Raw genomic sequence first — 144,179 nt, 5'->3', positions numbered from 1 at the left:
TCACTTGTTGTTTCTGTGCTTGTTGTGTTTTCCCCTTCATCTATCAGTCAACGTCACCGGTAGCTCTTTCTAACTGATGGTAATCTGGTAATCTGTTCAAATCACTGGTAGCTCTTTCTAACTGATGGTAATCTGGTAATCTGTTCAAATCACTGGTAGCTCTTTGTAATTGATGGTAATCTGGTAATCTGTTCAAATCACTGGTAGCTCTTTCTAACTGATGGTAATCTGGTAATCTGTTCAAATCACTGGTAGCTCTTTGTAATTGATGGTAATCTGGTAATCTGTTCAAATCACTGGTAGCTCTTTGTAATTGATGGTAATCTGGTAATCTGTTCAAATCACTGGTAGCTCTTTCTAACTGATGGTAATCTGGTAATCTGTTCAAATCACTGGTAGCTCTTTCTAACTGATGGTAATCTGGTAATCTGTTCAAATCACACACAGACCCCAGTCCACTGACCTCTTCCATTTACAACGGTTGGATTTTAAAAATTCAAACAATGAGAGGTCTCAACCCTCAAAGGAATTGTTTGTTTGATTGTTGATGGTTGAGAAGAACCAATCAAATCCGTCGCACAATTTCTGAGCGATTATATTACGTTAACAAACGGCCTCCTTTCCAGACTCTTGTTGGCACAGCTCTCCCTGCGCTGCGAATCACTTGGGTTGCGTCAGACAAGCTACAGATCAACACGGCAGTGTTGCCATTGTTTATGAATTTGTTTATTTATAATGTCACAATAAACACGTCTCCAACCCCCATATCACACCCTCGCAGACAGAAATCATATGTGTTTTACATTGTTCAATCACTTAGTGAGAGAGAGCCTAAACATTACATACATTTAGTATATATCTGATTCACTGTAGACATGAATCACCGCAAAATTGGTCCCTGTTTCAGTCATGTCTTTGGTCAGGTTCGCGTGGGTCAAAAATAAAACAGCCTAATGATTGGTTGAGTAAACCCTCTCGCTTCACCTCTTCCTCTCTAACTGCAAACACTCAACTTTCTAGAGTTTTCTCCCTTTAGTTAACACTATCAACATGTCCCTTTACTGTGGGAATTGTGATCGAATCAAGGCAATGTTAGACACTTTCAATGCAACATACCTGAAACGAAACTAAACTAGTTTTAAGGCTATACTGTGTTTGTTAACATTTACAGTGCATTCAAAAGTATTCAGACAAGTTGACTTTTTCCACATTTTGTTAAAGTTACAGCCTTCTTCTAAAATTGATTAAATAAAAAAAAATTCTCATCAACATACACACAATAGCCCATCATGACATCACAATACCCCATAATGACATCACAATACCCCATAATTGCATCACAATACGCCATAATGACAAAGCGAAAAAATAGTCTTTTTAGACATTTCTGCACTTTTATTACAAATAAAGAAAGGAAATACATTATTTACAGTATTCAGACCCTTTGCTATGAGACTCGATATTGAGCTCAGGTGCATAACTGTTTCATTGATCATCCATAAGATGTTTCAACAACTTGATTGGAGTCCACCTGCGGTAAATTAAATTGATTGGACATTATTTGGAAAGGAACACACCTGTCTATATAAGGTCCCACAGTTGACAGTGCATGTCAGAACAAAAACCAAGCCATGAGGTCGAAGGAATTGTCTGTAGAGCTCCGAGACAGGATTGTGTCGAGCCACAGAACTGGGGAAGGGTACCAAAACATTTCTGCAGCATTGAGGTCCCCAAGAACACAGTGGCCTCCATCAATCTTAAATGGAAGAAGTTTGGAACCACCAAGACTCTTCCTGGAGCTGGCCGCCCGGCCAAAGTGAGCAATCGGGGGAGAAGCTCCTTGGTCAGGGAGGTGACCAAGAACCTGATGGTCACTCTGACAGAGCTCTAGAGTTAGTCTCTGGAGCTCAGTTACATAGACACATTTACATAGATACAGTTACATAGATACAGTTACATAGATATAGTTACATAGATATAGTTACATAGTTACAGTTACATAGATAGAGTTACAGTTACATAGATACAGTTACATAGTTACAGTTACATAGATACAGTTACATAGTTAGTTACATAGTTAAATTTACAAAGATATAGTTACATAGATACAGTTACATAGATACAGTACCATATACAGTTACATAGTTACAGTTACATAGATACAGTTATAGTTACAGTTACATAGTTACAGTTACATAGTTACAGTTACATAGTTAGTTACATAGTTACAGTTACATAGTTATAGACACAGTTACAGTTACATAGTTACAGTTACATAGATACAGTTACAAATATAGTTACATAGTTATAGTTACAGTTACATAGATAGTTACATAGTTACAGTTACATAGATACAGTTACAGTTATATAGTTACAGTTACATTGATACAGTTACATATATAGTTACATGGTTACAGTTACATAGTTCCAGTTACATAGATATAGATACCGTTACATAGATACAGTTACATAGTTACAGTTACATAGATACAGTTACATAGATACAGTTAGTTACATAGACATAGTTACAGTTACATAGACACAGTTACATAGATAGAGTTACAGTTACATAGATACAGTTACATAGTTACAGTTACATAGATACAGTTACATAGTTAGTTACATAGTTAAATTTACAAAGATATAGTTACATAGATACAGTTACATAGATACAGTACCATATACAGTTACATAGTTACAGTTACATAGATACAGTTATAGTTACAGTTACATAGTTACAGTTACATAGTTACAGTTACATAGTTAGTTACATAGTTACAGTTACATAGTTATAGACACAGTTACAGTTACATAGTTACAGTTACATAGATACAGTTACAAATATAGTTACATAGTTATAGTTACAGTTACATAGATAGTTACATAGTTACAGTTACATAGATACAGTTACAGTTATATAGTTACAGTTACATTGATACAGTTACATATATAGTTACATGGTTACAGTTACATAGTTCCAGTTACATAGATATAGATACCGTTACATAGATACAGTTACATAGTTACAGTTACATAGATACAGTTACATAGATACAGTTAGTTACATAGACATAGTTACAGTTACATAGACACAGTTACATAGATACAGTTACATTGATGCAGTTACGTAGATACAGTTTCAGTTACATAGATACAGATACAGTTACATTTACATAGATACAGATACAGTTATGGTTACATAGATACAGTTACATTGATACAGTTACATAGTTACATAGTTACAGTTACATAGTTACAGTTACATGGATACAGTTACGGTTACATAGATACAGTTACATTGATACAGTTACACAGTTACAGTTACATAGTTACAGTTACATAGATACAGTTACATGGATACAGTTACGGTTACATAGATACAGTTACATTGATACAGTTACACAGTTACAGTTACATAGATACAGTTACATTGATATAGTTACTTTGTTACAGATACAGTTACAGTTACATAGATACAGTTACATAGATACAGTTACATAGATACAGATACAGCTACAGTTACATAGATACAGTTACATAGATACAGTTACAGTTACATAGTTACAGATACAGTTACAGTTACATAGATACAGATACAGTTACGGTTACATAGATACAGTTACATAGATACAGTTACATAGATACAGTTACATAGTTACAGTTACATAGTTACAGTTACATAGTTACAGATACATGGATAAAGTTACGGTTACATAGATACAGATACAGTTACAGTTAAATAGATACAGTTACATAGATACAGTTACAGTTACATAGTTACAGATACAGTTACGGTTACATAGATACAGTTACATTGATACAGTTACATAGTTACAGTTACGTTACATAGATACAGTTACATAGATACAGTTACATAGATACAGTTACATATACAGTTACATAGATACAGTTACATATACAGTTACATAGATACAGTTACATATATAGTTACATAGTTACAGTTACATAGTTACAGTTACATAGATACAGTTACATAGCTAGATCTACTGTCGCTATTATATTATGAGAGACCAGCTAGATCTACCGTCTCTATTATTTTATGACAAACCAGCTAGATCTACTGTCTCTATTATTTTATGACAGACCAGCTAGATCTACTGTCTCTATGTCTCTATTATATCATGACTGACCAGCTAGATCTACTGTCTCTATGTCTCTATTATATTATGACAGACCAGCTTGATCTACCGTCTTTATTATATTATGACAAACCAGCTAGATCTACTGTCTCTATTATTTTATGACAGACCAGCTAGATCTACTGTCTCTATTATATTATGACAGACCAGCTAGATCTACTGTCTCTATTATATTATGACAGACCAGATAGATCTACTGTCTCTATTATAACATGACAGACCAGCTTGATCTACTGTCTCTTTTATATTATGACAGACCAGCTAGATCTACTGTCTCTATTATATTATGACAGAACAGCTAGATCTACTGTCTCGATTATATTATGATAGACCAGCTAGATCTACTGTCTGTATTATATTATGACAGACCAGCTAGATCTACTGTCGCTATTATATTATGAGAGACCAGCTAGATCTACCATCTCTATTCTATTATGACAAACCAGCTAGATCTACTCTCACTATTATTTTATGACAGACCATCTAGATCTACTGTCTCTATTATATTATAACAGAACAGCTAGATCTACTGTCTCTATTATATTATGACAGACCAGCTAGATCTACCGTCTCTATTATATTATGACAAACCAGTTAGATCTACTGTCTCTACTATTTTATGACAGACCAGCTAGATCTACTGTCTCTATTATATTATGACAGACCAGCTAGATCTACTGTCTCTATTATATTATGACAGACCAGCTAGATCTACTGTCTGTATTATATTATGACAGACCAGCTAGATCTACTGGCTCTATTATATTATGACAGACCAGCTAGATCTACTGTCTCTACTATATTGACTGACCAGCTAGATCTACTGTCTCTATTATATTATGACAGACCAGCTAGATCTACTGTCTCTACTATATTGACTGACCAGCTAGATCTACTGTCTCTATTATATTATGACAGACCAGCTAGATCGGCTGTCTCTATTATATTATGACAGACCAGCGAAATTTACTTTCTCTATGTCTCTATTATATTATGACAGACCAGCTAGATCTACTGTCTGTATTATAGTATGACAGACCAGCTAGGTCTAATGTCTCTATTGTATTATGACAGACCAGCTAGATCTACTGTCTCTATTATATTATTACAGACCAGCTAGATCTACTGTCTCTATTATATTATGACAGACCAGCTAGATCTACTGTCTCTACTATATTGACTGACCAGCTAGATCTACTGTCTCTATTATATTATGACAGACCAGCTAAATCTACTGTCCCTATGTCTATATTATTTTATGACAGACCAACTAGATCTACTGTTTCTATTATATTATGACAGACCGGCTAGATCTACTGTCTCTATTGTACTATGACAGACCAGCTACATCTAATGTCTCTATTATTTTATGACAGACCAGCTAGATCTACTGTTTCTATTATATTATGACAGACCAGCTAGATCTACTGTCTCTAGTATATTTTGACAGACCAGCTAGATCTACTGTCTCTATTATTTTATGACCGACCAGCTAGATCTACTGTCTCTATTATATTATGACAGACCAGATAGATCTACTGTCTCTATTATATTATGACAGACCAGCTAGATCGACTGTCTCTATTGTATTATGACATACCAGCTAGATCTACTGTCTCTATTATATTATGACAGACCAGCTAGATCTACTATCTCTATTATATTATGACGGACCAGCTATATCTACTGTCGCTATTATAATTTGACAGACCAGCTAGATCTACTGTCTCTATTGTATTATGACAGACCAGCTAGATCTACTGTCTCTATGTCTCTATTACATTATGACAGACCAGCTAGATCTACTGTCTCTATTGTATTATGACAGACCAGCTAGATCTACTGTCTCTATTGTATTATGACAGACCAGCTAGATCTACTGTCTCTATTATATTATGAGAGACCAGCTAGATCTACCGTCTCTGTTACATAATGACAGACCAGCTAGATCTACTGTCTCTATTATATTATGACAGATCAGCTAGATCTACTGTCTCTATGTCTCTTTTATATTATGACTGACCAGCTAGATCTACAGTCTCTATTATATTATGACAGACCAGATAGATCTACTGTCTCTATTATATTATGACAGACAAGCTAGATCTACTGTCTCTATTATATTATGACAGACCAGCTAGATCTACTGTCTCTCTTATATTATGACGGGCCAGCTATATCTACTGTCTCTATTATATTATGACAGACCAGATAGATCTACTGTCTCTATTATATTATGACAGACCAGCTAGATCTATCGCCTCTTTTATATTATGACAGACCAGCTAGATCTACTGTCTCTATTGTATTATGACAGACCAGCTAGATCTACTGTCTCTATTATATTATGAGAGACCAGCTAGATCTACCATCTCTGTTACATAATGACAGACCAGCTAGATCTACTGTCTCTATTATATTATGACAGATCAGCTAGATCTACTGTCTCTATGTCTCTTTTATATTATGACTGACCAGCTAGATCTACAGTCTCTATTATATTATGACAGACCAGATAGATCTACTGTCTCTATTATATTATGACAGACAAGCTAGATCTACTGTCTCTATTATATTATGACAGACCAGCTAGATCTACTGTCTCTCTTATATTATGACGGGCCAGCTATATCTACTGTCTCTATTATATTATGACAGACCAGATAGATCTACTGTCTCTATTATATTATGACAGACCAGCTAGATCTATCGCCTCTTTTATATTATGACAGACCAGCTAGATCTACTGTCTCTATTATTTTATGACAGACCAGCTAGATCTACTGTGTCTGTTATATTATAGAGACAGTAGATCTAGCTGGTCTCTCATAATACAATAGAGACAGTAGATCTAGCTGGTCTGTCATAATGACAGACCAGCTAGATCTACTGTCTATATTGTACTATGACAGACAAGCTAGATCTACTGTCTCTATTATATTATGACAAACCAGCTAGATCGACTGTCTCTTTTGTACTATGACAGACCAGGTAGATCTACTGTGTCTATTATATTATGACAGACCAGATAGATCTACTGTCTCTATTATATTATGACAGACCAGCTAGATCTACTGTCTCTATTATATTATGACAGACCAGCTAGATCTACTGTCTCTTTTATATTATGACAGACCAGGTAGATCTACTGTCTCTGTCTCCATTATACTATGACAGACCAGCTAGATCTACTGTCTCTATTGTATTATGACAGACCAGCTAGATATACTGTCTCTACTATATTATGACAGACCAGCTAGATCTACCGTCTCTATTGTACTATGACAGACCAACTAGATCTACTGTCTCTATTATATTATGACAGACCAGGTAGATATACCTTCTCTATTATATTATGACAGACCAACTAGATCTACTGTCTCTATTATATTATGACAGACCAGCTAGATCTAGTGTCTCTATTATATTTTGACAGACCAGCTAGATCTACTGTCTCTATTATATTATGACAGACCAGGTAGATCTACTGTCTCTTTTGTACTATGACAGACCAGCTAGATCTACTGTCTCTAGTATATTTTGACAGACCAGCTAGATCTACTGTCTCTATTATTTTATGACCGACCAGCTAGATCTACTGTCTCTATTATATTAAGACGGACCAGCTAGATCTAATGTCTCTATTATATTATGACAGACCAGATAGATCGACTGTCTCTATTGTATTATGACATACCAGCTAGATCTACTGTCTCTATTATATTATGACAGACCAGCTAGATCTACTATCTCTATTATATTATGACGGACCAGCTATATCTACTGTCGCTATTATAATTTGACAGACCAGCTAGATCTACTGTCTCTATTGTATTATGACAGACCAGCTAGATCTACTGTCTCTATGTCTCTATTACATTATGACAGACCAGCTAGATCTACTGTCTCTATTGTATTATGACAGACCAGCTAGATCTACTGTCTCTATTGTATTATGAGAGACCAGCTAGATCTACCGTCTCTGTTACATAATGACAGACCAGCTAGATCTACTGTCTCTATTATATTATGACAGATCAGCTAGATCTACTGTCTCTATGTCTCTTTTATATTATGACTGACCAGCTAGATCTACAGTCTATATTATATTATGACAGACCAGATAGATCTACTGTCTCTATTATATTATGACAGACAAGCTAGATCTACTGTCTCTATTATATTATGACAGACCGGCTAGATCTACTGTCTCTATTATATTATGACGGGCCAGCTATATCTACTGTCTCTATTATATTATGACAGACCAGATAGATCTACTGTCTCTATTATATTATGACAGACCAGCTAGATCTATCGCCTCTTTTATATTATGACAGACCAGCTAGATCTACTGTCTCTATTATATTATGACAGACCAGCTAGATCTACTGTCTCTATTATTTTATGACAGACCAGCTAGATCTACTGTGTCTGTTATATTATGACAGACCAGCTAGATCTACTATCTCTATTATATTATGACAGACCAGCTAGATCTAGTGTCTCTATTATATTATGACAGACCAGCTAGATCTACTGTCTCTATTATATTTTGACAGACCAGCTAGATCTACTGTCTCTATTATATTTTGACAGACCAGGTAGATCTACTGTCTCTATTATATTATGACAGACCAGTTAGATCTACTGTCTCTATTGTATTATGACAGACCAGCTAGATCTACTATCTCTATTATATTATGACAGACCAGCTAGATCTAGTGTCTCTATTATATTATGACAGACCAGCTAGATCTACTGTCTCTATTAAAAAAAAAGACAGACCAGCTAGATCTACTGTCTCTATTATATTATGACAGACCCGCTAGCTCTACTGTCTCTATTATATTATGACAGACCAGGTAGATACACTGTTTCTATTATATTATGAGAGACCAGCTAGATCTACTGTCTCTATTATATTATGACAGACCAGCTAGATCTACTGTCTCTATTATAAAATGAAAGACCAGCTAGATCTACTGTCTGTATTATATTTTGACAGACCAGGTAGATCTACTGTCTCTATTAAATTATGACAGACCAGCTAGATCTACTGTCTCTATTATATTATGACAGACCAGCTAGATCTACTGTCTCTTTTATACTATGACAGACCAGCCAGATCTACTGTCTCTATTATATTATTACAGACCAGCTAGATCTACTGTCTCTATTATATTATGACAGACCAGCTAGATCTACTGTCTCTACTATATTGACTGACCAGCTAGATCTACTGTCTCTATTATATTATGACAGACCAGCTAAATCTACTGTCTCTATGTCTATATTATTTTATGACAGACCAACTAGATCTACTGTTTCTATTATATTATGACAGACCGGCTAGGTCTACTGTCTCTATTGTACTATGACAGACCAGCTACATCTAATGTCTCTATTATTTTATGACAGACCAGCTAGATCTACTGTTTCTATTATATTATGACAGACCAGCTAGATCTACTGTCTATATTATATTTTGATAGACCAGCTAGATCTACTGTCTCTATTATATTATGACAGACCAGGTAGATCTACTGTCTCTTTTGTACTATGACAGACCAGCTAGATCTACTGTCTCTAGTATATTTTGACAGACCAGCTAGATCTACTGTCTCTATTATTTTATGACCGACCAGCTAGATCTACTGTCTCTATTATATTAAGACGACCAGCTAGATCTAATGTCTCTATTATATTATGACAGACCAGATAGATCTACTGTCTCTATTATATTATGACAGACCAGCTAGATCGACTGTCTCTATTGTATTATGACATACCAGCTAGATCTACTGTCTCTATTATATTATGACAGACCAGCTAGATCTACTATCTCTATTATATTATGACGGACCAGCTATATCTACTGTCGCTATTATAATTTGACAGACCAGCTAGATCTACTGTCTCTATTGTATTATGACAGACCAGCTAGATCTACTGTCTCTATTGTATTATGACAGACCAGCTAGATCTACTGTCTCTATTATATTATGAGAGACCAGCTAGATCTACCGTCTCTGTTACATAATGACAGACCAGCTAGATCTACTGTCTCTATTATATTATGACAGATCAGCTAGATCTACTGTCTCTATGTCTCTTTTATATTATGACTGACCAGCTAGATCTACAGTCTCTATTATATTATGACAGACCAGATAGATCTACTGTCTCTATTATATTATGACAGACAAGCTAGATCTACTGTCTCTATTATATTATGACGGACCAGCTAGATCTACTGTCTCTCTTATATTATGACGGGCCAGCTATATCTACTGTCTCTATTATATTATGACAGACCAGATAGATCTACTGTCTCTATTATATTATGACAGACCAGCTAGATCTATCGTCTCTTTTATATTATGACAGACCAGCTAGATCTACTGTCTCTATTATTTTATGACAGACCAGCTAGATCTACTGTGTCTGTTATATTATAGAGACAGTAGATCTAGCTGGTCTCTCATAATACAATAGAGACAGTAGATCTAGCTGGTCTGTCATAATGACAGACCAGCTATATCTACTGTCTATATTGTACTATGACAGACAAGCTAGATCTACTGTCTCTATTATATTATGACAAACCAGCTAGATCGACTGTCTCTATTATACTTTGACAGACCAGGTAGATCTACTGTCTCTTTTGTACTATGACAGACCAGGTAGATCTACTGTGTCTATTATATTATGACAGACCAGATAGATCTACTGTCTCTATTATATTATGACAGACCAGCTAGATCTACTGTCTCTATTATATTATGACAGACCAGCTAGATCTACTGTCTCTTTTATATTATGACAGACCAGGTAGATCTACTGTCTCTGTCTCCATTATACTATGACAGACCAGCTAGATCTACTGTCTCTATTGTATTATGACAGACCAGCTAGATATACTGTCTCTACTATATTATGACAGACCAGCTAGATCTACCGTCTCTATTGTACTATGACAGACCAGCTAGATCTACTGTCTCTATTATTTTATGACCGACCAGCTAGATCTACTGTCTCTATTATATTAAGACGACCAGCTAGATCTAATGTCTCTATTATATGACAGACCAGATAGATCTACTGTCTCTATTATATTATGACAGACCAGCTAGATCTACTGTCTCTATTATATTATGACAGACCAGCTAGATCTATCGTCTCTTTTATATTATGACAGACCAGCTAGATCTACTGTCTCTGTTATATTATGACAGACCAGCTAGATCTACTGTCTCTGTTATATTATGACAGACCAGCTAGATCTATCGTCTCTTTTATATTATGACAGACCAGCTAGATCTACTGTCTATATTGTACTCTGACAGACAAGCTAGATCTACTGTCTCTATTATATTATGACAAACCAGCTAGATCGACTGTCTCTATTATATTATGACAGACCAGCTAGATCTACTGCGTCTATTAAAAAAATGACAGACCAGCTAGATCTACTGTCTCTATTATATTATGACAGACCAGCTAGATCTACTGTCTCTATTATATTATGACAGACCAGGTAGATACACTGTTTCTATTATATTATGAGAGACCAGCTGGATCTACTGTCTCTATTATATTATGACAGACCAGCTAGATCTACTGTCTCTATTATAAAATGAAAGACCAGCTAGATCTACTGTCTGTATTATATTATGACAGACCAGGTAGATCTACTGTCTCTATGTCTCTATTATTTTATGACAGACCAGCTAGATCTATTGTCTCTATTGTATTATAACAGACCAGCTAGATCTACTGTCTGCATTATATTATGACAGACCAGCTAGATCTACTGTCTCTTTTATACTATGACAGACCAGGTAGATCTGCTGTCTCTATTATATTATAACAGAGCAGCCAGATCTACTGTCTCTATTATATTATGACAGACCAGTTAGATCTACTGTCTCTGTCTCCATTATATTATGACAGACCAGCTAGATCTACTGTCTCTATTGTATTATGACAGACCAGCTAGATATACTGTCTCTACTATATTATGACAGACCAGCTAGATCTACCGTCTCTATTGTACTATGACAGACCAACTAGATCTACTGTCTCTATTATATTATGACAGACCAGGTAGATATACCTTCTCTATTATATTATGACAGACCAGCTAAATCTACTGTCTCTATGTCATATTATATTATGACAGACCAACTAGATCTACTGTCTCTATTATATTATGACAGACCAGCTAGATCTAGTGTCTCTATTATATTTTGACAGACCAGCTAGATCTACTGTCTCTATTATATTATGACAGACCAGGTAGATCTACTGTCTCTTTTGTACTATGACAGACCAGCTAGATCTACTGTCTCTAGTATATTTTGACAGACCAGCTAGATCTACTGTCTCTATTATTTTATGACCGACCAGCTAGATCTACTGTCTCTATTATATTAAGACGGACCAGCTAGATCTAATGTCTCTATTATATTATGACAGACCAGCTAAATCTACTGTCTCTTTTATACTATGACAGACCAGGTAGATCTGCTGTCTCTATTATATTATAACAGAGCAGCCAGATCTACTGTCTCTATTATATTATGACAGACCAGTTAGATCTACTGTCTCTATTGTATTATGACAGACCAGCTAGATCTACTGTCTCTATTATATTTTGACAGACCAGCTAGATCTACTGTCTCTATTATATTTTGACAGACCAGGTAGATCTACTGTCTCTATTATATTATGACAGACCAGTTAGATCTACTGTCTCTATTGTATTATGACAGACCAGCTAGATCTACTATCTCTATTATATTATGACAGACCAGCTAGATCTAGTGTCTCTATTATATTATGACAGACCAGCTAGATCTACTGTCTCTATTAAAAAAAATGACAGACCAGCTAGATATACTGTCTCTATTATATTATGACAGACCCGCTAGCTCTACTGTCTCTATTATATTATGACAGACCAGGTAGATACACTGTTTCTATTATATTATGAGAGACCAGCTAGATCTACTGTCTCTATTATATTATGACAGACCAGCTAGATCTACTGTCTCTATTATAAAATGAAAGACCAGCTAGATCTACTGTCTGTATTATATTTTGACAGACCAGGTAGATCTACTGTCTCTATTAAATTATGACAGACCAGCTAGATCTACTGTCTCTATTATATTATGACAGACCAGCTAGATCTACTGTCTCTTTTATACTATGACAGACCAGCTAGATCTACTGTCTCTATTATATTAAGACGGACCAGCTAGATCTAATGTCTCTATTATATTATGACAGACCAGATAGATCTACTGTCTCTATTATATTATGACAGACCAGCTAGATCGACTGTCTCTATTGTATTATGACAGACCAGCTAGATCTACTGTCTCTATTGTATTATGACAGACCAGCTAGATCTACTGTCTCTATTGTATTATGACAGACCAGCTAGATCTACTGTCTCTATTGTATTATGACAGACCAGCTAGATCTACTATCTCTATTATATTTTCACAGACCAGCTAGATCTACTGTCTCTATTATATTATGAGAGACCAGCTAGATCTACCGTCTCTGTTACATAATGACAGACCAGCTAGATCTACTGTCTCTATTGTATTATGACAGACCAGCTAGATCTACTGTCTCTATGTCTCTATTATATTATGACAGACCAGCTAGATCTACTGTCTGTTATATTATGACAGACCAGCTAGATCTACTGTCTCTATTGTACTATGACAGACCAGCTAGATCTACTGTCTCTACTGTACTATGACAGATGAGCTAGATCTACTGTCTCTTTTGTACTATGACAGACCAGCTAGATCTACTGTCTCTGTTATATTATGACAGACCAGCTAGATCTACTGTCTATATTGTACTATGACAGACCAGCTAGATCTACCGTCTCTATTATATTATAACAGACCAGCTAGATCTACTGTCTCTGTTATATTATGACAGACCAGCTAGATCTACTGTCTCTATTATATTATGACAGACCAGCTAGATCTACTGTCTCTATTATATTATGACGGACCAGCTAGATCTACTGTCTCTATTATATTATGACAGACCAGATAGATCTACTGTCTCTATTGTATTCTGACAGTCCAGCTAGATCTACTGTCCCTATTATATTATGACAGACCAGCTAGATCTACTGTCTCTATTGTATTATGACAGACCAGCTAGATCCTACTGTCTCTATTATTTTATGACCGACCAGCTAGATCTACTGTCTCTATTATATTAAGACGGACCAGCTAGATCTAATGTCTCTATTATATTATGACAGACCAGATAGATCTACTGTCTCTATTATATTATGACAGACCAGCTAGATCTACTGTCTCTATTGCATTATGACAGACCAGCTAGATCTACTGTCTCTATTATATTTTGACATACCAGCTAGATCTACTGTCTCTATTATATTATGTCGGACCAGCTAGATCTACTGTCTATATTTTACTATGACAGACCAGCTAGATCTACTGTCTCTATTATATTATGACAAAACAGCTAGATCGACTGTCTCTATTATACTTTGACAGACCAGGTAGATCTACTGTGTCTATTATATTATGACAGACCAGCTAGATCTACTGTCTCTTTTGTACTATGACAGACCAGCTAGATCTATGTCTCTATTATATTATGACAGACCAGCTAGATCTACTGTCTCTATTATATTATGACAGACCAGCTAAATCTACTGTCTCTTTTGTACTATGACAGACCAGCTAGATCTACTGTCTCTATTATATTTTGACAGACCAGCTAGATCTACTGTCTCTATTATATTATGACAGACCAGCTAGATCTACCGTCTCCGTTAAATAATGACAGACCAGCTAGATCTACTGTCTCTATTATATTATGACAGACCAGCTAGATCTACTGTCTCTATTGTACTATGACAGACCAGCTAGATCTACTGTTTCTATTGTACTATGACAGACCAGCTAGATCTACTGTCTCTATTGTATTATGACAGACCAGCTAGATCTACTGTGTCTATTATATTATGACAGACCAGCTAGATCTACTGTATCGTTTGTACTATGACAGACCAGCTAGATCTACTGTCTCGAAGTCTTGATTATATTATGACAGACCAGCTAGATCTACTGTCTCGATTATATTATGACAGACCAGCTAGATCTACCGTCTCTATTATATTATGACAGACCAGCTAGATCTACTGTCTCTATTGTATTATGACAGACCAGCTAGATCTACTGTCTCTATTGTATTATGACAGACCAGCTAGATCTACCGTCTCTGTTATATTATGAGAGACCAGCTAGATCTACCGTCTCTGTTACATAATGACATACCAGCTAGATCTACTGTCTCTATTATATTATGACAGACCAGCTAGATCTACTGTCTCTATTGTATTATGACAGACCAGCTAGATCTACTATCTCTATTATATTTTCACAGACCAGCTAGATCTACTGTCTCTATTATATTATGAGAGACCAGCTAGATCTACCGTCTCTGTTACATAATGACAGACCAGCTAGATCTACCTTCTCTATTATATTATGGCAGACCAGCTAAATCTACTGTCTATATTATATTATGACAGACCAGCTAGATCTACTGTCTCTGTTATATTATGACAGACCAGCTAGATCTACTGTCTCTTTTGTACTATGACAGACCAGCTAGATCTACCGTCTCTATTATATTATGACAGACCAGCTAGATCTACAGTCTCTATTATATTATAACAGACCAGCTAGATCTACTGTCTCTGTTATATTATGACAGACCAGCTAGATCTACTGTCTCTATTGTACTATGACAGACCAGCTAGATCTACTGTCTCTATTATTTTATGACAGACCAGCTAGATCTACTGTCTCTGTTATATTATGACAGACCAGCTAGATCTACTGTCTATATTGTACTATGACAGACCAGCTAGATCTACTGTCTCTATTATATTTTGACAAAACAGCTAGATCGACTGTCTCTATTATACTTTGACAGACCAGCTAGATCTACTGTCTCTATTGTATTATGACAGACCAGCTAGATCTACTGTGTCTATTATATTATGACAGACCAGCTAGATCTACTGTATCGTTTGTACTATGACAGACCAGCTAGATCTACTGTCTCGAAGTCTCGATTATATTATGACAGACCAGCTAGATCTACTGTCTCGATTATATTATGACAGACCAGCTAGATCTACCGTCTCTATTATATTATGACAGACCAGCTAGATCTACTGTCTCTATTGTATTATGACAGACCAGCTAGATCTACTGTCTCTATTGTATTATGACAGACCAGCTAGATCTACTATCTCTATTATATTTTCACAGACCAGCTAGATCTACCGTCTCTGTTATATTATGAGAGACCAGCTAGATCTACCGTCTCTGTTACATAATGACATACCAGCTAGATCTACTGTCTCTATTATATTATGACAGACCAGCTAGATCTACTGTCTCTATTGTATTATGACAGACCAGCTAGATCTACTATCTCTATTATATTTTCACAGACCAGCTAGATCTACTGTCTCTATTATATTATGAGAGACCAGCTAGATCTACCGTCTCTGTTACATAATGACAGACCAGCTAGATCTACCTTCTCTATTATATTATGGCAGACCAGCTAAATCTACTGTCTATATTATATTATGACAGACCAGCTAGATCTACTGTCTCTGTTATATTATGACAGACCAGCTAGATCTACTGTCTCTTTTGTACTATGACAGACCAGCTAGATCTACCGTCTCTATTATATTATGACAGACCAGCTAGATCTACAGTCTCTATTATATTATAACAGACCAGCTAGATCTACTGTCTCTGTTATATTATGACAGACCAGCTAGATCTACTGTCTCTATTGTACTATGACAGACCAGCTAGATCTACTGTCTCTATTATTTTATGACAGACCAGCTAGATCTACTGTCTCTGTTATATTATGACAGACCAGCTAGATCTACTGTCTATATTGTACTATGACAGACCAGCTAGATCTACTGTCTCTATTATATTTTGACAAAACAGCTAGATCGACTGTCTCTATTATACTTTGATAGACCAGGTAGATCTACTGTCTCTTTTGTACTATGACAGACCAGCTAGATCTACTGTCTCTAGTATATTATGACAGACCAGCTAGATCTACTGTCTCTATTGTACTATGACAGACCAGCTAGATCCTACTGTCTCTATTATTTTATGACCGACCAGCTAGATCTACTGTCTCTATTATATTAAGACGGACCAGCTAGATCTAATGTCTCTATTATATTATGACAGACCAGATAGATCTACTGTCTCTATTATATTATGACAGACCAGCTAGATCTACTGTATCTATTGCATTATGACAGACCAGCTAGATCTACTGTCTCTATTATATTTTGACATACCAGCTAGATCTACTGTCTCTATTATATTATGACGGACCAGCTAGATCTACTGTCTATATTTTACTATGACAGACCAGCTAGATCTACTGTCTCTATTATATTATGACAAAACAGCTAGATCGACTGTCTCTATTATACTTTGACAGACCAGGTAGATCTACTGTGTCTATTATATTATGACAGACCAGCTAGATCTACTGTCTCTTTTGTACTATGACAGACCAGCTAGATCTATGTCTCTATTATATTATGACAGACCAGCTAGATCTACTGTCTCTATTATATTATGACAGACCAGCTAAATCTACTGTCTCTTTTGTACTATGACAGACCAGCTAGATCTACTGTCTCTATTATATTTTGACAGACCAGCTAGATCTACTGGCTCTATTATATTATGAGAGACCAGCTAGATCTACCGTCTCCGTTAAATAATGACAGACCAGCTAGATCTACTGTCTCTATTATATTATGACAGACCAGCTAGATCTACTGTCTCTATTGTACTATGACAGACCAGCTAGATCTACTGTTTCTATTGTACTATGACAGACCAGCTAGATCTACTGTCTCTATTGTATTATGACAGACCAGCTAGATCTACTGTGTCTATTATATTATGACAGACCAGCTAGATCTACTGTATCGTTTGTACTATGACAGACCAGCTAGATCTACTGTCTCGAAGTCTCGATTATATTATGACAGACCAGCTAGATCTACTGTCTCGATTATATTATGACAGACCAGCTAGATCTACCGTCTCTATTATATTATGACAGACCAGCTAGATATACTGTCTCTATTGTATTATGACAGACCAGCTAGATCTACTGTCTCTATTGTATTATGACAGACCAGCTAGATCTACTATCTCTATTATATTTTCACAGACCAGCTAGATCTACCGTCTCTGTTATATTATGAGAGATCAGCTAGATCTACCGTCTCTGTTACATAATGACATACCAGCTAGATCTACTGTCTCTATTATATTATGACAGACCAGCTAGATCTACTGTCTCTATTGTATTATGACAGACCAGCTAGATCTACTATCTCTATTATATTTTCACAGACCAGCTAGATCTACTGTCTCTATTATATTATGAGAGACCAGCTAGATCTACCGTCTCTGTTACATAATGACAGACCAGCTAGATCTACCTTCTCTATTATATTATGACAGACCAGCTAAATCTACTGTCTATATTATATTATGACAGACCAGCTAGATCTACTGTCTCTATTATATTATGACAGACCAGCTAGATCTACTGTCTCTATTGTACTATGACAGACCAGCTAGATCTACTGTCTCTATTATATTATGAGAGACCAGCTAGATCTACCGTTTCTGTTACATAATGACAGACCAGCTAGATCTACTTTCTCTATTGTACTATGACAGACCAGCTAGATCTACTGTCTCTATTATATTATGACAGACCAGCTAGATCTACTGTCTCTATCATATTATGACAGACCAGCTAGATCTACTGTCTCTATTATATTATGACAAACCAGCTAGATCGACTGTCTCTATTATTCTTTGACAGACCAGCTAGATCTACTGTGTCTATTATATTATGACAGACCAGCTAGATCTACTGTCTCTATTATATTATGACAGACCAGCTAGATCTACTGTCTCTTTTGTACTATGACAGACCAGCTAGATCTACTGTCTCTATTATATTATGACAGACCAGCTAGATCTACTGTCTCTATTATATTATGACAGACCAGCTAGATCTACTGTCTCTATTATTTTATGACCGACCAGCTAGATCTACTGTGTCTATTATTCTTTGACAGACCAGCTAGATCTACTGTATCTATTATATTATGACAGACCAGCTAGATCTTCTGTCTCTATTATTTTATGACAGACCAGGTAGATCTACTGTCTCTATTATATTATGACAGACCAGCTAGATCTACAGTCTCTATTATATTATGACAGACCAGCTAGATCTTCTGTCTCTATTATATTATGACACACCAGGTAGATATACTGTCTCTATTATAATATGACAGACCAGCTAGATCTACTGTCTCTATTACATTATGACAGTCCAGCTTGATCTACTGTCTCTATTATATTATGTCTCTGGCATCATGCTGGTGGAAATCTCCAACAAAAGAAAAAATTATTGACAGATGGCAACGCACGCACACACGCACACACACACACACAATTATCTTTGACCAGAGGACCAGAGCTCAAAAGGAATAGGGTCCTATTTGACCTTCTAGATGACCTTTTATAAAAACAGTTAGACTGGAAGAAACATAGACTGGAGGGTAAACCGTGCAGACAAAGCACCATCTGTTAATGTGATTGATACCTCAAAAAAGAAAATGTATACATAGATACAAAATCTTACACTTAATAGTGTGAGGTATTACTAAGCATTATGGGATTTTGGACAAGTGTAATGTCAAGTGTTATGAGAACGCCTCCTACGTCACTCAGTCAAGGACTTGGAGTTGTCAACTGTGTTGGCCAGGTCGCAGTTGTAAATGAGAACTTGTCAATTGGCCTACCTAGTTAAACAAAGGTGAAATAAAAAATTAAAAAATTAAAAAGGAGCTTATGTTAGCTCCCTCTTGTGGAGATGACTAGGTATCAGTGGTGAAAAATGGATGGCAAAATGGAATCAAACCTAGGAAATAACACATATGGAATCATGTAGTAGCCAAAAAAAGTGTTAAACAAATCAAAATACATATTCAATGTTTGAGATTCTTCAAAGTAGCCACCCTTTGCCTTGATGACTGCTTTGCACACTCTTGGCATTATCTCAACCAGCTTCATGAGGTAGTCACCTGGAATGCATTTCAATTAACAGGTGTGCCTTGTTAGAAGTTCATTTGTGGAATTTCTTCCCTTCTTAATGTGTTTGAGCCAATCAGTTGTGTTGTGACAAGGTAGGGGTGGTATACAGAAGATTGGGTGAAAGACCTAGTCCATATTATGGCAAGAACAGCTCACATAAGCAAAGACAAACAACAGCCCATCATTACTTATAGACATGAAGGTCAGTCAACCTGGAAAAATTCAAGAGCTTTTAACATTTCTTCAAGTGCAGTCGCAAAAACCATCAAACGCTATGACTAAACTGGCTCTCTCTCACTGCCACAGGAAAGGAAGACCCAGAGTTACCTCTGCTGCAGAGGATAAGTTCATTAGAGTTAACTGCACCTCACATTGCAGCCCAAATAAATGCTTCACAGAGTTCAAGTAACAGACACATCTCAACATCAACTGTTCAGAGAAGACTGCATGAATCGGGCCATCATGGCCTAATTGCTGCAAAGAAACCACTACTAAAGGACCCCAATAAGAAGAAGAGACTTGCTTGGGCCAAGAAACATGAGCAATGGACATTAGCCCGGTGGAAATCTGTCCTTTGGTCTGGAGTCCAAATTTTAGATTTTTGGTTCTAACCGCCATGTTATTTTGAGATGCAGAGTAGGTGAAAGGATGATCTCTGCATGTGTGGTCCCCACCGTGAAACATGGAGGAGGAGGTGTGATGGTGTGGGGCTGCTTTTCTGGTGACACTGTCTGTGATTTATTTAGAATTCAAGGCACACTTAACCAGCATGGCTACCACAGCATTCTGCAGCAATACACTATCCCATCTGGTTTGCATTTAGTGGGACTATCATTTGTTATTCAACAGGACAATGACCCAACACACCTTCAGACTGTGTAAGGGCTATTTGATCAAGAAGGAGGGTGATGTAGTGCTGCATCAGAGTACCTGGCCTCCACAATCACCAAACTCAACCCAATTGAGATGGTTTGGGATGAGTTGGACCTCAACAAGTGCTCAGCATATGTGGGAACTCCTACAAGACTGTTGGAAAAGCATTCCAGGTGAAGCTGGTTGAGAGAATGCCAAGAGTGTGCAAAGCTGTCATCAAGGCAAAGGATGGCTACCTTGAAGAATCTTGCTTACCACTTTTTTTGGTTAATACATGACTCCATGTGTTATTTCATAGTTTTGATGTCTTCACTATTATTCTACGATGTAGAAACTAGTAAAAATAAAGAAAAACCCTTGAATGAGTAGGTGTATCCAAACTTTTGACTGGTACTGTACATGTCAGTAGATACATACAAAAAGTAAGTCACATGGGATAGATGCATTGTTCCGTGAGGTGTTGCTTTATCTGTTTTGTTGAAGCTAGATTTGCTCTTCATTTGCACTATATTAGATGGAAGGGAGTTCCATGCAGTCATGGCTCTGTATAATACTGTAACTTTCCTTGAATTTGTTCTGGACCTGGGGGCTGTGAAAAGACCCCTGGAGCATGTCTGGTGGGGTAAGTGTGTGTGTCAGTGCTGTATATAAGCTGACTATTATACCCATTTCAGACAGAAGATGTGGTATGTTACCTGTAAAAAAATATATAAGGCAATGTTTATATGGCCCCCTTTCAAACAGCCCCTTATTTATCCCTTTCTTGCAGGTATTTCCCTTTTATACATATCAGTGTGTAACTGGACAATTGTGGAGGGGTAGGGAGTTGGGGGTGTTGTGAAACCATGGATGCTGTTTGCAGTTCAAATTGGCGAGGTGTTAATGAATTTACCTGCAGAGAAGCACAGAACCAATCACACAGATCTGATACCTGTATTCTGGTTACGGAGTCTGTGAAAGTGCAGGTCTTTGTGTTTTTTTGTTTTTCCATGTTTGTTTTACCCCTACCCCTTTCAGATATATGAAAAGGCTGGTATACAAATGTAGGGATGGTAAATTAGTGGGATTTTTTTTTCTGTGTATGAAAAGGATATTACTGGCCACAAATTCTAAAACGGACTGCAACTCTTTGGTTAGGGTTGCAGCAATTTCACTAGATTTGGTTACTGACGATTATAGAAGCTTCCATTAAAGAAAAACCTATGTGTTCTATTAGATAGATAGCTCTGAATCCAGGATGTGGCTGACGTTGAAAAGCAGGTCATGGTCAATAATATCAATGGCTGCACTGAAATCTAAAAGTACAGTTCTTACAATCTTCTTATTATCAATTTCTTTCAACCAATCATCAGTCGTTAAGCTGGCCCATCTAGCGCAAATCACTCAGTTCTGCCTCCAGGGCAAGATTCATCCCAATACATATCAACCTGTTTATAAATACACAAGTCCAGGCCCTAGTTTCTATAGGCTGATCTGGTGGCAAACTGCTCTGTATACTGTGTCTGTACTTCACTACTTCACTAAAAAGAGACTAGTGCAGATCAAAACATCAATGCTAAGGTCACAATTGGTCCAAAAATATAATAGCCAATATTAGAGCGTTAACACACTTTCACTTCTACTGAAGGACGTCACCTGGCATTGGCGCCAAGATGGAAAATCCTTTTCTAAAGCTGATGGAGAATAAAGTCAGCCTTGTCCTTAGATAAGCCCGTTCATCTCTCCCAATCTGTTCATTCATCCCATTGTACCATTTAAAGCATTTGGGCTCCCAAGTGGCGCAGCGGTCTAAGGCACTCCATCACAGTGCTAGAGGCAGCACTATAGACCCTGGTTCAATCCCGGGCTGTATTACAACAAGCTGTGGTCGGGAGTCCCATAGGGCGGTGCACAATTGGCCCAGTGTCATCCTGGTTAGAGTTTGGCCGGGGTAGGCCGTCATTGTAAGAATAGGTTCTTAACTGACTTGCCTAGTTAAATAAAGGTAAACCAACAACAAAAAATGGCAGGAGAGACTGTGGTACTATACAGTAGATATTACATGGCCCTGTCAAAGTGTGGTAAACTATTTGTATCACTTACCTTTCCACCATTTCCTGGAGCTACATTTTGTATACGGTTCAATTACAATGTATCCATAAAGTGGTGTTGATGGCAGCCAAGATTGGGGTCAATTCTATTATAATTCTATTATATTTAAATTCAATTCTATTTTAATTCTATTATATTTAAATTCAATTCTATTTTAATTATATTATATTTAAATTCTATTCTATTTTAATTATATTATATTTAAATTCTATTCTATTTTAATTATATTATATTTAAATTCTATTCTATTTTAATTCTATTATATTTAAATTCAATTCTATTTTAATTCTATTATATTTAAATTCTATTCTATTTTAATTCTATTATATTTAAATTCAATTCTATTTTAATTCCAAACAACAACACTGAAATTGGTTCTGAATATTATGTAAATAGTGTAATCCCATTTTTGTTTTAAGTTTTTTTTTTTAAATCTACTTTTTAAACACTGTATCAACAGTTGTGTCAAATCACTATGGTGATTGGATAGTTTTTAATGTGCGTTATTCAAGGAACATTTCATATGAATTTGATTTCCATGTATCCAGTCCTCAAATGAACGCGTCTCTAAGACTGTCTTCCGGTTGTCTTCAAAAGTAGAATTTGTCACTGTCCGCTTCTTAAAACCAACCCAAGAGGAAGTACAAACTTAACGATAAGTATGGTATTCAAAATCATTTGTTGTTAGGTTGCGTGCGTAGTTGCTTTAGTATTTTAGGGATTACTGTGAGTAGTGGCTTATTCTACGTCATCACTGTGAGTATCCCTATATACGCTCTCTTACAGGATAAACCACTTATATATGGCATAGCTATATTGGCTAGGGCCTGGAGTAAACCATCTAACTGGCCCTACATGCTAGCAGGCTAATTAATACCATAGAGGGACTAGATAAACCCTGTAACTGGCCCTACATGCTAGCAGGCTGATTAATACCATAGAGAGACTAGATAAACCCTGTAACTGGGCCTACATGCTAGCAGGCTAATACCATAGAGACAGACTATATAAACTCTGTAACTGGCCCTACATGCTAACAGGCTAATACCATAGAGACAAACTAGATAAACCCTGTATCTGGCCCTACATGCCATTGAGGGATTCCACCATTTTAATATAAGGAAACATTTCAGTACATCCGCAATAACATCTGCTAAACATGTATGCGACCAATAAAATTTGATTTGGCTATAGCAGGCTAATACCAAAAGAGACAGACTGGGGTTTGGCAAGTCAATGGGAGAAGGGAACAATTCTTCCTAAATTGTTAATTTTCTCGATTTCTAAATGTGCTCCCTCTATCCAACTCTATGGCTAAGCTCATTGACTACAGGTATAAATAAAGGATAATACTTATCTACAGAAGCCTCCTCTGGTTACTAAATACCATCTGTTGAATCTCAAACTGCCATACTATTACTCACCACAGTTTCATCGTGTCAATTCAAAGTGAATGAAGGTAATGTATCCCTGATCCCTTTGAATTAACACTATGGCCCTATATGGATTGGTAGGTATAGAGGCATGGAGAGAGAAGAGAGAGACGAGAGACAGAAAAAGAGACAGACAGCTCTACCAGGGAGGGACTGAGACCAGAAATGGGCCCGGGAATTTCTAATACACTGGGACATTTCTTTTCCTAGAGAAATTATTAGCCCAATTTGTTTTAATCATGCGTATTTGCCCGAGCTGGTCTATGGCCTACCTCAAAAGCCCTATTCTTCAAGTATAGGCAATAAACCCGACATACACGTGTCTTACAACAATAACCTATAATTAGTTAACAAATTAACAAATTGGTTTGAGGTAGCAGCCAGTGCTAAGTAGACGAGGTTGGGTTCAAATACCAGTCAGTCACACATGGTACTGGCTCTGCAAATAGTTGCGTGAACTAACGGGACCCCAAAAAAAACGTGCAGGAGACAATAGGATTGGCCCTGCTGGGAATCTATTTACATGTATTTGGGTGAATGAAAGCCTGTGGCACAGCAATATTCCGTGTGAGGGACTCGCATTCCTTTATCTCAGTCTGAGACAAAGCTACATGCTTGTTATTAAAGTTAAACTGGTTGACATGCAAAGCTTTTGGGCAGTTGGCAGGTTTTTTCCCTGTTACCCATGCAGGCTTCAGGTAGAGCCAGTAGAATACAGTGGGATAGGTATAGAAAACCGTCTTATATCTATGGTATAGGAATTCTGTTAGTGTTCAAGTTCCATGGCTAATCAATGAACACAAACACGACATGATCTAAGAATGGAGATTTTTGCTGCGAAGAGACAATCATTAGATCATTTGTTTTGGTACTGTCCATATGTAGCTTGTTTTTGGTTGCAAGTTCAGGAATGGCTAAAAAATTAACTCTGCAAATAGCACTGCTGGCTGAAAATTCATAGTTAAATCGATCAATAATATAATAATACTCTTAGCAAAAAAAAACATGTATCTTTAATTTACAATCTGTAGAAACTATGAGAATAGAAATGTTCAGAACTTTGGTGAAACATCACAGCACAGTGGAATGGCAAATAGAAATCTAATATGGATGGTGTTCAGAGATAGATGGGAGGGGTTGAGGATGGGACTGGAGGATGGGACAGGATGGTGTTCAGAGATAGATGGGAGGGGTTGAGGGGAGCTGAAGGATGTGACTGGATGGTGTTCAGAGATAGATGGGAGGGGTTGAGGGGAGCTGAAGGATGGGACTGGATGGTGTTCAGAGATAGATGGGAGGGGTTGATGGTGGGAGCTGAAGGATGGGACTGGATGGTGTTCAGAGATAGATGGGAGGGGTTGAGGGAGCTGAAGGATGGGACTGGATGGTGTTCAGAGATAGATGGGAGGGGTTGAGGGAGCTGGGACTGGACTGGATGATGTTCAGAGATAGATGGGAGGGGTTGAGGGGAGCTGAAGGATGGGACAGGATGGTGTTCAGAGATAGATGGGAGGGGTTGAGGGGAGCTGAAGGATGGGACTGGATGGTGTTCAGAGATAGATGGGAGGGGTTGAGGGGAGCTGAAGGATGGGACTGGATGGTGTTCAGAGATAGATGGGAGGGGTTGAGGGGAGCTGAAGGATGGGACAGGATGGTGTTCAGAGATAGATGGGAGGGGTTGAGGATGGGACTGGAGGATGGGACAGGATGGTGTTCAGAGATAGATGGGAGGGGTTGAGGGGAGCTGAAGGATGTGACTGGATGGTGTTCAGAGATAGATGGGAGGGGTTGAGGGGAGCTGAAGGATGTGACTGGATGGTGTTCAGAGATAGATGGGAGGGGTTGATGGGGGAGCTGAAGGATGGGACTGGATGGTGTTCAGAGATAGATGGGAGGGGTTGAGGGGAGCTGAAGGATGGGACTGGATGGTGTTCAGAGATAGATGGGAGGGGTTGAGGGGAGCTGAAGGATGGGACTGGATGGTGTTCAGAGATAGATGGGAGGGGTTGAGGGGAGCTGAAGGATGTGACTGGATGGTGTTCAGAGATAGATGGGAGGGGTTGAGGGGAGCTGAAGGATGTGACTGGATGGTGTTCAGAGATAGATGGGAGGGGTTGAGGGGAGCTGAAGGATGTGACTGGATGGTGTTCAGAGATAGATGGGAGGGGTTGAGGGGAGCTGAAGGATGTGACTGGATGGTGTTCAGAGATAGATGGGAGGGGTTGAGGGAGCTGAAGGATGGGACTGGATGGTGTTCAGAGATAGATGGGAGGGGTTGAGGGGAGCTGAAGGATGTGACTGGATGGTGTTCAGAGATAGATGGGAGGGGTTGAGGGGAGCTGAAGGATGTGACTGGATGGTGTTCAGAGATAGATGGGAGGGGTTGAGGGGAGCTGAAGGATGTGACTGGATGGTGTTCAGAGATAGATGGGAGGGGTTGAGGGGAGCTGAGGGGTTGAGGGGAGCTGAAGGATGGGACTGGATGGTGTTCAGAGATAGATGGGAGGGGTTGAGGGGAGCTGAAGGATGGGACTGGATGGTGTTAAGAGATAGATGGGAGGGGTTGAGGATGGGACTGGAGGATGTTCAGAGATAGATGGGATTGGTTGAGGGAGCTGAAGGATGGGACTGGATGGTGTTCAGAGATAGATGGGAGGGGTTGAGGGGAGCTGAAGGATGGGACTGGATGGTGTTCAGAGATAGATGGGAGGGGTTGGGGGAGCTGAAGGATGGGACTGGATGGTGTTCAGAGATAGATGGGAGGGTTGAGGGGAGCTGAAGGATGGGACTGGATGGTCTTCAGAGATAGATGGGAGGGGTTGAGGGGAGCTGAAGGATGGGACTGGATGGTCTTCAGAGATAGATGGGAGGGGTTGAGGGGAGCTGAAGGATGGGACTGGAGGGGGTCTTCAGGAGATAGATGGGAGGGGTTGATGGGACTGGAGCTGAAGGATGATGGGACTGGATGGTGTTCAGAGATAGATGGGAGGGGTTGAGGGGAGCTGAAGGATGTGACTGGATGGTGTTCAGAGATAGATGGGAGGGGTTGAGGGGAGCTGAAGGATGGGACTAATAACAAACAAAAGATAACAATGTATAATATACTGTCTGTGAAATGTATGTAGTATGTATTAAGCTGGAAGTGGGAGCCCAAGTGTTGTTGTCCATTAGTTTACCCCAATCAGGGGAAGGGTGGTAGGGTTAGGGGAAAATAATAAAATAAGTTAAATACAGTTAGCATGAAAAAGTATTTTAACCCTTTAGAAATACCTGGATTTCTGCATCAATTGGTCATAAAATTTGATCCGATCTTCATCTAAGTCACAACAACAGACAAACACAGTCTGCTTAAACTAATAACACAAACAATTATACGTTATCGTGTCTTTATTGAACACACCGTGTAAACATTCACAGTGCAGGGTGGGAAAAGTATGTGAACCCTTGGATTTAATAACTGGTTGACCCTCCTTCGGCAGCAATAACCTCAGCCAAACATTTTCTATTGTTGCGGATCAGACCTGCACAACGGTCAGGAGGAATTTAGGACCATTCCTCATTACAAATCTGTTTCAGTTCAGCAATGTTCTTGGGATGTCTGGTGTGAACTGCTCTCTTGAGGTCATGCCACAGCATCTCAATCGGGTTGAGGTTAGGACTCTGGCGGGGGAAATGCAGAAGGCGTATTTTCTTTGTGTGAAACCATTTTGTTGTCGATTTACGTCTGTGTTTTGAGTCGTTGTCCTGTTGCATCACCCAACTTCTGTTGAGCTTCAATTGGCAGACAGATAGCCTAACATTCTCCCGCAAAATGTCTTGATTAACTTGGGAATGAATTTTTCTGTCGATAATAGCAAGCTGTCCAGACCCTGAGGTAGCCCCAAACCATGATGCTCCCTCCACCATACTTTACAGTTGGGATGAGGTTTTGATGTTGGTGTGCTGTGCCTTTTTTTTCTCTGCACATACTGTTGCTGTTGTGGGTTCCTTCCAAACAATTTAACAGTAGTTTCATCTGTCCACAGAATATTTTGTCAGTAGCACTGTGAAACATCCAGGTGCACCTTTGCAAACTTCAGACGTGCCGCAGTGGCTTCTTCCGTGGTGTCCTCACATGACACCATTCTTGGTTAGTGTTTTACGTATCGTAGACTCGTGAACAGAGATGTTAGCATGTTCCAGAGATGTCTCAAAGTATTTAGCTGACACTCACTGATCTCATTGAGCATTCTGCGCTGTGCTCTTGCAGTCATCTTTGCAGGACGGCCACTCCTAGGGAGAGTAGCAACAGTGCTGAACCTTCTCCATTTCTAGACAATTTGTCTTACCTTGGACTGATGAACATCAAGGCTTTTAGAGATACTTTTGTAACCCTCTCCAGCTTTATGCAAGTCAACAATTCTTATTCTTATGTCTTCTGAGATCTCTTTTGTTCGAGGCATGGTTCACATCAGGCAATGCTTCTTGTGAATAGCAAACTCAAATTTTGTGAGTGTTTTTTATAGGGCAAGGCAGCTCTAACCAACATCTCCAATCTCGTCTCATTGATTGGAATCCAGGTTAGCTGACTCCTGACTCCAATTAGCTTTTGGAGAAGTCATTAGCCTAGGGGTTCACATACCTTTTCCAACCTACACTGTGAATGTTTAAAGTATGCAAACGTAAAATTGTTTGTGTGTTATTAGTCTAAGCAGACTGTGTCTGTCTATTGTTGTGACTTAGATGGAGATCAGATCAAATTTGATGACCAATTTATACAGAAATCCAGGTAATTCCAAAGGGTTCACATACTTTTTTAAATAATATAATATACAGTACCAGTCAAGAGTTTGGACACCTACTAATTCAAGGGTTTTTCTTTATTTTTATTATTTTCTACATTGTCGAATAATAGTGAAGACATCAAACTATGAAATAACACATCATGTAGTAACCCAAATAAAGTGTTGAACAAATCAAAATATATTTTAGATTTTAGATTCTTCAAAGTAGCCAGCCTTTGCCTTGATGACACATTTGCACACTCTTGGCATTCTTTCAACCAGCTTCATTGAGGAAAGCTTTTCCAAGAGTCTTGAAGGAGTTCCCACATATGCTGAGCACTTGTTGGCTCCTTTTCCTTCACTTTGCATGTCCGGCTTATCACAAACCATCTCAATTGGGTTGAGGCCTGGTGATTGTGGAGGCCAGGTCATCTGATGCAGCACTCAATCACTCTCCTTGGTCAAATAGCCCTTACACAGCCTGGAGGTGTGTTCCGGGTCATTGTCCTGTCGAAAAACAAAATGATAGTCCCATTAAGCGCAAACCAGAAAGCATGGCATATCGCTGCAGAATGCTGTGGTAGGCTTACTGGTTAAGTGTGCCTTGAATTTAAAGTAAATCACAGACAGTGTTACCAGCAAAGCACCCCCACACCTTCTCCTCCATGCTTCACGGTGGGAACCATACATGCAGAGATCATCCGTTCACATACTCTGCATCTCACAAAGACACGGCGGTTGGAACCAAAAATCTCAAATTTGGACTCATCAGATCAAAGGACAGATTTCCACCAGTCTAATGTTCATTGCTCATGATTCTTGGCCCATGCAAGTCTCTTCTTCTTATTGGTGTCCTTTAGTAGTGGTTTCTTTGCAGCAATTCAACCATGAAGGCCTGATTCACGCAGTCTTCTCTGAATAGTTGATGTTGTGATGTGTCTGTTACTTGAACTCTGTGAAGCAGTTATTTGGGCTCTAATCTGAGGTGCAGTTAACGCAAATGAACTTTTCCTCTGCAGCAGATGTAACTCTGGGTCTTCCTTTCCTGTGGCAGTCCTCATGAGAGCCAGTTTCATCATAGCGTTTGATGGTTTTTGCGACTGCACTTGAAGAAACTTGAAAAGTTCTTGACATTTTCCGGATTGACTGACCTTCATGTCTTAAAGTAATGATTGACTGTCATTTCTCTTTGCTTATTTGAGCTGTTCTTGCCATAATATGGACTTGGTCTTTTACCAAATAGGGCTATCTTCTGTATACCACCCCTACCTTGTCACAACACAACTGATTCGCTCAAACATCAAGATGGAAAGAAATTCCACAAATGAACTTTTAACAAAGCACACGTGTTAATTTAAATGCATTCCAGGTGACTACCTCATGAAGCTGGTTGAGAGAATGCCAAGAGTGTGCAAAGCTGTCATCAAGGCAAAGGGTGGCTACTTTGTAGAATCTCAAATTTAAAATATATTTTCATTTGTTTAACACTTTTTTGCTTACTACACGATTCCATATGTGTTATTTCATAGTGTTGATGTCTTCACTGTTATTCTACAATGTAGAAAATAGTACAAATAAAGAAAAATCCTGGAATGAGTAGGTGTGTCCAAACTTTTGACTGGTACTGTACATTTATAAAACACATATATGGGCGATTCGAAATGATGCAGACAATTACATTGATAGAAGCTACTATCTATCTGAAATATAAAAAAAACAAGATACAAAATAATTGAGCATGTGTAACCATGGTGATGTGGTCAACCATGCTGTCGTAGTGAGTAACGCCTAGACTCTAACTCACCGGGGAACCTCGCATTGTTGTGGTACACAGATGACCCCGGGTTCAGAGACCAGTTAGTCACACATGGCAATCAATTGGACCCAAAAGAGTACAATACGCTGGGGATTGACTCTGGGAGTCTGGGACAGGGCCACCCGCTTGGTATTAAACTCATGACCTGCAAAGCTTTGGGGCCGTTCCATGGCTGAGCAGGGTGACCCAGTTGCTCCCCTATTTGCCCAGAGTCCACCCACACAGACGGCAAGGGGCCATCTGCCCGGTTTAAGCCTGTCCCTCCCTGGGTGGATCAGGGGCTCTGTAGGGGTAATCTCCTCAACAGATCAGCAGTGATGATGGTGGGGGTGGTGTGTGTGTGTCTGTGCTCGTGCGTATATATATATATATATATATATATATATATATATATATATATATATATATATATATATATATATATGTGTATCTGCGCGTATGCATGCAAGTGTATGTGTGCGTGTCCATGTGCACTTGCATGTGTGAATGTCTGCTCGTGCGCCTATGTGTGTGGTTGGCTTAGTCCAGCCATCCACGCCTTAGAGACATTCATTGGATTGGCTAGATGATGAGGCCATGATTAGCTGACAATGGAAGCCTTTGGGGATTTGGCTCTGGAGTAAATTAGCTAGCTGTCACATAGCGTTTCTGTTAGGGGAGATTCAGTGACGTCCATCTGATGCTGACTATCTTAGGAAAGCACTTGAGTCCAGATGGAGAGATGCAAGCCTTAGATCGGGGTTCCCTTTCTTTCTTTTTGGGGATAAAAGTGTTCTTCCGGAGAGGTTACCAGGGTTCTTGAACTGCGTCAGGGTTCTGCCAGGGTTTGACCAAGGTTCTACCAGGTTTCTGCCAGGGTTTGACCAAGGTTCTACCAGGGTTCTGCCAGGGTTCACCAACACTCCTGTAGTTGCCTTTGTCATGGGCGGGAGCTGAACCCTGGTCTAAGGTGTAGCGGAGGTAGGTTAACCCTGGTCTAAGGTTCTGATGAGGTAGGTTAACCCTGGTCTAAGGTCGTGATGAGGTAGGTTAACCCTGGTCTAAGGTCGTGATGAGGTAGGTTAACCCTGGTCTAAGGTCGTGATGAGGTAGGTTAACCTTGGTCTAAGGTCGTGATAAGGTAGGTTAACCCTGGTCTAAGGTCCTGATGAGGTAGGTTAACCCTGGTCTAAGGTCGTGATGAGGTAGGTTAACCCTGGTCTAAGGTCGTGATGAGGTAGGTTAACCCTGGTCTAAGGTCGTGATGAGGTAGGTTAACCCTGGTCTAAGGTGTAGCGGAGGTGAGTCAGAATCCCACTCTCGTGATGAGGTAGATTAACCCTGGTCTAAGGTCGTGATAAGGTAGGTTAACCCTGGTCTAAGGTGTAGCGGAGGTGAGTCAGAATCCCACTCGTGATAAGGTAGGTTAACCCTGGTCTAAGGTCGTGATGAGGTAGGTTAACCCTGGTCTAAGGTCCTGATGAGGTAGGTTAACCCTGGTCTAAGGTCGTGATGAGGTAGGTTAACCCCGGTCTAAGGTCGTGATGAGGTAGGTTAACCCTGGTCTAAGGTTCTGATGAGCTAGGTTACCCCTGGTCTAAGAGGGTGATGAGGTAGGTTAACCCTGGTCTAAGGGGGTGATGAGGTAGGTTAACCCTGGTCTAAGGGTGTGATGCGGTAGGCTAAAGCAGTGCTGGATCAAAAGCCTGCACACACCCATAACCTTCTCACACGGTCGTGCCGACCTGACCTGTACTGTGCTAGCTCGGTAATGTTTCTTTCCCATTGTCCTTTACAGCATGGTTTATATAGTACCGGAGGCATCACAGTAATAGGAACCTGCACTTTTTAATCATATACAAGAGCTCTTAAAAGGGCAATCTGCAGTTCAAACAATAACAAAGCTGTTAAACAGCTGAGGGACGGGGCTGGAGAAATGTAACCACTCTCTGCTAGACAGAGATATGACACAGGGACTGACCATCCATGATATCAACATTATAGTATGAACCATGTTTTCAGGCTATACAGTATTTGTTTACATGTACTGTGTTGACAAACATTGGAGTAAAACAACAAGCTCATAAGGCATTGAGTTATAGTCTTGAAGAATCAATGGCTATATACCTATATATACATTTCATTTTAAAGTCCTCTAATGGAGGTACCAATGCTCTTTAATAAATTATATACAGTACAAAACCTCTGAAAGGTCATTCTCTGGTGTCAAAGTTACAGAAAACGGGAACAGTCAATGCATCTCTCCATCTCAAATCCCTAACCAACCGTAGAGGAGCCAAATTGGTCGTGTTTTGGTCTCTTCAGTCCAGACCTGATTAGCTGTGTTAATAGGATTTGGCTTCTGGTTCCATGTTCTATGACATGAGCTTTAAACCACAGAGACTACCCGAGTGACATTTAGCACCTGAACCTGCAGAGGAGCGACACTCTGACTCAACCTTTGAACAGTAGCCTACCTAGCCAACAACTACTTAACGATCTAACTGATTGTTCCTTTATCTGGGCGATCACACATCGTTTAGTGACTGAAAGGCTGTTTCTGTGTAGTTAGGCACTCCGGACAACTAACCGCCAAGATGTCGATGGACCAGCCGGAGGATCTGGAGATGGAGGGAGAGGAGGGGATAGACTCCAAGGAGCTGAAGAAGCAGCTGGCCGAGTCTAAGGCAGTTAAAGTGCTGATGCTGGGTAAGTGAACTGAACCCATTGGTCTGAATGTATCGGAGGTGATTTGAAAATCATCATGTTATTGTGAAGAGTTAACCCTGTCTGAGACTTAGAAGCCAGAAGGATGTCCTTTTGGTCTAATGGCTAAGAGGTTAGGATCCCCCATTATATTTTTTCCCTGTTCATATAGAAACTGAAAGGATATATTTCAACTAAATACCATGGAATAATAAACAGGATATTTGTTGTGCAACATTTAACACAACACATTTGGCCTCCCGATAGCACTAAAACTATTTAAAATTAAATTGAGATTACCATATGTCACCTGTGTGAAAAACATCTGTAATTTGCACATGTAATGTTTCTGCTGTTGAATATAGTACATGAAATGATATGATACTTTCTCTATGGTCACATTTCAATCAGACAATTAAGTCCTGTTCTTGTCTGTGAATTGATTATTCACTTTGTCTGAACATTGACAGTTAAGAGCAGGGCTGCCAAACCATCTTCCTGGAGATCTACTGTCCTGTAGGTTTCCCTAATTTAACATATCTGATTCAGCTAGTTAAGGTCTTGTTGAGCAGCTAATAAGTAGAATCAGGTGTGGTAAATTAGGGTTGGACTGAAAACGCACAGCACTGTAGATCTCCAGGAAGAGGGTTGGACAGCCCTGGTTAAGAGCAACACTTTGTCTGAACATTGACAGTTAAGAGCAAACAAACACCGATCAAGGCATAATGTTCTTTCTCTTAGAATGTTTTAAGATATATGTGACTGAACCTAGAAAATAAGGAACATTGTTAAAGTTCAGACTAAGAGCTTTAAGTTACATTTCTCCCTGAGGTACATTGAGGTACATTTCTCCCTGAGGTACATGGAGGTACATTTCTCCCTGAGGTACATTGAAGTACATTTTTCCCTGAGGTACATTGAAGTACATTTTTCCCTGAGGTACATTGAGGTACATTTCTCCCTGAGGTACATTGAAGTACGTTTTTCCCTGAGGTACATTGAGGCACATTTCTCCCTGAGGTACATTTTTCCCTGAGGTACATTGAAGTACATTTCTCCCTGAGGTACATTGAAGTACATTTCTCCCTGAGGTACATTGCTCCCTCCCAGAAGAGTTGTAGTCCAGGTGAAGGTCAGGACACAGTGAGGTGCTGAAAGAATCACTACTTTAGGTCCAAGTCAATCATGTTCCCTTGCTGATGAGAGGCCAAGCCTATTACTCTAACTGGTTTAGTCCAGTCTCAGAATCCAGTCCAGATTGGTGTACCCATCCTCTCGTCAGACAGCATTTAACCTTTCACACTATCCTGCTGACCCAATCCAAACTGTGCTTTCACACAGTGGTGGAAAATGTACCCAATTGCCATACTTGAGTAAAAGTAAAGATACCTTAATTATGGCTGGGGGCAGTATTGAGTAGCTTGGATGAATAAGGTGCCCAGAGGTGCCCAGAGTAAAGGGCCTGCTACTCAGTCCCAGTTGCTAATATATGCATATTATTAGTATATTGTGATAAAAAACACTCTGAAGTTTCTAAAACTGTTTGAATGATGTCTGTGAGTATAACAGAACTCATATGGCAGGCAAAAACCTGAGAAGAAATCCAACCAGGAAGTGGGAAATCTGAGGTTAGTCGATTTTCAACTCATTCTCTATTGAAGATACAGTGGGATATTGGTCATGTTGCACTTCCCAAGGCTTCCACTAGATGTCAACAGTCTTTATAAACTTGTTTCAGGCTTCTACTGTAAAGGAGGAGCTCATAAGGGCTTGTTGAGTCAGTGGTCTGGCAGAGTGCCACAGGCTCGTGATGCTCGTTCACTTGAGAGGTAGCTCGCATTCCATTGCTTTTCTACAGACAAAGGAATTCTCCGGTTGGAACATTATTGAAGATGTATGTTAAAAATATCCTAAAGATTGATTCTATACATCGTTTGACATGTTTCTACGGACTGTAACGGAACTTTTTTACATTTCGTCTGCTCCTAGTGAACGCGCTTCGTGACTTTGGATTTGTTTACATAACGCGCTAACAAAAGTAGCTATTTGGACATAAATGGACATTATCGAACAAAACAAACATTTATTGTGGAACTGGGATTCCTGGGAGTGTATTCTGATGAAGATCATCAAAGGTAAGTGAATATTTATCATGTTATTTCTGACTTCTGTTGACTGCACAATATCGCGGATATCTTTTTGGCTGGTTTGGGCTCTGAGCGCCGTACCGTACTCAGATTATTGCATGGTTTGCTTTTTCCACAAAGATTTTTTGAAATCTGACACAGCGGTTGCATTAAGGAGAAGTGGATCTAAAATTCCATGTTAACACTTGTATCTTTGATTAACGTTTATTATGAGTATTTCTGGATATTGATGTGGCTCTCTGCAAAATCACCGGATGAGATTTTTTGATATAAATATGAACTTTACCGAACAAAACATACATGCATTGTGTAACATGAAGTCCTATGAGTGTCATCTGATGAAGATCATCAAAGGTAAGTGATTCATTTTACCTCTATTTGTGCTTTTTGTGACTCCTGTCTTTGGCTTGGAAAAATGGCTGTGTTTTTCTGTGACTTGGCGGTGACCTAAAATAATCGTTTGTGGTGCTTTCGCTGCAAAGCCTTTTTGAAATCGGAGATTAGATTACCTTTGAAATGGTATAAGATACTTGTATGTTTGAGGAATTTTAAATTAGGAGATTTCTGTTGTTTGAATTTGGCTCCCTGCACTTTCACTGGATGTTGTCATATCGATCCCGTTATCGCGATCTCAGCCATAAGAAGTTTTTAATAGAAAATGACTCAAGTAAAAGTGAAAATCCCCCAGTAAAATATTACTTGAAAGTCTAAAATTATTTGGTTTTAAATATATTTAAGTATCAAAAGTAAATGTAATTGCTAAATATACTTAAGTATTAAAAGTAAAAGTATTAATAATTTCAAATTCCTTATATTAAGCAAACCAGAAGGCATGATTTTCTTGTTTTCTAAATTGACGATAGACAGGGGCACACTCCAACACTCAGACATAACAAAGCCCTTGTGTTTAATGAGTCCACCAGTTTAGAGGCAGTAGATGTCCAGGGAGGTTCTCTTGATAAGTGTGTGAATTGGACCATTTTTCTGTCCTGCTAAGCATTCAAAATGTAACGAGTACTTTTGTGTGTCAGGAAAAATGTATGAAATAAAAAGTACATTATTTTCTTTAGGAATGTAGTGGAGTAAAAGTAAAAGTTTTCAAAAAAATAGTGAATTACAGAGACCCCCAAAAACGACTTAAGTAGTACTTCAAAGTATTTCTATTTAAGTACTTTACTCCACATCATTCTGACCCAATCCAAACTGTACTGTGCTGGCTCTGACTTACAGTGTTCTTTTCACCTAGTTCCTCTTCCAGCACCTATGATGTATGGGTTCAGATGGGTTCTCAGATCAGCAGGGTTCAGATGGGTTCTCAGATCAGCAGGGTTCAGATGGGTTCTCAGATCAGCAGGGTTCAGATGGGTTCTCAGATCAGCAGGGTTCAGATGGGTTCTCAGATCAGCAGGGTTCAGATGAGTTCTCAGATCAGCAGGGTTCAGATGAGTTCTCAGATCAGCAGGGTTTGACTAGGTAGCCTCTCTGCATGTAGCCACTTAGTCTCAATCAAGGTCAAAGATCAGATCCCGAAACAGTCAGTATATACAGTGCCCTTTCTAATCATTGGAACAGTGAAGCATTTGTCTTATTTTGGCTTTATACTCTATACTTGAAATCAAACAATGACATTAAAGTGCAGACTGTCAGCTTTAATTTGAGGGTATTTTCATCCATATCAGCTGAACTGTTTAGAAATTATAGCACTTTATGTACATAGTCCCTCCATTTTAGGGGAGCAAAACTATTAGGACAAATTCACTTGAGTATGAAAGTGGTGAAAAGTTAATGTATTTGGTCCTACATCCACAGCACGTAATGACTACATCAAGCTTGTGACTCTACAAACTTGTTGGATGCATTTGCTGTTTGTTTTGGTTGTGTTTCAGATTATTTTGAGCCCAATAGATATTAAATGGTAAATAATGTATTGTGTAATTTTGGAGTCACTTTTATTATAAATAAGAATAGAATATGTTTCTAAACACTTCTACATTAATGTGGATGCTACCATGAGTATGGATAATTCTGAATTAATCGTGAATAATGAATGAGAATGACATGCTAACCTCTCACCATTTCAATAAAGGGAGGTTAGCATTTTTGGGGGGTATATGACAGGGTCTAACTTTCTCTTAATCTTAAACACAACCAAAATAATGAGCAAATGCATACCAAAATGTGTATAGTCACAAGCTTGACGTTTTCATTGCATGCTAGGAATATGGGAGCAAATACTACACTTTTTACTACTTTAATACACAAGTGAAGTTAGCCCTATGCAGTAAAGCCTAGACATTAGATTGGGGATGGGAAGCGAACACAAGTTAAGGTCTCGTTTCTCGGGTTCATTGTTGTTTTATTGCACGGGCAGTGATATCTCTTGATCCACAGTGGCCAAACGAAATGTTTCCAGATTACATACTGCTTGATGTGTTAAGACAGGATCAGGTTACATAATGCTTGATGTGTTAAGACAGGATCAGGTTACATACTGCTTGATGTGTTAAGACAGGATCAGGTTACATAATGCCTGATGTGTTAAGACAGGATCAGGTTACATAATGCTTGATGTGTTAAGACAGGATCAGGTTACATACTGCTTGATGTGTTAAGACACAGGATCAGGTTACATACTGCTTGATGTGTTAAGACACAGGACCAGGTTACATAATGTCTGATGTGTTAAGACAGGATCAGGTTACATAATGCCTGATGTGTTAAGACAGGATCAGGTTACATAATGCCTGATGTGTTAAGACAGGATCAGGTTACATAATGTCTGATGTGTTAAGACAGGATCAGGTTACATATGCCTGATGTGTTAAGACAGGATCAGGTTACATAATGCCTGATGTGTTAAGACAGGATCAGGTTACATAATGCCTGATGTGTTAAGACAGGATCAGGTTACATAATGCCTGATGTGTTAAGACAGGATCAGGTTACATAATGCCTGATGTGTTAAGACAGGATCAGGTTACATAATGCCTGATGTGTTAAGACAGGATCAGGTTACATAATGCCTGATGTGTTAAGACAGGATCAGGTTACATAATGTCTGATGTGTTAAGACAGGATCAGGTTACATAATGCCTGATGTGTTAAGACAGGATCAGGTTACATAATGCTTGATGTGTTAAGACAGGATCAGGTTACATAATGCCTGATGTGTTAAGACAGGATCAGGTTACATAATGCCTGATGTGTTAAGACAGGATCAGGTTACATAATGCCTGATGTGTTAAGACAGGATCAGGTTACATAATGTCTGATGTGTTAAGACAGGATCAGGTTACATAATGCCTGATGTGTTAAGACAGGATCAGGTTACATAATGCTTGATGTGTTAAGACAGGATCAGGTTACATAATGTCTGATGTGTTAAGACACAGGATACATAAAGCCCAACACTCAATAGCGAGGTGGATGAAGAGGAGGGCGGGCCAACCTTAATCTGGATGGGCACTGAGCCAATGGGTGCTATCTGTGACTAGGAGTGGTGCAGGACTTAACCAATTAGAGTAGACTAAATAAATAAACCATCTCCTTCAGAAGATGCTCCCTCTTGGGTTTCTATTGCCCAATTTTTATTTTGTTTTTATTGAACCTTTATTTGTCCAGGAAGTCCCACTGAGACCAGAATACCTCTTTTACAAGGGATACATTGTAAAGTGTACGCTGGGAGTCAGGAAGTACAGGAATTGCACATTTTATAGTAAATAGAACATAGTACAAAATAATAAATATGGAAAGCGTACAGACATGAAACCGAGTCAATAACGCCTGAGGAGAGAACAAAGCGGACTGACAGATACAGGGGAGGTAATCAGGAAGGTGATGGAGTCCAGGTGAGTGTCATGAGGCGCATGTGCACGTAACGACGGTGACAGGTGTGCGTAATGATGAGACAACAGGCCACGTCGAGCAACCAGAGAGAGGCAGCAGGATGTAGGCGTGATGGTTAACAGAGAGACCTGTAGAGAGAGTTTTTAAGCTCAGCTGAGAGCCTGGACACCAGATTGTTTGTGTTGTCATGTCGCTTTAGTCATGGCAAGACAGCACAATCAGAACTGGAACCAGGCTAAGTGCTGAGCAATAGGTACTAACACACGGGCTTGGTACAGGGTGGGGTCGGTACCATAGTGTTGATTGACTGAATTTATGGGACATTTGAAAGTAGCAGGTTGATCCAGCTGGACACCGCATTACATGAACTGTAAGTGAGGCTAAAAACACAATAAAGCCGAGGTCTTCTTTTCAATATGGTGTTTAAATAAAGGGGTTTAAATAAATGACATCGAGGCCTTTGTCCTAATCTGCCTGAGAGAACCAGGTTGCGTCCCAAACGGAACCCTATTTAAGCAGTTGTGCACTATGTAGGGAAGAGGGTTCCATAGGGCTCTGGTCTAAAGTAGTGCACTATGTAGGGAAGAGGGTTCCATAGGGCTCTGGTCTAAAGTAGTGCACTATGTAGGGAAGAGGGTTCCATAGGGCTCTGGTCTAAAGTAGTGCACTATGTAGGGAAGAGGGTTCCATCGGACTCTGGTCTAAAGTAGTGCACTATGTAGGGAAGAGGGTTCCTTAGGGCTCTGGTCTAAAGTAGTGCACTATGTAGGGAAGAGGGTTCCATCGGACTCTGGTCTAAAGTAGTGCACTATGTAGGGAAGAGGGTTCCTTAGGGCTCTGGTCTAAAGTAGTGCACTATGTAGGGAATAAGGGTCCATCTGAGCTCAAAAAACGAGCGGAGCCCTACTGCACTGGTCTGGTTACATGTTGGGGTCGGGACCCATAGTATATTAGTTTTAAAGGTTTTCAAATAAAGGTTTAAAATAAATATATTAGGTGACATCAAGGTCTTTTTTTCCCTGAAGTCTCTGAGAGACCCAGGCTGCCTCTCAAATGGCATCCTATTAAGCACTGGTCAAACAATAGCGTTTAGGTTTTAAAATAGGTTTTAAAATAAAGGTTTTTAAGTGACATCCAGACCTTTGTCCTGGTGTGTTCTGAGTCCCAGTAAGGAGATGTCAGTGATCTCCACACAGACTGTTCTGTCAAACTGCTCTATTTTCAATCTGTCCCATAGGGCTCTGGTCAAAATTAGGGAACTATATAGGGAAGAGGTTGCCATTTGGGAATAACCCTATGTTTCGCTGGCCACCAGGTCCAGGAGTATTAAGATATTTTATTGTCACGTACACCGGATAGTGTAGTGAAATGTGTTGTTTTACAGGGTCAGTCATAGTAGAACACCCCTGGAGCAAATTAGGGTTAAGTGCCTTGCTCAAGGGCACATCGGCAGGTTTTTCACCTTGTCAGCTCGTTTTTTTTGAGCCAGTCACTGACGAAACCCTTTGTAATTAAAAATGACATTGTTGACCTTTATTTAACTGTTGTAATAAATGGTGTATTTTTGTTTTCTTTCAGGTGCTGAGGAGTCTGGGAAAAGCACCATTGTAAAACAAATGAAGTAAGTTAAGTTACAAATGAAGTACGCTTTTTCGGGTTCTCTCTCTGTTAATATGGGGCAGCAGAGAAGTGAGCTGCACTGCCACAGAAGCACCACTAGGTGGCAGTTTGGATAATTGAGCCACAGGGAAATTCCACTTTAACAGAGTGACACAGACTCAGATGTCACAAAGTTAAACAAACCATACAACTCTATGCACAACAAGGACTACATTAAACATTTTTTTTTTTAAAGTGGAATAACTCAATACTAACCCAATAGTTCTTCTTCTTCACAGAATCCTTCACCTGGGTGGTTTTAATAAGGAGGAGAAGGTGTCATCCAGAGGGGCGATCTTCGGTAACATCCTGCAGTCAGCTCTGTCTATCGTCAGAGGCATGGGCATCCTGGGGATCAAGTACGGATCACCGGCTGCGGAGGTGGGTACTGCAGGCTGGGTGTTTGCGTGTGTGTGTGAAACAATACTATAATATACTGTACCATATAGACATGTTATACTATATAGACATGTTATACTGTACCTTGTTATTCTATACTGTTATACTATACTATACACATGTTATACTGTACCTTATGTTATACTACACTGTTATACTATACAGACATGTTATACTGTATCTTATGTTATACTATATTATACTATACTGTTATACTATAGACATATTATACTATATTATACTGTTATACTATACTATACTGTTATACTATACAGACATGTTATACTGTACCTTACGTTATACTATATTATACTATACTGTTATACTGTACCTTATGTTATACTATACTGATATACTATACAGACATGTTATACTGTACCTTATGTTATACTATACTGTTATACTATACCTTATGTTATACTATACTGTTATACTATACAGACATGTTATACTGTACTGTTATACTATACAGGCATGTTGTACTGTACCTTATGTTATACTATATTATACTGTTATACTATAGACATGTTATACTGTACCTTATGTTATACTATATATACATGTTATACTGTACCTTATGTTATACTATACTGTTATACTATAGACATGTTATACTATATTATACTGTTATACTATACTATACTGTTATACTATACAGACATGTTATACTGTACCTTACGTTATACTATATTATACTATACTGTTATACTGTACTATACTGTTATACTATACAGGCATGTTGTACTGTACCTTATGTTATACTATATTACTGTTATACTATACAGACATGTTATACTGTACCTTACGTTATACTATATTATACTATACTGTTATACTATAGACATATTATACTGTTATACTATAGACATGTTATACTATATTATACTATACTGTTATACTATACAGACATGTTATACTGTACCTTATGTTATACTATATTATACTATACTGTTATACTATAGACATATTATACTGTTATACTATAGACATGTTATACTATATTATACTGTTATACTATAGACATGTTATACTGTACCTTATGTTATACTATAGACATGTTATACTATATTATACTGTTATACTATACTATACTGTTTTACTATACAGACATGTTATACTGTACCTTACGTTATACTATATTATACTATACTGTTATACTGTACCTTACGTTATACTATACTGTTATACTGTACCTTATGTTATACTATACTGTTATACTGTACCTTACGTTATACTATACTGTTATACTGTACCTTACGTTATACTATACTGTTATACTGTACCTTATGTTATACTATATATACATGTTATACTGTACCTTATGTTATACTATACTGTTATACTATACCTTATGTTATACTATACTGTTATACTATACAGACATGTTATACTGTACTGTTATACTATACAGGCATGTTGTACTGTACCTTATGTTATACTATACTATACTGTTATTATACATGTTATACTGTACTTATGTTATACTATATAGACATGTTATACTGTACCTTACGTTATATATACTGTTATACTATATTATACTATATTATACTGTTATACTATACTGTTATACTATACAGACATGTTATACTGTACCTTACGTTATACTATATTATACTATACTGTTATACTGTACTATACTGTTATACTATACAGGCATGTTGTACTGTACCTTATGTTATACTATATTACTGTTATACTATACAGACATGTTATACTGTACCTTACGTTATACTATATTATACTATACTGTTATACTATACAGGCATGTTATACTGTACCTTACGTTATACTATACTGTTATACTATACAGACATGTTATACTGTACCTTATGTTATACTATATTATACTATACTGTTATACTATAGACATATTATACTGTTATACTATAGACATGTTATACTATATTATACTGTTATACTATAGACATGTTATACTGTACCTTATGTTATACTATATTATGTTATACTATAGACATGTTATACTATACTATACTGTTTTACTATACAGACATGTTATACTGTACCTTACGTTATACTATACTGTTATACTGTACCTTACGTTATACTATACTGTTATACTGTACCTTACGTTATACTATACTGTTATACTGTACCTTACGTTATACTATACTGTTATACTGTACCTTATGTTATACTATACTGTTATACTATACAGACATGTTATACTGTACCTTATGTTATACTATATTATACTATACTGTTATACTATAGACATATTATACTATATTATACTGTTATACTATAGACATGTTATACTATATTATACTGTTATACTATACTATTATACTATACAGACATGTTATACTGTACCTTACGTTATACTATATTATACTATACTGTTATACTGTACCTTATGTTATACTATACTCTTATACTATACAGACATGTTATACTGTACCTTATGTTATACTATACTGATATACTATATAGACATGTTATACTATACTGTTATACTATAGACATGTTATACTATAGTATAATACTATAGACATGTTATTCTATACTGTATAGACATGGTATACTATACTGTATAGACATGTTATACTGTACTATACTGTTATACTGTGCCTTATGTTATACTATACTGATATACTATATAGACATGTTATACTATACTGTTATACTATAGACATGTTATACTATAGTATAATACTATAGACATGTTATTCTATACTGTATAGACATGGTATACTATACTGTATAGACATGGTATACTATACTGTATCGACATGGTATACTATACTGTATCGACATGGTATACTATACTGTATCGACATGGTATACTATACTGTATCGACATGGTATACTATATTATACTATACTGTATAGACATGTTATACTATACTGTATAGACATGATATACTGTAGACGTTTTATACTATACTGTAGACATTTTACACTCTACTGTAGACATTTTATACTATACTGTAGACATTTTATACTATACTGTAGACATTTTATACTATACTGTATAGACATGATATACTTTTCTATAGATATGATATACTATACTATAGACATTTTATACTATTGCGGAGTTGCCAACAACCGGAAGTTCTGGTTGTCAGGGGAAATGGAATGAGAGCCTGTGACTCGACTTCCTCTTTTTGGATGTTAAGGCGAGACTTTATCTTAACTCCTCCTCCACATTCATGGGATTGGTTGAACAGTGCAGAAGAGAACCTCCCCCCACAGTTTGTTTTTGTATTCTCTTCAAGACCAGAATTTGGAGGGATCTACAGTAGTTTCAGGTGTTTCTTTTCTGCCTGGTAATGTTATGTTATACTATGCTATACTGATGCATGTATGGGTGTTGTTCTCTGTGTGTCCAGGATGAAGGCACGAAGCTGGAGAACCTATCCAACTCTACTGAGGAGGGAACCATGTCTCCTGAGCTGGCTGAGTGCATCAAGAAGCTGTGGATGGACCCTGGCATCCAGGAGTGTTTCGAGTCAGCAGCCGAGGGCTACCATCTCCTCGACTCCGCTTACTAGTGAGTCTATGGCATGGCTCAATAACCAGATTTAGGCGCGGGACGTTTTTTTCTTGATCGGATGGTCAGGGGGCCGGAACATAATTACAAATCATTTGTAGAATGCAAATTGACAGCAAGAAGCCTAAACATATATAATATTTGACTAAAATGACAAATTCTAATTTTTCTGACATTTGATTACGATCACATATATATCTATCTGTTATGGGAATACTTTTGAACAGATTTACACAATTAAAAGAACTTTGTTGGTGTTTTTATAGTCTTTTATACAGAACAAAAATATTAACGCAACATGCAAAGTGTCGGTTCCATGTTTCGTGAGCTGAAATAAACGATCCCAGAAATTGTCCATCCGCACAAAAAGGTTTTCTATCAAATTTAGTGCTCACATTTGTTTACATCCCTGTTAGTGAGTTTTTCTCCTTTGCCAAGATAATCCATCCACCTGACAGGTGTGGCATATCAAGAAGCTGATTAAACAGCATGATCATTACACAGGTGCACTTTGTACTGGGGACAATAAAAGGCCACTTTAAAATGTGCAGTTTTGTCCCACAACACAATGCCACAGCTGTCTCATGTTGAGGGAGCGTGCAATTGCCATGCTGACTACAGGAATGTCCACCAGAGTATTGAATGTTCATTTCTCTACCATAAGCCGCCTCCATTGCCGTTTTAGAGAATTTGGCAGAACACCCAACCGGCCTCACAACCGTAGACCACGTGCAACCACGCCAACCCAGGACATCCACATCCGGCTTCTTCCCGTGCGGGATCGTCTGAGACCAGCCACCCGGACATCTGATGAAACTGGGTTTGCACAATGGAAGAATTTCTGTAGAAATGTTCAGAAATCGTCTCAGGGAAGCTCATTTGCATGCTCGTTGTCCTCACCAGGGTCTTGACCTGACTGCAGTTCGGCGTTGTAACCAACTTCAGTGGGCAAATGCTCACTTTCGATGGCCACTGGAACGCTGGAGAAGTGTGCTCTTCACGGATGAATCCCGGTGTATGGCGTCTTGTGGGCGAGCGGTTTGCTGATGTCAACGTTGTTAACAGAGTGCTCCATGGTGGATGGTGGGGTTATGGTATGGGCAGGTATAAGCCACGGACGACGAACACAATTGCATTTTATGGGATGACAATGAGATATCGTGATGAGATCCTGATGCCCGTTGTTGTGCCATTCATCAGCTGCCATCACCGTTTCAGCATGATAATGCATGGCCCCGTTTCAAGGATCTGTACACAATTCATGAAAGCTGAAAAATGTCCCAGTGCTTCCATGGCCCACATACTCACCAGACATGTCACCCATTGAGCATGTTTGGGATACTCTGGATCGATGTGTAAGTGAGCGTGTTCCAGTGCCTGCCAGTATCCAGAAACTTCGCACAGCCATTGAAGAGGAGTGAGACAACATTCCACAGGCCACAATCAACAGCCTGATCAACTCGATGTGAAGGAGATGTGTCGCACTGCATGAGGCAAATGGTGGTCACACCAGATACTGACTGGTTTTCTGATCCACGCCCCTATTTCTTTTGTGATCAACAGATGCATATCTGTATTCCCAGTCATGTGAAATCCATAGATTAGGGCCAAATTTATTTATTTAAATTAACTGATTTGCGTATATGAACTGTAACTCGGTAAACATCTTTGAAAATGTTGCATGTTGCATTTATATTTTTGTTCAGTGTTTTTTTTGGTGTTCAGAAAAATTGAGGGGCCAAATAAAATCAATCACGGGCCAAAGTTTGGCCTGCGGGCCGCCAGTTGGGGATCCCTGGTCTATGGCCTCTGTGGAAGCTAGACAGTGCTGTTGTCTTTGGGGTCTAGTTACTGTAAAGCACTCTGTAATAACTGCTGATCTAAAAAAGGCTTTTTAAATACATTTTATTGATTAGTTGATTGATTTACTCTGCCTCTCTCCCACAGCTAACTCAGTGATCTGATCTTGATTGATTCATTGATTGACTGCCTCTCACACAGCTTCCTCAGTGACCTGGAGCGCATCACCCAGGCTGACTTCACCCCTAACGACCAGGACATCCTTCGGTGCAGGATCAAGACCGGCGGGGTCAATGAGGAGAGGTTCATCTGCAAAGATGTCAAATTCAGGTGAGCTACAGTAGCTAACTACCTGGCTCTTTTGTCACAGTACATTATAGTTCACCTGCAAAGACGTCAAGTGTAGTGTCTGTACCGTAGCAACGTAGTAGTGTCTGTACCGTAGCAACGTAGTAGTGTCTGTACCGTAGCAACGTAGTAGTGTCTGTACCGTAGCAACGTAGTAGTGTCTGTACCGTAGCAACGTAGTAGTGTCTGTACCGTAGCAACGTAGTAGTGTCTGTACCGTAGCAACGTAGTAGTGTCTGTACCGTAGCAACGTAGTAGTGTCTGTACCGTAGCAACGTAGTAGTGTCTGTACCGTAGCAACGTAGTAGTGTCTGTACCGTAGCAACGTAGTAGTGTCTGTACCGTAGCAACGTAGTAGTGTCTGTACCGTAGCAACGTAGTAGTGTCTGTACCGTAGCAACGTAGTAGTGTCTGTACCGTAGCAACGTAGTAGTGTCTGTACCGTAGCAACGTAGTAGTGTCTGTACCGTAGCAACGTAGTAGTGTCTGTACCGTAGCAACGTAGTAGTGTCTGTACCGTAGCAGTGTCTGTACTCGTAGCAACGTAGTAGTGTCTGTACCGTAGCAGTGTCTGTACCGTAGCAACGTAGTAGTGTCTGTACCGTAGCAGTGTCTGTACCGTAGCAACGTAGTAGTGTCTGTACCGTAGCAACGTAGTAGTGTCTGTACCGTAGCAACGTAGTAGTGTCTGTACCGTAGCAGTGTCTGTACCGTAGCAACGTAGTAGTGTCTGTACCGTAGCAGTGTCTGTACCGTAGCAACGTAGTAGTGTCTGTACCGTAGCAGTGTCTGTACTCGTAGCAACGTAGTAGTGTCTGTACCGTAGCAGTGTCTGTACCGTAGCAACGTAGTAGTGTCTGTACCGTAGCAGTGTCTGTACCGTAGCAACGTAGTAGTGTCTGTACCGTAGCAGTGTCTGTACCGTAGCAACGTAGTAGTGTCTGTACCGTAGCAACGTAGTAGTGTCTGTACTCGTAGCAACGTAGTAGTGTCTGTACTCGTAGCAACGTATAATACAGTGTGTATGCATTGTCAGTATTTGTATGTGATTCCTGCTGGAGTTGAACCTTCAACCTTTGTATTACAAGTACCACACTCTCATCATATACAAGAACTGTGTGTAAAAAGCCTGGAGAAGCTCATGATACTGTACTGGAGTTACTGATCGCTCCTCTCCTGTAAAAAGGGCTTAATAAATTGATTGATTGGTTAATTTATTTATTATTGTGTCTCTGACGGACAGGATGTTTGATATGAGCGGTAGAAGAGAAGAGAGGAAGAAGTGGATCCACTGTTTCCAGGGCGTCCATTGCGTCCTGTTCTGTAGTTCCCTCAGCGCGTATGACCTGGTGCTGCTGGAGGACGAGGAAATGGTGAGTGATTACACACACACACACACACACACACACACACACACACACAGTTTCACACACACACTGTTTCACACACACATACACACAGTTCACACACACACACACACACACACACACACACACACACACACACACACACAGTTTCACACACATACACACACACACTGTTTCACACATACACACTGTTTCACACACACACACACACACACACACTGTTTCACACACACACACTGTTTTCACACACACACACTGTTACACACACACACTGTTTCACACACACACACTGTTTCACACACACACACACACACACACACACAGTTTCACACACACACACACTGTTTCACACACACACACACACACACAGTTTCACACACACACACACACACACAGTTTCACACACACACACACACAGTTTCACACACACACACACACACACACACAGTTTCACACACACACACACAGTTTCACACACACACACACACACACACACTGTTTCACACACACACACACACACACACACTGTTTCACACACACACTGTTTCACACACACACACACTGTTTCACACACACACTGTTTCACACACACACTGTTTCACACACACACACTGTTTCACACACACACACTGTTTCACACACACACACACAGTTTCACACGCACACTTCAAAGTTAATCTAAACTAAAAAAGGAGGGTACAGATGAGAGGGAGGAGACGTTCAACCATATTGCAAACCTCACCAACTAGTGTGACCGCAGCGAGCTAGTGGAGGTTGAGCCCGATGATGACGATGACCCATCCTTCATTCCTCTTGTCCTCTTCTCTTTTCAGAACCGCATGCACGAGTCTCTCCATCTATTCAACAGTATCTGCAACCACAGGTTCTTCGAGGACACCATCCACGTGCTCTTCCTCAACAAGAAGGACATCTTCCAAGAGAAGATCAAGAATGTCCACCTCAATGTCTGCTTCCCCGACTACGACGGTGAGTCCTACTCTTGAGTCCCAAAATGGCAAAAACTTGTTTTCCATGAACTATTGACCATTGGTTTTTTAGTGTATTCACCGTGTCTGATGAATGACTCCAGGCTGAATCCCATCCGGCCGTGATTGGGAGTCCCATAGGGCCGCGACTGGGAGTCCCACAGGGCCGCGACTGAGAGTCCCACAGGGCCGCGACTGAGAGTCCCACAGGGCCGTGACTGGGAGTCCCACAGGGCCGTGACTGGGAGTCCCCACAGGGTCCCGTGATTGGGAGTCCCACAGGGCCGTGATTGGGAGTCCCACAGGGCCGTGATTGGGAGTCCCACAGGGCCGTGACTGGGAGTCCCACAGGGCCGTGATTGGGAGTCCCACAGGGCCGTGATTGGGAGTCCCATAGGGCCGTGATTGGGAGTCCCACAGGGCCGTGATTGGGAGTCCCATAGGGCCGTGACTGGGAGTCCCATAGGGCCGTGATTGGGAGTCCCATAGGGCCGTGACTGGGAGTCCCACAGGGCCGTGATTGGGAGTCCCATAGGGCCGTGATTGGGAGTCCCATAGGGCCGTGATTGGGAGTCCCATAGGGCTGTGCACAGTTGGCCCAGCATTGTACGGGTTTGGCTGTTATTGTAAATAAGATGTTGTTCTTAACTGGCTTGCCTAGTTAAATAAAGATTAAACAAAAAAAATACACATAAAAAAAATGAATACATTGAAATCTTTCTCACTCAATTAAAACACAATAAGAAACTCCCTCTTATTCCCTCTGGCAAAGACATACGAAGACACCAGCAACCAGTCTCTGATCAGTTTTTACAGCTCTCTTATCTCCCTATAGGGCCTAACACATACGAAGACGCCAGCAACCACGTGAAGATGCAGTTTGAGTCTCTGAACTTGAGGCAGGCGGAGAAACCCATCTACACCCACATCACCTGCGCTGTAGAGACACAGGACGTGAACCAGGCCTTCAACACCATCACAGACGTCATCAAAACCAACCTAAAGGACGCCGGGCTGTTCTGAGCAGCTCCTGACTGAAGGTACAGTATGACGGCCTGTATTACTGCCTGACGCACGCTCACACCTCAGTGCCGAACAGGAAATCACTATGAAGGACCAACATTAGTCCTGTGGCCTTACTGAAACAATGTAATAAGGCCCGGCTATGAACAGACCATCTGCTGACAAACTGTAATAAGGCCTGACTGTGGACAGACCATCTGCTGACAAACTGTAATAAGGCCTGGCTGTGGACAGCCCATCTGCTGACAAACTGTAATAAGGCCTGGCTGTGAACAGACCATCTGTTGACAAACTAATAAGGCCTGGCTGTGAACAGACCATCTGCTGACAAACTGTAATAAGGCCTGGCTGTCGACAGACCATCTGCTGACAAACTGTAATAAGGCCTGGCTGTGCACAGCCCATCTGCAATGAAATTAAAATACGACATGTCTGACATATTACCTCAATGACAAACTCAGCAAATAAAAATCCAAATAACTTCACAAATCTTGATTGTAAAGGGTTTAAACACTTTCCCATGCTTGTTCAATGAACCATAAACAATTAATGAACATGCACCTGTGGAACGGTCGTTAAGACACTAACAGCTTACAGACGGAAGGCAATTAAGGTCACAGTTATGACAACTTAGGACACTAAAGAGGCCTTTCTACTGACTCTGAAAAACACCCAAAGAAAGATGCCCAGGGTACCTGCTCATCTGCGTGAACGTGCCTTAGGCATGCTGCAAGGAGGCATGAGGACTGCAGATGTGGCCAGGGCAATAAATTGCAATGCCCGTACTGTGAGACGCCTAAGACAGCGCTACAGGGAGACAGGACGGACAGCTGATTGTCCTCGCAGTGGCAGACCACATGTAACAACACCTGCACAGGATGGGTACATCAGAACATTACACCTGCGGGACAGGTACAGGATGGCAACAACAACTGCCCGACTTACACCAGGAACGCACAATCCCTCCATCAGTGCTCAGACTGTCCACAATAGGCTGAGAGACTGGACTGAGGGCTTGAAGGCCTGTTGTAAGGCAGGTCCTCACCAGACATCACCGGCAACAACGTCTCCTATGGGCACAAACCCACCGTCGCTGGACCAGACAGGACTGGCAAAACGTGCTCTTCACTGACGAGTTGCGGTTTTGTCTCACCAGGGGTGATGGTCGGATTTGCGTTTATCGTTGAATGAATGAGGGTTACTCCGAGGCCTGTACTCTGGAGCGGGATCGATTTGGAGGTGGAGGTTCCGTCATGGTCTGGGGTGGTGTATCACAGCATCATCGGACTGAGCTTCTTGTCATTGCAGGCAATCTCAACGCTGTGCGTTACAGGGAAGACATCCTCCTCCCTCATGTGGTACCCTTCCTGCAGGCTCATCCTGACATGACTCTCCAGCATCACAATGCCACCAGCCATACTGCTCGTTCTGTGTGTGATTTCCTGCAAGACAGGAATGTCAGTGTTTTGCTATGGCCAGCGAAGAGTCCGGATCTCAATCCCATTGAGCATGTCTGGGACCTGTTGGATCAGAGGGTGATGGCTAGGGCCATTCCCCCCAGAAATGTCCGGGAACTTGCAGGTGCCTTGGTGGAAGAGTGTGGTAACATCTCACAGCAAGAACTGGCAAATCTGGTGCAGTCCATGAGGAGGAGATGCACTGCAGTACTTAATGCAGCTCGTGGCCACACCAGATACTGACTGTTACTTTTGATTTTGACACCCCCTCCCCCCCCCTTTGTTCAGGGACACATTATTCCATTTCTCTTAGTCACATGTCTGTGGAACTTGTTCAGTTTATGTCTCAGTGGTTGAATCTTATTTTCATACAAATATATACACATGTTAAGTTTGCTGAAAATAAATGCAGTTGACAGAGAGGATGTTTCTGTTTTTGCTGAGTTTATGTATGGTTCTAATTATTACAGCATTATTATACTTCTATTACACGGTTAGGTCAGACCATAGAAATCTATTACTAGAATGGACATACCATGGTCTGAGGTGCTTTGTCCCTTCTAGTAATTGAGTTTCTATGGTTCAGACGGCTGAGGGTGAGTAGGATGGATGAAGAGAATCATATCCCTGTCCCTCCCTCCCCATCTCGATACTATTCCTGTCCGTCCCTCCCCATCTCGACACTATCCCTGTCCCTCCCTCCCCATCTCGACACTATCCCTGTCCCTCCCTCCCCATCTCCCTATCCCTGTCCCTCCCTCCCCATCTCGACACTATCCCTGTCCCTCCCTCCCCATCTCGACACTATCCCTGTCCCTCCCTCCCCATCTCGACACTATCCCTGTCCCTCCCTCCCCATCCCTGTCCCTCTCGACACTATCCCTGTCCCTCCCTCCCCATCTCGACACTATCCCTGTCCCTCCCCCTCCCCATCTCGACACTATCCCTGTCCCTCCCTCCCCATCTCCCTGACACTATCCCTGTCCCTCCCTCCCCATCTCGACACTATCCCTGTCCCTCCCTCCCCATCTCGACACTATCCCTGTCCCTCCCTCCCTCCCCATCTCGACACTATCCCTGTCCCTCCCTCCCCATCTCGACACTATCCCTGTCCCTCCCTCCCCATCTCGACACTATCCCTGTCCCTCCCTCCCCATCTCTATCGACACTATCCCTGTCCCTCCCTCCCCATCTCGACACTATCCCTGTCCCCCTCCCATCTCCCTATCCCTGTCCCTCCCTCCCCATCTCGACACTATCCCTGTCCCTCCCTCCCCCTGACACTATCCCTCCCTCCCTCCCCATCTCGACACTATCCCTGTCCCTCCCTCCCCATCGACACTATCCCTGTCCCTCCCTCCCCATCTCGACACTATCCCTGTCCCTCCCTCCCCATCCCTGTCCCTCCCTCCCCATCGACACTATCCCTGTCCCTCCCTCCCCATCGTCCCTCCCTCCCCATCTCGGAGACACTATCCCTGTCCCCCCCCTCCCTGTCCCCCACTATCCCTGTCCCTCCCTCCCCATCGACACTATCCCTGTCCCTCCCTCCCCATCGACACTATCCCTGTCCCTCCCTCCCCATCGACACTATCCCTGTCCCTCCCTCCTATCCCTGTCCCTCCCTCCCCATCGACACTATCCCTGTCCCTCCCTCCCCATCTCGACACATCCCTGTCCCTCCCTCCCCTGACACTATCCCTGTCCCTCCCTCCCCATCTCGACACTATCCCTGTCCCTCCCTCCCCCGACACTATCGTCCACTATCCCTGTCCCTCCCTCCCCATCTCCCGACACTATCCCTGTCCCTCCCTCCCCATCTCGACACTATCCCTGTCCCTCCCTCCCCCCATCTCGACACTATCCCTGTCCCTCCCTCCCCCCCATCCCCATCTCGACCTATCCACTATCCCTGTCCCTCCCTCCCCATCTCGACACTATCCCTGTCCCTCCCTCCCCATCTCGACACTATCCCTGTCCCTCCCTCCCCCCCATCCCTGTCCCTCCCTCCCCATCTCGACACTATCCCTGTCCCTCCCTCCCCATCTCGACACTATCCCTGTCCCTCCCTCCCCATCTCGACACTATCCCTGTCCCTCCCTCCCCATCTCGACACTATCCCTGTCCCTCCCTCCCCATCTCGACACTATCCCTGTCCCTCCCTCCCCATCTCGACACTATCCCTGTCCCTCCCTCCCCTGTCCCTCCCTCTCGACACTATCCCTGTCCCTCCCTCCCCCCATCTATCCCTGTCCCCCTCCCTCCCCATCTCAACACTATCCCTGTCCCTCCCTATCTCGACACTATCCCTGTCCCTCCCTCCCCATCTCGACACTATCCCCCTCGACACTATCCCTGTCCCTCCTCCCCCATCTCGACATCCCTGTCCCTCCCTCCCTACTATCCCTGTCCCTCCCTCCCCATCTCGACACTATCCCTGTCCCTCCCTCCCCATCTCGACACTATCCCTGTCCCTCCCTCCCCATCTCGACACTATCCCTGTCCCTCCCTCCCCATCTCGACACTATCCCTGTCCCTCCCTCCCCATCTCGACACTATCCCTGTCCCTCCCTCCCCTGTCCCTCCCTCCCCATCGACACACTATCCCTGTCCCTCCCTCCCTCCCTCCCCATCGACACTATCCCTGTCCCTCCCTCCCTCCCCCCATCGACACTATCCCTGTCCCTCCCTCCCCATCGACACTATCCCTGTCCCTCCCTCCCCATCTCGACACTATCCCTGTCCCCCCTCCCCATCTCGACACTATCCCTGTCCCTCCACTCCCTGTCCCTCCTCCCCATCTCGACACTATCCCTGTCCCTCCCTCCCCATCTCGACACTATCCCTGTCCCTCCCTCCCCATCTCCCTGACACTATCCCTGTCCCTCCCTCCCCATCTCGACACTATCCCTGTCCCTCCCTCCCCCCATCCCTGTCCCTCCCTCCCCACACTATCCCTGTCCCTCCCTCCCCTCCCCATCTCGACACTATCCCTGTCCCTCCCTCCCATCTCGACACTATCCCTGTCCCTCCCTCCCCATCTCGACACTATCCCTGTCCCCTCGACACTATCCCCTCCCCCCCTCGACACACCATCCCTGTCCCTCCCTCCCCATCTCGACACTATCCCTGTCCCTCCCTCCCCATCGACACTATCCCTGTCCCTCCCTCCCCATCTCGACACTATCCCTGTCCCTCCCTCCCCATCTCGACACTATCCCTGTCCCTCCCTCCCCATCTCGACACTATCCCTGTCCCTCCCTCCCCATCTCGACACTATCCCTGTCCCTCCCTCCCCATCTCGACACTATCCCTGTCCTCCCTGACCTCCCTCCCCATCTCGACACTATCCCTGTCCCTCCCCCTCCCTCCCCATCTCGACACCATCCCTGTCCCTCCCTCCCCATCTCGACACTATCCCTGTCCCTCCCTCCCCATCTCGACACCATCCCTGTCCCTCCCTCCCTATTTCAACACTATCCCTGTCCCTCCCTCCCCATCGACACTATCCCTGTCCCTCCCTCCCTCCCCATCTCGACACTATCCCTGTCCCTCCCTCCCCATCTCGACACCATCCCTGTCCCTCCCTCCCCATCTCGACACTATCCCTGTCCCTCCCTCCCCATCTCGACACTATCCCTGTCCCTCCCTCCCTATTTCAACACTATCCCTGTCCCTCCCTCCCCATCTCGACACTATCCCTGTCCCTCCCCCCATCTCGACACCATCCCTGTCCCTCCCTCCCCATCTCGACACTATCCCTGTCCCTCCCATCCCATCTCGACACTATCCCTGTCCCTCCCTCCCCATCGACACTATCCCTGTCCTCCCTCCCTCCCCATCGACACTATCCCTGTCCCTCCCTCCCCATCTCGACACCATCCCTGTCCCTCCCTCCCCATCTCGACACTATCCCTGTCCCTCCCTCCCCATCTCGACACTATCCCTGTCCCTCCCTCCCCATCGACACTATCCCTGTCCCTCCCTCCCTATTTCAACACTATCCCTGTCCCTCCCGTCCCATCTCGACACTATCCCTGTCCCTCCCTCCCTATTTCAACACTATCCCTGTCCCTCCCTCCCCATCTCGACACTATCCCTGTCCCTCCCTCCCTATTTCAACACTATCCCTGTCCCTACCTCCCCATCTCGACACTATCCCTGTCCCTCCCTCCCTATTTCAACACTATCCCTGTCCCTCCCATATTGCTTTCTTTTTATGGTTTATTTTTCATCATTAGCCTCCTAAAAGTACCATTAAAACAGACCTATGGCTCTATTTAATGTGCATGGCAGAAGTTCAGCTGTACAGGAGACAGCGTTCATGAAAAACGCTGCATACTGCATGTCGACGTAAACCGGAAATGGCCTTTACATTTCTATCGCTTCAGCTTTACACTTTGAATAGAAGACACTAGTTAAGATATATTTTACTCAATACAAATGCGATCAAATATATATCAGAGCAGCTGTGAGGCATTGCAGTGTGTCCTTTTTGTTCCCGTTTAGGGGACCAAAACAAAAAACTGAATCTGCATCGAGTTTTTCCCCCCCCCCTCAAAAATAATGTATGAATGTTAAAAAGATGACATATTAAATGGACTTCCATTTCTCTTCATCTCTTCAGAACTTCCATCAGCCAACTCACTGGTTTTTATTGGGCCACCGTGCTGGAGAAGGTGGACAGTTGGTGGACAACTGTTTATCCTGCTGTCATCGTCACCACCGCCGAGCCCTGGGTTCCTCGGATGCATCCCTCTACAACAACATCATCATCAAGTCCATTGGGTAGAAAACAGAGTATCAACATTTAACATTTTTGTTGTAAAAAAAAATTAAATGAAAGTGCTCCTTGGACGGCACTTATATTGCGTAACGTACCATTAAACCCCTGAAGCTAGTGTTTATGTTTTACCTTTAGTAGTCTCCTGCTGTTTCTCTTTAACTTGTAAAAAAAGTTACCAAGTTAACAGCAGATATTTGAAAATGATCATCTATTTTTAATTGAATCTATTTTAATAGCATAAACTGTGTATTGTGAGACACAAGCTTAGACTAAATAATAATAGACCAAACTCTATTTTGATCAGACCAATATATCGTAAGTACTGTGAGAAAGGGATCGTTTTGAATATTACGTTTGTTCTTATTTTTGAAGTTTAGAGACAAAATAAAGATGGATAGACTTCTCTGTACTCTGTTTTTGATAACTGAAGATTACACAGACCGTACCCGACACCGATTACACAGACCGTACCCGACACCGATTACACAGACCGTACCCGACACCGATTACACAGACCGTACCAGACACCGATTACACAGACCGTACCGACACCGACCAGACACCGATTACACAGACCGATTACACACCGTACCAGACACCGATTACACAGACCTTACCAGACACCGATTACACAGTACAGACCGATTACACAGACCGATTACACAGACACCGATTACACAGACCGTACCAGACACCGATTACACAGACCGATTACCAGACACCGATTACACAGACCATACCAGACACCGATGACACAGACCGTACCAGACACCAATGACACGAGACCGTACCAGACACCGATTACACAGACCGTACCCGACACCGATTACACAGACCATACCAGACACCGATTACACAGACACACAGACCGTACCAGACACCGATTACACAGACACCGATGACACAGACCGTACCAGACACCGATTACACAGACCGATTACACAGACACCGATTACACAGACCGATTACACAGCCACCGATTACCAGACACACCGATTACACAGTACCAGACACTGATTACACAGACACCGATGACAGACCGTACCAGACACCAGACACCGATGACACAGACACCAGACCGTACCAGACATTACCACAGACACCGATTACACAGAGACACCGTACCAGACACCGACCGATGACACAGACACAGACACCGATTACACAGACGCCGATTACACAGACCCACAGCCACCGAGACACACAGCCACCGATTACACGGACCAGACACCAGACAGACCGATTACACAGACCGTACCAGACACCGACACACAGACACCGATTACACAGACACCGATTACACAGACACCGATTACACAGATTACACAGCCCGTACCAGACACCGATTACACAGACACCGATTATGCACTACACAGACACCGATTACACAGACCGTGCCAGACACCGATTACACAGACACCGATTACACAGACCGTACCAGACACCGATTACACAGACACCGATTACACAGACACCGATTATACAGACGCCGATTATACAGACACCGATTACACAGCCACCGATTACACAGTCACCGATTGCACAGACACCGATTACACAGACCGTACCAGACACCGATTACACAGACACCGATTATACACCGATTATACAGACACCGATTATACAGACACCGATTACACAGTCACCGATTGCACAGACACCGATTACACAGGCCGTACCAGACACCGATTACACAGACACCGATTACACAGACCGTACCAGACACCGATTACACAGACACCGATTACACAGACACCGATTACACAGACCGTACTGACACCGAGAAAACAAACTGTTGTTTGCAGCACTATCATTTGGACTTGAAGTCAACTCCATTTCAATTCATGAAGTACATTGACATTGACATTTAAATTCTAAATCCAATTCTCTTCAATGAGGAAAATTAGGAATTTTGTTTACTTTCTGAATTGACCTCAACAGTGCTACTATTCCTCTTCTGCTTGACCTGTTGTATGAGAACAGAGTGGATGGACCAAACGCCTTGGATAGGTACAATTGAATCAGAACACTGTGATGACAACAGTTGAGTTGTACTTAATACTATTACATCGAGAACCTGAACAATTTGTGAACATGGACATCATATCACACTTTACCATCAGCTGGTGGTTTTAGTCATTTTATTTAACCTTTAACTAGTCAAGACAGTTAAGAACAAATTATTATTTACAATGACGGCCTACCCCGGCCAAAACCGTTCTTAACCCGGACGACGCTGGGCCAATTGTGCGCCGCCCTATGGGACTCCCAATCACGGCCGGTTGTGATACAGCCTGGAATCGAACCAGGGTCTGTCGTGACGCTTCTAGCACTGCGATGCAGTGCCTTAGACCGCTGCGACACTCGGGAGCCCTTGTGTTGTTTATGAAGACAAGGGAATTCCCTACGGGCCCTGGTCAAAAGGGCATCGTATTCCCTACGGGCCCTGGTCAAAAGGGCATCGTATTCCCTACGGGCCCTGGTCAAAAGGGCATCGTATTCCCTACGGGCCCTGGTCAAAAGGGCATCGTATTCCCTACGGGCCCTGGTCAAAAGGGCATCGTATTCCCTACGGGCCCTGGTCCAAAGGGCATCGTATTCCCTACGGGCCCTGGTCCAAAGGGCATCGTATTCCCTACTGGCCCTGGTCAAAGGGCATCGTATTCCCTACGGGCCCTGGTCCAAAGGGCATCGTATTCCCTACGGGCCCTGGTCCAAAGGGCATCGTATTCCCTACGGGCCCTGGTCAAAAGGGCATCGTATTCCCTACGGGCCCTGGTCAAAAGGGCATCGTATTCCCTACGGGCCCTGGTCCAAAGGGCATCGTATTCCCTACGGGCCCTGGTCCAAAGGGCATCGTATTCCTTACGGGCCCTGGTCAAAAGGGCATCATATTCCTTACGGGCCATGGTCAAAGGGCATCGTATTCCCTACGGGCCCTGGTCAAAAGGGCATCGTATTCCATACGGGCCCTGGTCAAAAGGGCATCGTATTCCCTACGGGCCCTGGTCAAAAGGGCATCGTATTCCTTACGGGCCCTGGTCAAAAGGGCATCGTATTCCCTACGGGCCCTGGTCAAAAGGGCATCGTATTCCCTACGGGCCCTGGTCAAAAGGGCATGCTATTCCCTAAGGGCCCTGGTCAAAAGGCATCGTATTCCCTACGGGCCCTGGTCAAAAGGGCATGCTATTCCCTAAGGGCCCTGGTCAAAAGGGCATCGTATTCCCTACGGGCCCTGGTCAAAAGAGCATCGTATTCCCTACGGGCCCTGGTCAAAAGGGCATCGTATTCCTTACGGGCCCTGGTCAAAAGGGCATCGTATTCCTTACGGGCCCTGGTCAAAAGGGCATCGTATTCCCTACGGGCCCTGGTCAAAAGGGCATCGTATTTCCCTACGGGCCCTGGTCAAAAGGGCATCGTATTCCCTACGGGCCCTGGTCCAAAGGGCATCGTATTCCCTACGGGCCCTGGTCCAAAGGGCATCGTATTCCTTACGGGCCCTGGTCAAAAGGGCATCGTATTCCTTACGGGCCATGGTCAAAAGGGCATTGTATTCCCTACGGGCCCTGGTCAAAAGGGCATCGTATTCCTTACGGGCCCTGGTCAAAAGGGCATCGTATTCCCTACGGGCCCTGGTCAAAAGGGCATCGTATTCCCTACAGGCCCTGGTCAAAAAGGCATCGTATTCCCTACGGGCCCTGGTCAAAAGGGCATCGTATTCCCTACGGGCCCTGGTCAAAAGGGCATGCTATTCCCTAAGGGCCCTGGTCAAAAGGGCATCGTATTCCCTATGGGCCCTGGTCAAAAGAGCATCGTATTCCCTATGGGCCCTGGTCAAAAGGGCATCGTATTCCCTACGGGCCCTGGTCAAAAGGGCATCGTATTCCCTACGGGCCCTGGTCAAAAGGGCATCGTATACCCTACGGGCCCTGGTCAAAAGGGCATCGTATACCCTACGGGCCCTGGTCAAAAGGGCATCGTATTCCCTATGGGCCCTGGTCAAAAGTAATACAAGGGAATATGGTGCCATCTAGGATGCAACCAAGGATAGAAAAATAGAGCAGAGAGTTGAAGTGCCATCATTTAATAGAGTTAATAGTAACACATCTGAACAAAGTCAACCTGAACCAGAAGTATAATGTAACCAGCTCATCTGATCCATCTACAGGGTCACATTCATTAGTGCACACCGTTTCAAAACGTAGCGAAAAAGACATTTGGCAACAGGAGAAAAAAAAAGAAAAAAAAAAGAGCGTTTCTTATTGGACAATTCCGGGTAGTCCCTTCCTGTTTCAGTGTATTTTATTCCGTTTTGGTACCTGATGAATATGACCGTGGAATGTAAGGTATAGTTCTGACCGAGGAGGAAGTCATGACAGTCTCTAACCCAGATAGTTAGTGGCTATTTGACAAACTGTTTTCTGGACAAAATAAATGTTCAGTGGAGTTCTCCTTGGTTCCCGAACCAACCAATCATGTTTCTTATGTAACAGTAACCCCACCCACAAGCTAACCTTTCGTGGAATGACTTAACTTAGTATCACATTTCTTTCTGCCTCCCGTAGAACAAGACAGGAAAAGAAAAACTAAATCTCTGCAAGTGAAGGCATGCAGTGGGGTTCTGAGCACAGCTTTCCCCTCTGTACAAAAAAAATGTTGTTACATACTCAATCTAGTTCATTGGTCCGTTCATTCTTAACAATACACTTTGGATAAAATACATCTCTTAATGAATTATAAAAGGCTATAAAATATCAAGATGTGATTTACAAAATGGTCTTTCATCCAGATAATCAATAAGTATTGTATTATAAAGTGGTGCGATAAAACTATTAATCTCACTTGACAATAATCAATATTCAATGATCAATATTATACAATAATGTGCCGTAGTGAACAAGAGTCCTAACATACAAAAATACTGTTCAATACAAAGTGGTCCATTTGTAATTTAAGTTTTGAAAATGAAATAACAAATAAGGAGGTAACCTAGGTAAAACGTGATGAAAGATAAAGGAGTTAGGTGCCACGTCAAATCTATCACATTAATTCCTGATCCATCTCTAGAGCATTGACACTACTTATAGATGGAATCTGATTTTGTAAAGAAATCCCAAATGAAAAAGACAGTTTGAACTAGTCCATACAAACAACATGTCATAAAGACATGGTTTTACAGGAAATTAAATGAGATAATTAACTCAGTAAACAAATACAACAAAAGGTGAAATATTGACATGAGATGTCCAGCTTGGTGGTTTGGTCTGGTGTGCATACTGAGTAAACAAAACATTATGAACACCTGCTCTTTCCACCAGACTGACCAGGTGAACGTTGTAGATGAAGGGGAGGATGTCTAAGCCTGGAGATAATTGAGACATGGATTGTGTACGTGTACCATTCAGAGGGTGAATGGGCAAGAAATAAGACTTAACCACCTAAGGTCGATGTCCACACCCCCGTGGAAAATGAATTACCATAATAAAATACGAATATAACTTTTTTTTTTTAAATGTCAGTTTAAGCTAGAGATGTTTTGTGTTGTTGCTTTGGATGCATCTTAATCCAACGCCGATGTAACACTTCCTGTGGTGAAAGGTGACAAAGCTAGAGCGGTGTTTGTCAGACCAGGAGACGTTGTAGAATAACAGTGAAGACATCAAAACTATGAAATAACACATATGGAATCATGTAGTAACCAAAATAAAGTGCTACATCAAAATCTATTTTATATTTGAGATTCTACAAAGTAGCCTTGATGACAGCTTGCACACTCTTGGCATTCTCTCAACCAGCTTCATGAGGTCACCTGGAATGATTTTCAATTAACAGGTGTGCCTTGTTAAAAAGTACATTTGTGGAGTTTCTTTCCTTCCTAATGCGTTTGAGCCAATCAGTTGTGTTGTGACAAGGTAGGGTTGGTATACAGAAGAGACCCATTTAAAAGACCAAGTCCATATTATGGCAAGAACAGCTCAAATAAGCGAAGAGAAACGACAGTCTATCATTACTTTAAGACTTTTTTCTGGTCAATCAATATGGAAAATGTCAAGCACTTTTCAAGCTTCTTCAGGTGCCAGAGTTACATCTGCTGCAGAGGAAAAGTTCATTAGAGTTAACTGCACCTCACATTGCAGCCCAAATAAATGCTTCACAGAGTTCAAGTAACAGACACATCTCAACATCAACTGTTCAGAGGAGACTGCATGAATCAGGCCATCGTGGTCAAATTGCTGCAAAGAAACCACTACAAAAGGTCACCAATAATAAGAAGAGACTTGCTTGGGCCAAGAAACACAAGCAATGGACATTAGACTGGTGGAAATCTGTCCTTTGGTCTGATGAGTCCAAATTTGAGAGTTTTGGTTCCAACTGCTGTGTTTTTGTGAGACGCAGAGTAGGTGAATGGATGATCTCCGGATGTGTGGTTCCCACCGTGAAGCATGGAGGAGGAGGTGTGATGGGGTGGGGGTGCTTTGCTGGTGACACAGTCAGCGATTTATTTAGAATTCAAGGCACACTTAACCAGCATGACTACCACAGCATTCTGCAGCAATACACTATCCCATCTGGTTTGCATTTAGTGGGACTATCATTTGTTATTCAACAGGACAATGACCCAACACACCTTCAGACTGTGTAATGGCTATATGACCAAGAAGGAGAGTGATGGAGTGCTGCATCAGATGACCTGGCCTCCACAATCCCCTGACCTCAACCAAACTGTTTACAATGAGTTGGACCGCAGAGTGAAGGAAAAGCAGTCAACAAGTGCTCAGTATATGTGGAAACTTCTTCAAGACTGTTGGAAAAGCATTCCAGGTGAAGCTGGTTGAGAGAATGCCAAGAGTGTGCAAAGCTGTCATCAAGGAGGCTACCATCAAGGACGCTACCATGAAGAATATAAAATCTATTTTTAATTTGTTTAACACTTTTTTTAGTTACTACATGATTCCATATGTGTTATTTCATAGTTTGATGTCTTCACTATTATTCAACAATGTAGAAAATAGTAAAAATAAAGAACTCCTTGAATGAGGTGTGTCCAAACTTTGGACTGGTACTGTACATGTTTCCTGATCGTTTTATATCTCAGATATAAGTAGGTGCCAGGTTTGTGTCAAGAACTGCAACTCTGCTGAGGTTTTTCATACTCAACAGTTTCCCGTGTGCATCAAGAATGGTCCACCACCCAAAGGACATTCAGCCAATTTAACACAACTGTGGGAAGCATTGGAGTCAACATGGGCCAGCATCCCTGTACAATGCTTTCGACACCATTCCCCAGTGATTTGAGGCTGTTCTGAGGGCAAAGGAGTTGCAACTCAATATTAGGAAGTTGTTCTTAATGTTTTGTACACTCAGTGTATACCAGTATTGTGTCATTCTATAGATGGGAGCACTGGAATGGAGAGAAGGGATATGTTCCAAAGACAACCTATTCCCCTATGTAGTGCACTACTACTCTGGTCGAAGGTATTGCACTACATAGGGGATTGGGTGTCATTTGGGACACAGCCAAGGATGATTTTTTTCTATCTGTGTGATTTGTTGTTTAATAAATCAACCAAATGCCATAAAAATATCACTCCACCTACACTGAACAAAAATATAAAAACGCAACATGCAACAATTTCAAAGATTTTCACTGAGTTACAGTTCATATAAGGAAATCAGTCAATTTAAATAAATTCATTAGGCCCTAATCTATGGATTTCACATGACTGGGAATACAGATATGCATCTGTGGATCAGAAAACCAGTCAGTATCTGGTGTGGCCACCATTTGCCATGGGGCACTCTGTTCACAATGCCTCATCTCCTTCACATAGAGTTGTTCAGGCTGTTGATTGTGGCCTGTGGAATGATGTTCCTCTCCTCTTCAATGGCTGTATGAAGTTGCTGGATATTGGCAGGAACTGGAACACGCTGTCGTACACGTCGATCTAGAGCATCTTAAACATTCTAAAAGGGTGGCAGCATGCAGGCCATAGAAGAACTGGGAAATGTTCAGCTTCCAGAAATTGTGTAGAGATCCTTGCGACATGAGGCTGTGCATTATCATGCTGAAACATGAGGTGATGGCGGTGGATGAATATCACGACAATGGGCCTCAGGATCTCGTCACGGTATCTCAGTGCATTAAAATTGCCACCAATAAAATGCAATTGTGTTCGTTGTCCATAGTTAATGTCTGCCCTTATCATAACCCCACCACCACCATGGGGCAGTCTGTTAACAACGTTGACATCAGCAAACCGCTCACCCACACGACGCCATACACTCTGTCTGCCATCTGCCCCGTACAGTTGAATCCAGGATTCATCTGTGAAGAGCACACTTCTTCAGCGTGCCACTGGCAATCGAAGGTAAGCATTTGCCCATTGAAGTCGGTTACGACGCCGAACTGCAGTCAGGTCAAGGCTAAGTAGATGAGCTTCCCTGACAAGGTTGCACAAACCCACAGTTGCATCAGCTGTCCGGCTGGATCGTCTCAGACAATCCTGATGGGGAAGAAGCCAGATGTGGAGGTCCTGGGCTGACGTGGTTCACACGTGGTCTGCGGTTGTGAGGCCGGTTGGACGTATTGGCAAATTCTCTAAAACGACGTTGGAGATGAGAAATTAACATTCAATTCTCTGGCAATAGCTTTAGTGGACAGTCCTGCAGTCAGCATGCCAATTGCACAGTCCCCTAAAACTTGGGTCATCTGTGACATTGTGTTGTGTGACAAAACTGCACCTTTAAGACTTATCTTATATTGCCCCAGCACAAGGTGCACCTGTGTTATGATCATGCTGTTTAATCAGTATCTTGATATGCCACACCTGGCAGGTGGATGGATTATCTTGGCAAAGTTGAAATGCTCACTAACAGGGATGTAAACAAAATTCTGCACAACATTTTTAGAGAAATAAGCTTTTTGTGCGTATGGAAAATGTCTGGGATCTTTAATTTCAGCTCATGAAACATGGGACCAACACTTTATATGTTGCGTTTATATATTTTTGTTCAGTGTAAATTATCTGGAACTAAAAACAGAAGTATTCTGTAGTCTGACTTGGCAGTTCCCATAGAAGTCACAGTGACTATATTTCACTGCTTAAGGTTTTCCCCACAGTTCAGTTCTGTCCTGAGCTCAGTGTATCAGAGGGTTGAGAACATGGAGAAAAATAAAAAGTGGTAAAACGGAAACAATCCCAGAATGCAGTATTCATCATCCGTTGTATTCAGCATGGCAACCAACAGTCTCAATCGTTGGTTCTACTTTCCATAATCTTCTTCTACTTCCACGATCATCTAATGCAAATGTCCCAAGTCATCTCATATCTTCATCCCCCTTACATGAGGCTCACGGTCCACCAGACACCTACAGAAGAGGAAGAGAGAGGATAAAAGTGAACCATTATAAAAAAAAACATATCTATGACTGCATCCAATCTGTGCTGACATCACAATGAAGCACGTCCCCCTCATGAATCCAAGCTGTCCTGACATCACAATGAAGCACGCCCTCCTTATGAATCCAAGCTGTCCTGACATCACAATGAAGCACGCCCTCCTTATGAATCCAAGCTGTCCTGACATCACAATGAAGCACGCCCCCTCATGAATCCAAGCTGTCCTGACATCACAATGAAGCACACCCCCTCATGAATCCAAGCTGTCCTGACATCACAATGAAGCACGCCCCTCATGAATCCAAGCTGTCCTGACATCACAATGAAGCACACCCCCTCATGAATCCAAGCTGTCCTGACATCACAATGAAGCACGCCCCCTCATGAATCCAAGCTGTCCTGACATCACAATGAAGCACGCCCTCCTTATGAATCCAAACAGTCCTGACATCACAATGAAGCACGCCCCTCATGAATCCAAGCTGTCCTGACATCACAATGAAGCACACCCCTCATGAATCCAAGCTGTCCTGACATCACAATGAAGCACGCCCTCCTTATGAATCCAAACAGTCCTGACATCACAATGAAGCACGCCCCCTCATGAATCCAAGCTGTCCTGACATCACAATGAAGCACGCCCCCCTCATGAATCCAAGCTGTCCTGACATCACAATGAAGCACGCCCCCCTCATGAATCCAAGCTGTCCTGACATCACAATGAAGCACACCCCCCTCATGAATTGCTTCATTACAACACCTACACATGCTGCCACTGAATCAAACAATCAAGAGGACAAAGAATCTGTAACATACAGTCATCTTGGCGTTCTGCAGACTATCCAGTCCTTTCAGATATTACCCAAATGCCCCCAAAAATAAAATAAAAAGCTTCTGCAGCTTTAACCAATAACAGGTGTATATCTACAGTGAATCAGTATGTACAAAGTTCAAAAGGTCACTAACCTGAAGCTCCCTGTCACCTCCTTAGAGGCCAAACCCAAACATTTCTCACAGCAAGGACATGTTAGAGTCCTCATGGTTGTGGGTTCACTCCCCCGCTAGCCTTTCTATGGGTTCACTCCCCCGCTAGCCTTTCTATGGGTTCAATCCCCCGCTAGCCTTTCTATGGGTTCAATCCCCCGCTAGCCTTTCTATGGGTTCAATCCCCCCACTAGCCTTTCTATGGGTTCAATCCCCCGCTAGCCTTTCTATGGGTTCAATCCCCCCACTAGCCTTTCTATGGGTTCAATCCCCCCACTAGCCATTCTATGGGTTCAATCCCCCCACTAGCCTTTCTATGGGTTCAATCCCCCCGCTAGCCTTTCCTATAGCAAAACAATACATGAGGGTGGAATTCCACAAGTCAAAAGGTCACTGACCTAAAGATTCCTGCTCCCCCTCAGTAGAGTCCACACTCCTTGAGGTTGATCTACAGGACGGGTAGGTGCTAGGGGGTAAGGGTTGATTTGGTACTGACCTAAAGATTCCTGCTCCCCCTCAGTAGAGTCCACACTCCTTGAGGTTGATCTACAGGACGGGTAGGTGCTAGGGGGTAAGGGTTGATTTGGTACTGACCTGAAGATTCCTGGTCCCCCCTCAGTAGAGTCCACACTGCTTGAGGTTGATCTACAGGACGGGTAGGTGCTAGGGGGTAAGGGTTGATTTGGTACTGACCTGAAGATCCCTGGTCCCCCCTCAGTAGAGTCCACACTCCTTGAGGTTGATCTACAGGAAAGGGTAGGTGCTAGGGGGTAAGGGTTGATTTGGTACTGACCTGAAGATCCCTGGTCCCCCCTCAGTAGAGTCCACACTCCTTGAGGTTGATTTTGATGATGACATCTGTGACGGCGTCGAACACGAACTGAACGTTCTTGGTGTCGGTGGCGCAGGTGAAGTGGGTGTAGATCTCTTTAGTGTCCTTCCTCCTGTTCAGATCCTCAAACTGACACTGGATGTAGGCTGCTGCTTCCTCATATGTACTGGCTCCTGTAGTAATAATAATAGTGCATTGTGGGTACTGTAGTATACTGGATGTAGGCTGCTTCCTCATATGTACAGGCTCCTGTAGTAAAAATAATAGTGCATTATGGATACTGTAGTATACTGGATGTAGGCTGCTGCTTCCCCATATGTACTGGCTCCTGTAGTAATGAAAATAGTGCATTATGGGTACTGTAGTATACTGGATGTAGGCTGCTGCTTCCTCATATGTACTGGCTCCTGTAGTAATAATAATAGTGCATTATGGGTACTGTAGTATACTGGATGTAGGCTGCTGCTTCCTCATATGTACTGGCCCCTGTAGTAATAATAATAGTGCATTATGGGTACTGTAGTATACTGGATGTAGGCTGCTGCTTCCTCATATGTACTGGCTCCTGTAGTAATAATAATAGTGCATTATGGGTACTGTAGTATACTGGATGTAGGCTGCTGCTTCCTCATATGTACTGGCTCCTGTAGTAATGATAATAGTGCATTATGGGTACTGTAGTATACTGGATGTAGGCTGCTGCTTCCTCATATGTACTGGCTCCTGTAGTAATAATAATAGTGCATTATGGGTACTGTAGTATACTGGATGTAGGCTGCTGCTTCCTCATATGTACTGGCTCCTGTAGTAATAATAATAGTGCATTATGGGTACTGTAGTATACTGGATGTAGGCTGCTGCTTCCTCATATGTACTGGCTCCTGTAGTAATGATAATAGTGCATTATGGGTACTGTAGTATACTGGATGTAGGCTGCAGCCTCCTCATATTAAGCTCCATCTAACTACTTAGATAAACATATGAATTATCTGTTGCACAACGTTCGGCGCAGGTGTTGGTAACTGGTTCGCCATACACCTGCGCAGGTAATTCACATATGTTTACCCAAGTAGTTAGATGGTTTGTCATGAAATGTATTAGATGTACTGATATTAGAAGCATGTCTATTATTGACCCGTGACTGACAATTTTGGTAAATAGTATGGTCTACAGCTTATCATGCGGTATTCTAACTCAGGCAAGCAGAACCTTGAGACTAAATATTCTATGTTATTGGATCTCTCCTATTGGTACTATAGCAGAGCGCATTGGCCATATCCCCGGTGACTGTAAAAAATTTTTTTTAGCACAATAATTTTGTCCTTCAGGCTAGATGGACGTCATAGCCTACGTCTCCCCTTTTCATAGGCCGCAAAAAATACAGCTTCCTCAAGCTTGAAACCCACGCGCCGCCTATGACTCCTTGTATTATATATAGCAGATCAAAACATTTATTTTAAGACTGGTCGCAGAGACAATGTCAACGGATATCGGTAGTACAAAGGCAAGCCAAAGCAAAACTTCTGAGACGTTCCCGAAAAAAGCCAACCGTATAAAGATGCTCGATTTAGTTGTCCAGGTAACCATGGAACCAATGGAATGGTCCCAAAAGAGGAAACACAACAGGTTCCAACAGCTTTTTCAATACTGCCTTTGTGCTTTAAAAAAAAGTACACAAACTAGTTGAATCAGGAACAACTCAAACACTTCCAAGTATTTCACATCATGTATGTGTTGTGTGTGTTCTTCACATGCGCACAGGTGTGTGTGTGTGTGTTACAATTGAAGTCAGAAGTTTACATACACCTTAGCCAAATGCATTTAAACTCAGTTTTTCACAATTCCTGACATCTAATCCTAAAAAACATTCCCCGTCTTAGGTCAGTTAGGATCACCACTTTATTTTAAGAATGTGAAATGTCAGAATAATAGTAGAGAGAATTATTTATTTCAGCTTTTATTTATTTCATTACACTCCCAGTGGGTCAGAAGTTTACATACACTCAATTAGTATTTGGTAGCATTGCCTTTAAATTGTTTAACTTGGATCAAACGTTTTGGGTCTCCTTCCACAACCTTCCCACAATAAGTTGAGTGAATTTTGGCCTATTCCTCCTGACAGAGCTGGCGTAACTGAGTCAGGTTTGTAGGCCTCTTTGCTCAAACACGCCTTTTCAGTTCTGCCCACAAATTTTCTATAGGATTGAGGTCAGGACTTTGTGCTGGCCACTCCAATACCTTGACTTTGTTGTCCTTAAGCCATTTTGCCACAACTTCGGAAGTATGCTTGGGGTCATTGTCCATTTGGAAGAACCATTTGCGAGCAATCTTTAACTTCCTGACTGATGTCTTGAGATGTTGCTTCAATATATCCACATAATTTTCCGACCTCATGATGCCATCGATTTTGTGAAGTGCACCGGTCCCTCCTGCAGCAAAGCACCCCCACAACATGATGCTGCCACCCCCGTGCTTCATGGTTGGGATGGTGATCTTCGGCTTGCAAGCCTCCCCCTTTTTCCTCCAAACATAAATCAAATCAAATCAAATTTTATTTGGCACATACACATGGTTAGCAGATGTTAATGCGAGTGTAGCGAAATGCTTGTGCTTCTAGTTCCGACAATGCAGTAATAACGAGCAAGTAATCTAACTAACAATTCCAAAAAAACTACTGTCTTATACACAGTGTAAGGGGATAAAGAATATGTACATAAGGATATATGAATGAGTGATGGTACAGAGCAGCATAGGCAAGATACAGTAGATGATATCGAGTACAGTATATACATATGAGATAAGTATGTAAACCAAGTGGCATAGTTAAAGTGGCTAGTGATACATGTATTACATAAGGATGCAGTCGATGATATAGAGTACAGTATCAACGTATGCATATGAGATGAACAATGTAGGGTAAGTAACATTATATAAGGTAGCATTGTTTAAAGTGGCTAGTGATATATTTACATCATTTCCCATCAATTCCCATGATTAAAGTGGCTGGAGTAGAGTCAGTGTCATTGACAGTGTGTTGGCAGTAGCCACTCAATGTTAGTGGTGGCTGTTTAACAGTCTGATGGCCTTGAGATAGAAGCTGTTTTTCAGTCTCTCGGTCCCAGCTTTGATGCACCTGTACTGACCTCGCCTTCTGGATGACAGCGGGGTGAACAGGCAGTGGCTCGGGTGGTTGATGTCCTTGATGATCTTTATGGCCTTCCTGTAGCATCGGGTGGTGTAGGTGTCCTGGAGGGCAGGTAGTTTGCCCCCGGTGATGCGTTGTGCAGACCTCACTACCCTCTGGAGAGCCTTACGGTTGAGGGCGGTGCAGTTGCCATAACAGGCGGTGAAACAGCCCGCCAGGATGCTCTCGATTGTGCATCTGTAGAAGTTTGTGAGTGCTTTTGGTGACAAGCCGAATTTCTTCAGCCTCCTGAGGTTGAAGAGGCGCTGCTGCGCCTTCCTCACGATGCTGTCTGTGTGAGTGGACCAATTCAGTTTGTCTGTGATGTGTATGCCGAGGAACTTGCTACCCTCTCCACTACTGTTCCATCGATGTGGATGGGGGGGTGTTCCCTCGGCTGTTTCCTGAAGTCCACAATCATCTCCTTAGTTTTGTTGACGTTGAGTGTGAGGTTATTTTCCTGACACCACACTCCGAGGGCCCTCACCTCCTCCCTGTAGGCCGTCTCGTCGTTGTTGGTAATCAAGCCTACCACTGTTGTGTCGTCCGCAAACTTGATGATTGAGTTGGAGGCGTGCATGGCCACGCAGTCGTGGGTGAACAGGGAGTACAGGAGAGGGCTCAGAACGCACCCTTGTGGGGCCCCAGTGTTGAGGATCAGCGGGGAGGAGATGTTGTTGCCTACCCTCACCACCTGGGGGCGGCCCGTCAGGAAGTCCAGTACCCAGTTGCACAGGGCGGGGTCGAGACCCAGGGTCTCGAGCTTGATGACGAGCTTGGAGGGTACTATGGTGTTGAATGCCGAGCTGTAGTCGATGAACAGCATTCTCACATAGGTATTCCTCTTGTCCAGATGGGTTAGGGCAGTGTGCAGTGTGGTTGAGATTGCATCGTCTGTGGACCTATTTGGGCGGTAAGCAAATTGGAGTGGGTCAAGGGTGTCAGGTAGGGTGGAGGTGATATGGTCCTTGACTAGTCTCTCAAAGCACTTCATGATGACGGATGTGAGTGCTACGGGCGGTAGTCGTTTAGCTCAGTTACCTTAGCTTTCTTGGGAACAGGAACAATGGTGGCCCTCTTGAAGCATGTGGGAACAGCAGACTGGTATAGGGATTGATTGAATATGTCCGTAAACACACCGGCCAGCTGGTCTGCGCATGCTCTGAGGGCGCGGCTGGGGATGCCGTCTGGGCCTGCAGCCTTGCGAGGGTTAACACGTTTAAATGTCTTACTCACTTCGGCTGCAGTGAAGGAGAGACCGCATGTTTCCGTTGCAGGCCGTGTCAGTGGCACTGTATTGTCCTCAAAGCGGGCAAAAAGTTATTTAGTCTGCCTGGGAGCAAGACATCCTGGTCCGTGACTGGGCTGGGTTTCTTCCTGTAGTCCGTGATTGACTGTAGACCCTGCCACATGCCTCTTGTGTCTGAGCCGTTGAATTGAGATTCTACTTTGTCTCTGTACTGGCGCTTAGCTTGTTTGATAGCCTTGCGGAGGGAATAGCTGCACTGTTTGTATTCAGTCATGTTACCAGACACCTTGCCCTGATTAAAAGCAGTGGTTCGTGCCTTCAGTTTCACACGAATGCTGCCATCAATCCACGGTTTCTGGTTAGGGAATGTTTTAATCGTTGCTATGGGAACGACATCTTCAACGCACGTTCTAATGAACTCGCACACCGTATCAGCGTATTCGTCAATGTTGTTGTCTGACGCAATACGAAACATCTCCCAGTCCACATGATGGAAGCAGTCTTGGAGTGTGGAGTCAGCTTGGTCGGACCAGCGTTGGACAGACCTCAGCGTGGGAGCTTCTTGTTTTAGTTTCTGTCTGTAGGCAGGGATCAACAAAATGGAGTCGTGGTCAGCTTTTCCGAAAGGGGGGCGGGGCAGGGCCTTATATGCGTCGCGGAAGTTAGAGTAACAATGATCCAGGGTCTTTCCACCCCTGGTTGCGCAATCGATATGCTGATAAAATTTAGGGAGTCTTGTTTTCAGATTAGCCTTGTTAAAATCCCCAGCTACAATGAATGCAGCCTCCGGATAAATCGTTTCCAGTTTGCAGAGAGTTAAATAAAGTTCGTTCAGAGCCATCGATGTGTCTGCTTGGGGGGGGATATATACGGCTGTGATTATAATCGAAGAGAATTCTCTTGGTAGATAATGCGGTCTACATTTGATTGTGAGGAATTCTAAATCAGGTGAACAGAAGGATTTGAGTTCCTGTATGTTTCTTTCATCACACCATGTCACGTTGGCCATAAGGCATACAGCCCCGCCCCTCTTCTTACCAGAAAGATGTTCGTTTCTGTCGGCGCGATGCGTGGAGAAACCCGCTGGCTGGCTGCACCGCTTCGGATTGCGTCTCTCCAGTTAGCCATGTTTCCTTGAAGCAGAGAACGTTACAGTCTCTGATGTCCCTCTGGAATGCTACCCTTGCTCAGATTTCATCAACCTTGTTGTCAAGAGACTGGACATTGGCAAGAAGAATGCTAGGGAGTGGTGCACGATGTGCCCGTCTCCGGAGTCTGACCAGAAGACCGCTTCGTTTCCCTCTTTTTCTGAGTCGTTTTTTTTTTTTTGGTCGCTGCATGTGATCCACTCCGTTACACTGGTTGTAAGGCAGAACACAGGATCCGCATCGCGAAAAACATATTCTTGGTCGTACTGATGGTGAGTTGACGCTGATCTTATATTCAGTAGTTCTTCTCGGCTGTATGTAATGAAACCTAAGATGACCTGGGGTACTAGTGTAAGAAATAACACGTAAAAAAACAAAAAACTGCATAGTTTCCTAGGAACGCGAAGCGAGGCGGCCATCTCTGTCGGCGCCGGAAGTTTCCATAACGATGGTCATTATGGCCAAACAGTTCTATTTTTGTTTCATCAGACCAAAGGACATTTATCCAAAAAGTACGATGTTTGTCCCCATGTGCAGTTGCAAACTGTAGTCTAGCTTTTTATGGCGGTTTTGGAGCAGTGGCTTCTTCCTTGCTGAGCGGCCTTTCAGGTTATGTCGATATAGGACTCGTTTTACTGTGGATATATATACTTTTTTACCTGTTTCCTCCAGCATCTTCACAAGGTCCTTTGCTGTTGTTCTGGGATTGATTCACACCAAAGTATGTTCATCTCTAGGAGACAGAACGCGTCTCCTTCCTGTGAGGAATGACGGCTGCGTGGTCCCATGGTGTTTATACTTGCATACTAATGTTTGTACAGGTGAGCGTGGTACCTTCAGGCGTTTGTGGAGGTCTTCAAACTTGTGGAGGTCTACAATTTTTTACTGAGGTATTTGGCTGATTTCTTTAGATGTTCCCATGATGTCAAGCAAAGAGGCACTGAGTTTGAAGGTAGGCCTTGAAATACATCCACCACAGGTACACCTCCAATTGATTCAAATGATGTCAATTAGCCTATCAGAAGCTTCTAAAGCCATGACATCATTTTCTGGAGTTTTCCAAGCTGTTTAAAGGCACAGTCAACTTAGTGTATGTAAACTTCTGACCCACTGGAATTGTGATACAGTGAATTATAAGTGAAATAATCTGTCTGTAAACAGATGTTGGAAAAATGACTTGTGTCATGCACAAAGTTGATGTCCTAACCAACTTGCCAAAACTATAGTTTGTTATCAAGAAATTTGTGGAGTGGTTGAAAAAGGAGTTTCAATGACTCCAACGTAAGTGCATGTAAACCTCCCACTTCAACTGTACTTGTAGTATGTTTATCACCCACCTGCGTACTCAGGGTAACAGATGGTGAGTGGACTCCTGGCAATCTTCTCCTCAAACAGATCCTTCTTGTTGAGGAAGAGGATGATGGAGGTGTCTGTGAACCACTTGTTGTTGCAGATGGAGTCAAACAGCTTCATGCTCTCATGCATCCGGTTCTATAGAGGAGACCCGGAAACATTGTGTGGAATCAGAACAGGATAACAGTAGAGCTGGGCGATATGGACATAAAAGTCATGCTCTCATGCATCCGGTTCTATAGAGGAGACCCAGAAACACGGTGTGGAATCAGAACAGGATAACAGTAGAGCTGGGCGATATGGACATAAAAGTCATGCTCTCATGCATCCGGTTCTATAGAGGAGACCCAGAAACACGGTGTGGAATCAGAACAGGATAACAGTAGAGCTGGGCGATATGGACATAAAAGTCATGCTCTCATGCATCCGGTTCTATAGAGGAGACCCAGAAACACGGTGTGGAATCAGAACAGGATAACAGTAGAGCTGGGCGATATGGACATAAAAGTCATGCTCTCATGCATCCGGTTCTATAGAGGAGACCCAGAAACACGGTGTGGAATCAGAACAGGATAACAGTAGAGCTGGGCGATATGGACATAAAAGTCATGCTCTCATGCATCCGGTTCTATAGAGGAGACCCAGAAACACGGTGTGGAATCAGAACAGGATAACAGTAGAGCTGGGCGATATGGACATAAAAGTCATGTCGTGATAAACTATTTAGCTTGATAACAATAAATACAACAACAGAAAAATGTAAAGTTGTCTTCCAGCGCCAAGTTAGACAACTGAGATGGCAGCCTTTGATTAAGAAAGTTATCTATTTGACATTTCCAGAGAACGGATGGTTCATATTTTGATATGCAACCTGTCAAAATAGGATCCAGAATGATCAGATTTATTTTGGGCTTTTCAGAGAATTTGCCGACATCTTTACGCATATTGACTTGGAATTGTCTATAACATTCACCATCTGAGGAAGTGGGAACTCAAAACCCTTTCTAACAATAAATAATGATGTTGTTGCTACAGTACCTTCAGAAAGTATTCATACCCCGAGACTTATTCCACATTTTGTTGTGTTACAGCCTGAATTCAAAATGGATTCAAAAATATTATTTACACACAATACCCGATAATGACAAATTGAAAACATGTTTAGACATTTTGGCTAATGTATTTCAAATGAAATTCAGAAATATCTCATTTATACTAAACAAAAATATAAACACAACATGGGCCCCAAAGTGTTGGTCCCATGTTTCATGAGCTGAAATAAAAGATCTCAGAAATGTTCCATACGCACAAAAAGCTTATTTCTCTCAAATTTTTGACACAAATTGGTTTAGTGAGCATTTCTCCTTGCCAAGCTAATCCATCCACCTGCCAGGTGTGGCATATCCGGAAGCGGATTAAACAGCATGATCATTGCACAGGTGCACCTTGTGCTGGGGACAATAAAAGGCCACTCTAAAATGTGCAGTTTTGTCACACAACGCTACAGATGTCTCAAGTTTTACGAGAGAGTGCAATTGGCATGTTGACTGCAGGAATGTCCAACAGAACTGTTGCCATAGAATTGAATGTTTATTTCTCTACCATAAGCCGCCACCAACGTTGTTTTAGAGAATTTGTCAGTATGTTTCAACTGGGGGGGGAAGTATTTCTGTCTGTAATAAAGCCCTTTTGTGAGGAAAAACAAATTCTGATTGGTTGGGCCTGGCTCCCTAGTGGCTACGCTCCTGCGATAGATTAGGGCCTAATTTATTTCAATGGACTGATTTGCAAACATTTTTTAAAACATGTTTTCGCTTCAGCAAATTTTTATTTTTTTTAATCCATTTTGAATTCAGGCTGTAACAACAAAATGTGGAATAAATCAAGGGGTATGAATACTTTCTGAAGGCAACGTACTCACAGAAAGCTGTGACTCTCCTATTGGTAAGTACAACATTAGTTGTATTTTGAGCAATGGCCATATGCTTGTGCTTTCAGAATGCATCTCTCCCTCCTCTGTGCTCACAGTGGGGAGAGGGGGGAGAGTGGCTCGCACCTCTCCCTCAACTCCTCTCCCTCAACTCCTCCAGACTTAACTGAAGACCCCTCTCCCTCTCTCCACCCCTCCCTGCTCTCCCTCCTCGTCCTTTTCCAGCAGCAGGTCATAATTGCTGAGCTTCACACAGAAGATAATGGCCGTCACACCCTCCTTCAGCACCCCTCACCCACCCCTCCCTGCTCTCTCCTCACCATCTCTTCGTCCTCCGCCAGCACCAGGTCATAGTCACTGAGCGCCACACAGAAGATAATAGATGTCACTCCCTCAAAGCAGTGGATCCACTTCTTCCTCTCAGAACGCTGGCCGCCCACGTCAAACATCCTGAGGGGAAACAAAGGGAAACAGGATAAGGGGGAGGTGGGTGACTCAGCAGGGTAAGGGGGAGGTGACGCAGCAGGGTTAGCGGGGGTGACTCAGCAGGGTTAGGGGAGGTGACTCAGCAGGGTTAGGGGAGGTGACTCAGCAGGGTTAGGGGAGGTGACTCAGCAGGGTTAGGGGAGGTGACGCAGCAGGGTTAGGGGGAGGTGACGCAGCAGGGTTAGGGGGAGGTGACGCAGCAGGGTTAGGGGGAGGTGACGCAGCAGGGTTAGGGGAGGTGACGCAGCAGGGTTAGGGGAGGTGACGCAGCAGGGTTAGGGGAGGTGACGCAGCAGGGTAAGGGAAAGGTGACTCAGCAGGGTAAGGGGAAGGTGACTCAGCAGGGTAAGGGGAAGGTGACTCAGCAGGGTAAGGGGAAGGTGACTCAGCAGGGTAAGGGGAAGGTGACTCAGCAGGGTAAGGGGAAGGTGACTCAGCAGAGTAAGGGGGAGGTGCCTCAGCAGGGTAAGGGGAGGTGCCTCAGCAGGGTAAGGGGAGGTGCCTCAGCAGGGTAAGGGGAGGTGCCTCAGCAGGGTAAGGGGGAGGTGCCTCAGCAGGGTAAGGGGAGGTGCCTCAGCAGGGTAAGGGGAGGTGCCTCAGCAGGGTAAGGGGGAGGTGCCTCAGCAGGGTAAGGGGAGGTGCCTCAGCAGGGTAAGGGGAGGTGCCTCAGCAGGGTAAGGGGGAGGTGCCTCAGCAGGGTAAGGTGACGCAGCAGGGTAAATGGAAGGTGCCTCAGCAGGGTAAGGGGAGGTGCCTCAGCAGGGTAAGGGGAGGTGCCTCAGCAGGGTAAGGGGGAGGTGCCTCAGCAGGGTAAGGGGAAGGTGCCTCAGCAGGGTAAGGGGAGGTGCCTCAGCAGGGTAAGGGGAGGTGCCTCAGCAGGGTAAGGGGAGGTGCCTCAGCAGGGTAAGGGGAGGTGCCTCAGCAGGGTAAGGGGAGGTGCCTCAGCAGGGTAAGGGGGAGGTGCCTCAGCAGGGTAAGGGGAGGTGCCTCAGCAGGGTAAGGGGGAGGTGCCTCAGCAGGGTAAGGGGAGGTGCCTCAGCAGGGTAAGGGGAGGTGCCTCAGCAGGGTAAGGGGGAGGTGCCTCAGCAGGGTAAGGGGGAGGTGCCTCAGCAGGGTAAGGGGGAGGTGCCTCAGCAGGGTAAGGGGAGGTGCCTCAGCAGGGTAAGGGGAGGTGCCTCAGCAGGGTAAGGGGAGGTGCCTCAGCAGGGTAAGGGGAGGTGCCTCAGCAGGGTAAGGGGAGGTGCCTCAGCAGGGTAAGGGGAGGTGACTCAGCAGGGTAAGGGGAGGTGACTCAGCAGGGTAAGGGGAGGTGACTCAGCAGGGTAAGGGGGAGGTGACGCAGCAGGGTATGGGTGCTACGGCTTCTTATCGACAAAAGAGATTTGACAACTGATCACACACACACACTCACTTAAGCTCCCTAATATACAATTGACATCACTACTATGGTCATAGACAAGGCTCCTGTCTGTACCGGAGACCCACCCTCACCACTATGGTCATAGACAAGGATTAGGCTAGATTAGGCTTTTCTCCAGACGTGCTACCTGTCCCAGACCTGCTGTTTTCGACTTTCTCTCTCTACCACACCTGCTGTCTCTAACTCTGAATGCTCGGCTATGAAAAGCCAACCGACATTTACTCCTGAGGTGCTGTTCTGTTGCACCCTCTACAACCACTGTGATTATTATTATTCGACCCTGCTGGTCATTTATGAACATTTGAACATCTTGGCCATGTTCTGTTATAATCTCCACCCGGCACAGCCAGAAGAGGACTGGCCACACCTCATAGCCTGGTTCCTCTCTAGGTTTCTAATCTCCACCCGGCACAGCCAGAGGAGGACTGGCCACCCCACATAGCCTGGTTCCTCTCTAGGTTTCGAATCTCCACCCAGCACAGCCAGAAGAGGACTGGCCACCCCTCAGAGCCTGGTTCCTCTCTAGGTTTCTAATCTCCACCCAGCACAGCCAGAAGAGGACTGGCCACCCCACATAGCCTGGTTCCTCTCTAGGTTTCTTCCTAGGTTTTGGCCTTTCTAGGGAGTTTTTCCTAGCCACCGTGCTTCTACACCTGCATTGCTTGCTGTTTGGGGTTTTAGGCTGGGTTTCTGTACAGCACTTTGTGACATCGGCTGATGTAAAAAGGGCTTTATAAATACATTTGATTGATTGACGGAGCAACTCACTTCAATTTAAGAAAGACCGACCGACAGACCGACCGACAGACCGACCGACCATATGGACGGTGCCCCTGCATCAACCCAGCCAATCAGCATTTCTAGGAACTAAATCTTTGCTGAACACATACATCTATGAACAGACTGAGTGTCAACACCACTATTTAAACTGGCCATTAGTTACTTAGTTTAGCTTGTGCTTTGCTTCCTCTGTCTGTCTGTCTGTGTGTGTGTGTGTGTGGGTCAACGCCAGGTTACTCTCAAGGCCTTGTGACGTCGACTGATGTAAAAAAAGGTCTGATCGTATTAATTAAGAACTAATGGATTGTGTTTGTCTAAACAAATTAATGAATTAAGTACGATTATTGAATCCATCTAATGAATGAATTATGTTGACGCTATACCAAATCACCTGTCCCCATCACCTGCAAAACAGTTGTTTGCCTCATTAGGCTCTGGCTTGGCACGGAGCCGACTATTCTCAAATAACTAAGATCTGTCTCAATCAAAATGGTGTGTGTGTAGCTATCGGTAGGTATAAAGACTTGAAACAGCGCTCCTTGAAGGTGTGTGTGTGTGTGTGTGTGTGTGAGGATAGCAGCGGGTGTACTGACTTGAAGTAGAGCTCCTTGAAGGTAAAGTGTGTCTCCACGATGCCAGTAGTCTTGACTCTGGTCCTCAGCACATCTTGTTGGGTGGGGACATAACTCTGTTGGGCAATACGGTCCAGGTCATTCAGATAACTGGAGGGAGGAGAGAGAGGAGAGACAACGAGAAACAGGTCAGGAGAGAGACAGAGAGGGTCAGGAGAGAGAGAGAGACAGACAGTGTCAGGAGAGAGAGAGAGAGACAGACAGTGTCAGGAGAGAGAGAGAGAGACAGACAGTGTCAGGAGAGAGAGAGAGACAGACAGTGTCAGGGAGAGAGAGAGACAGACAGTGTCAGGAGAGAGAGAGAGAGAGAGACAGGGTCAGGAGAGAGAGAGAGAGACAGACAGGGTCAGGAGAGAGAGAGAGAGACAGACAGGGTCAGGAGAGAGAGACAGACAGGGTCAGGAGAGAGAGACAGACAGGTTCAGGAGAGAGAGAGAGAGAGACAGACAGGGTCAGAGAGAGAGAGAGACAGACAGGGTCAGGAGAGAGAGAGACAGACAGGGTCAGGAGAGAGAGAGAAAGAGAGACAGACAGGTTCAGGAGAGAGAGACAGACAGGGTCAGGAGAGAGAGAGAGAGACAGACAGTGTCAGGAGAGAGAGAGAGAGACAGACAGTGTCAGGAGAGAGAGAGAGACAGACAGGGTCAGGAGAGAGAGACAGACAGGGTTCAGGAGAGCGAGAGAGACAGACAGGTTCAGGAGAGAGAGACAGACAGGTTCAGGAGAGAGAGAGACAGACAGGTTCAGGAGAGAGAGACAGACAGACAGGGTCAGGGAGAGAGAGAGACAGACAGGGTCAGGAGAGAGAGAGAGAGAGACAGACAGGGTCAGGAGAGAGAGAGACAGACAGGGTCAGGAGAGAGAGAGAGACAGGGTCAGAGAGAGAGAGAGACAGACAGGGTCAGGAGAGAGAGAGACAGACAGGGTCAGGAGAGAGAGAGAGACAGGGTCAGGAGAGAGAGAGAGACAGGGTCAGGAGAGAGAGAGAGACAGACAGGGTCAGGAGAGAGACAGACAGGGTCAGGAGAGAGACAGACAGGGTCAGGAGAGAGAGAGAGACAGACAGGGTCAGGAGAGAGAGAGAGACAGACAGGGTCAGGAGAGAGAGAGAGACAGACAGGTCAGAGAGAGAGAGAGACAGACAGGGTCAGGAGAGAGAGAGAGACAGACAGGTCAGGAGAGAGAGAGAGACAGACAGGTCAGGAGAGAGAGAGAGACAGACAGGTCAGAGAGAGAGAGAGACAGACAGGTCAGGAGAGAGAGAGAGACAGACAGGTCAGAGAGAGAGAGAGAGACAGACAGGTCAGGAGAGAGAGAGAGAGACAGACAGGTCAGGAGAGAGAGAGAGAGACAGACAGGTCAGGAGAGAGAGAGAGACAGACAGGTCAGAGAGAGAGAGACAGACAGGTCAGGAGAGAGAGAGAGACAGACAGGTCAGGAGAGAGAGAGAGACAGACAGGTCAGGAGAGAGAGAGAGACAGACAGGGTCAGGAGAGAGAGAGAGAGAGACAGACAGGGTCAGGAGAGAGAGAGAGACAGGGTCAGAGAGAGAGAGAGACAGACAGGGTCAGGAGAGAGAGAGAGACAGACAGGGTCAGGAGAGAGAGAGAGACAGGGTCAGGAGAGAGAGAGAGACAGACAGGGTCAGGAGAGAGACAGACAGGGTCAGGAGAGAGACAGACAGGGTCAGGAGAGAGAGAGAGACAGACAGGGTCAGGAGAGAGAGAGAGACAGACAGGGTCAGGAGAGAGAGAGAGACAGACAGGTCAGGAGAGAGAGAGAGACAGACAGGGTCAGGAGAGAGAGAGAGACAGACAGGTCAGGAGAGAGAGAGAGACAGACAGGTCAGAGAGAGAGAGACAGACAGGTCAGAGAGAGAGAGAGACAGACAGGTCAGGAGAGAGAGAGAGACAGACAGGTCAGAGAGAGAGAGAGACAGACAGGTCAGGAGAGAGAGAGAGAGACAGACAGGTCAGAGAGAGAGAGAGAGACAGACAGGTCAGGAGAGAGAGAGACAGACAGGTCAGGAGAGAGAGAGACAGACAGGGTCAGGAGAGAGAGAGAGACAGACAGGTCAGGAGAGAGAGAGAGACAGACAGGGTCAGGAGAGAGAGAGAGACAGACAGGGTCAGGAGAGAGAGAGACAGACAGGTCAGGAGAGAGAGACAGACAGGTCAGGAGAGAGAGAGACAGACAGGTCAGAGAGAGAGAGAGACAGGTCAGAGAGAGAGAGAGACAGGTCAGGAGAGAGAGAGACAGACAGGTCAGGAGAGAGAGAGAGACAGACAGGTCAGGATAGAGCAAAAAGAGAGAGACAGACAGGGTCAGGAGAGAGAGAGAGACAGACAGGTCAGGAGAGAGAGAGAGAGACAGACAGGTCAGGAGAGAGAGAGAGAGACAGACAGGTCAGGAGAGAGAGAGAGAGACAGACAGGTCAGGAGAGAGAGAGAGAGACAGACAGGTCAGGAGAGAGAGAGAGACAGACAGGTCAGGAGAGAGAGAGAGACAGACAGGTCAGAGAGAGAGAGAGACAGACAGGTCAGAGAGAGAGAGAGAGACAGACAGGTCAGGAGAGAGAGAGAGACAGACAGGTCAGGAGAGAGAGAGAGACAGACAGGTCAGGAGAGAGAGAGAGACAGACAGGGTCAGGAGAGAGAGAGAGACAGACAGGTCAGGAGAGAGAGAGAGACAGACAGGGTCAGGAGAGAGAGAGAGACAGACAGGGTCAGGAGAGAGAGAGAGACAGACAGGTCAGGAGAGAGAGACAGACAGGTCAGGAGAGAGAGAGACAGACAGGTCAGGAGAGAGAGAGAGACAGGTCAGGAGAGAGAGAGAGACAGGTCAGAGAGAGAGAGAGACAGACAGGTCAGGAGAGAGAGAGAGACAGACAGGTCAGAGAGAGAGAGAGACAGACAGGTCAGGATAGAGCAAAAAAGAGAGAGACAGACAGGGTCAGGGAGAGAGAGAGACAGACAGGTCAGGAGAGAGAGAGCGAGACAGACAGGTCAGAGAGAGAGAGAGAGACAGACAGGTCAGAGAGAGAGAGAGAGACAGACAGGTCAGGAGAGAGAGAGAGAGACAGACAGGTCAGAGAGAGAGAGAGACAGACAGGTCAGGAGAGAGAGACAGACAGGTCAGGAGAGAGAGAGAGACAGACAGGGTCAGAGAGAGAGAGAGACAGACAGGTCAGGAGAGAGAGAGAGACAGACAGGGTCAGGAGAGAGAGAGAGACAGACAGGGTCAGGAGAGAGAGAGAGACAGACAGGTCAGGAGAGAGAGACAGACAGGTCAGGAGAGAGAGAGAGACAGACAGGTCAGGAGAGAGAGAGAGACAGGTCAGGAGAGAGAGAGACAGACAGGTCAGGAGAGAGAGAGAGACAGACAGGTCAGGAGAGAGAGACAGACAGGTCAGGATAGAGAGAGAGACAGACAGGTCAGAGAGAGAGAGAGACAGACAGGTCAGGAGAGAGAAAGAGACAGACAGGTCAGGAGAGAGAGAGACAGACAGGTCAGGAGAGAGAGAGACAGACAGGTCAGAGAGAGAGAGAGACAGACAGGTCAGGAGAGAGAGAGAGACAGACAGGTCAGGAGAGAGAGAGAGACAGACAGGTCAGGAGAGAGAGAGAGACAGACAGGTCAGGAGAGAGAGACAGACAGGTCAGGAGAGAGAGAGACAGACAGGTCAGGAGAGAGAGACAGACAGGTCAGGAGAGAGAGACAGACAGGTCAGGAGAGAGAGACAGACAGGTCAGGAGAGAGAGAGACAGACAGGTCAGGAGAGAGAGAGAGACAGGTCAGAGAGAGAGAGACAGACAGGTCAGGAGAGAGAGAGACAGACAGGTCAGGAGAGAAAGAGAGAGACAGGTCAGAGAGAGAGAGAGACAGACAGGTCAGGATAGAGAGAGACAGACAGGTCAGGAGAGAAGAGAGAGACAGGTCAGGAGAGAGAAAGAGACAGACAGGTCAGGAGAGAGAAAGAGACAGACAGGTCAGGAGAGAGAGACAGACAGGTCAGGAGAGAGAGAGACAGACAGGTCAGGAGAGAGAGACAGACAGGTCAGGAGAGAGAGACAGACAGGTCAGGAGAGAGAGACAGACAGGTCAGGAGAGAGAGAGACAGACAGGTCAGGAGAGAGAGAGACAGACAGGTCAGGAGAGAGAGAGAGACAGGTCAGGAGAGAGAGAGACAGACAGGTCAGGAGAGAGAGAGACAGACAGGTCAGGAGAGAGAAAGAGAGAGACAGGTCAGGAGAGAGAGAGACAGACAGGTCAGAGAGAGAGAGACAGACAGGTCAGGAGAGAGAAAGAGAGAGACAGGTCAGGAGAGAGAAAGAGACAGACAGGTCAGGAGAGAGAAAGAGACAGACAGGTCAGGAGAGAGAGACAGACAGGTCAGAGAGAGAGAGAGAGACAGGTCAGAGAGAGAGAGAGACAGACAGGTCAGGATAGAGAGAGAGAGAGACAGACAGGTCAGGAGAGAGAGAGAGACAGACAGGTCAGGAGAGAGAGAGAGACAGGTCAGGAGAGAGAGAGACAGACAGGTCAGGAGAGAGAGACAGACAGGTCAGGAGAGAGAGACAGACAGGTCAGGAGAGAGAGAGACAGGTCAGAGAGAGAGAGAGACAGACAGGTCAGGAGAGAGAGAGAGACAGGTCAGGAGAGAGAGACAGACAGGTCAGGAGAGAGAGAGACAGACAGGTCAGGAGAGAGAGAGAGAGACAGGTCAGGAGAGAGAGAGAGACAGGTCAGGAGAGAGAGAGAGACAGGGTCAGAGAGAGAGAGAGACAGACAGGTCAGGAGAGAGAGAGAGACAGACAGGTCAGGAGAGAGAGAGAGACAGGTCAGGAGAGAGAGACAGACAGGGTCAGGAGAGAGAGAGACAGACAGGTCAGGAGAGAGAGAGAGACAGACAGGTCAGGAGAGAGAGACAGACAGGTCAGGAGAGAGAGACAGACAGGTCAGGAGAGAGAGAGAGACAGGTCAGGATAGAGCAAAAAAGAGAGAGATAAAGAATGTGTTAAATATGGATAATCAATAATAATCTCTCAGATTTGGGACAGACACTTTAAAACAAAGTTCCTTTTTGAAGTGTTTTTTGGGCCATCTGTTTTTCCAGGTATGAATCTGTTATTCTATGTGTTCCTATGGGGAAATAGCAGTAAGTCCAAATTCATTGTTTCATCAAATTATTATTATTTTTTTTGTATACCTGAAGGAGTCATAAAATTCCAAATCAAAATGATACCTGGGAAGGGCTAAATGATAGTAATAAGGGCTAAATGATAGTAATAAGGGCTAAATGATACCTGGGAAGGGCTAAATGATAGTAATAAGGGCTAAATGATAGTAATAAGGGCTAAATGATAGTAATAAGGGCTAAATGATAGTAATAAGGGCTAAATGATAGTAATAAGGGCTAAATGATACCTGGGAAGGGCTAAATGATAGTAATAAGGGCTAAATGATAGTAATAAGGGCTAAATGATAGTAATAAGGGCTAAATGATACCTGGGAAGGGCTAAATTATAGTAATAAGGGCTAAATGATAGTAATAAGGGCTAAATTATAGTAATAAGGGCTAAATGATAGTAATAAGGGCTAAATGATAGTAATAAGGGCTAAATGATAGTAATAAGGGCTAAATGATAGTAATAAGGGCTAAATGATAGTAATAAGGGCTAAATGATAGTAATAAGGGCTAAATGATAGTAATAAGGGCTAAATGATACCTGGGAAGGGCTAAATGATACCTGGGAAGGGCTAAATGATAGTAATAAGGGCTAAATGATAGTAATAAGGGCTAAATGATAGTAATAAGGGCTAAATGATAGTGGGAAGGGCTAAATGATACCTGGGAAGGGCTAAATGATACCTGGGAAGGGCTAAATGATAGTAATAAGGGCTAAATGATAGTAATAAGGGCTAAATGATAGTAATAAGGGCTAAATGATAGTAATAAGGGCTAAATGATACCTGGGAAGGGCTAAATGATAGTAATAAGGGCTAAATGATAGTAATAAGGGCTAAATGATAGTAATAAGGGCTAAATGATAGTAATAAGGGCTAAATGATACCTGGGAAGGGCTAAATGATAGTAATAAGGCCTAAATGATACTAATAAGGCCTAAATGATACTTGGGAAGGGCTAAATGATACTAATACGGCCTAAATGATACTTGGGAAGGGCTAAATGATAGTAATAAGGGCTAAATGATAGTAATAAGGGCTAAATGATAGTAATAAGGGCTAAATGATACTAATAAGGGCTAAATGATACTTGGGAAGGGCTAAATGATAGTAATAAGGGCTAAATGATAGTAATAAGGGCTAAATGATAGTAATAAGGGCTAAATGATACTAATAAGGGCTAAATGATACTTGGGAAGGGCTAAATGATACTAATACGGGCTAAATTATACTAATAAGGGCTAAATGATACTTGCGAAGGGCTAAATGATACTTGGGAAGGGCTAAATGATACTTGGGAAGGGCTAAATGATACTTGGGAAGGGCTAAATGATACTTGGGAAGGGCTAAATGATACTTGGGAAGGGCTAAATGATACTTGGGAAGGGCTAAATGATAGTAATAAGGGCTAAATGATAGTAATAAGGGCTAAATGATACTAATAAGGGCTAAATGATACTTGGGAAGGGCTAAATGATACTAATACGGGCTAAATTATACTAATAAGGGCTAAATGATACTTGCGAAGGGCTAAATGATACTTGCGAAGGGCTAAATGATACTTGGGAAGGGCTAAATGATAGTAATAAGGGCTAAATGATACTAATACGGGCTAAATGATACTAATACGGGCTAAATGATACTAATACGGGCTAAATGATACTAATACGGGCTAAATGATACTAATACGGGCTAAATGATACTAATACGGGCTAAATGATACTAATAAGGGCTAAATGATACTTGCGAAGGGCTAAATGATACCTGGGAAGGGCTAAATGATACTTGGGAAGGGCTAAATGATACTAATACGGGCTAAATGATACTAATACGGGCTAAATGATACCTGGGAAGGGCTAAATGATACTTGGGAAGGGCTAAATGATAGTAATAAGGGCTAAATGATACTAATACGGGCTAAATGATACTAATACGGGCTAAATGATACTAATACGGGCTAAATGATACTAATACGGGCTAAATGATACTAATACGGGCTAAATGATACTAATACGGGCTAAATGATACTAATACGGGCTAAATGATACTAATAAGGGCTAAATGATACTTGCGAAGGGCTAAATGATACCTGGGAAGGGCTAAATGATACTTGGGAAGGGCTAAATGATACTAATACGGGCTAAATGATACTAATAAGGGCTAAATGATACTAATAAGGGCTAAATGATACTTGCGAAGGGCTAAATGATACCTGGGAAGGGCTAAATGATACTTGCGAAGGGCTAAATGATACCTGGGAAGGGCTAAATGATACTTGGGAAGGGCTAAATGATAGTAATAAGGGCTAAATGATAGTAATAAGGGCTAAATGATAGTAATAAGGGCTAAATGATACCTGGGAAGGGCTAAATGATACTTGGGAAGGGCTAAATGATACTAATAAGGGCTAAATGATACCTGGGAAGGGCTAAATGATACTTGGGAAGGGTTAAATTGTTTCTCACCTGTTGTTTCTCTCTACATTGTTGGGAAGGGTCCGTCAGCATTTCACTGTTAGTCTACACCTGTTGTTTCTCTCTACATTGTTGGGAAGGGCCCGTCAGCATTTCACTGTTAGTCTACACCTGTTGTTACTCTCTACATTGTTGGGAAGGGCCCATCAGCATTTCACTGTTAGTCTACACCTGTTGTTACTCTCTACATTGTTGGGAAGGGCCCGTCAGCATTTCACTGTTAGTCTACACCTGTTGTTACTCTCTACATTGTTGGGAAGGGCCTGTCAGCATTTCACTGTTAGTCTACACCTGTTGTTACTCTCTACATTGTTGGGAAGGGCCCGTCAGCATTTCACTGTTAGTCTACACCTGTTGTTTCTCTCTACATTGTTGGGAAGGGCCTGTCAGCATTTCACTGTTAGTCTACACCTGTTGTTACTCTCTACATTGTTGGGAAGGGCCTGTCAGCATTTCACTGTTAGTCTACACCTGTTGTTTCTCTCTACATTGTTGGGAAGGGCCCGTCAGCATTTCACTGTTAGTCTACACCTGTTGTTTCTCTCTACATTGTTGGGAAGGGCCTGTCAGCATTTCACTGTTAGTCTACACCTGTTGTTACTCTCTACATTGTTGGGAAGGGCCCGTCAGCATTTCACTGTTAGTCTACACCTGTTGTTTCTCTCTACATTGTTGGGAAGGGCCTGTCAGCATTTCACTGTTAGTCTACACCTGTTGTTACTCTCTACATTGTTGGGAAGGGCCCGTCAGCATTTCACTGTTAGTCTACACCTGTTGTTACTCTCTACATTGTTGGGAAGGGCCCGTCAGCATTTCACTGTTAGTCTACACCTGTTGTTTCTCTCTACATTGTTGGGAAGGGCCTGTCAGCATTTCACTGTTAGTCTACACCTGTTGTTTTTCCATTCCTAACTTGTCCAGTGTTGGTGATGGCGTGCACAACTGGAGCTGCTTCTTCTTGTTTTTAGCTGATAGGAGTGGAACCTGGTGTGGTCGTCTGCTGCAATAGCCAATCCGTGACAAGGACCGACCAGTTGTGCGTTCGGAGATGCCGTTCTGCACACCACTGTTGTACTGCGCCGTTTATTTCCCTGTTTGTGGCCCTCCTGTTAGCTTACACGATTCTTGCCATTCTCCTTTGACCTCTCTCCACAACGAGCTGTTTTCACCTACAGGACTGCGCTGACTGTCACTAGAGGGCCAGTATAGGCTGGCAGGCTGTCAGTTGGAGAACCCTGGTCTAAATATTCAGTACATGTATAAATAAACTTAGTTCCTTATTTTAGATTCTGGTGTACAAATATCGTATACTGTACTTACACAATCTAGTGTGCAGCTTATAGGCCACAGTAAATTATATTACTCTTTGACGAAGGCTCTAACTCAGAACTGTCACTAATTCAAATTATAACGGAAATGGAAAAACAATATACTACAACCTACAGTGACACATGAATTTACAGTGTAGAGCAACTCTAATATTTCCTAAGTGAAATGGTAACAGCTTTGACAACCAGCTGGGTAATGTCTGTGATGACAGTGTTTATCATAATCTCCCATTGCATTGTAGAACACCATCAGCTGTATCAGCTAGCTAGCTGGTCTACATTCTGAACAAGCTGCAGTCTAAACGAGCCATATCCAAGGCGATAAGCAAGACCAGTCTTGTCCATCTCTACTGTAAGCTTTTACATAGCAACAAAAAAGCGAGGTTAAGTTTCAGTCATGTTTGACAAGAGGATGTTGTCAGTGAATTAAGAAATCCTGACAGTCGTTCCTATAGAAGTGAATCTGTCGACAGCATTGTAAACTGCCAGGGTGTATCTTTGTGGCACGTATTTGTATTGTGAAAATAAAACCAGTCTATAAGCATAACAAGTGGGGTACAGCGCGTGTACTGTGTGTGTGTGTGTACACTGTGTCCGTCTGTGTGTGTGTGTCTTACTAGGATGCGGAGTCGTTGAGCTGGTACTCTCTGGAACGCAGGAAGCAGGTCTGGACCCCGCTGTCCGTCCACAGTTTCCGTATCACACCGGTTAGATCTGATGAGATCACACCCTCCTCCGTTGTACCAGCCAATACAAACAGCTGACGAGCATCGTCCTGGTAAAATAGACATGCTCATTAGACCAGTGATTCGTTGATTGACCAGTGTTTCCCAAAATGCATCTGGGACCCATACTTCCAGATATGTCATATATTCCAGAACAAGATCACCTGATTCAACTGGTTAACTAAGCAGAACAAATATATAAACGCAACATGTAAAGTGTTGGTCCCATGTTTCATGAGTTGAAATAAAAGATCCCAGAAATGTTCTATTTGCACAAAAAAAAAAAAACGTATCTCTAAAATGTTGTGCACTAATTTGTTTACATCCGTGTTAGTGAGGATTTCTCCTTTGCCAAGGGAATCTATCCACCTGACAGGTGCGGCATATCAAGAAGCTGATTAAACAGCACGATCATTACACAGGTGCACCTTGTGCGGGTGGGGCAATAAAGGCCACTCTAAAATGGGCAGTTTTGTCACACAACACAATGCTACAGATGTCTCAAGTTTTGACGGAGCGTGCAATTGGCATGCTGACTGCAGGAATATCCACCAGAGTGGTTGCCGGATAATTTAAATGTTAATTTCTCTACCATAAGCCACCTCCATCGTCGTTTTAGAGAATTTGGCAGTACTTCTAACCGGCCTCACAACCGCAGACCACATGTAACCACGCCAGCCCAGGTCCTCCACAGAGTGCCCCATGGTGGTGGTGGTATGGGCAGGCATAAGCTACGGACAACGAACACAATTACATTTTATCAATGGCAATTTAAATGCACAGAGATACCGTGATGAGATCCTGAGGTCCATTGTTGTGCCATTCATCTGCCGCCATCACATGTTTCAGCATGACAATGCACAGCCCCATGTTTCAAGGATCTGTACACAATTCTTGGAAGCTGAAAATGTCTCAGTTCCATGGCCCACATACTCACCAGACATGTCACCCATTGAGCATGTTTGGGATGCTCTGGATCGATGTGAACGACAGCGTGTTCTAGTTCCCGCCAATATCCAGCATCTTCACACGGCCATTGAAGAGGAGAGGGATAACATTCCCCAGGCCACAATCAACAGCCTGATTAACTCGATGCAAATGGTTGTCACACCAGATACTGACTGGTTCCACACCCCTACTTATTTTTTAAGGTATCTGTGACCAACAGATGCATATCTATATTCCCAGTCATGTGAAATCCATAGATTAGGGCCAAGCGGCAGGGTAGCCTAGTGGTTAGAGCATTGGACTAGTAACTGAAAGGTTGCAAGTTCAAATCCCCGAGCTGACAAGGTACAAAATCTGTCGTTCTGCCCTTGAACAACCCACTGAAATTGTTGCATGTTGTGTTTATAAATTTGCGTTCAGTGTATAATCCCCAACCCACTAGATACATTGAATCAGATGTGCTAGTCTAGAATAAATAGAACAGGTGAAAGAGCTTTGGGAAACACTGCCATATGTTTATGAAAGACGAATGTCCCCCCCCCTTCCCTCCTCAGGAAAACCCCGGAAGCTGCAAAACCTTCCAACTCTGCGTCCAATAAAGGCTCAGTTCTAAGGGCATACATCCCTACAGGTCCATTCCCTACAGGTCCATTCCCTAAGGGTCCATTCCCTAAGGGTCCATTCCCTACGGGTCCATTCCCTACGGGTCCATTCCCTACGGGTCCATTCCCTACGGGTCCATTCCCTACGGGTCCATTCCCTACGGGTCCATCCCCTACGGGTCCATCCCCTACGGGTCCATCCCCTACGGGTCCATTCCCTACGGGTCCATCCCCTACGGGTCCATCCCCTACGGGTCCATCCCCTACGGGTCCATCCCCTACGGGTCCATCCCCTACGGGTCCATCCCTACGGGTCCATTCCCTACGGGTCCATTCCCTACGGGTCCATTCCCTACAGGTCCATTCCCTACGGGTCCATTCCCTACAGGTCCATTCCCTACAGGTCCATTCCCTACGGGTCCATTCCTTCAGGTACAGTGCCTACAGGTACATTCCTACAGGTACAGTGCCTACAGGTACATTCCTACAGGTACAGTGCCTACAGGTACATTCCTTCAGGTACATTCCTTCAGGTACAGTGCCTACAGGTACATTCCTACAGGTACAGTGCCTACAGGTACATTCCTACAGGTACATTCCTACAGGTACAGTGCCTACAGGTACATCCCTACAGGTCCATTCCCTACAGGTCCATTCCTACAGGTACAGTGCCTATAGGTCCATTCCTACGGGTCCATCCCTAGAGGTCCATTCCTTCAGGTACAGTGCCTACAGGTACATTCCTACAGGTACAGTGCCTACAGGTACATTCCTACAGGTACATTCCCTACGGGTCCATCCCTACGGGTCCATTCCTACAGGTCCATTCCTACAGGTACAGTGCCTACGGGTACTTGCCTACGGGTCCATTCCTACGGGTCCATTCCTACGGGTCCATTCCTACGGGTACATGCCTACGGGTCCAGTGCCTACGGGTCCAGTGCCTACGGGTCCAGTGCCTACGGGTCCAGTGCCTACGGGTCCAGTGCCTACGGGTACATGCCTACGGGTCCAGTGCCTACGGGTCCATTCCCTACGGGTACAGTGCCTACAGGTACAGTGCCTACAGGTACAGTGCCTACAGGTACAGTGCCTACGGGTACAGTGCCTACGGGTACATGCCTACGGGTACATGCCTACGGGTACATGCCTACGGGTACAGTGCCTACGGGTACAGTGCCTACGGGTACATGCCTACGGGTACATGCCTACGGGTCCAGTGCCTACGGGTCCAGTGCCTACGGGTCCAGTGCCTACGGGTCCAGTGCCTACGGGTACAGTGCCTACGGGTACATGCCTACGGGTACATGCCTACGGGTACAGTGCCTACGGGTACAGTGCCTACGGGTACATGCCTACGGGTACATGCCTACGGGTCCAGTGCCTACGGGTCCAGTGCCTACGGGTCCAGTGCCTACGGGTCCAGTGCCTACGGGTCCAGTGCCTACGGGTCCATTCCCTACGGGTCCAGTGCCTACGGGTCCATTCCCTACGGGTCCAGTGCCTACGGGTCCATTCCCTACAGGTACAGTGCCTACGGGTACATGCCTACGGGTACATGCCTACGGGTCCAGTGCCTACGGGTCCAGTGCCTACGGGTCCAGTGCCTACGGGTCCAGTGCCTACGGGTCCATTCCCTACAGGTACAGTGCCTACGGGTACAGTGCCTACAGGTACATTCCTACAGGTACATGCCTACGGGTACAGTGCCTACGGGTACAGTGCCTACGGGTCCAGTGCCTACGGGTCCAGTGCCTACGGGTCCAGTGCCTACGGGTCCAGTGCCTACGGGTCCAGTGCCTACGGGTCCAGTGCCTACGGGTCCAGTGCCTACGGGTCCAGTGCCTACGGGTCCAGTGCCTACGGGTCCATTCCCTACAGGTACAGTGCCTACGGGTACAGTGCCTACAGGTACATTCCTACAGGTACATGCCTACGGGTACAGTGCCTACGGGTACAGTGCCTACGGGTCCAGTGCCTACGGGTCCAGTGCCTACGGGTCCAGTGCCTACGGGTCCAGTGCCTACGGGTCCAGTGCCTACGGGTCCAGTGCCTACAGGTCCATTCCCTACAGGTACAGTGCCTACAGGTACAGTGCCTACAGGTACATTCCTACAGGGACATTCAAATGTGAGACCTGTTCGGTAGACGATGAGAACTCTAAAGACTCAGCTCATCAAATACAGATGGGCATGGGTTCGTCAAACCCTTTTTTCAGCTTGAGACCCAAATGACAAATTGACCGTCCTCTGGTGACTCAAATCGCCCTCCAAAAGACTCAAATTAAGATGAAATAGCATGTGATTATAGACGTAGCTCATAACTGGCGACCCACCTCTCACACGCCAGACCCACTTTGGGTCCCAACCCACAGTTTAAGAAAGCAGGGCATTAAAAACAGACATGATACGAACCACTCATTAAGAAAAAGATTTCCTTAGACCATAAAGTTACAAAGTTACGTCGCGTTGTGTTGTGTGCCTACCGCTCGTGCTGCGTCCCCAAAGTCTATCTTTAGTTGTCCCATGGCTCTGATGACGGCGATGATCGACTGGATTGTGTTGCTGTACACCACCACTCTGTACTGTTTACACTCCTCCTCAGAGTAGCCGGCCTCATGGATGATTCTGAACAGGAGAACATTCAAAACGTCATGCTAGTTTAGATTTCAGATAAAGTCACTCGGTCTGGTCCAATATCCACACTTGAATATCATTAATTAAGTTGTCGGTCCCAAAAAAAAAAAAATAGAATAAATTTTTTTAAATACAACTTAACAACACTTGGTATGAATCAATGGATTAGGCATGTATTCTACGTAATGTGCACTGTGGAACATTGTCACTCTGGTCTAAGGAAAATCTAACTGAAGTTTTGAACTTTTCTGTATGTGTGACCATTCAAGCCAAGACATTTCCAAAACCAACCAACTGTTAACAGGTCTATTGTGCGAGTAAATAGGCATGCTTAATGTGGGAATCCAGGGTTGGTAGTCTATTCAGGCCATGCCAGGCTAGCTGCTGGCCTCTGTGGCCATTGTGTTATGTAATGTGTGCTTCCTCCATCGTCTCTCTGCCTGAGCATCTCTCTATGCAACACACACACACGACAGAAAGAGATGAACTCAGCTGGCAATGGCAATTATCCCTGCACCATTAAACCCTCACAAAAGACAGTACTGTACATCGACAGCATATTATCTGAATGACAGTTAACGGTTTAACTAATCAGGTTAACTGTTTAATAAGTTAAAATAGTCAGCTATATAACTTACAAATGTCAAAACCAGAAATAGTAACAGTAACCTTTTTGGTTTATGCAAGTTTGTTCAATTCAGTTTGGACTGCAACGCTACTGTCCTGTTGTATGTGAGTTTGAATGCTATTTGGACTGCAACACTACTGTCCTGTTGTATGTGAGTTTGAATGCTATTTGGACTGCAACGCTACTGTCCTGTTGTATGTGAGTTTGAATGCTATTTGGACTGCAACACTACTGTCCTGTTGTATGTGAGTTTGAATGCTATTTGGACTGCAACACTACTGTCCTGTTGTATGTGAGTTTGAATGCTATTTGGACTGCAACGCTACTGTCCTGTTGTATGTGAGTTTGGATGCTATTTGGACTGCAACACGCTACTATGGTGTTGTATGTGAGTTGGAATGCTATTTGGACTGCAACGCTACTGTCCTGTTGTATGTGAGTTTGAATGCTATTTGGACTGCAACGCTACTGTCCTGTTGTATGTGAGTTGGAATGCTATTTGGACTGCAACGCTACTGTCCTGTTGTATTGAGGAATGCTATTTGGACTGCAACGCTACTGTCCTGTTGTATGTGAGTTGGAATGCTATTTGGACTGCAACGCTACTGTCCTGTTGTATGTGAGTTGGAATGCTATTTGGACTGCAACGCTACTGTCCTGTTGTATGTGAGTTGGAATGCTATTTGGACTGCAACGCTACTGTCCTGTTGTATGTGAGTTGGAACTATTTGTCCTGTTGTATGTGAGTTGGAATGCTATTTGGACTGCAACGCTACTGTCCTGTTGTATGTGAGTTGGAATGCTATTTGGACTGCAACGCTACTGTCCTGTTGTATGTGAGTTGGAATGCTATTTGGACTGCAACGCTACTGTCCTGTTGTATGTGAGTTGGAATGCTATTTGTCCTGTTGTATGTGAGTTGGAATGCTATTTGGACTGCAACGCTACTGTCCTGTTGTATGTGAGTTTGAATGCTATTTGGACTGCAACGCTACTGTCCTGTTGTATGTGAGTTGAATGCTATTTGGACTGCAACGCTACTGTCCTGTTGTATGTTTGAGCTATTTGAATGCTATTTGGAACTATTTGCAACGCTACTGTCCTGTTGTATGTGAGTTGAATGCTATTTGACTGAATGTCCTAGTTGGAATGCTATTTGGACTGCAACGCTACTGTCCTGTTGTATGAGTGAATGTTGAATGCTATTTGGACTGCAACGCTACTGTCCTGTTGTATGTGAGTTTGAATGCTATTTGGACTGCAACGCTACTGTCCTGTTGTTGTTGGAATGCTATTTGAGTTGAGTTGGAATGCTATTTGGACTGCAACGCTACTGTCCTGTTGTATGAGTTGAGCTATTTGGAATGCTATTTGGACTGCAACGCTACTGTCCTGTTGTATGTGAGTTGGAATGCTATTTGGACTGCAACGCTACTGTCCTGTTGTATGTGAGTTGGAATGCTATTTGGACTGCAACGCTACTGTCCTGTTGTATGTGAGTTGGAATGCTATTTGGACTGCAACGCTACTGTCCTGTTGTATGTGAGTTTGAATGCTATTTGGACTGCAACGCTACTGTCCTGTTGTATGTGAGTTTGAATGCTATTTTGGACTGTCCTGTTGTATGTGAGTTTGAATGCTATTTGGACTGCTACTGTCCTGTTGTATGTGAGTTGGAATGCTATTTGGACTGCAACGCTACTGTCCTGTTGTATGTGAGTTGGAATGCTATTTGGACTGCAACGCTACTGTCCTGTTGTATGTGAGTTGGAATGCTATTTGGACTGCAACGCTACTGTCCTGTTGTATGCAACACTACTGTCCTGTTGTATGTGAGTTTGAGCTATTTGAATGCTATTTGGACTGCAACGCTACTGTCCTGTTGTATGTGAGTTGAATGAATGCTATTTGGACTGCAACGCTACTGTCCTGTTGTATGTGAGTTGGAATGCTATTTGGACTGCAACGCTACTGCTATTTGGACTGCAACGCTACTGTCCTGTTGTATGTGAGTTGGAATGCTATTTGGACTGCAACGCTACTGTCCTGTTGTATGTGAGTTTGAATGCTATTTGGACTGCAACGCTACTGTCCTGTTGTATGTGAGTTGGAATGCTATTTGGACTGCAACGCTACTGTCCTGTTGTATGTGAGTTGGAATGCTATTTGGACTGCAACGCTACTGTCCTGTTGTATGTGAGTTGGAATGCTATTTGGACTGCAACGCTACTGTCCTGTTGTATGTGAGTTTGAATGCTATTTGGACTGCAACTGTCCTGTTGTATGTGAGTTTGAATGCTACTGTCCTGTTGTATGTGAGTTGGAATGCTATTTGGACTGCAACGCTACTGTCCTGTTGTATGTGAGTTTGAATGCTATTTGGACTGCAACGCTACTGTCCTGTTGTATGTGAGTTGGAATGCTATTTGGACTGCAACGCTACTGTCCTGTTGTATGTGAGTTTGAATGCTATTTGGACTGCAACGCTACTGTCCTGTTGTATGTGAGTTGGAATGAGTTGGAATGCTATTTGAATGACTGCAACGCTACTGTCCTGTTGTATGTGAGTTTGAATGCTATTTGGACTGCAACGCTACTGTCCTGTTGTATGTGAGTTTGAATGCTATTTGGACTGCAACGCTACTGTCCTGTTGTATGTGAGTTTGGATGCTATTTGGACTGCAACGCTACTGTCCTGTTGTATGTGAGTTTGAATGCTATTTGGACTGCAACGCTACTGTCCTGTTGTATGTGAGTTTGAATGCTATTTGGACTGCAACGCTACTGTCCTGTTGTATGTGAGTTGGAATGCTATTTGGACTGCAACGCTACTGTCCTGTTGTATGTGAGTTTGAATGCTATTTGGACTGCACTGCAACGCTACTGTCCTGTTGTATGTGAGTTTGAATGCTATTTGGACTGCAACGCTACTGTCCTGTTGTATGTGAGTTGGAATGCTATTTGGACTGCAACGCTACTGTCCTGTTGTATGTGAGTTGGAATGCTCCTGTTGTATGTGAGTTGGAATGCTATTTTGGACTGCAAGTTTGAATGCTATTTACTGTCCTGTTGTATGTTTGAGCTATTTGGAATGCTATTTGGAACTATTTGCAACGCTACTGTCCTGTTGTATGTGAGTTTGAATGCTATTTGGACTGCAACGCTACTGTCCTGTTGTATGTGAGTTTGAATGCTATTTGGACTGCAACGCTACTGTCCTGTTGTATGTGAGTTTGAATGCTATTTGGACTGCAACGCTACTGTCCTGTTGTATGTGAGTTTGAATGCTATTTGGACTGCAACGCTACTGTCCTGTTGTATGTGAGTTTGAATGCTATTTGGACTGCAACGCTACTGTCCTGTTGTATGTGAGTTTGAATGCTATTTGGACTGCAACGCTACTGTCCTGTTGTATGTGAGTTTTGAATGCTATTTGACTGCAACGCTACTGTCCTGTTGTATGTGAGTTTGAATGCTATTTGGACTGCAACTGTTGTATGTGAGTTGGAATGCTACTGTCCTGTTGTATGTGAGTTTGAATGCTATTTGGACTGCAACGCTACTGTCCTGTTGTATGTGAGTTGGAATGCTATTTGGACTGCAACGCTACTGTCCTGTTGTATGTGAGTTGGAATGCTATTTGGACTGCAACGCTACTGTCCTGTTGTATGTGAGTTGGAATGCTATTTGGACTGCAACGCTACTGTCCTGTTGTATGTGAGTTGAATGCTATTTGGACTGCAACGCTACTGTCCTGTTGTATGTGAGTTTGAATGCTATTTGGACTGCAACGCTACTGTCCTGTTGTATGTGAGTTTGAATGCTATTTGGACTGCAACGCTACTGTCCTGTTGTATGTGAGTTTGAATGCTATTTGGACTGCAACGCTACTGTCCTGTTGTATGTGAGTTGGAATGCTATTTGGACTGCAACGCTACTGTCCTGTTGTATGTGAGTTGGAATGCTATTTGGACTGCAACGCTACTGTCCTGTTGTATGTGAGTTTGAATGCTATTTGGACTGCAACGCTACTGTCCTGTTGTATGTGAGTTGGAATGCTATTTGGACTGCAACGCTACTGTCCTGTTGTATGTGAGTTGGAATGCTATTTGGACTAACATTCTACCCATAGAAATGGAATGAACAGAACAGTCAAACCGCTCATCACCAACTCATTCTAGTTCTGTGCTGCAACCATCATGGGGATTTGTGAGTTTGACATAATGCAGTTTGATGAAAGATGTTTCATGAACTTACTTCATCTGCTTCACTATTGTACTTTTCCCAGACTCCCCAGCACCTGAAAAGAAAAAAGAGACTCAATTACAGGAGAACTAATAATGAAACAAAATCAGCCAGAAAAGTACATTTTCAACTGTAGTCTAAACATTTTCAATTAAATTTCAATGTAAGGGGCTTTACTGGCAATGGGAAACATATGTTTACATTGCCAATAGCAAGTGAAATAGACACATTTACTAACAGTAAACATTACACTCACAAAAGTTTTAAAAAATAATTTTAAAAAAGAAATGTATTTCAAATGTCACATCTCTGTATACAGTGTGGTAACGATGTGCAAATAGTTCAAGTACAAAAGGGAAAATAAATTAACATAAATATGGGTTGTATTTACAATGGTGCTTGTTCTTCACTGGTTGCCATTTTCTTGTGGCAACAGGTCACAAATATTACTGCTGTGATGGCAGACTGTGGTATTTCACCCAATCGATATGGGAGTTAATCAAAATTGGATTTGTTTTTGAATTCTTTGTGGATCTGTATAATCTAGGGAAATATGTGTCTCTAATATGGTCATACATTTGGCAGGAGGTTAGGAAGTGCAGCTCAGTTTCCACCTCATTTTGTGGGCAGTGTGCACATAGCATGTCTTCTCTTGAGCCATGTCTGCCAACGGCGGCCTTTCTCAATAGCAAGGCTATGCTCACTGAGTCTGTACATAGTCAAAGCTTTCTTTATGTTTGGGTCAGTCACATTGGTCAGGTATTCTGCCACTGTGTACTCTCTGTTTAGGGCCAAATAGCATTCTAGTTTGCTCAGTGTTTTTGCTAATTCTTTCTTTTGTGTCAAGTAATAATGTTTTGTTTTCTCATGATTTGGTTGGGTCTAATTGTGTTGCTGTCCTGGGGCTCTGTGGGGTCTGCTTGTGTATGTGAACAGAGCCCCAGGACCACTCTTCTCCAGGTTCATTTCTCTGTAGGTGATGGCTTTGATATGGAAGGTTTGGGAATCGTTTGTTGAATCGTTTGCAGCCTAATTCTGCTCTGCATGCATTATTTGGTGTTCTACGTTGTACACAGGATATTTTTGCAGAATTAGTCTCAATTTGGTGTTCGTCCCATTTTGTGAATTCTTGGTTGGTGAGCGGAACCCAGACCTCGCAACCATAAAAGTGCAATGGGTTCTATAACTGATTCAAGTATTTTTAGACAGGTCCTAATTGGTATGTCGAATTTGATGTTCCTTTTGATGGCATAGTAGGCCCTTCTTGCCTTGTCTCTCAGATCGTTCACAGCTTTGTGGAAGTTACCTGTGGTGCTGACGTTTAGGCCGAGGTACGTACAGTGGTTCTTCCTTAGAAAGGTTTTGAGTTTATGCCGCGATTGTTTATGGTAGATGGTGGCAGATTGCGTAATTCTGTCATTGCACCATACTACGACAAGGGGGAGTCAGAATGCTCATCTATCAGTAGTCTAAAATGTGGCACAAGTTGACTCTCTTTTCGGATATGAATGGAGGCATTTTCAGTCTTGAGTCCTACATCAGGCACGCACGCACACACACACACACACACACGTTGCCGGTGGTCCTGGTGTTGAGAGAGAACTTGGGTAAATACAAATGGGGGAATTACACTTGACGTGTACAGACGATTTTTGAAAAATAGTTACGTTGCCTTTTGTTTTCTCTCCTTCTAAAAACAGAAAGAAATAATTCTAGATAACAAAGTGGCTTTATTTACCACAGTGTGAAAGACTGATAGCCCCTCTATATATAAAGTGAGTTGCTGAAACACGGAGTCCTTTGCTGAGGTGAAGAAGAAACTGAATGAAAGAGTCCAGCGAGGATTCGTCAGCATAAAGATGACTCACTCATTCATGGCTTCGGATCAAAATAAATAAGCACCTTTAATAAAGAAATGTTTTGGCTGTTTTGACCAAGTTAATCTACTCATGTTGTGTGTGATCAATTATTTGTGACATTGTAGTTATAATTAATGTAAACAAAATAAATCAAATAAATCTTATTCATAATAAATAATCAGATGCGTGTTGCAAGATTGATTTTTCTTTGTATTCATTTTTATATTTTTTTAGACACTACAAAACATACGAGACAACTACATCACACCCCCAGACCCACCTGTTCACACCCCCCAGACCCACCTGTTCACACCTGTTCCACACCCCAGACCCACCTGTTCACACCCCCCCCCAGACCCACCTGTTCACCCCCAGACCCACCTGTTCAGACCCACCCACCACCCCCCAGACCCACCTCACACCCCCCCCAGACCCACCTTCACACACCCCCCCCAGACCCACCTGTTCACCCCCCCCAGACCCACCTGTTCACACCCACCCCCCCCCAGACCCACCTGTTCAAACACCCCCCCCAGACCCACCTGTTCACACCCCCACCTGTCACACCCCCAGACCCATCCCCCCCAGACCCACCTGTTCACACCCCCAGACCCCCGTTCACACCCCCAGACCCACCTGTTCACACCCGCCCAGACCCACCTGTTCACACCCCCAGACCCACCTGTTCACACCCCCTCACGCATCACTCTCTGCCACATTGTCTCAAACTGCACCATTTCCTTTCTTTCCCGTCGCCCCACATGCACTTTAAACATTTGGATAATAAAGCATTTAAAAGGTTGACATTGGTTGATTTTAAAACTTCTGACAGCCAAAATTCTAAATCCAACCATAACTAACTTCACCCATCTGCCCAAACAGATCCTCAACCATAACTAACTTCACCCATCTGTCCAAACAGATCCTCAACCATAACTAACTTCACCCATCTGCCCAAACAGATCCTCAACCATAACTAACTTCACCCATCTGCACAAACAGATCCTCAACCATAACTAACTTCACCCATCTGTCCAAACAGAACCTCAAGGTAAATGGATGATGTTTAATATGTTACTGGATCATAAACAGATATGTCTCGTTGACCTGTACGGTCCAAATCATGATGATCCACACTTCTTTGACAAAATATATAATAATTGATCAATCAATCAATTGTTTAATATCCTGACCTAGTGAGATATACATGGAGGTTTAATATCCTGACCTAGTGAGATATACATGGAGGTTTAATATCCTGACCTATCCTGACCTATGCTACCAAAAAGTATTTACTGAAACTTGTTAGAAATGGAGTCACCCATGAATCACCAAACAACATTTTGAAAGAGAGAGTAAAGTACTTTAAGCATATGTTTTCGTTTCAGTCGCCTCCATCTCCACTAACCGAAGCCAATTGTATGGATTTCTTTCCTATTAATAATGTACAGAAAGACTCATGTGAAGGCCAAATTACAGAGGAGGAACTTCTTGATGCAATTAAAGCCTTTAAGGCTGGGTAAACTCCAGGGCTGGATGGCATAACAGTGGAAGTATACAAAACTTTTTTTTATATACTCAGGACTGTTGTTAGCGTGTTTTAACCACTCCTATATAAATGGTAGATTATCAGACACTCACCAAGAAGGTCTGATTTCATTACTACTGAAACAGGATCCAAGTGGTAAATATAAAGATCCAGCCATTTAAAAAATGGGAGGCCTCTTACACTTCAGTGTTGTGATGCAAAAATTCTAGCAAAATGCTTAGCGCATAGAAATTAAAAAAGGTATTGTCTGATATTATTCATCCTAATTAGACAGTTTTTTTTACATGGACAATACATTGGAGATAATATAAGTACTGGAAACAATAGAACACTATGAAATATCTGGGAAACCAGGCCTGGTATTCAGAGCTGACTTTGAAAAGGCCTTTGATAAAGTACGACTAGAGTTTATATATAAATGCCTGGAATATTTCAATTTTGGAGAATCTCTTATAAAATGTTATTATGTATAGTAACCCTATGTGTAAAATAGTAAATAATGGCTACATCTCTGAAAGTTTTAAACTGTTAAGAGGAGTAAAACAAGGTTGTCCACTATCGGCATATCTATTTATTATAGCCACCGAAATGTTAGCTGTTAAAATCAGATCCAACAATAATATTAAGGGATAAGAAATCCAGGCCTTAAAAACAAAGGTTTCATTGTATGCTGTTATCTTTTTAAAACCACAATTAGAATCCCTCCACAGGATTTAGATACTTTTTCTGACCTGTCTGGATTAAAACCAAATTATGATAAATGTACTTACTATATTACATATTGGATCACTAAAAAATACAAACTTTTACATTACCGTGTAGTTTACCAATAACAATGGTCTAACAGGGATGTGAACATACTCGGTATACAAATCGGTATACAAATCCCAAAATAATGAAATGATCTCACTCCAATACATTTTTATAGAAAGTTACCAAAAATAGATGAGATCTTGCTACCACAGAAAGGAAAATACCTGTCTATTTGTAGAAAGATTTCCCTGATTAACTCTCATATCACATTTTACCAATTTGCTTACGGTTTTGCCTACACCTAGTGACCTGTTTTTTCAAATTATATGAGCAAACAAAATATATTTTATATAGAAAGGCAAGCCAGACAAAATTAAAGGGCTTATTTATATAATTAATATTAATTCGGAGGGAAGAAATGAAATATTAAAGCATTAGACCTCTCACTAAAGGTGTTAGTCATACAAAAGTTATATTTAAATCCGAACTGGTTTTCTAGCAAATTAGTAAGCATGTCTCACCCCATGTTCAAAAACGGCCTTTTTCCTTTATTCAGATTACAACCGCTCACTTTCGGTTATTTGAAAATGAAATAATCTCCAAAATATAGAAAGTTGGAAATTCAGTTTAATCCACCAGAAAAGACAGGACAGATATAATACAAGAAATAAACTCAAATATACTAATAGATCAAATATAACTATATAAATAAACTAAAATATACAAATAAATATATATATGTCAAATAAACAAAAAGTACAATCTTTGTAAATTATATCATAAATAGGACTGGTGGAGTTGTCACACATGCAGCTAACAGGCATGTATGTAAATGTCTCTACCCAAAATGATAAAACAACTAATTGCAGCATTACCACAAAAATGGAAGGGGCAAGTAGAAGGGTGAAAAAGTAAGGAACTCGTCTGTCGGCCCTGCATTAAAGACCAAAATTTAGAAATGTTGTTTTTAAATTATACAAAATTCTAACAACCAATGTAATGTTATATATATGGGGGAAACAGCCTTCCCAGCTCTGCAGATTCTGCTGTGAGGAGGCAGAGTCATTAGATCATTTAGTTTGGTTCTGTCCGTATGTAGCTCGTTTTTGGTCCCAGGTCCAGGAATGGCTGCTGAACTGTAACATTGACCTGGAGCTAACACTGCAGATAACAATACTGGGTGATTTGAAAAGTCAGTCAAAATCAATCAATAATATAATAAAACATTTATCATCTTTAATTTACAATATGTAGAAACTATGAGAATAAAAAGCACAGTTGAAAATATGGCAAATAGAAATCCTAATATGGATGGTGTTAAGAGATAGATGGGAGGGGTTGAATGGAGCTGAAGAGTGGGACTAATAACAACAAGATAACAAATGTAAAATGTACCTCAAACAACCACAAAATGTCAGATAAAACATATGTACAGCATTTAATCGTCAACATCTTTATGCTTTCATTAATAAAATAATGATAAAATACTCAGATGTTTAGTTCAACTGCTGTACATTTCAGCTACATTTTAGTAGCTCCACGACCACGGGTAAAACCTTTGAGGTGATCAATGTATTCGTTGCATTGTTGTATTGTCAATTTCTCTAGCCAAAACTTCTTGATGGCCTTCACCAGTTCATCTTTGCTTGTAGGCTTGGTAGACTTACGGATGAATGTTTTCAGTTGATGCCAAACAGGTTGGATTGGGTTTTAAAATCAGGAGACCTACATGAAGAGATGAAAAATATATTTGTAGATATACTGTAGGGCTACCGTGGGCGAGGTAATGAGTAATGTGTTGTTAAAAGTGGTGTCAAACTAGCGTTGAGTATTGTGCTGTTTAACCTCTCTGCGCACGGAACCCGCTAGCGGGCTGAAATTCCACAACATACGGTGATCGCTACATAAATAGTCATATTAAACATTCATGAAAATACAAGTGTCTCACATGTATCGAAAGTCTAGAATCTTGCTAATCCAACTGCGTTGTCAGATTTAAAAAAGGATTTACTGCGAAAGAATGTGATGCGATTATCTGAGCATAGAGCCACATAAAAAAAAAAAAATTACCAGCACAGGGGTAACAATCACAAACTGCATTAAAATGAATTGTTTACCTTTGACGATCTTTGTCTGTTTGCAATTCCAATGCTCATTGTTACACAATGAATGATCTTCTGTTTGATAAAATCCATTTTTATAGCCTAACACAAGATATTTTGTGAACCGCTTGGTGTAGTGAATTCCATCTCATTCCATTTTCGACGACACATTCCAGGTAAATAACCCACACAGAACGTGACTTTTCCAGTCATGTTTGGTTTCACTGCAATCAACTGGTTTGTTTGTAACACGTCTTGAAATCTAGCTGGGTAGATAGCCAATGAGCTGAGCTAAACGGCAATACGCCATGTTTATGTGTTGCAAGACCAACCCATGTAGTAAGCTCCAGCGTAAAGAGAGTCATGCATGCGCTATTGAAGTTTCATACCGGAAGGAGAAACACATATTACGCACTAAATTGTTTGGTGAATGCACAGATTCAGCTGTTTATATATCAATCATTATGGCGACTAAGTCAGGGAAAGCTAAATCTAAGTCTAGATATACAGATGTACACACAACTTTAGAATAAATTGATTGGGAAGGTGAGACAGAGATTGTTGTAGGACGCTTCATTTAGCGATTGTGGAGGAATATTTTTTTAACTGGAGAGGACATTGTTTTGGACTGGTAAGTTCTTATCATGCTAATGCCCTTGTTTGTAATTAATAATATAAAATATTATTTGTGATGTTTTATTTATTTTAGAAGCAATATATAAACATTTAACGTCATGAAATGTGAGATGCGTGTGTCTGCCGCCCCACCCCAACCCACATGAACTAGCCTATTTGAGGCTGTTGAGGAGGGGGCAGGACCACATCAATGGCCAAAGTGAAATGGACACAGTAGATCCAGCTGGTCTGTTGTAATATAATAAAGACAGTAGATCTAGCTGAAATGTCATAATATAAAAGAGACAGTAGATCTAGCAGGTAATAATAATATAATAACATATTCAACCTTCAACTCTCTATATACAGTGCCTTGCGAAAGTATTCGGCCCCCTTGAACTTTGCGACCTTTGCCACATTTCAGGCTTCAAACAAAGATATAAAACTGTATTTTTTTGTGAAGAATCAACAACAAGTGGGACACAATCATGAAGTGGAACGACATTTATTGGATATTTCAAACTTTTTTAACAAATCAAAAACTGAAAAATTGGGCGTGAAAAAAAATGGCTGTTTGCGAGGCGTGTCACTTTTCACCCATCTCTTTTGCATAGACCACCAAATGCATTGTTTTCAAACCATATCTGTCTGGATCCATACATTACTATGGGAATAAATATCACCGAATGACAGAGCTTGCGAAAGTATTCGGCCCCCTTGAACTTTGCGAATGACAGACCTTGCGAAAGTATTCGGCCCCCTTGAACTTTGCGACCTTTGCCACATTTCAGGCTTCAAACATAAAGATATAAAACTGTATTTTTTTGTGAAGAATCAACAACAAGTGGGACACAATCATGAAGTGGAACGACATTTATTGGATATTTCAAACTTTTTTAACAAATCAAAAACTGAAAAATTGGGCGTGAAAAAAAATGGCTGTTTGCGAGGCGTGTCACTTTTCACCCATCTCTTTTGCATAGACCACCAAATGCATTGTTTTCAAACCATATCTGTCTGGATCCATACATTACTATGGGAATAAATATCACCGAATGACAGAGCTTGGGGACTGGTCTTTATGAATCAATCAGATTTTTATGTGGAATGTTAGGATTATTTTGCTCTTCGCTTGCAGTCACTTAGTAGCCTAGGTCTACTCCCGACCGGTCACGTTGTACAGCGTCATATTTTACTAACGGAAACACTTAGGCCTACATCGGCTACAGTAAGAAATGCATTTAGGTTTTTCTTGGAATAGAAACACCACAATAGTCATCAAATTAATTAAGCTACATTTCCAAAAATCAATCCCATAGTGTCTGTTCTATTCAAGGCTCCATTTGACTCTTAGGCCCTACATACAGCTCCATGTCATTTCAATAACTTCGCTTCTCAAAGATGCCCTCTAGTGGGCAGACTAGCACTAACTACCATTAATGGAAACAATGGCTGACACTTAAATAACGTGCCATAGAATTTTGGGGCAACCTGCAAGCTGTGCTGCAGTACGAAAACTTATAAAGGAAGAACCACTATACATTTTTTGTGTGCTCTGGGGCAACGGTGTCTCGATGGAATTTGTATTTGTGGTCCTGGCAACTGGACCTTTTTAGAACACCATTACCATTAGAGCCCAGGTCTGACAGAATCTGTGCAGAATATCTAGGTGCTGCTGTAGGCCCTCCTTGGTTGGGGACAGAAGCACCAGATTGTCAGAAAACAGTAGATATTTGATTTCAGTAGAGTGAGGCCGGGTGCTGCAGACTGTTCTAGTGCTCTCACCAATTCATTTATATATACACAGTACCAGTCAAAAGTGAGGATTCTATATTGTAGAATGTTAGTGAAGACATCACAACAGTGAAATAACACAAATGTAGTAACCAAAAGAAAAAGTAAAATGTTAATTCAAAATATATTTTATATTTAAGATTCTTCGAAGTAGCCACCCTTTGACTTGATGACAGCTTTGCACACTCTTGCCATTCTCTCAACCAGCTTCATGAGGAATGGTTTTCCAGTCTTGAAGGAGTTCCCACATATGCTGAGCACTTGCTGGCTGCTTTTCCTTCACTCTGCAGTCTAACTCATCCCAAACCATCTCAATTGGGTTGAGGTCAGGTGATTGTGGAGGCCAAGTCATATGATGCAGCACTCCATCACTCTTCTTTTTGGTCAAATAGCCCTTACACAGCTTGGAGGTGCGTTGTGGGTCAATTTCCTGTTGAAAAACAAATGATAGTCCCACTAAGCGCAAACCACATGGGATTGCATATCACTGCAGACTGCTGTGGTAGTCATGTTGGTTAAATGTGCCTTGAATTCTAAATAAATCACAGACCGTGTCACCAGAAAAGCACCGCCACACTATCACACCTCCGCCTTCATGCTTCACGGTGGGAACCACACATGCGGAGATCATTCATTCACCTACTGTGTCTCACAAAGACACGGCGGTTGGAGCGAAAATCTCAAATTTGGATTCATCAGACCAAAGGACAGATTTCCACCGCTCTAATGTCCATTGCTTGAGTGTCTTGGCCCAAGCAAGTGGTTTCTTTCCAGCAACAGTTGATTTTGAGATGTCTGTTACTTGAACTCTGAAGCATTTATTTGGGCTGCAATTTCTGAGGCTGGTATCTCTAAATGAACTTATCCTCTGCAGCAGTCTTCCGTTCCTGTGGCGGTCCTCATGGGAGCCAGTTTCATCATAGCGCTTGATGGTTTTTGCAACTGAAATTTTCCGGATTGACTGACCTTCATGTCTTGAAGTAATGATGGACTGTCGTTTCTCTTTGTTAATTTGCTGAAAGAAATTCCACAAATTAAGTTAACAAGGCATACCAGGTGAATACCTCATGAAGCTGGTTGAGAGAATGCCCAAAAGTGTGTAAAGCTGTCATCAAGGCAAAGGGTGGCTACTTTGAAGAATCTCAAAATATAGAATATATATTTTTTTGGTTACTACATGACCCCATTTGTGCTATTTCCTAGTTATGATGTCTTCACTATTATTATACAATGTAGAAAACAGTAAAAAAATAAAAACCCTGGAATGAGTAGGTGTGTCCAAACCTTTGCTTGTTATGTTGAAGAGGGTGGTGCTTAAGCTGCATCCCTGTCTCACCTCCTGGCCTGTGGAAAGAAATGTGTGTGTTTTGCCAGTTTTAACCGCACACTTGTTTGTGTAGATGGATTTTATAATGGTCGTATGTTTCTCAACCAACACCACTTTTCATCAATTTGTAAAGCAGACCCTCATGCCAAAATGAGAAAAGCTTTTTTTGAAATCAACAATGCATGAGAAGACTTTGCCTTTGTTTTAGATTGTTTGTTAGTCAATTAGGGTGTGCAGGGTGAATACATGGTCTGTCGTACGGTAATTTGGTAAATGGCCAATTTGACATGTGCTCAGTATATTGTTTTCACTGAGGACATGTACGAGTCTGCTGTTAATGATAATGCAGAGGGTTTTCCTAACGTTGATGTTGATACATATCCCACGGTAGTTAATGGGATCAAATTTGTCTCCACTTCTGTGGCTTGGGGTGATCAGTCCTTTGTTCCAAATATTGTGGAAGATGCCAGAGCTGAGTCTGATGTTAAAAGAGTTTAAGTATAGCCAATTGGAATCTGTGGTCTGCATATTTTATTTAATTTAGGATATCATCAACACCGCAGGCCTTTTGATTTGGAGGGGTTGTATTTCGTTATGTAGTTCATTCAATGTAATTGGAGAATCCAGTGGGTGCTGGTAGTCTTTAATAGTTGATTCTAAGATTTGTATTTGATCATGTATATGTTTTTGCTGTTTGTTCTACAGCCAAAAATATTGGTTTATCCATGCATCTCCGTTTTGGATAGATAACTCATGTTGTTGTTTGTTTAGTGTTTTCAAATTTTCCCAGAAGTGGTTAGATTCTATGGATTCTTCAATTACACTGAGCTGATTTCTGACGTGCTGCTCCTTCTTTTTCCGTAGTGTGTTCCTCTATCATTTAAGGCACAGGCTCAGGTTTTCTGGGTCTCTGTTTTTGGTTGGATAGGTTTCTGCATTCTTCAAACATTTTGTCACAGTTGTTCATTTTTTAAGGTTGTCTACTTAAATGTTTAGATTTGATAGGGAAACAGGAGGTCAAATATACAGTTTAGATTTTCTACTCCCAAGGTTACACCTTCATTATTACAGTGAAACATTTTGTCCAGGAAGTTGTCTCAAAGGGATTGAATTTGTTGTTGTCTAATTGTTATTTGGCAGAGTTCCAGACTACTTTCCTTCCTTCTATAGCATTTCTTAATATTATTCAGTTCCTTTGATGTCTCGAGATTGAGTATTGCTCTGTTCAAGTAGACTGTGATCTGATAGGGGTGTCAGTGGGCTGACTGAACGCTCTGACTCTGGGTTGAGATCTGTCTCGCTCTCGCTCTCTCTGTCTATTTTAAGTCTTCTGAAGAGAGATGAAATACAGATGAAAGGTTTAGGCATGGAACCTCTAACTCTGGCATTTTCACTGGTAAAAACTCATGGGTACCCTCACAATGGCTGCCTGGTACTGTGATGCATCTAGAGGCGAAAGAAACTCACACCGATTTAGGCGAGGTGCTGGCTAGCGGAGTAGAACACTTCAAAAATTAAAAGGAGAGCCGCACACTATAGGAGCTCAGATGCAATAAGCTGTCTTCATCAGGGTATTGTGATGCAATCATTTCCATTGTGATGTAGAATGTTCCTTTAAATGATATTAACCTTTTCACATGTAACAACAAACGGGTACCAACAAACGGGTGTGATTCTACAGTGGTCCCTGCAGCATATGCTCAAACCGGTGTGATTCTACAGTGGTCCCTGCAGCATATGCTCAAACGGGTGTGATTCTACAGTGGTCCCTGCAGCATATGCTCAAACGGTGTGATTCTACAGTGGTCCCTGCAGCATATGCTCAAACCGGGTGTGATTCTACAGTGGTCCCTGCAGCATATGCTCAAACGGGTGTGATTCTACAGTGGTCCCTGCAGCATATGCTCAAACGGGTGTGATTCTACAGTGGTCCCTGCAGCATATGCTCAAACAGCATATGGTGTGATTCTACAGTGGTCCCTGCAGCATATGCTCAAACGGGTGTGATTCTACAGTGGTCCCTGCAGCATATGCTCAAACGGGTGTGATTCTACAGTGGTCCCTGCAGCATATGCTCAAACGGGTGTGATTCTACAGTGGTCCCTGCAGCATATGCTCAAACCGGTGTGATTCTACAGTGGTCCCTGCAGCATATGCTCAAACGGGTGTGATTCTACAGTGGTCCCTGCAGCATATGCTCAAACCGGTGTGATTCTACAGTGGTCCCTGCAGCATATGCTCAAACCGGTGTGATTCTACAGTGGTCCCTGCAGCATATGCTCAAACCGGTGTGATTCTACAGTGGTCCCTGCAGCATATGCTCAAACCGGTGTGATTCTACAGTGGTCCCTGCAGCATATGCTCAAACCGGTGTGATTCTACAGTGGTCCCTGCAGCATATGAATTCTACAGTGGTCCCTGCAGCATATGCTCAAACGGGTGTGATTCTACAGTGGTCCCTGCAGCAACAGTGGTCCCTGCAGCATATGCTCAAACCGGTGTGATTCTACAGTGGTCCCTGCAGCATATGCTCAAACGGGTGTGATTCTACAGTGGTCCCTGCAGCATATGCTCAAACGGGTGTGATTCTACAGTGGTCCCTGCAGCATATGCTCAAACCGGTGTGATTCTACAGTGGTCCCTGCAGCATATGCAACCGGTGTGATTCTACAGTGGTCCCTGCAGCATATGCTCAAACGGGTGTGATTCTACAGTGGTCCCTGCAGCATATGCTCAAACGGGTGTGATTCTACAGTGGTCCCTGCAGCATATGCTCAAACGGGTGTGATTCTACAGTGGTCCCTGCAGCATATGCTCAAACGGGTGTGATTCTACAGTGGTCCCTGCAGCATATGCTCAAACGGGTGTGATTCTACAGTGGTCCCTGCAGCATATGCTCAAACGGGTGTGATTCTACAGTGGTTGGCAGCATAAAGTGGTCCCTGCAGCATATGCTGTGATTCTACAGTGGTCCCTGCAGCATATGCTTTGAATATCCAGTGGTCCCTCAGCATATGCTCAAACGGGTGTGATTCTACAGTGGTCAGCATTTGAGCTAGGCACACTTTTTTCAAAGAAACATTTCTGCACAAACACAGTCCTTACAAAGTTATGTTCTGAATGTGGCCAGTTTATTTTTGGATGGAATGTTCAGACATTCACAGAAGTAGCAACAGCATAACACAATCATCTAAAACGGAAAATATAGGCTACATTAGTCCTAGCGCTAACTGAGAAAAGATTGACGTAACACAAGCAGTCATATTAAGATAACTCTCAGCTGACAGAAACCACAATATGATATGATACTATTTATAATACATCACGGGTGAGCTCAACACTGATCCAAATAATTGAGTAAAACAGTTTAAAATCAAAAGTAATCCGAAGATGGGTGGTTTTTGTGCGCGTCGCCATATTTGTTTTTCGCGTCAACCAAAGACAATAAGTGGAGACAAGACGAGTTTGGTCTGTTTGCAGTATGCATGTTGAAGAAGGTGTCATCTACCATCATTCACTTCCTTTCATTCACTTCCGGAAGTTTACCCGAAAGATGAGTGAACCATTCCTTTGCCTCCTAACATCTTTGGTCTGAGAGACATTTCCGTGACACCCAGAATGCATTGTATAATGTCAACAAACATGGTGCCACACATAGCTGGCAAATAGCTTAGCATTAGCTCATTATAAATCACTACAACCTTCAAAAAAGTATTTTACACACACCATGTGTGTCCATTACAATCTACGCAATAATCGGAATTCATTATTTGTCTCCAGTATTTGAAAACTGTGAGCACGCACGCACGCACGCCCGCGCACACCACACACACACACACACACACACAAATAGCGCACACACTACACGCGCACACACACACACACACACACACACACGCACACGCACGCACGCACACACACACACGCACACACACGCACACACACGCACACACACGCACACACACGCACACACACGCACACACACGCCCACACACACGCACACACACACGCACACGCGCACACGCACACACACACACACGCACACGCACGCACACGCACACGCTAGAGTAGAAACGATGACAGGATATACAGAAAATAAGGCCCTTACTTTGATAGGAATGCACAAGTCCAAAGTTAGTATTTGTAAAGAAAACAATAATGGAGGCAATGCGAGTGGCAAAAAAAAAAATGTGCCAGTTCGAACAAGACTGCGCAAATGCCTGCATACTCTTTTTGTGTTTACAGTTTGTCTACGGTGTGGCTACTTCATTTCCAGTCACAACTTGTAGACTTGTTTACATGCTGCTGTGCGATGTGTTGCTAACCTTAACGGTTTTTACTTTTTAAGTAGCGGGTTATACTTTTTTCATTCAGCTCTTTAACCCTGGACGCTTTATCTGGACATGGTTCGTCAGGACCTCCATCAGCCCGAAGCTAAGTAGTAACATTAACATGATGCTTTATCTGGACGTGGTTCGTCAGGACCTCCATCAGCCCGAAGCTAAGTAGTAACATTAACATGATGCCTTCTAATAGCAGTCGCTGTACTCATAATATACAGGAGAACGATCGCCTTAAGGCGTGCTGCAAACCAGCTTCAGACGCAATCGTTAGGCAAGGGTAATTTCAGTGTAGGAATGGATGAAACAGCGTCTGTGCCATGAGTAAGTACAGATAGTAACGTTAGTATAAATCCCCCCGCACGGTCCCCGCAGCCGGACAACTTTCTCATGGCTTCTGGAGGGAAAGGCTGTAGGAATGCTCAACCGGTGTCACTCATTCAGCCGGACAACTTTCTCATGGCTTCTGGAGGGAAAGGCTGTAGGAATGCTCAACCGGTGTCACTCATTCAGCCGGACAACTTTCTCATGGCTTCTGGAAGGCTAATCTGAAGATGGTGCTGGCTAAAGCTAAAACTGGCAAGTGTAGAGAGTATAGAGATATTGTTATCCACGTCAGCACCAACGGTGTTAGGATGAAACAGTCAGAGGTCACCAAGCGCAACATAGCTTCAGTGTGCAAATCAGCTAGAAACGTGCCTGCATCGAGTAATTGTCACTGAGCCCCTCCCAGTTAGTGGGAGTGATGAGTTCCCACAACTCGATCGCTGGTTGAAAACTGTTTTCTGCACCTCCACAAAGATAGAATTTGTAAATAATTGTCCAGATTTCTGAGACTCACCCACAAACAGAACCAAGCCTGGCCTGCTGAGGAGTGACGGATTCCATCCTAGCTGGAGGGGTGCTCTCATCTTGTCTACCAACATAGACAGGGCTCTAACTCCTCTAGTTCCACAATGAGATAGGGTGCAGGCCAGGCAGCAGGCTGTTAGCCAGCCTGCCAGCTTACTGGAGTCTGCCACTAGCACAGTCAGTGTAGTCAGCTCAGCTATCCCCATTTAGACCGTGTCTGTGCCTCGATGTAGGTTGGGAAAACCTAAACATGGCGGTGTTTGCCTTAGCAATGACACTAGGATAAAGACCTCCTCCATTCCTGCCATTATTGAAAGAGATCGTGATATCTCACATCTCAAAATAGGGCTACTTAATGTTAGATCCCTCACTTCCAAGGCAGTTACTGTCAATTAACTAATCACTGATCATAATCTTGATGTGATTGGCCTGACTGAAACATGGCTTAAGCCTGATAATTTACTGTGTTAAATGAGTGCTCACCTCCTGATTACACTAGTGACCATATGCATTGCGTAAAGGCGGAGGTGTTGCTAACATTTACGACAGCAAATTTTAATTTATAAATAAATACTGCATTTGTCTTTTGAGCTTCTAGTCGTGAAATCTATGCAGCCTACTCAATCACTTTTTATAGCTACTGTTTATACAGGCCTCCTGGGCCATATACAGCGTTCCTCACTGAGTTCCCTGAATTCCTATCGGACCATGTAGTCGTGGCAGATAATATTCTAATGTTTGGTTCCTTTAATATTCACATGGAAAAGTCCACAGACCCACTCCAAAAGGCTTTCGGAGCCATCATCAACTCAGTGGGTTTTGTCCAACATGTCTCCGGACCTACTCACTGCCACAGTCATACTCTGGACCTAGTTTTGTCCGTTGGAATAAATGTTGTGGATCTTAATGTTTTTCCTCATAATCCTGGACTATTAGACCACCATTTTAGTATGTTTGCAATCCCAACCAAGGATCATCAAAAGCTGTGCTATAAATTCACAGACTACACAAAGATTCCTAGATGCCCTTCCAGACTCCCTCTGCCTACCCAAGGACGTCAGAGGACAAAAATCAGTTAACCACCAAACCGAGGAACTCAATTTAACCTTGCGTAATACCCTAGACTCGCACCCCTAAAAACAAAACCCGCTTGTCATAAGAAACAAGCTCCCCGGTATACAGAAAATACCCGAGCTCTGAAGCAAACTTCCAGACAATTGGAACGGAAATGGCGCTACACCAAATTGGAAGTCTTCCAACTAGCTTGGAAAGACAGTACCGTGCAGTATTGAAGAGCCCTCAGTGCTGCTCGATCATCCTATTTTTCCAACTTAATTGAGGAAAATAAGAACAATCCATAATGTTTTTTGATACTGTTGCAAAGCCAAGTAAAAAGCAGCATTCCCCAAGAGAGGATGGCTTTCATTTCAGCAGTGATAAATTAATGAACTTCTTTGACGAAAAGATCACATTCATTAGAAAGCAAATCTACGGACTCCTCTTTAAATCTGCCTATTCCTCTAAAGCTCAGTTGTCCTGAGTCTGCACCCTATTCCAAATAAACTATCGAAAGAGCTGCTTCCTGTGCTTGGCCCTCCTATGTTGAACATAATAAACGGCTCTCTGTCCACCGGAGGCGTACCAAACTCACTAAAAGTGGCAGTAACAAAGCCAAACCGTGACCCAGAAAATATAAAAAACTAAACCGGCCTATATCGAATCTCCCATTCTTCTCAAACATTATTTAAAAAGCTGTTGCGCAGCTACTCACTGCCTTCCTGAAGACAATGTATATGAAATGCTTCAGTCTGGGTTTAGACCCCATCATAGCACCGAGACTGGTGGTAAATGACCTTTTAACGGCATCAGACCGAGGCTCTGCATCGGTCCTCGTGCTCCTAGACCTTAGTGCTGCTTTTGATACCATCAATCACCACATTCTTACGGAGAAACTGGAAACCCAAATTGATCTACACGGACAAGTTCTGGCCTGGTTTAGATCTTATCTGTCGGAAAGATATCAGTTTGTCTCTGTGAATGGTTTGTCCTCTGAGAAATTAACTGTACATTTCGGTGTTCTTCAAGGCTCCGTTTTAGGACCACTATTGTTTTCACAATATATTTTACCTTTTGGGGATGTCTTTCGGAAACATAATGTTAACTTTCACTGCTATGCGGACGACACACAGATGTACATTTCGATGAAACATGGTGAAGCCCCAAAATTGCCCTCCATGGAAGCCTGTGTTTCAGACATAAGGAAGTGGATGGCGGTAAATGTTATACTTTTAAACTCGGACAAAACAGAGGTGCTAGTTCTTGGTCCCAAGAAACAAAGAGATCTTCTGTTGTATTTGACAGTTGATCTTGATGGTTGTACAGTCGTCTCAAATAAAACGGAAGGACCTCGGCATTACTCTGGTCCCTGATCTCTCTTTTGACAAACATATCAAGACTGTTTCAAGGACAGCTTTTTTCCATCTACGTAACATTGCAAAAATCTGAAACTTTCTGTCCAAAAATGCAGAAAAATGATGTTTTTGTCACTTCTAGATTAGACTACTGCAATGCTCTACTTTCCGGCTACCCGGATAAAGCACTAAATAAACTTCAGTTAATGCTGAACACGGCTGCTAGAATCCTGACTAGAACCAAAACCAATGTATCATATTACTCCAGCACAAGCCTCTCTACACTGGCTTCCCGTTAAGGCAAGGACTGATTTCAAGGTTTTACTGCTAACCTACAAAGTATTACATGGGCTTGCTCCTACCCATCTTTCTGATTTGGTCCTGCCGTACATAACTACACGTACGCTACAGTCAAGACGCAGGCCTCCTTTCTGTCCCTAGAATTTCTTTCTTCTATAGAGCTCCATTTTTATGGAAGAGTCTGCCTATCCATGTGAGAGAGACAGATTCTTTCTCGACCTTTAAGTCTTTATTGAAGACTCATCTCTTCAGTAGGTCCTATGATTGAGTGTAGTCTGGCCCAGGAGTGTGAAGGTGAACGGAAAAGCACTAGAGCAACGAACCGCCCTTGCTGTCTCTGCCTGGCCGGTTCCCCTCTCTCCACTGGGATTCTCTGCCTCTAACCCTATTACAGGGGCTGGTTCACTGGCTTACTGGTGCTCTTCAATGCTGTCCCTAGGAGGGTTGTGTCACTTGAGTGGGTTGAGTCACTGACGTTATCTTCCTGTCCGGGTTGGAGCCCCCCCTTGGGTTCGTGTCGTTGGGGGAGATCTTCGTGGGCTATACTCGGTCTTGTCTCAGGATAGTAAGTTGGTGGTTGACGATATCATTCTAGTGGTGTGAGGGCTGTGCTTTGGCAAAGTGGGTGGGGTTATATCCTGTCCGGGGGTATCGTCGGATGGGGCCACAGTGTCTCCTGACCCCTCCTGTCTCAGTATCCAGTATTTATGCTGCAATAGTTTGTGTCGGGGGGCTAGGGTCAGTCTGCTATATCTGGAGTATTTCTCCTGTCTTATCCGGTGTCCTGTGTGAATTTAAGTATGCTCTCACTAATTCTCTCTATCTTTTTCTCTCTCTCTGAGGACCTGAGCCCTAGGACCATGCCTCAGGACTACCTGGCCTTATGACACCTTGCTGTCCACGTGGTCGTGCTGCTGCTCCAGTTTCAACTGTTCTGCCTGCGGCTATGGAACCCTGACCTGTTCACCTGTGCTACCTGTCCCAGACCTGCTACCTGTCCTAGACCCGCTGTTTTCAACTCTCTAGAGACAGCAGGAGCGGTAGAAATACTCTGAATGATCGGCTATGAAAAGCCAACTGACATTTACTCCTGAGGTGCTGACCTGTTGCACCCTCTACAACCACCGTGATTATTATTATTTGACCCTGCTGGTCATCTATGAACATTTGAACATCTTGGCCATGTTCTGTTATAATCTCAACCCGGCACAGCCAGAAGAGGACTGGCCACTCCTCATAGCCTGGTTCCTCTAGGTTTCTTCCTAGGTTCCGGCCTTTCTAGGGAGTTTTTCCTAGCCACCGTGCTTCTACACCTGCATTGCTTGCTGTTTGGTGTTTTAGGCTGGGTTTCTGTACAGCACTTTGTGACATCAGCTGATGTAAGAAAGGCTTTATAAATACATTTGATTGATGTGCGGGAAAAAATGGAGAAGGGCTCTCCTCGAAGAGGTTAGTTTGTCCGGCACAGTAAAGCCTCAAAAATAAATTGTCCGCGACATTGAAAATGGGCTACTTCTATGCTAATTAATGAGGAGGCGTAACACACCTCAATTCAAACTGCTGTTAGAAAACACAACTTAAGACAATTATTTGGAATTGACTAGTTGAAACATTAGCAGGCAGCGAGCCTTAACTGTTCTGTTGCGTAACAATCACATTTTGGAACAGTAATTGCATTCAGACATCACGTGCATAAAACAACTCACGCTGGGGGCAACCGGTAGAGATATTTGGAAGTCACGTGTGAAAAGGTTAACTAAATGTAGCTCATACAATGGAATGTATTTTTTGTAAATGTCAGTTGAATCAACACATATTTTACTTCCTGCTTTGCTCCTATGGGTACAATCGCAATGGCCGCCGGTCCACCCATTACACCATCATTGACTTGAATGGGTGACGCCAGTCCACACATTATGCCATCATTGACTTGAATGGGGCCGCCAGTCCACACATTATGCCATCATTGACTTGAATGGGACCGCCAGTCCACCCATTACACCATCATTGACTTGAATGGGGCCGCCAGTCCACCCATTACACCATCATTGACTTGAATGGGACCGCCAGTCCACACATTATGCCATCATTGACTTGAATGGGACCGCCAGTCCACACATTATGCCATCATTGACTTGAATGGGGCCGCCAGTCCACACATTATGCCATCATTGACTTGAATGGGGCCAGTCCACCCATTACACCATCATTGACTTGAAACAGTCCACACATTATGCCATCATTGACTTGAATGGGGCCGCCAACCCACACATTATGCCATCATTGACTTGAATGGGGCCGCCAACCCACACATTATGCCATCATTGACTTGAATGGGGCCGCCAACCCACACATTATGCCATCATTGACTTGAATGGGTGACGCCCGTTCTATTCCTTCTATGGCAGGACATGCAGTCAGGAATGGAGAAAATGTGCATCTATTCCAATGGATATTACGGAGACCACGGTTATTTGGCTGGCAAATTACAGGTCTTCTAAAATTCATAGTTAGGCCGCTGTCATCATCATGACTGGCTACCCAATGAGATGGTGGGGAAGCTCGTAGGGTTTAGACTCAAAAGAAAATGACCAATAACGTCGTACCAAAACGGTACACAGTCTCTCAGTGGTTCTGATGTCACTCTTAGTGTAGCTGTTTGTATGACTGTAGGTCTACTGATAAGGAAAAACCGTCATGGACCATTACATCTTCATAACCCTCCCTCGTATCCTTTTGCATTCAGCAGAGGAACTAGTAGGTGCCAGCTGGCCCGAGGTTTGTTCCATGTGTGAGGAAGACAAGGTAGATTCTGCCTCTGAAAATCAGTGTCTCATTGGCCCATATTTATAGCTCAGTGTGTGTGGGCTATAGAAAAGGGGACATGGGCACTAGTATCATGGTGAAGAATCCTCATTGACAGTACTAATAGTATGATACAGTCTGGGATGGGACACTGCAGTAGAGAGCTGCCAGGCACTAAGGGAATACTTGGATAGTGTCAGATACCAACGGTGCTTCCCGAGACAGTCAGATACCAATGGGGAGAATTTCTGTATACCATGAAATAATGAATGTAACACAGTTAACTGTAATGAGAAGTAGCACATAAATTCACTATACTGTATGTAGCCTGTAGGGTGTCCAATTAAAAACTCATATTTTGACCAGTGGGCAAAATAATTGTGCAGATAATCCTCTAAGAAAATCAAAATGGTCCAAACCTCATGTATCATAATCTCTATCTCTATCATAATTCGTTCACAAGTTATTGGAGTTTTTACCCTTGTAGGATGGCCAGAATTAGGGTGACTAAATCAATGGAGGTCAGTAGGGGTTTAACAGTACATGTACTCATACCGAACCGTTCGGTATAGGGGACCTCAGTTCGGTCCACACTGTGAACCTGAACGAATACATACATTTAAAAAAAAAAAATTTAAACATTAGAAAAACACTACCTATAGATTAAATCTGAGCTGAAAAAAAAACATTTCAGTTAAATGACGAAAGCCTGTCCTGTCGCACATTATAATCAAAATTCTCATTTGAATCTTAATTGCCGTAATTCAAACTTTTCTTTTGTGAGGCACAGACGGGAACTAGTTCTGTTCGATGGCGAGTGGTGGGGTCGTCTCCCCTCCGCACTCAAGCAGCCCTTGGCAGCTTATTCTGACAGGGACAAAGAAATTACAAGAGCAATAGGTATATTTCAGGATTTCCGTTATGAAAATGTGGAGGCGGACATTTGACCGGCAGCATTTTAAATTTACCAGACATACGAGACATTTACCAGAGCAATATGCATTGTAACCTGATTAACCTGATTAGGGCGTCCACCCACGGTGCTCAGGGGCGTCCACCCACGGTGCTCAGGGGTGTCCACCCACGGTGCTCAGGGGAGTCCACCCACGGTGCTCAGGGGAGTCCACCCACGGTGCTCAGGGGAGTCCACCCACGGTGCTCAGGGGAGTCCACCCACGGTGCTCAGGGGAGTCCACCCACGGTGCTCAGAATGTCAGAAATCTTTATATTAACAGAACATGCAAGTGGAGGATGCAACGCCACGTGTCCTTCTTACCGAATTCAGATCCACACTTTGAAGACGTTAAAATAGCTGCCCTGTTCCTCAGCCAATAAGAAGAGGAACAAACCGCTAGATCACTAGTCTATGCATATGAGGCAAGTCGGTTTCAATTTGGGGAAGCGCCTGTTCGCTTTTCAATCATGCTAGATAGGCTACTCCAGATATTTCACTCCATGCATCAACCACTGTTTGAGGAGCACGCAGCCTCTCGCTGCGCGACTGGTAATATTCCACCCAATCTCTGTATGCCATTGGCTCTCCAACCCTGTTCCTGCAGCTACCCAGGGCTTCATTTGGGAAACCAAGCGAAATCTTTTTCGGGAATGTTTTCACAACTAAACATATTTCATTAAACGGTTGACAGCTCCTCTGTGTGCTTGAGAAAGGAATGAAGGAGTAAGTGGAGGAGATGGAAACGCACAGTGGTGAGATATTTTCTACCTAAAAAGGTCATGTGGGAAAGCATACAAATTCACTATAAAATTGTAGGTTAACTCTGTAAATTGCCCTGCACAGTCAATGAACTAACAGCATTGCCTACAGCGGTTCTTCCCTTAAAAGTTTAGAGTTTATGCCACGACCGTTTGTGGTAGATGGTGGCATTCTGTCATTGCACCACACTATCACAAGTTAGAACGCTGATCTATTGGTAGTCTAAACTGTGGCACTAATTTACTATCTATTCGTAAATTAATGGAGGCGTTTTCAGTCGGACAGTCTCTCTTCTCTGGCACTTGAGTCCTGCATCAGGCAAACAAACAAAAGTGTTCAATTATTCAAGGCTCCCTTTGTTAAATATTTAGTTTTATAACCAAAATGCTTGACTGTATTTAATGACATGGATGACTTGTATGCTGTGTGATGACATGCACACATTAATGATTGATGGTAGTTCATATTGAAGAAGATCTTTATGCCAATAAGGAGGTTATGCTAACACAGCTACAGTAAGAAACGCATGTTCGTTTTTCTTGGAATAGAAACACCATAATATTCTTCAAATGAATTCATCTACATTTCCAAAAATCAATCCCATCTGTTCTATTCAAGGCTCCCTTTGACTCTTAGGCCCTACAGCTCTATGTCATTTCAATAACTTCGCTTCTCAAAGATGCCCTCTAGTGGGCAGACTAGCAAACTACCATTAATGGAAACAATGGCTGACACTTAAATAACGTGCCATAGAATTTTGGGGCAACCTGCAAGCCGTGCTGCAGTACGACAACTTATAAAGGAAGAACCCTTCTCACCCAGACTCATAAATAGAAAGTTTGGACCAGAAGGCAACCAGTCCATCCAGTATGCATAATAATACAGTCTACACTCAAAAGGCAAATCACTACAATTTAAGTTTACAATTTGTTATAGACTAGACCAATTATGTACCAAAAGACATCTTATAAGTCAGTTTTGTTTCATGTTTTTTCTGCCATGCGTAATACGCGGTAGGCTATTTATTGTATAACAGCACCGTCATTATTTTAATTCATGTTTCTTGGGGGGGCTTGGGCTCATATACAGTACCAGTCAAAAGTTTGGACACACCTACTCTAATTACAGGGTTTTTCTTTATTTGTACTATTTTCTACATTGTAGAATAATAGTGGAGACATCAACACTATGAGACGACACACTATGGACATGTCCCGCATGCAACTTTTGACAGTAGCTATGCCTGCTCATTCTGAGAAGTCATAGGAATAGAAAATAGTGTATCTAAACCGGGTAAGTTATGAATTGTATCACCAACTGTGTCATTTTGCCATCGTGTTTCTTTGTCATAACCCAAGGTTGCATGCCAAATTGTTACTGAACCGGAAAATAGACAAAGTTTCATTCAAGATTCAAAAAACACACGATCCAGCAGCAGTGGCCTCCGCAGCTCGAGCCTGCCTCTGTGCTCGACTTTCCAACAGTCGTTGTGAGGGTCAGTCAGTTGGTTAACAGTGGAGGCCAGCCGGAGAAGGTACCAAAAAGTTAAAAATAGGTCATTGTAGCTATTGTATTTGTAATAGTGTATTTCGTTGCAGTCGCTAACTAGTTTGACATTGTATCTAGCTTAATTTCTGGACTGTTCATGGTTGTCGTCAAAGTTTCTCCGTTAACGTCGGCTAATGTTAATGTTAGATGGCTAGCCATCTTAGCTAACTGTTAGAGCAGAGGTAGCTAGCTAAGTCAATAAGTTTAGGGTCTAGCCTTTGTGATATTTAGGTAGCTAATTGAGCTAGCTAGTGTTTATAAAACATTGGTAGTCTAGCTAAGACTAGGCAAGAAAGCACCCGGTTAACATAGCTAGCTGTCACAGTCACAGTTAGGGCTCTCGATGGTGCAGCTTTAAAACGTAGAGGATCTGGGGACCCATGCCAAAAAAAATTCAGTCTCCTGAGGGGGAATATGCATTGTCGACTCCTCTTCATGACTGTCTTGGTGTGTTTGGACCATGATAGTTTGCTGGTGATGTGGACACCAAGGAACTTGAAGCTCACGACCCACTCCATTACAGCCCCGTCGATGTGAAATCGGCCCTCCTTTTCCTATAGTCCACAATCAGCTCCTTTATCCTGCTCACAACGAGGGAGAGGTTGTTGTCCTGGCACCACACTGGCAGGTCTCTGACCTCCTCCCTATAGGCTGTCTCATTGTTGTCGGTGATCAGGCCTACCATCTTCGTGTCGTCAGAAAACTTAACGGTGTTGGAGCCTGTGCTTGGCCATGCAGTCATGGATGAACAGGGAGTACAGGAGGGGGACTAAGCACGTACCCCTGAGGGGCCCCCGATGTAATCGTAGTGAGAGTAGTAATGAAGGAACATAATGTGATCTGAGCAGTGGTGTAAAGTACTTAAGTAACAATACTTTAAAGAACTACTTAAATCGTTTTTGGGGTATCTGTACTTTACTATTTATATTTTTGGCAACTTTTACTTCACTACTTTCCTAAAGACAATAATGTACTTTTTACACCATACATTTTTCCTGACACCCAAAAGTACTTGTTACATTTTGACAGGAAAATGGTCCAATTCACACACTTATCAAGAGAACATCCCTGGTCATCCCTACTGCCTCTGACCTAGTGGACTCACTAAACACAAATGCTTTGTTTGTAAATTGTGTCGCAAGGCATTCTGGTACTTGCAGTCAATACCGTAAATTCAATATTAACCAATACAGCAGAAATATGTATGTAGTTCTCTCAATCTCCATCACACTCTACTACAATTACATATGTAAATAACTGTAAAGAAGATATCTTTAGATACAGCTCAATGACATTAACTCTGTAACCCATTAAAAAGTTCCAACATCCTCCCCCCGATGAACAACTGTGTTCATCTAAATCGCTGAGATGAATAGGTCTTCTAAACAAAGTCCCTGAAGCAGTACAAACTGAACATGACCTAACTAGGCCATCTCGGCCTGGAAACAGTTCCTCAACCTTTCCTAGTTTCCAGGTTTGTCTGGGTGTGTTATCCTCGCAGTTGAGTACAACGTCACCCACTTTCAGTGGGGTGGGCTGTGGTGTGTCACAGCAGTGTGCTGACTTTACTGAACACCACTTCATTGTGCATGAAGAGGCCTAGAATTTAGGATAGCTTCAACCTCTGTCAGGACTGAGTGAAGCTCTCCCAAGAACCTCTCTCAGGCATGCTTTCACTGACTTGACGATTCTTTCCCAGAATCCGCCCCACCAGGCTGCTCGCTCGGTGATGGAGTTGGGGCTCTTCAATTGCCTTCTACAGCTCTTTCAAGTCCTGATCAGCTCTCTTGAACATTTTTGCATTGTCTGAGTAGATTACCTTGCATAATCCTCTCCTTGAGATGAATCTTTTCAGAGCTGACAGTAATGTCTCTGTTGACTGATCTGAGACCAGTTACAAATGCACTGTTCTGGTTACAGCACAAGTGAACAGTGCAACGTATGACTTCTTCACAGAACCATTTTCTCTCACATAGAGCGGTCCAGCAAAATCCACACCTGTGACTTCGAATGGTAGAGATTCAGTTATTCTGTCTTTTGGTAAAGGCGGAGTGACCTGCTGTCCGGCCCGTGCCTTGAATCTCTTGCACACTAAACATCTCGTCACTGTGCTCTTGATCAGCTGCCTAGCACGAAGATCCAGTATCGCTCTCTGATTTGTACTAGAGTGTCTCTTGCTCCGGAATGCATCACCTTCTCATGGTGGTACTGTATCATTTGAGTATCTGTGCTTATTGGGCAGAACCCATGGGTGCTACTCTCTGAATGTGATGTTGGACTGTTGCAGTCTTCTTCCTACACTGAGTAGTTCGTGTTCGTCCAAGGAACGGTTTCAGTTCTCTGATTTTACAGTCATTGTTTAGGCCTTTTCCTGCCTTCAGTAGTTTGATCTCCTGACTGAAACTCGTGTTACCTTGAACCAGTACTTTTGTGCTTCAGTTCGTCAGCAGTCGGTTCACCTTGCATCTTTATGTTTGTACGAGCATTGCCTATGGATCTCATCATCCAGGTGGTCAACTCTGAACACACTTCAGTTTGCTGTACCTTTCAAGCTCCAACACAGGTTCAGTGCCGTCTGTGCTGTTTGCTGTGAGCTGTACAGTAACCTGGCAACTGGACTGGAGTTCTGTATTCACCTCTTCTGCAACCTTGTTATCATCAGTATCTTCGGACTGATTGGGTGATGTCAGAATTCTGGGTCCATTCCACCATAGCTCACTCTGTGTCAAGTTTCGAACAGTTTGTCCTCTTGTAGGGAGGTCTGCTGGATTAGTTTTCCCTTCAATATGTGACCATGACTCTGGATTGGTCAAGGACTGGATCTCTGTCACTTTATTCACCACAAACTGTTTCCATTTCTGAGCTGAACTGAAAATCCAATGCAGCACGATCATCGAGTCTGTCCACATTTCGATCTGTTTTTGTTCAATTTTCAGTGTGGTGATCAGGTTGTTTTGTTAGTCTCGCTCCAATCACAGCTCCCAGGAGCTCCAGGCGTGGCAGCGTCATTTTATTGAGTGGGGCTACCCTGGACTTGGATGCGACTATACTCGTCATTGTTTCCCGGTCTTGTGATTCACCTTGCAAGTAAGCTACTGCACCGCCTTTCACTTGCGTCACAGAACACGTGTAGCTCTGTGGTCGCATGTCTATTCTGTACCACCTTGGTATGGCGAGCTGGTGTAACTGGGGTAGTTCTGAACACCACTGTTGCCATTCTCGTGTCAGATCAGGTGGTAATTCTTCATCCCAGCTGAGTCCCCTCTCTCACATTTCCTGGAACATGCACTTGATCCTGATGGTGAAGGGAGTTAAGAAACCAAGAGGGTCGAAGATACGTGCAGACGACTGCAGAACACTTCTCTTTGTGTTTTCCTTTTGCCTTAGAATGCTCAGTAACGGCCTGAGGTCAAACACAAAGTCATCCGTTTCCGGCCTCCATACTAAACCTAAAACCTTCAGCACTAATCCTTGTGTTTCTAGCGTCAACAGGTGGGTCAATTGTCGGTACTCTCCTCCCATTTTGTTTTCAGATCAAGAGTGTTGGTAATCCACTTGCAGAGGTCCATGCCTGCAATCGACAGCATTTGCTTTGCAGTTGTCACAAAGTAAGCCTCTTCAACATTGCGTGAACTTGCAATGAAGTCATCTACATCTCTCAATATCTCTACAACTTCTGGTTGTTCTGTTTCATAGTGTTTCAGGTGCTTCCTGATTGTAGCTGCCAGCAAGAATGGACAGCCATCTTCATGGGACGAGGCATCAAACACCACTCTGTTTTGTCGTCACCTTATCTTCTCGGAGTACTTCATGGTGAGGTAAGTAGTATTTTACGTTGTCTGCACTTGATGCGTTGTCCTTGGGCACGTCCTCTGCCATATCCTGTTCTAAGTAGTCCTCTACTACTTCATTGTATCTGTTGTACAATGTCACATCCTTCAGTCTTTTCTTCAGAATTTCAAACCATTTCTTGGCGATTCTACAGTTGTCTTGGAGTTCTGGCATTTCTCATTTCCATGGCAACTCCACATGGTATTGTCCATCTTTGAAGGTGGTTGTTTTCTCTAACCTCTGTAGAGCCTAATTTTCCTCTGGGTTCTGTGTTCTCACTTATAATACCCAGAGACTCAAGCTCCTGAACATTCATGTTGCCTTGGCGACACATGATATGGACACTGGTCCCTGCACAGACCATCCAAAAGTGCTCTCTAAAGCAACCAGCGTACCCGTCAGTCGCTCCACTCTGGCTAATACTATCTGCCAGTAGTAGTCTGCTCCTATCAGGACAGATCTTCTAGCCATCTTCCTGCTCGATGGGCCTTCTACTGATGCCTTTTCCGTTTGTAGAAACACAGTGTTCTGTCCATCTGGTTTCATCTTCACTGAATGGGGAATACCTGAGGAAACATAATCATCTAAGACAGCACAACATGTGTATGTGACAAATAAAATTTGATTTGATTTGATCTGGTTTCATCTTCACTGAATGGGGAATACCTGAGGAAACATAATCCGCAGAAACAGTAGTGGGTTGAACCTCACTCCTCTTACTGGTACACACAGCAATGTGATGTCTGCTTCAGAAACAGTAGGGGGTTGAACCTCACTCCTCTTACTGGTACACACCGCAATGTGATGTCTGCTTCAGAAACAGTAGTGGGTTGAACCTCACTCCTCTTACTGGTACACACCGCAATGTGATGTCTGCTTCAGAAACAGTAGGGGGTTGAACCTCACTCCTCTTACTGGTACACACAGCAATGTGACGTCTGCTTCAGAAACAGTAGGGGGTTGAACCTCACTCCTCTTACTGGTACACACAGCAATGTGATGTCTGCTTCAGAAACAGTAGGGGGTTGAACCTCACTCCTCTTACTGGTACACACAGCAATGTGACGTCTGCTTCCACATGTTGCACATGACACATCTTTGACTTTACAGAATTTTGCTGTGCGTTTCTGTCCTAAACATAAAAAGCATCTTCCTGTTTTCTTTAGTTTCTCTTTGCGTGTAGCAATATTGTGGTCAGGGCAGTTCTCTGATTTGTGGTCTGCACGGTCACAGAATAGACAGTTTTGTTCCTTCTGGCTGGCAGTATGCAGTGCTACAGCAGATGGCATGTTGGGTCTTTTTGTTTTCATTTCATTGGAGGAGCATGACTTGTTCCATGGTTTGTCCTCTTTCTGTTGGTTGCATGATCTTGTCATTTGGAGCGCTCTCTCCCTGCTCTGAACCTCTTTCTGTAGGAAACTGATAATCTCAGACACTTTCCATTCATCATCTACTCCCCTCTGATGACTATAGTCAAGAGCTATGTCCTCTGGAATCATCTGCAGTAAGATTGGGCATAGTAGGCTTCCAGAGGTTTCTGACACTACACCCAGTGATTCCAAGCTCCTAAATCTGAATTTCACATTCATCATATAGCCGCCTCAATGCATTTAGGTCAGAGGATTTCTTCACAGGAGTGAGATTAAGCAGCTTTGACATGAGAACTAATCACAAGATCTTCCAAGATCTACCTTCCAAATCTGCTCTTGAGCAGAGCTATTGCATCATAGTTACTGTCTGTTAACATCAGTCATGCTACTGCCTTTGCAGCTGGTCCAATGAGATATGTTTTCAGATAGGTAAACTTCTCTATTACACAGTGAATCATTGTTGTGAATAGCAGTCTCATACTGGCTCCAAAACTCCTGCCACATACTGACATCTCCATAGAATTTTCCAATCAACTTTGGTAGCCTTACTGATTGTCTGTGTGATCTGTTTGAGTTAGCGTCACTCACCCGGGCTGGTAGTGGGTTGACGTCCTGTTTCTTCTTTATCACTCGCTGTGCACGGCTCTTCAGCATGATAACTCATTCTTTCTAATCCTCCGTGCAAGCAATCTCTTCCTCCAATCCGCCCAATGGCGTTAACTGTTCAAGTCCACGATCGAGTTCAAACAAACTGTCCTCCTCAGCTGATAGCAATTCCAACAATGTACTCAAGCGATCGGTATTCGGATTTGACTGGGTGATTTCAACGTCAATCTGATCCAAAATCCGCGTTGTGGAACCTCGAATGGTACCCCGCTTTGGTCTCATTCTTTCTGCTTCATGCCGACGTTCCTCCTCAACCATTTCAGTCGCTTCATCCCTGTGATCTTCGTAGCAGCTCATACTTTCCCAGGTTTAAAAGGTTTAAAAATGTATTTTAAAAAAATACTGAATGAACACTTATTTTAACTTAATATAATACATCAATAAAAACAATTTAGCCTCAAATAGAATGAAACATGTTCAATTTGGTTTAAATAATGCAAAAACAAAGTGTTGGAGAAGAAAGTAAAAGTGCAATATGTGCCATGTAAAAAAGCTAATGTTTCAGTTCCTTGCTCAGAACATGAGAACATATGAAAGCTGGTGGTTCCTTTTAACAGGAGTCTTCAATATTCCCAGGTAAGAAGTTTTAAGTTGTAGTTATTATAGGCATTATAGGACAATTTCTCTCTATACGATTTGTATTTCATATACCTTTGACTATTGGATGTTCTTATAGGCACTTTAGTATTGCCAGTGTAAGAGTATAGCTTCCGTCACTCTCCTCGCCCCTACCTGGGCTCGAACCAGGAACACATCGACAACAGCCACCCTCGAAGCAGCGTTACCCATCGCTCCACAAAAGCCGCGGCCCTTGCAGAGCAAGGGGAACAACCACTCCAAGTCACAGAGCGAGTGACGTTTGAAACGCTATTAGCGTGCACCCCGCTAACTAGCTAGCCAATTCACATCGGTTACACCAGCTTAATCTCGGGAGTTGATAGGCTTGAAGTCATAAACAGCGCAATGCTTGTAGCACAGCGACTAGCTGCTGGCAAAACGCACTAAAGTGCTGTTTGAATGAATGCTTACGAGCCTGCTGGTGCCTACCATTGCTCAGTCAGACTGCTCTATCAAATCATAGACTTAATTATAACATAATAACACACAGAAATACGAGCCTTAGGTCATTAATATGGTCGAATCCGGAAACTATCATCTCAAAAACAAGACGTTTATTCTTTCAGTGAAATACAGAACCGTTCCGTATTTTATCTAACGGGTGGCATCCATAGTGTAAATATTCCTGTTACATTGCACAACCTTAAATGTTATGTCATAATTACGTAAAATTCTGGCAAATTAGGCGGCACAAACTGTTGCATATACACTGACTCTGCGTGCAATGAACGCAAGAGAAGTGACACAATTTCACCTGGTTAATATTGCCTGCTAACCTGGATTTCCTTCAGCTAAATATGCAGGTTTAAAAATATATACTTCTGTGTATTGATTTTAAGAAAGGCATTGATGTTTATGGTTTGGTACAGTTGTGCAACGATTGTGCTTTTTCAGCAAATGCGCTTTTGTTAAATCATCCCCCGTTTGGTGAAGTTGGCTGTCTTTGTTAGGAAGAAATAGTCTTCACAGAGTTCGCAACAAGCCAGGTTAGCAGGCAATATTAACTAAATATGCAGGTTTAAAAATATACATTTGTGTATTGATTTTAAGAAAGGCATTGATGTTTATGGGGATAGGTACACATTGGAGCAAGACAGTCCTTTTTCGAGAATAGCCACCGCATAGATTCTATGCAACGCAGGACACGCTAGATAAACTAGTAATTATGATTGATTGATTGTTTTTTTATAAGATAAGTTTAATGCTAGCTAGCAACTTACCTTGGCTTCATACTACATTCGCGTAACAGGCAGGCTCCTCGTGGAGTGCAATGAGAGGCAGGTGGTTAGGGCGTTGGACTTGTTAACTGTAAGGTTGCAAGATCAAATCCCCGAGCTGACAAGGTAAAAATCTGTCATTCTGCCCCTGAACAAGGCAGTTAACCCACTGTTCCTAGGCCACCATTGAAAATAAGAATGTGTTCTTAACAGACTTGCCTAATTAAATAAAGGTGAAAAAAAAATAAAAAAATAAAAATAATAATAAATGTTTTAAAAATCAGCCAAATCAGTGTCCAAAAATACTAATTTCCGATTGTTATGAAAACTTGAAAATCGGCCCTAATTAAATCGGCCATTCCGATTAATCGGTCGACCTCTGCTCTCTACTACCACACGGCAAGTGATACCCGGAGCACCAAGTCTAGGTCCAAAAGGCTTCTTAACAGTTTCTACCCCCAAGCAATAAGACTCCTGACAACTAATCCAAGGGCTACCCAGACCCCTCTTTTATGCTGCTGCTACACTCTGTCTATGCATAGTCACTTAAACTCTACCTACATGTACAGATCACCTCAATTACTTTGAATAACCTGTACCCCCGCACATAGACTCTGTACCGGTACCCCCTGAATATAGCCTCCACATTGACTCTGTACCGGTACCCCCTGTATATAACCTCCACATCAAATCAAATTTTATTTGTCACATACACATGGTTAGCAGATGTTAATGCGAGTGTAGCGAAATGCTTGTGCTTCTAGTTCCGACAATGCAGTAATAACCAACGAGTAATCTAACTAACAATTCCAAAACTACTACCTTATACACAGTGTAAGGGGATAAAGAATATGTACATAAAGATATATGAATGAGTGATGGTACAGAGCGGCATAGGCAAGATGCAGTAGATGGTATCGAGTACAGTATATACATATGAGACGAGTATGTAAACAAAGTGGCATAGTTTAAAGTGGCTAGTGATACATGTATTACATAAAGATGCAGTAGATGGTATAGAGTACCGTATATACGTAGACATATGAGATGAATAATGTAGGGTATGTAAACATTATATTAAGTAGCATTGTTTAAAGTGGCTAGTGATATATTTTACATCAATTCCCATTATTAAAGTGGCTGGAGTTGAGTCAGTGTGTTGGCAGCAGCCACTCAATGTTAGTGGTGGCTGTTTAACAGTCTGATGGCCTTGAGATAGCTGTTTTTCAGTCTCTCGGTCCCAGGTTTGATGCACCTGTACTGACCTCGCCTTCTGGATGATAGCGGGGTGAACAGGCAGTGGCTCGGGTGGTTGTTGTCCTTGATGATCTTTATGGCCTTCCTGTGACATCGGGTGGTGTAGGTGTCCTGGAGGGCAGGTAGTTTGCCCCCGGTGATGAGTTGTGCAGACCTCACTACCCTCTGGAGAGCCTTACGGTTGTGGGCGGAGCAGTTGCCGTACCAGGCGGTGATACAGCCCGACAGGATGCTCTCGATTGTGCATCTGTAGAAGTTTGTGTGCTTTTGGAGACAAGCCGAATTTCTTCAGCCTCCTGAGGTTGAAGAGGCGCTGTTGCGCCTTCTTCACGATGCTGTCTGTGTGAGTGGACCAATTCAGTTTGTCTGTGATGTGTATGCCGAGGAACTTAAAACTTGCTACCCTCTCCACTACTGTTCCATCGATGTGGATAGGGGGGTGTTCCCTCTGCTGTTTCCTGAAGTCCACAATCATCTCCTTAGTTTTGTTGACGTTGAGTGCGAGGTTATTTTCCTGACACGACACTCCGAGGGCCCTCACCTCCTCCCTGTAGGCAGTCTCGTCGTTGTTGGTAATCAAGCCTACCACTGTTGTGTCGTCCGCAAACTTGATGATTGAGTTGGAGGCGTGCGTGGCCACGCAGTCGTGGGTGAACAGGGAGTACAGGAGAGGGCTCAGAACGCACCCTTGTGGGGCCCCAGTGTTGAGGATCAGCGGGGTGGAGATGTTGTTACCTACCCTCACCACCTGGGGGTGGCCCGTCAGGAAGTCCAGTACCCAGTTGCACAGGGCGGGGTCGAGACCCAGGGTCTCGAGCTTGATGACGAGATTGGAGGGTACTATGGTGTTAAATGCTGAGCTGTAGTCGATGAACAGCATTCTCACATAGGTATTCCTCTTGTCCAGATGGGGTTAGGGCAGTGTGCAGTGTGGTTGAGATTGCATCGTCTGTGGACCTATTTGGGCGGTAAGCAAATTGGAGTGGGTCTAGGGTGTCAGGTAGGGTGGAGGTAATATGGTCCTTGACTAGTCTCTCAAAGCACTTCATGATGACGGAAGTGAGTGCTACGGGGCGGTAGTCCTTTAGCTCAGTTACCTTAGCTTTCCTGGGAACAGGAACAATGGCGGCCCTCTTGAAGCATGTGGGAACAGCAGACTGGGATAGGGATTGATTGAATATGTCCGTAAACACACCAGCCAGCTGGTCTGCGCATGCTCTGAGGGCGCGGCTGGGGATGCCGTCTGGGCCTGCATTGACTCTTTTCCGGTACCCCCTGTATATAGCCTCCACATTGACTCTGTACTGGTACCACATGTATATAACCTCGCTACTGTTATTTTACTGCTGCTGTTTAATTATTTGTTACTTTCCTTTAAAAAAAATTACTTAACACTTATTTTTCTTAACTTCTTAAAGCATTGTTGGTTAAAGGCTTGTAAGTAAGCATTTCACTGTAAGGTCTACACCTTTTGTATTCGCCGTATGTGACAAATAAAATTTGAAGTACAGTGCCTTGCGAAAGTATTCGGCCCCCTTGAACTTTGCGACCTTTTGCCACATTTCAGGCTTCAAACATAAAGATATAAAACTGTATTTTTTGTGAAGAATCAACAACAAGTGGGACACAATCATGAAGTGGAACAACATTTATTGGATATTTCAAACTTTTTAACAAATCAAAAACTGAAAAATTGGGCATGCAAAATTATTCAGCCCCTTTACTTTCAGTGCAGCAAACTCTCTCCAGAGGTTCAGTGAGGATCTCTGAATGATCCAATGTTGACCTAAATGACGAATGATGATAAATACAATCCACCTGTGTGTAATCAAGTCTCCGTATAAATGCACCTGCACTGTGATAGTCTCAGAGGTCCGTTAAAAGCGCAGAGAGCATCATGAAGAACAAGGAACACACCAGGCAGGTCCGAGATACTGTTGCGAAGAAGTTTAAAGCCGGATTTGGATACAAAAAGATTTCCCAAGCTTTAAACATCCCAAGGAGCACTGTGCAAGCGATAATATTGAAATTGAAGGAGTATCAGACCACTGCAAATCTACCAAGACCTGGTCGTCCCTCTAAACTTTCAGCTCATACAAGGAGAAGACTGATCAGAGATGCAGCCAAGAGGCCCATGATCACTCTGGATGAACTGCAGAGATCTACAGCTGAGGTGGGAGACTCTGTCCATAGGACAACAATCAGTCGTATATTGCACAAATCTGGCCTATATGGAAGAGTGGCAAGAAGAAAGCAATTTCTTAAAGATATGCATAAAAAGTGTTGTTTAAAGTTTGCCACAAGCCACCTGGGAGACACACCAAACATGTGGAAGAAGGTGCTCTGGTCAGATGAAACCAAAATGGAACTTTTTGGCAACAATGCAAAACGTTATGTTTGGCGTAAAAGCAACACAGCTCATCACCCTGAACACACCATCCCCACTGTCAAACATGGTGGTGGCAGCATCATGGTTTGGGCCTGCTTTTCTTCAGCAGGGACAGGGAAGATGGTTAAAATTGATGGGAAGATGGATGGAGCCAAATACAGGACCATTCTGGAAGAAAACCTGATGGAGTCTGCAAAAGACCTGAGACTGGGACGGAGATTTGTCTTCCAACAAGACAATGATCCAAAACATAAAGCAAAATCTACAATGGAATGGTTCAAAAATAAACATATCCAGGTGTTAGAATGGCCATGTCAAAGTCCAGCCTTGAATCCAATCGAGAATCTGTGGAAAGAACTGAAAACTGCTGTTCACAAATGCTCTCCATCCAACCTCACTGAGCTCGAGCTGTTTTGCAAGGAGGAATGGGAAAAAATGTCAGTCTCTCGATGTGCAAAACTGATAGAGACATACCCCAAGCGACTTACAGCTGTAATCGCAGCAAAAGGTGGCGCTACAAAGTATTAACTTAAGGGGGCTGAATAATTTTGCACGCCCAATTTTCAGTTTTTGATTTGTTAAAAAAGTTTGAAATATCCAATAAATGTCCTTCCACTTCATGATTGTGTCCCACTTGTTGATTCTTCACAAAAAAAATACAGTTTTATATCTTTATGTTTGAAGCCTGAAATGTGGCAAAAGGTCGCAAAGTTCAAGGGGGCCGAATTCTTTCGCAAGGCACTGTACATCACTGGAACCGCAAGGCACTGCAGCAGATGGTGAAGACGGCCCAGTACATCACTGGGACCGCAAGGCCCTGCAGAGGGTGGTGAAGACGGCCCAGTACATCACTGCGACCACAAGGCCCTGCAGAGGGTGGTGAAGACGGCCCAGTACATCACTGGGACCACAAGGCCCTGCAGCAGGTGGTGAAGACGGCCCAGTACATCACTGGGACCGCAAGGCACTGCAGCAGGTGGTGAAGACGGCCCAGTACATCACTGGGACCGCAAGGCACTGCAGCAGGTGGTGAAGACGGCCCAGTACATCACTGGGACCGCAAGGCACTGCAGAGGGTGGTGAAGACGGCCCAGTACATCACTGGGACCGCAAGGCCCTGCAGAGGGTGGTGAAGACGGCCCAGTACTGTTTCTTATTGTTGTTTCATTGTCCAGAAGGAATCTGCAAGTAAGCATTTCATTGGACTTTGTATCCCATGTGATTCCTGTACATACGACCAATAAAACGTGAAACTATGAGTGAGACGACTGCTACAGTATAACTGTAATTTACAATAGGCCTACAGGGTGTGAACACTGCATATTAACAAAACATATGAGTGTGGTGCTTGTGAGCACTCCTGTGTCTATGCATGTAGGTCTATAGCTCTGTGTGTGTGTGTGTGTGTGTGTGTGTGTGTGTGTACACACGTGTCTCCTAAATGGAGCACAAATCACCACAGAGACATTAAGTTCAATAAACATGCATGGATGGTTGAATCAGCATTTGTGCTGTAGCACCGCACTAATTAGTCTAGCTTAGACAGTGAGGCACTGCTGGAACAATGGTACAGTAGAGGTTGGACTGGTTACTGACTGTTTAGGAGGTTGGACTAGGAATCAATAATAATAATAAGCACTTGTTATTCAGCTAAGGAATCTACATCTGAATGATTCGCTGACTTCCAAACAGTGTAAAGAAATGTATATAATCTACGGTGTTCTAGACTCTATTTCTCCGTGTTCTGACTGATGACGTCATAGATGGGAGTCGGGGACAACTGTGATGCGACTAGAACAGACAGAGGTTGTAAAGCAAGAACAAGCTTTAGTCAGGGATGGATCGTTAGAGAGGAAAAGATGGAGGTTTTGTGGTATCCTCACTAACTTTCTCATTCAGTAACCCTTCTAATACTATAACGATTCGCCTCCAACAAAAAATGGTTTTCCGAGAAATAGCTAAATCTGCCAAGTTTGACATGGTGTGTGTGTGACAGTTTGATAGGATTCTATTTGGACTGCAAATTGCTCCCATTTTTAGAGGACTAGACCTACGTGATCACATTAAAATGTGCATTTCAGACCTACAGGAGACTTTCACATGTCCCCAAGTAAAACAGACTAAGAATAAGCCTCAGTTAGCAAGGGTTTTGAATGTGCAATAACATTATTTGATTGGGTTAAAGTCTGGGCTCTGGCTGGGCCACTCAAGGACATTCAGAGACTTGTCCCGAAGACAGTCCTGCGTTGTCTTGGCTGTGTGCTTCGGGTCATTGTCCTGTTGGAAGGTGAACCTTTGACACAGTCTGAGGTCCTGAGCGCTCTGGAGCAGGTTTTCATCAAGGATCGCTCTGTACTTTGCTCTTTCCCTCGATCCTGACTAGTCTCCCAGTCCCTGAAAAATAATCCCCCCAGCATGATGCTGCCACCACCATGCGTCGCTGTAGTTTCCTCCAGACACTCAGGTCAAATAGTTCAATCTGTTTATCTTTCCCTCAATCCTGACTAGTCTCCTAGACCCTGCCGCTGAAAAACATTCCCACAGCATGATGCTGCCACCTCCATGCTTCTCCGTAGGGATGGTGCCAGGTTTCCTCCAGATGTGATGCTTGGCATTCAGGACAAAGAGTTCAATATTGGTTTCATCAGACCAGAGAATCTTGTTTCTCATGGTCTGAGAGTCTTTAGGTGCCTTTAGGTGCCTTTTGGTAAACTCAGAGCTGGCTGTCATGTGCCTTTTTACTGAGGAGTGGCTTCCGTCTGGCCACTCTACCGTAAAGGCAAGATTGGTGGAGTGCTGCAGAGATGGTTGTCCTTCTGGAAGTTTCTCCCATTTCCACAGAGGAACTCTAGAGCTCTGTCAGAGTGACCAGTGGGATATTGGTCACCTCCTTGACCAAGGTCCTTCTCCCCGAATTGCTCAGTTTGGCTGGGCGGCCATCTCTAGGAAGAGTCTTGGTGGTTCCAAACTTCTTCCATTTAAGAATGACGGAGGCCACTGTGTTCTTGGGGACCTTCAATGCTGCAGACAATTTTTGTTACCCTTCCCCAGACCTGTGCCTCAACTCAATCTCATCTCGGAGCTCTATGGACAAGTCCTTTAACCTCATGGCCTGGTTTTTGCTCTGACATGAAATGCCAACTGTGGTACCTTATATAGACAGGGGTGTGCCTTTCCAAATCATGTCCAATCAATTGATATTACCAGAGGTAGACTCCAATCAAGTTGGAGAAACATCTCAAGGATGATCAGTGGAAACAGGATGCACCGGAGCTCAATTTGGAGTATCATAACAAAGGGTCTGAATAGTTATGTAAATAAGGTATCAGATATTATTATCCCCACCACCTCTGAGGGCAAATATCTTTATTTGTATATATACATTGTACATACATGGCACTTTTATATAAAGCAGTCACATAACAGTAATACATTACCAAACATCAGCTCTTTAATCCCGCCCCCTCAGCCCATCCCACCTATTAACACCCTCGTTTGGTTTCCATGTGCCATATATTTTTGTTTCCATGTGCTGTGATGTTCTACAAATTGTTTGAACCTTTCTAATCATATTTTAGATTGAGCTAAAAGATAAATCTTTCCTATGAGTATTATATTATTTATTGACTGACTATGGCTTTGTGATGTCATTGTGGGGTATTGTGATGTCATTGTGGGGTATTGTGATGTCATTGTGGGGTATTGGGTGTAGATTGGAAATCGCCCAACACTGCTATTTGTAAGGTTCATTTTAATTGCATGTTGTGATTTATTTATTTATTTTTTACCATTTCTGAACCTGTGATCTCTTCGCAGCAAAATCTAGAGCTGAGATTGTTGTATGCCCCATATATATAGCATTCTATTGGTGGCAAGAATTGTATATAATAATTTAAATTGAAAAACTCAGTGTTGAATCAAGTGTAGTTTTTTGTACCAGTTCATATTCAACCATATGCCATGGAATTGGTACATCGAACTCCAATTTATTTTGCAATCTGTATGGTGCAGCTGTCAACATTTCTGTGCTCAGATGAAACTGGTATATTTTTCTATTTATGCCGGTTCCTGTAACATATGGCAGGCAAACAAGTTCCCTACCTTCTCTCTTTTCCACTTACCTCCTCCATTTTTGTGGTCGTGCTGCAATCAGTTGGTTGTAAATTTGGATTGAGCAGATATTCCCATGTATTTTTGATTACAGCATATGTGACATAACTCCTCTGTTTCTATTCATAATATATTTGACAAATATATTAATAATTATAATTATAATAATAACACTATTTCTTTTTTTTTAAATCTCTATATTTGAATTTAACCATAATATTTGTTCTCTCTTTTCTGGTTATTAAATTGAAATTGTAACCAGCTTTGTTATGGCTTGTTTAACAACATTTCATTTTTCAATTAGTCAGAAATGAGTAGTTGTAATCTGTAAAAGGCAAAAAATGATTATTTTTTTTAAACAAAAGGACGAGCCTTAATAATCTACTGGAGAACCATTTTGAGTTTAAGTATAACTTATGTACGAGTGAAGCTTTTAGCGAGAGGTTAAAAAAAACATTCATAATTTTAGCACCCCAAACTCATAGTCATTATTTAAATAGACATGTTTAATTGTGTCTGGCTTAGAATTCCAAATAAAATGAAATATGTAATAACACGGAGTATAGCAAAAACATTAGGAACACTTTCCTAATATACCAAACATTAGGAACACTTTCCTAATATACCAAACATTAGGAACAGACTCAATTTGTCAGGACATCCTAATAGCCTGGTCCCAGATCTGTTATTAGGCCTGTTATTAGGCCTGTTATTTGGCCTAAAACTTCTGTGGTAGTTTGGCAAGAGAGCACAAACAGATCTGGGACCAGGCTAGAATCCTAGCAGCTCTCGTTTCCCGCTAGAAATACCTTTCGTTCCAACCCAGGCCTGTGAGAGAGAAGTGAGGGCCAAGCCTGGAAATGGAAAAACCACTTTTCAGTGCGGTTGGTTAGAAAATATTAAATAAAAATGTACTTTTTCCATTAGATGTGTAAACCTATTTAACACCAATCTGCATAGTTCTGTTTCTCTCTCACACACACACACACACAGAGACAAAGCTAATGATGCGATCTCACACATGGGACATAGTCTGTCCATATCCTAGCTATAGTTGTACTACATGGCTCCATTGGCAACCACATGCTTTATGGGGGAGGACGTAAGGTAACACGTTTCAGATGTTTTAAAGACGATAGTAAAACTGTTATCGGTTTACCTGATCCAGAGCAGAACATGAAGCAACTGCTTCCTCTGTCCCTTACTGTCCTGACACATTCAAATCTCAGACACTGAAAAACATCATTCATGTTGGGAATTTATTTATCCTCACCACTGAATCACAATGAAAACCATAGAGGTTTGACTTGGCATTCTAGCAACAGCTCACAGTTGACACTAGCTCTCAGGAGCCAAAGTGGTTGGTTGGTGGGTGGGTGTAAGATATATATTACCAGTCAAAAGTTTGGACAAACTAACACATTCAAGGGTTTATTTTTTACTATTTTCTACATTGTAGAATAATAGTGAAGACATCAAAACAATGAAATAACATATGGAGTAACCAAAAAAAAAAGTGTTAAACCTTTGACTGTGACCAAGTACCCAAAGGTCAATCTGACAGAGCTCTGGAGTTCCTCTATGGAGATGGGAGAACATTCCAGACGGGCAACCATCTCAGCTGCACTCCACCAATCAGGCCATTATGGTAGAGTGGCCATACGGACGCAACTCCTCAGTAAAAAGGCACATGACAGCCAGCTCTGAGTTTACCAAAAGGCACCTAATGACTCTCAGACCATGAGAAACAAGATTCTCTGGTCTGATGAAACCAATATTGAACTCTTTGGCCGGAATGCCAAGTGTCACGTCTGGATAAAACCTGGCACCATCTCTACGGTGAAGCATGGTGGTGGCAGCATCATGCTGTGGGGATGTTTTTCAGCAGTAGGGACTGGGAGACTAGTCAGGATCGAGACAAAGATGAACGGAGCAAAGTACAGAGAGATCCTTGATGAAAACCTGCTCCAGAGCGCTCAGGACCTCAGACTGGGGTTAAGGGAAACGGGACAACGACCCTGAGCACACAGCCAAAACAATGCAGGAGTGGCTTCACGACAAGTCTCTGAATGTCCTTGAGTGGCACGGATTTGACCCCAATCTCTTCTGGAGAGACCTGAAAATAGCTTTGCAGCGACGCTCCCCATCCAACCTGACAGAGCTTGAGAGGATATGCAGAGAAGAATGAGAGAAACTCCCCAAATACAGGTGTCAAGCTTGTAGCGTCATACCCAAAAAGCCAAAGGTGCTTCAACAAAGTACTGAGGAAAGGGTCTGAATACTTATGTAAATGTCATTTGTAAACACCTGTTGTGATATTTTTTGTTTATACATTTGCAAAAAGTTCAAAAAACCTGTTTTGCTTTGTCATGATGGGGGTATTGTGATGTCATTATGGGTATTGTGATGTCATTATGGGGTATTGTGATGTCATTATGGGCTATTGTGATGTCATTATGGGGTATTGTGATGTCATTATGGGGTATTGGGTGTAGATTGATGAGGAAAAACTACTTAATCCATTTTAGAATAAGGCTGTAATGTAACATAATGTCTAAAAGGTCAAGGGGTCTGAATACTTTCTGAATGCACTGTAAGTGATTCATTTACAATATTAACACAATTACAATAATATTGTTAACAGGGACAATTAGAAAGAACAAAAATGAAGGTTAAAAAGAACTATACAATGGACAATAATCTTACCGCACACACTCAGGGGTCTGATTACTTTCTGAATACACTGTAATTCCAAAGTACACTCTGGCAAAATGTACATTGTTTGGTTAATAAAGCAATTTGAATTGAGAGAGAACGAGAGAGAGAGAGAGAGAGAGTGGAGATTAATATGTAAGAGTTATTCCAACAAGTGGAGATAGTTCCTAAACTACATTCAGATGTCACCTACATACATACATGTTGCAGAAAGTAATCATGTGAGATCCGATCACACTAAAAACAAGCAATGGAAGGGCAAATTAACCCTATGTGGCTACAAGTGATGCCAGGACAACAATCTCTCCCTCGACGTGAGCAAGACCAAGGAGCTGATCGTGGACTACAGGAAAAGGGGGGCCGAACAAACACCCATTCACATCAACGGAGCTGTAGTGGAGCGGGTCGAGAGCTTCAAGTTCCTTGGTGTCCACATTTACTAACAAACTTATCATGGTCCAAACACACCAAGACAGTCTTGAAGCTGGCACGACAATGCCTATTCCCCCTCAGGAAACTGAAAAGATTTGGCATGGATCCTTAGATCCTCAAAAAAGTTCTACAGCTGCACCATCGAGAGCATCTTGCCCGGTTGCATCACCGCCTGGTATGGCAACTGCTTGCCTACAGAGGGTTGTGCATACCCAAGCTTCCTGCCATCCAGGACCTCTATACCAGGCGCTGTCAGAGGAAGGCCCAAAGAATTGTCAGACTCCAGCCACCCAAGTCATAGACTGTTCTCTCTGCTACTGCACAGCAAGCGGTACCAGAGCGCCATGTCTAGGTCCACAAGGCTTAACAGCTTTCACCCCAACCATAAGACTGCTGAACAGCTAATCAAATAGCTACCCCCACACACACACACACGTTTGTTACTTTACCCAACCTACATGTACATATTACCTCAATTACTTCGAATAACCTGTACCCCCGTACTTTGACTCGGTACCGGTACCCCCTGTATGGCCTCGTTATTTTATTGGGTTACTTTTTAAAAACTTTATTTGGTAATTCTTTTTCTTAAAACCGCATTGTTGGTTAAGGGCATCAAATAAGCATTTCACGGTAAGTTCTACACCTGTTTTATTCGGCGCGTGTGACAAATAAAATGTGATTAGATTTGAAGCGATGTCTAACTACAACTGTACCTCTATTCTGAAAGAGGAAACAAAGCATTTTCTTCCTCTAGATTTTGGTGCAATTGTTACTCCTTTTTAGTTACTGGGAAAATAGCAAGCTTTCTATGTAAAAATGACTTACCAAGTAGTAGTAGTTTCACTTCCCTGGACGCTTTGTCTCGGTCTTCTCGTAGGTTCCGATCAATCATTTTACTCCTTTCCATCGCTGCTTTATCCTCCTGGCTGATCGTGCAACCCATTTTGAATCCCTTAGTTAAGCTAGTTACTTCTTCAATATCTGGTTTGAATGGCAGCTACCTCTCATAAATTGTTGAGGTGGAAAATAGAAAACGTTCCGGTGCTTTCGCGATTAGTTTCGCCCAGTCAGAGACAGAAAAAGGCGTTGGCACTCGACTAGTCTCGACCACTATAGCTGCTATCCCACATGGGAAAGAAACGAGAGATGCGGACAAACTCACGCCACCAAAACAAGTGTGGTTTCGCGTTGAAAGAACTACGGATGCTGCCAAGTAGTAGAAACGGTGCGATCGTTTTCTAACGTAAAGCTAGAGCCTGCGACCTAGGCAAGTTTACTAAGAAAGTAGCTACGCAAAAAATAAATAAACACTTTCCATTTACAAATGTTAATAACGTAGTAAAAAAAGAAAACTGGTGAGTAGCTCCCTCGTCCCGAATTCTTTCAAAACTATTGGCTCGCCAGCTCGTAATACCACTCAAGGCTACTGTGTAATTGATTCATAAAATATCTACCTACAAAATGTGAAAGTCTTCTTGATGTTGTCGCATATGGCGAGGTGGTGTACGTATCTGCCAGCTGCGCTCATGGTACGTCACACCAGCCTAAAAAGACAATCTATATTTGGGGGATGGATGGAAAAGGATGTGCCTCTCTGACACTAAAATAATATCGGCCTACACATTGCTCTGGTCTCAGTAGTAGATGCTCAGTAGAGGTTAATTCTCACCTTTGAATATGATTGTTGCAGCAATCCAAAAGCCTCTATTTGAGGTAATTACAATACAGATTTTTTTTTTTTTTTTTGGGGGGATCAGAGGAACTTTTTTCTTTGGAATGAGCTCCCCCAGTGGAATTTTATCGTCATTACAGGCAGTTCAGATTTATGAGGGCACATCTGCATCCAGTCAAGACATGATGAGACAGACATCATCATATGTTAAGTTTAATTGACAATTGCATAATTTAATTGGCAAATTAGATCAACATAGCCTATTGATTATAAAAGGCAGCCACAGGATTTTAGAAGACGGGTATGTAATTTGATATGAGCAAAATGTCCT

General features: G+C 42.9%; 2 protein-coding genes across 3 annotated transcripts; one reads left to right on the top strand and one right to left on the bottom strand.

Annotated features, from left to right (window-relative positions):
* The first annotated feature begins 33,787 nt into the window (after positions 1–33,787).
* Positions 33,788–57,836, top strand: LOC112257649 (guanine nucleotide-binding protein G(t) subunit alpha-2-like). Its single transcript, XM_042304252.1, has 9 exons — positions 33,788–34,095; positions 41,664–41,706; positions 41,984–42,125; positions 45,500–45,660; positions 47,662–47,790; positions 49,052–49,181; positions 50,009–50,162; positions 50,997–51,201; positions 57,269–57,836. The coding sequence occupies exons 1-8, from the start codon at positions 33,984–33,986 to the stop codon at positions 51,182–51,184; spliced, it is 1,059 nt and encodes a 352-aa protein (XP_042160186.1). The 5' UTR covers positions 33,788–33,983; the 3' UTR covers positions 51,185–51,201; positions 57,269–57,836.
* Positions 57,837–65,665: 7,829 nt separating this feature from the next.
* LOC112257651 (guanine nucleotide-binding protein G(i) subunit alpha-3-like) lies at positions 65,666–143,772 on the bottom strand. Of its 2 annotated transcripts, XM_042304250.1 has the most exons (9): positions 143,002–143,768; positions 99,612–99,654; positions 94,576–94,717; positions 90,433–90,590; positions 80,788–80,916; positions 77,829–77,958; positions 75,563–75,716; positions 68,606–68,817; positions 65,666–66,797 (listed from the first exon to the last, which is right to left on the bottom strand). In XM_042304250.1, the coding sequence occupies exons 1-8, from the start codon at positions 143,117–143,119 to the stop codon at positions 68,627–68,629; spliced, it is 1,065 nt and encodes a 354-aa protein (XP_042160184.1). In that variant the 5' UTR covers positions 143,120–143,768; the 3' UTR covers positions 65,666–66,797; positions 68,606–68,626. The 2 variants fall into 2 exon arrangements, with proteins under 2 accessions (XP_042160184.1, XP_042160185.1); XM_042304251.1 differs by lacking the exons at positions 65,666–66,797; positions 68,606–68,817 and adding an exon at positions 69,172–69,525 and having other exon boundaries at positions 143,002–143,772.
* Between the last annotated feature and the right edge of the window lie 407 nt (positions 143,773–144,179).

Source organism: Oncorhynchus tshawytscha, linkage group LG22 (genome assembly GCF_018296145.1).
Source record: "Oncorhynchus tshawytscha isolate Ot180627B linkage group LG22, Otsh_v2.0, whole genome shotgun sequence".
Taxonomy (NCBI): domain Eukaryota; kingdom Metazoa; phylum Chordata; class Actinopteri; order Salmoniformes; family Salmonidae; genus Oncorhynchus; species Oncorhynchus tshawytscha.
This window is presented reverse-complemented; position numbering and strand designations above follow the sequence as displayed.

Excerpts from the sequence above, each read along its gene's own strand:
- LOC112257649 (XM_042304252.1), top strand. The coding sequence starts at position 33,984 with ATGTCGATGGACCAGCCGGAGGATCTGGAGATGGAGGGAGAGGAGGGG. Across the intron at positions 34,096-41,663 it reads AGTTAAAGTGCTGATGCTGG|GTGCTGAGGAGTCTGGGAAA; the intron begins GTAAGTGAACTG and ends GTTTTCTTTCAG. Across the intron at positions 45,661-47,661 it reads CTCCTCGACTCCGCTTACTA|CTTCCTCAGTGACCTGGAGC; the intron begins GTGAGTCTATGG and ends CCTCTCACACAG.
- LOC112257651 (XM_042304250.1), bottom strand. The coding sequence starts at position 143,119 with ATGGGTTGCACGATCAGCCAGGAGGATAAAGCAGCGATGGAAAGGAGT. Across the intron at positions 99,655-143,001 it reads AGTGAAACTACTACTACTTG|GTGCTGGGGAGTCTGGGAAA; the intron begins GTAAGTCATTTT and ends TTTTCTTTTCAG. Across the intron at positions 75,717-77,828 it reads TGGCGGAGGACGAAGAGATG|AACCGGATGCATGAGAGCAT; the intron begins GTGAGGAGAGAG and ends TCTCCTCTATAG.